Consider the following 140128-nt stretch of genomic DNA (forward strand, 5'->3'; position numbering starts at 1 on the left):
CAGCATGTTATAATATATCTGTTATATAATGTCTCCCAAGTAATTATATAAAGAAGAATGATCTGTAAAATATTAAAAAAGTACATAAAAGTTGGTAAAGACCGAATATCAGGAAGTTTCTTTCTGCTCAGCTTTTACACCTTTCATTGCGTCTCTGTCAGGTGACAGAAGTAGCGACCGCATTCGAAATACCGTTCTCCAGGAGTGACGGCTGGACTAGCCAATCGGAGGGCTGGAGATCTCAGAGAGGCGGGATCTCCTCGGTAATTCAGCCTGTCATATGTAACGCCTGCTGGGCACTGAATTGGGGCGAAGGAAAGAGTAGCTGGGAGGTTCCTTATGGAACGCTTTGCCCTTTGCACTTGCGTGAAAAACTTACTCTATCAATATTCGAGTGAGCATCAAAAAAGGACTATTTACATTACCATTCTGCATGTGCTACTTACACGTGAATCGATGTATTTCTGACAGGTCCTCAGCATTCTTTTGCTCCCGTATTGCTGACAGCGCAGTTGTGGTCAATATATATAAACCCATATGCTTAACTTAAAGAAAACCTTCGATCTTCAGAAAGATGTGTTTTCGCATATTTTGAGAAACGACAACTCAACTGGAAAGGCGAAAGGCAAGTATTTAAGTCGATACCTATTTCAAAAGTAAAAGTTTTACTTTCGTCTTCGGTTTGCTAAGAAGGCAGCATAACATTATGTAAATTATATCAGGAATATAGTTTGGAATACGCACTTAAGAGATTTTAACCATCACAAGTGAATTGTGGCTGCATCCTGATCTCGTAGTACGCAGGTAGTGATTTGATTTGGACCTGTGATTTAATGTTTTGACTCCTTAAGTAGCAGAAACAAATGGGAGAATCCACAACGTTGAGAGAGATGGGGGCGTTCTATATTCCTGGAAAGTATGTCAGCATTTCCCAGTCCATTTAAAACTGTTTTCTGACTATCATTATCACAAACGTCTTTCTTGAGTTGTACACTTTTCCTAACAGGAAACGCCTGGGACGACCAGAATAGGGAAATATGATCTCAACACGAAGGAGCATAAGGTATGGGGTGAAGGACTAGGTGTCTTTCCCATGAAGACACGGAGCATGAGAGTAAATCACTTTCTTGTCTCTTGTCAGCTTCTCTATGTTTTTGATGAGGATGTGTTGGTCAGTAGCTGCTCAGTCAACAAGGAGGAGACTCTACTGGGTAGGCACCTTCTCTGGGGATGAATTCTGATTCTGAGTCAGCTGTACCTGGGTCAGTCTAGTCCTGTTTGATTTTATTTCAAGATGATTCTTATTGCCTCTTAGCCCAGTGTGTTGTCATCTTCTGTTTTATAATTAGACATGCTGGAAGGTATAACGGTAATTATGTTTTTTTACAGCCGTCAGTCTGTCACAGAGGTCAAAGAAGGAGGGTCACCTGAGACCTGGTACGTGCTGTCATCCTGTTACTATGGCGATGCCGTAAATACTGTAATATAGTACACAGTGGCGATCAGATCTGTGTCTGTTACTTATAAACCTGAATGCCCCCCCCATTCTTCTGTTTTTCAGTGCCAAAGTTTCTCACACTGCTCATTGAGATACAGCCGATAAACAACACCAAGGTTTTGAAGGCTGTCGACTGCACTGTCAGAGTGCAGGTACCGGAATTTGTGGCATAAATCCCAGCAAAATGAAAGCCATTTTGTGTCAAACACTCTTGTTCCATCGCTTGACACAAGATATGTCTGTTGACATTTATAGCCCAGCCTGTACAATTTTAACTATCACATCCATAATGCACTGTCTGGGTGTGAATATGACGTGGTGGTGTTTAACATTTACCTCATAGGCTTATTTGCCATCATACTGTATCAGTGTGCCTTCAATATTTTAGAAATGATTTTTGAAATATTTCTGCATCAAGTTTCTGTATCCTGAGCCTGGGAAGAGATTAGTGACTGAAAGCCACCTGTTGCTGATAGTGGAAGATGGATGTAAGTGACATTGTTGCTGTGGTTTCTTGTCATCTGCAAATGTTTCATCTGCCCATTAATGCAGAACTTCTGGACAAATATAAGACATCTCTGTTGGTTATAAAGATGCTTATGCTTGCACGGGTATTCTTCTCCCATCTTCCAGATGTTGAGCAGTTCCATATCCCCTTGACGAAACTAGAGGGCTATAGAGTGGTAAGTTCTCTGCAGCAGAACAATTAGCTGTAGTCTGTTTTTGCTACTCAGATATTGTGAAAATGCTTCCTGGGTTACAAAGGGGTAGAAAATCTCTGGAAACTTTCCATTCCATGGGAAGTTAGGATGGGAAATTTTGGAAATATTCCATGTTGGGAACTTTCCATTGCTATTAATGAGAATGTATGAGAAAATTCCCAGAATTTTGCAACCCTACCTGATTCGTGTTGATATTGTTAATTTCCTGTGAAATTTCGATGATCCCATATATATGTCCTGTTTCAGGTGATTCAGAACCCAGAACGTCTGGCAAAAGATAGGATTGCAGAGGAACTTAGTTGGGTGCAGTGGGATGGAGAGACACAGAGACTTTTTTACATCACCTCCAGGGTATACAAATCCATACACACTTACGGCTGGTTCATACTGCTCTGCATGCGTACTAGTGAATGTCTCCGCTTGAATTCTTATGACACATTTGATGTCATTGTGCGCTTCCGCGGACAAACGCCTGATGCACTCTAATTTCTGTCCACGCAGCGCTGTACGCGCAGCTCTGGACACACTGTGCATGATCGATTCTCTAGCGTCTACTTTAAATACCAACATGGATGCTGCCCATGAGCGTTGTGGTAGTTTGCAGACCCGACAAACTACTTACAAGGCAATATAACTGTTACACCCATGTAAATGCGTGCGCATACTTGTCTAGAATTGAAAGAAAGCCAGCTGACCAAGGTTGGCAACCCTCTGAATTTGTAAATCATAGAGAAGTGGGACACAAACGGGACACAAAAATAAAAATATAAAAATAACATGTTGCGTGCATGTGCAAAGTGTGCGGCTTGACCAGAGAACTGTGAACGTTTCCTTGTACGCAGACACAAGCATTGCGTTTGTGCAGAGAAATATGAACTAGCCTTTTTAGTGCTGAGATCAGTGCTGACCTTTAAAAAGCAGAGACGTTCATTGTTCTTTTTGTATAGTTTCTGGTTCCTCCTAATTCCTAATGTTCGTTCCCTTTTTCTGTTGATGCTGCATTATTATTTTTATCTCTGTCTTTTTTTTTTATTCAGGAAAGGCCCATAGTAAAATGTCTGCAGTTTTACCCAGACTGCAATTGTGAAACTGTGGTGAGCTTTGCCTATTTTGCTTCTACAAAAAGTCTTTAATTTCAAACTCCGACGGTCTAAACTCAGCATCTTCAGAAAGAGGAATTAGCGATTGTTGCTGGCGTTCACGCAAAATTTTGGTTTATGTTTTATTAATTTTGATTTGTGTTTTATTAAGTTTGAGCTCCCTGTGGACTTGGCTACCAATCCCTTTGCGTCTGCAAGGTAAATTAAATTCGATGGTCGTCTAGCTACTGGTAATGTTGCTCAACAAATGTTCATTTGCTTTACGAAATATTATGGAGGAAAACATAAAGACGCGATCTGAAGAAGCAGATTACTGTGCTGAAAATGAATGTAGTCATAAAAAATGTAAATTGGATACAGAAGTATTAGTTGCTATAGATTCTTCTGCATTCTGATTTCTTGCCTTTTGCTTTTGTGTGAATTTATGTTTTGTGGCTTTTCTGAGATTGCAGCTTGTGTCTGACTTCTAGGTTTGTTAACTTGGGCTATGACTATTACAAAGATGGCAAAGTGGAAGATGAGGGGTTGAACTTGGTCGTGCTCACGAGCAAAACAGGTTAGTGTCTTCTCTGGAAGAGATGCCGTCAGTTGTCGCATGTGAATTTGAACGCAGTTTCACTGTTTTTGTTTTACTTTCGCATCCTTCACACACTCACTGACCCTGGCTCATGAAACTTCCAGAAAGTAAGTGTGAATGCTAAACGGCCACTCGTGACGCTCAGCACAATCAAAGTGAGGAATCGCAACAAGCCGCTTCTGCCGTGATCATTCACTGACGATTCTGATTCCAGAATCCAAGCACTTTCACTGTCACTGTAATTCATGTGATTGCCTTTTAGCAGAGTTGGTGCACCTCTTTAGGTGGGGACTGGGTGAGGGTTGGCTGCATAGAAACTTCATTCTGAAAATGCTTAGTAAATCATTAGGAAATTAGTGACAGGCAGGACATTACTTGATTGAATATTCCAGATATTGATTTTATAAAATTCTTGAGTAAGAGATGTGCTATCAATGTTCAGTTGTCTTGTGATTTCCTTCTGGGGGAGGGGGGGTTCCAGAAACCTCACATTTTTCTGTGTCATGAATTTAATTCTGCCTTTAACCCCTCCCACAGGGAGCATGTGCATATGCTACAGTCAACATCTCTGTGCTAATGAGGACATTACGTACACGATCGCATTTGTGCACAGAGGTACGTAACGAGCACATTACGTACACGATCGCGTTTGTGCACAGAGGAACGTAACGAGCACATTACGTACACGATCGCATTTGTGCACAGAGGAACGTAACGAGCACATTACGTACACGATCGCGTTTGTGCACAGAGGAACGTAACGAGCACATTACGTACACGATCGCGTTTGTGCACAGAGGAACGTAACGAGCACATTACGTACACGATCGCGTTTGTGCACAGAGGTACGTAACGAGCACATTACGTACACGATCGCGTTTGTGCACAGAGGTACGTAACGAGCACATTACGTACACGATCGCGTTTGTGCACAGAGGAACGTAACGAGCACATTACGTACACGATCGCGTTTGTGCACAGAGGAACGTAACGAGCACATTACGTACACGATCGCGTTTGTGCACAGAGGAACGTAACGAGCACATTACGTACACGATCGCGTTTGTGCACAGAGGTACGTAACGAGCACATTACGTACACGATCGCGTTTGTGCACAGAGGTACGTAACGAGCACATTACGTACACGATCGCGTTTGTACGCAGGTACGTGGTGTCTGCTGCTCAGTGGTAGCTTAGTCCATTTCTCACATTAGGAGATAATTTAACGCATCTGCCTTGCATACAAAGATGCAATTTTTGTGACTGGCATCATCCAGTACCTGCGGTATTAGTGATGCCACATATTATCATTGTATGTGTACCTTAAACCTATTTGCTGTCTTGGTTATTGTTAAATGGACAGCCTATTGTCCAAACATTATATACTGCAATATGCAATATTTTGGAGACGTTTTCAAAAGCAACGCTATTCCGCTGTTTTGAAATCATGCCTAAAAAATTGCCTGAGGGGAAGGGGATCATCCACTGCAAACCCTCCTACAGCCTTGTAAGTCATACTTAATAAGTATGTACAGAAATGTGTGTACTAGGTCAGGGGATGCAATGGTATGTATGCACATATACAAGCGTACTATGTGAGCTAGCACTCCTCTTCTTTTAGGCTACAGTAGGACCTACACTGTGGCCCGAGCAGAAGGCTTTACCTGCAGCTCCAGAATACTCTTCTTTCAACTGGGTAAGTAGGCTTTGTTTCCCAGGCTCTAGTCCCCAATCCTGGTTCCAGGGCTCTGGTTCCCAAGGTCAGGTCTCCAGGCTCTTGTCCCCGGGCTCTCGTCCCCAGGCCTCTTACAGTTCAGCATGGTTAGTAGAAGCACTTATTCCATGACTGTAGTCTGACTGATTGCAGAACCCTGTTTCTCCCAGGATACTACATTGTGGTGTACTTGGCCGATTGCTTCCTGCACCTGATTAATGCCAGGCAGCAAGACCTACCATGCTACAGCCTCTTCCTCTCAGGTGAGGCCAAGTCATTTGTTGTCCATTTCAGGGTGCATGTTTCCTTGTTTTTATTCCATATAGAATGAGGTTGTAAAGCATTAATGGAGAGGATGCATATAAGGCTTAATCGTGTCTCCATAGCTACTTAAGGGTATACCCACATTTGGCACGGTTACCTTGTACCGTACCCGAGCACAACTGTCCCTCCTCCCCACTCCCCCTGCTGGTCACATTGCACTTAACGTTCTGGGCTCAAGCAAACCTTTGTCATCACTGTGCAACATTTCCTGTTTATTTTGTGACATATTTGGGTGCAGTGACACATGGCCCTCAAAGATTTATCGAATATACAATGCAACAATTTTCATCCAGTTGGGCTGCATATTTGAAAATAGTCCCATATTTTACCAGATATCAGAATTTTTGTGTTGCATCCACTTGTTCCTGGGTACTCTCATCAGCTCAAATTTCCAATAAATACTGTACCTCTGCCATAGACCAAAGTGATCCCTTTGCCACAGTGTTTTGTTAATTTGTGTCTACCCAATCTGTACAGCCTACCCAATCTGTACAGCCTACCCAATCTGTACAGCCTACCCAATCTGTACAGCCTACCCGATCCATTCCTTCCAGGTGTGACGTCCGCTCCTCGTGTGTGCCACGCCCCCTAATTACCCACGTGTGATTTCCTGATCGTGCCCAGTCGTGTCTTGTTTCCTGCTGCCTTGTTTCATGTATTTAAGTTCCTGATTTGTACTAACCCGGGTCTGTCATTGATGTTGCCCGATGTCTGTTCTCGCCCTGTGTCCCTGCCTTCGTGCCAAGAATAAACCCCGTTTATCCGTATCCCGCTTGCCTGCCTGCTCCTTCCGCACGATCGCCGCTCTGCTCGCGATCGCTGCCGCCGTTCCCGTGACAGAATGACAGACCAACTCAACAAGGCACAGCAGCAGACCGAGAGCCAACGTCTCGGTCTGCTGCAAGAGGTACACTACTGGCTGAACCAGCCCGACGTCCAGGAGGACCCCGTCGCGCTGCAATTGGCCACCGACAGCTGCGATCTCCTGCTGGCGATGTCCCCATCGGAGGGCGGGCATCGTCTAGGAGAGGTGCGCTCCCACCTCAACCAGCTGGTTCAGCGCCTAACAGCGCGGAGGTTGGGGCTGGACGCACGGTGCGTCCCGGAGGTTGTTCCCCAGCCGTCCGTCCTGTCGGACGTGGAGCAGCCTCCCGCGGACACCGTGACAAAGAGGAAGAAGAAGAAGAAGAAGAAGCACGCGATCGCCCCTGCAATCGTTTTGGGAGCGTGCGCGCTCATCCCCGCTTCTCTCCTAACCGGGGAATTGGAGGACTCCCCGGCTGACCTCGACGTCATCACCGCAGCTAAGCTGCCTGCGCTGGCAGCTTCCCCAGTCCGGGGAGAGCACCCAGCCGCCGCGGAGCTACTACTTCCGGCCCGAGCGGCTGGCCAACAAGGGGGCCCGCGCGGTGCGGGACGCTATCCCGCGTGTGCCCCGGGCACTTAAAGGGACCACGTCCGTCTTGCCCGCACGGGACCTGCCGGTCCCGCCGCCTGCAGCCCCTGCTCAGCCCGAGCAGCCGCCTCCTGTGCCTGCAGCCCCTGCTCAGCCCGAGCAGCCGCCTCCTGTGCCTGCAGCCCCTGCTCAGCCCGAGCAGCCGCCTCCTGTGCCTGCAGCCCCTGCTCAGCCCGAGCAGCCGCCTCCTGTGCCTGCAGCCCCTGCTCAGCCCGAGCAGCCGCCTCCTGTGCCTGCAGCCCCTGCTCAGCCCGAGCAGCCGCCTCCTGTGCCGGCGGACCCCGCTCCCGTGCAGCCGCCTGCGCAGCCGCCTTCGCTGCCTGCACAGCCCCCTTCGCCTGCTGCAGCTCCAGGGCAGGCGCCCCCACTGCAGCCACCTGCTGCAGCTCCCGGGCAGGCGCCCCCACTGCAGCCAGCTCCTGTTCCTGACCGTGCTCCTGTTCCTGCAGAGGCGCCCCCTCTGCAGCCGCCTGCTGCAGCTCCCGGGCAGGCGCCCCCACTGCAGCCAGCTCCTGTTCCTGACCGTGCTCCTGTTCCTGCAGAGGCGCCCCCTCTGCAGCCGCCTGCTGCAGCTCCCGGGCAGGCGCCCCCACTGCAGCCACCTGCTGCAGCTCCCGGGCAGGCGCCCCCACTGCAGCCAGCTCCTGTTCCTGACCGTGCTCCTGTTCCTGCAGAGGCGCCCCCACTGCAGCCGCCTGCTGCAGCTCCCGGGCAGGCGCCCCCACTGCAGCCACCTGCTGCAGCTCCCGGGCAGGCGCCCCCACTGCAGCCAGCTCCTGTTCCTGACCGTGCTCCTGTTCCTGCAGAGGCGCCCCCTCTGCAGCCGCCTGCTGCAGCTCCCGGGCAGGCGCCCCCTCTGCAGCCGCCTGCTGCAGTTCCCGGGCAGGCGCCCCCACTGCAGCCGCCTGCTGCAGCTCCCGGGCAGGCGCCCCCACTGCAGCCAGCTCCTGTTCCTGACCGCGCTCCTGTTCCTGCAGAGGCGCCCCCACTGCAGCCGCCTGCTGCAGCTCCCGGGCAGGTGCCCCCACTGCAGCCATCTGCTGCAGCTCCCGGGCAGGCGCCCCCACTGCAGCCAGCTCCTGTCCCTGGCCCCGCTCCTGTCCCTGGCCCCGCTCCTGTCCCTGGCCCCGCTCCTGTGACTCCTTCACCCTCACCCCGGCGACATCGACCCCGACCGGGGGTCGGTATGTCTGTGTCCCGCAGAGGGAGGGGACACAGACGTCGGACTGGGGTCCCTCCCGCCCTGCCCCCTGGCTCGCCCTCCCTCGCCTGCGCTCTGGCTCGGTTGGCGCCTGCAGGTCCTGGCCCTCCGGGTCGGCTGTCGCCTACGGGTCCCCCTCCGATGCCTCGTCACCCTGCCTCGCTCCCCCCTCCGGTGCCTGGTCGGTCGCCTGCGGGCTCCCCGACGGCGGCTCCTCGGTTGCCTGCGGGGCCCCTACCTCCGGCCCTCCACCGGACGTCGCCGCCTGCTGCGGCTCCCCCCTCCTCCGGGCCTTCGCCGTGGGCCCCTCCTGCTCCCTCGTCCCCTTCCCCGGTGCTCCCTCCTGCTTCCTCCCTGGCCCCTCCGCGGGTCCCTCGCCCTGCCTCCTCGGCCCCTCCGAGGTCCCCTCCGGCTCCGGCCTCCCGGCCGCCTGCGGCCCCTCCGGCTGCCTCCCGTCGCCCGCTGGGGCTCCCTCGGGCTCCCCTTCCTTCCTCCTCCTTCTCTCCCTTCTTTCCTGTCCCTGTCCCGCCTGTCTTTGTTCCTCCTCCTGCCTTTGTCCCGCCGTCCTCTGTTCCTGGTCCCTTTGTTCCGCCCCGCTCTGTTCCTGGTTTCCCGTCGTTCCCTCCCGTCACTCCCGCTCCTTTTGTTCCGCCTGTTCCCTCTGTTTCTCCCTTCCTGGTCTGTCTGTCGGCTTTTCCTGTCTTGTGTAGTGTCCTGTCCTGGCTCCTGCCTCTTTGTCAGTTTTGCCTGTCTGTCTTGTTCCCTGTTCCCCGTTGATTTTTTTGCTCTTGTCTTTCTGGTCCTGTTCTGCCTCGTCCTGTCCGTCGCCCCCTTCCTTGGCGCGCCCGGTGTAGCGCGCCTTTGGGGGGGGGGTTCTGTGACGTCCGCTCCTCGTGTGTGCCACGCCCCCTAATTACCCACGTGTGATTTCCTGATCGTGCCCAGTCGTGTCTTGTTTCCTGCTGCCTTGTTTCATGTATTTAAGTTCCTGATTTGTACTAACCCGGGTCTGTCATTGATGTTGCCCGATGTCTGTTCTCGCCCTGTGTCCCTGCCTTCGTGCCAAGAATAAACCCCGTTTTCCCGTATCCCGCTTGCCTGCCTGCTCCTTCCGCACGATCGCCGCTCTGCTCGCGATCGCTGCCGCCGTTCCCGTGACACCAGGTGTGTAGTGTACATGTGTGCATGCATGTGCCAGTCACATCACTGATGTCATGTCTGCGTTCCGTGTTTGGACATAGTTAACAATCACACTGGATGCATACCGTGCCCGAGTCCAACTGGTCCGTGCCCAGGCCCAGCTCTTCAAGCAGATGTACCAGACTTGGTACAGATCACCTAGTATCAGTATACCCTCAAGGGGCTCAACTGGCTTTTGCTCAACCGTACTTTTGACTTGCTGTTATTATATGAATTATGTCACCTCACATGACATTTCAGGTCAGTTGCGTGCAAATTAAGTGTCTGTTGAGTTTAATGAAATCTGTCCCTCGAGAACTGGAATCTGACCTGAGGAATTTGGGTGATAATACCATTTGTTCCCTGGTCTGGTGTATTCTTGATGTTTATAGCACATATGGCTGTAGATCACATGACTCAGGGCATCCTGGCACATTATAACTATTTCCTTTGGGCCATCAGGTGCCGGTGCCAGTTTGGGTCCACTGTCCCCAGGCTGCCTGGTTCTGACCTTTCCCTGGGCCACCTTTTTGGACCCGCACATGGGACGCATGTACTGGGCAGACCTTAGCAGTCCAGTCCTACTGCAGCTGCTACGGCAGCCTGGCCCGGATGCTCAGCGGTTGGCTGCTTTGCACTGCCTGCTGGGACACATGGGCCCCGACCCTGATATGGAAAGGCAGGTGAGGTCAAGCAGAGGGTCAGTCCTGTGTGGGTTCCTGTCTGGAGGCAGGGTTAAAAAAAAAAGGATAGTAATCATGTCATGTGGCTGCTTTGTGATTGGAGCCTCTGGCAGACCCAGTCAGGTTCTGGTACACTGCCCAGGCATGACGGACCACAGTCCGCTCAACTGGCTTGTTGTTCGACACAGGTTGTAGACTGGATCTGTGAGAGTGTGATGCCCCTCGAATCCTTCGATCAGATCCAGGAGTTCATGTTGGGTGAGCAACCGGAGCATCCCAATGACCTCTGGCATCGTTGCTTGATTATCATCTTTAAGATAGTGCAGATGAGAAAGATCATCTATCGACAGCCTCGCTGTACAGGACGATATACCAGCAGTCTCCTAGTCTGGACAACGTGGAAGTTCTGCCATATTCGTCTCTGTTTGAGAAGAAGGTGAGGGGTTGGCCTGAAGGGGTTTGATGTCTGTTCTCCTACCTTGTAACTGTTTCATTAATGTCCTTATTTGGATATTACCATGCACAATATTCATAGATTAAATCAGTCACTTCAAGGTAACCTACAAACTGGCGGCAGTGACACATGACCTCGTAAAGTCTGTGGGTGACACGTTATATTCAGATCACACAAACATCTAACAAAAAATGAAAATTTGACTTCGCCCCAGGGAGGAAAACAAGAGAAGTTTTTGATATTGAAATCCACGAAGAGCATTCGGTTGGATGCACCAAGCACCCACAGAGTCTGTTTAAACCTGTTCAGTGATTTTTTTTGCCCCAAACACCATTTGAAGCAGTGGGTGCTTTCAGGAACTGTCTGATGGCCTGAAGCTCATTCCAGGGGTGAGGTTCACCTCCGACCTTCTGCCTCCACCCTTGTTCAGGGGAAAGGTGAGGTTTACCTGGGTTCAGTTGGTAGGTGTTTTTTTTCCTCTTACGAATTAGACCCTGATGTAGCTATTAAACTTTTCTGAAAATTCATACATTGCCATAGAACTGCTGTTTAATCTTAATCTTGTTTTATTGACTCTTAGACCAAATAGAAACATTCAGAATAAAGCTGGAAACAATTTTACGAGTTCTAGCCTAAACTTTGCTTTTATGGTTCTGTTCGGAAAGGCCCAGAATCTCCGGGGATACTGGGAAGAGCTGCAGTGGAATGCAGAGAGGATGAAGTACTTTGAGGCTGTCCCAAACCCGCGGTTCAGAACCTCAGCAATGCGGGCAGAGTGGACCAGACTGCAGGCAGAGCTGGTGAGGGACTGGGGAACCTGTAGTACTGGCGTCACACACTAGGCCTGTTACATACAGATAGATTCTAGCCTTTTATTCTGCTGACCATGTCTGCTGTTGGCTTTGCAAGAACATTTGTCCTCCCTTTTGTCCATTAAAAAGTTAAATGCTGCTGAAAAGATCACAAATGGGAAGGCCGCACACCTCGCCCTCTTTATGCGAAAACCAAGAGGAGGCAGTGGAGACATTGGGTGTTTCTGTCATTTTCTTTGCCCCCCCCAGAGGCTGGAGGGGAAGAAGTCTTCACGACCTTTACGTAACATAGAGGAAAACACCAAAAAGTAGGTGGTGTGGGGCGTGAGGCATGGATGAGGAAGTGAAAGTGCAGAGATGACGGCTGACTGGGGGGAAGGACACTGCAGAGGAGCCTCTCTGGTTCAGGGTTACTGCTGTATTCGCTTCAGTACACTGATCCTCCAACCAACTGCTGTTAAAATATACAGAAGACTGCTAGAGCTTGTTGGAGTCATTGTACTTCCTGTTCTGTATGGTGATGTCAGAGGGTGACATTTATCAGAAAACATAGAAGTTCTTTGCTTAGTGTGATATCTGCGTGTGTAACCATGGTGATCAGCATTTATAATTCTGGTTGAAATTCCAGCTTTTAACACATGTTTCTCTCACGTTGCTCCCGCAGAGTCTTATCTGTAGTGGACACCTGGCAGTTAGGTGAGACTCCGGAATAGGCGTTTTAGCCTGGCACACGCTGACAGAGTCAGGCTAAAGTCTTTCGGTTCCTTTTGGTTTCGAAATGTTAACAGCAGCAGGAAGCTCGATTTCATAGCATATGAAGATTTCCTGTTTGCATCCCTAGAGATCACTGCTGTTGTGTCACTGGGGAAATACTTAACTGGAATTTACAACAACTAAGTAATGAAAACTGCAAGTCACTTAAGCCGAGTGACTAAGTGGTGGTGGTGGTGGTGGTGGGGGGGGGGGGGGCTTAGAAGCATATTTATTACTGAATTATGAAATGACTTCCTGTGTCTCAGATAAGAAGGTAGTTCCGCTGTTCCACAATGAAGATCACCAGCAGAGGGCGCTGATAGGACTGGTAGGTTTTTAGTACTAATTGTTTCACAATGTTAGTAAATAAACATTCTGGACCTTCGTCTACAGTACGACTGACTGCCACTGCATGGAGGCACCAGTCAGTAAGGAGTGTATTATACTGCTTGTCCTAAAGTTCTCCTCAGGAATGAGAATCAGTGTTTCTCAGCTTCTGAAGGACAACTTCAGCATGAATATCACTGCGGTCGAACTCAAAATGGAAAAACCCTATTTATTCGTGTTGGCACGCTGATGTTTTATCTTTGCTGTTGCCGTTTTAGATGGTGGACAAACTGAGAGAACACATGAACCGCCACTTGCCCCGTCTAGGGAAGAAAAAGATCGAGAGGCTGGTTGTTAGCTATGTGACTAATCTGGTCAGTATTCTTCCATTGTCATAAGATAAACTTTATTAATCCCTTAGCAAAAAGGTACGTAAAGTGCAGACAGACGCAATACTCTTCTGTATCTGAATTAACCTGCCAAGGGTTTTAACCTCATACTTTCACCCTCTAACGCCCTCCAGGTCGCCTCCTGTCAGTGTTTTATCATAAATATGATATTCAGTGCAGCAAATGAATGCTTTGTCATGAGCGTAATCGGCGTAACATCCTTCATGTCTGGCGATGAAACGAGAGCGTCTGTGATGTCGTGTTGTGAGCGCAGCTGGGTCCTTCAAAGGGAAACGATTGGCCCAACAATCAGGGCAGATGGTCCAGACTGTAAAGAGCATATGGAGATGGCTGTGGGAAGTGGGTGTCACGCTAAAGTAACTCCCATTTCCTCTGACTTCTGTGGAGACGGAATAGAATAGACTAGTGTGGATCTGTGTTGCATCTGTTTAGCCCAGCCCTACAAGGGATTAACCAATGGGATGTCAGGGTTCAGTCTGAGTCTCCAACATGACCTTTGTTGACCCCTGAACTCCCTTTCTCACCTAGCTGAAGCTGGTCAGGCACCTTCTGGAAGCCTTATGGGGGAAATACAAACTGGAACTGGGGGTCCTGTCTGTGTAAGTGCGTGACGACCAGCTGCTGGTGCTGGGGGGTGGGTGGTTGTGCGTGGTTGCCCTCGGGCTGGTCTTTTGTGTGATTCTTCTCTGTGCATCTCTGTCCCAGGGCACAGCAGGGCAGTGCCTCAGAGTGGGCTGTCTTCCATATGATGACACGCATCCTGGAGGCCACAGCTGGACTCTGCCTGCCTCTCCCCCCAGGTAAGATCACCACCCATCCCCCCTCAACTGAAATCTGGTGAAAAATATGTGATGATAACTTCCAATAGCAAATACAGAACACAGACTGGGAGCTTGATAGGTGAGCATCCTAAGGGTCCACAGCAAGCCTCCCACCTGTGTGTGAGCATGGCCATATCTGTATGGTACAATCTCACTTTTACTTTTAACCAAAGGTGGACAGTTCAGGTCCAGAGAGTAAAAATCCATATCAGGATTTTCTTTTATCCAAACAGTTGAGTACTCTTTGATTGTGACTCAACTGGTTGGTTGAAACAAAATCTTGGTCTGGATTTTAACTCCCTGCACCTGAACTATCAAATTTTTGACTTGCGTGTCATTATACTTGACGGTATAAGGAAAAGCATTTCGCTGGTTTCAGTGCTTCCCAGTAAAACGTGGTTTCCTGCTGCAGGATACCACACCCTGCTGAGCGTACTGGGCATGCGCTGCCTCCCCCGATACACCTTCATGCAGTACGTGGACCACGGCCTGCTGCAGCTGACCGAGCCCTTCGTCTCGCGCCTCATGACAGGTAGGCCTCTCTGTGCAAACGCACGCTCGCCCCACTAAGGTACATGTGATCTGTATATATTTCTGTAATTTCCTTGTGACGGATTACCGTCCCGTCCTGGGTTATTCCCGGCCGTGTGCCTGCAGTTTCTGGGATTGACTCCATATTCCTGCGACCCTGCATAGGACAAGTGAGTATAGTAGATGGATGGATATCCTTGTTTGGATTCCTCCAGATACTCTGGTTCCCCCCCCCACAGTCCAAAAACATCCTGAGGCTAATTGGAGTCACCAAATTGCCCATACGTGTGCATGTGTGAGTGAATGGCATGTGAGTGTGCCCTGCGATAGGTTGGCGCCCCCTCCTGGTTTGTTCCCTACCTTGCGCCATTAGCCTCGCCGTGACACTGAACAGGATGAGCAGTTACAGAAAATAGCTGGATGGGTGGATGTGGCGATCGAGAGGGCTATACATATTTATTTTTTTGGTGGACATAATTCTTTTTTTTGGTATTTTTTATGATCAAGATTATTTCTTTAATTTAAGCTTTGAAAAATACACAATTTATACATACTTTCATTGAGAGTTTTAGGGTTTTTTGAGGAACAGCTGTATTTAGTGATTTTCTTCCAGTAAACCCTTGAAGATAATTACGCGCAAGGGTAGGGCTATACCTGGAATAGCTAAAGCTTTGATTCGAATTACCGCTCTGTTTGTGTGTTTTTTCAGATCTCGACAACAGCCCTGACAACGAGGGGCTGAAATTTAGCATCATGAAGAGACTTCCAGAGGTAATCCGTTTTTAACAGCTGCTTCATGTCCAATAGCAAAGGCAAACAAACAAATCCTGGAATAAAACAACACGTGTCTTAATGCTTTTGTGCAATTGTAAATGCCAGATTAATGGACTGTTTTTTCTTTTAAATGGAGGGGGGGGTGCTTTGCCAGGGTTTTTGGGGTAAGAAATACCAGATACCTTGTAAATTTAACATCTGGTCATCTTCAGCACTTGATAAAGTGGTTTCAGTTGACCTTTGATGGGGCCAGATCTTCCATTACTAGGTTACGATGACTATGAAAGAATGTTACCCACTTCTTATCCTGAGTGTGTTGTTTTCAGCCAATGGAGCAGAAGACCTGTCAGCTCTGGGACCATCCCATCACTTCTGCCAGCATATCCAGGGGCTACGTCAAAGAACTGCTTGAAAAACGCAAGACCAAAGTATCCGTTTTTTCCATCTACTCTCTGCTTTTTTTAAAATGAATTTGTGTGCCTTTGAGGTAGAGAGCTGAAAAATTAACATTTGACGTCTTCCAGGGCACTACTTCTCTGGACAGTGAGAAGTCAAGCTGCTCCCCAGAATTCCTACCTCTCACCTACTTGGTCAAGATTCTCTCCGATGTAGAAAGTCAAGGTAAGCGGCACTTTCTGCAGCATCCTTCCAAATATCACTTTGTGTACTGAGTGCCTGTAAATGTGCTCCGCAGTTCTGAACCCATTTGAAGGGCAGGAGAATGTGGATGCCAGGTTTGTGGAGGAGACTGCACTGAAGCAGACCATGATCCTACTTGGTTTGGAGGACAAGTGAAGATGGAACTTCCAGGCAATGGCAGCAGCACAGGAAAACACTTTGGTCACTGGTCACAGTAGAGGTGACACACCTTAGGAACCAGATGGCAGTTATGGATGGCTGTACTGTTGATACATCATTATGTAACTATAGAAACCAATGTCTTTGTTTATGAAGCAGCTACGTACAAACCACTTGACTCTCATCATCTGTGCGTGCAATTGAAGTCAGTTTGTCTTTGTTGTTCAATGCTGTCCTCCAGAAATACCTTCTAAATTTATATTTCCCACATGAAGTAATAATATGCATCTTCTATAATAACAAACTAGGAAAAAAGGGATCTTTCTAACACATGTAATATTTCTGTGCAACTTGCCGCTAATTTAAATGGTGTCCTTTCAGCCTTATTACGACCATATTTCAGCATGCCTTGTGTTTATTGTAAGTGTTTGTTCTCCATGTTCAGTTGGGGGAACGTGCCTCTGAGTGCTGCTGTAAAACATGATCTTCCTGGACTTTTGAAATGCATTTATTCCCAAGCCAATGAAAACACAAGCGGCTTCTCTGGGGGTATTTTTCTTCGCCCCCCTTTGTGAGCATCTGAGTGCAAACTGACTGCTCGCCTTGGCCTCCTAACTGAGATCCCCTGTAAAAGATCTTTCCAGCATCGCTTGATGTTGTTATTGGTGAGACTGGAAAATAAGTGTAGTGGCATAGCATGGTAAATAAATTACAACACGATGCCTTTGGAAGAAGTGTATACTTCATAAAATATTGTATATACATACTTAATACAGGAATGGATCTTTGCCAGTGGGCGGCTCTAGGTCATGATAGGGGTGTTGGTGGTGGTTGGCGTTTTGGTGGGTGGACCTATATCTCAATGGGCTTGGGTTCAGGCTTGCGGATGTGCCTCATGTTGCTGCCCAGCTCAGTGGGTTTGAAGGGGGCCAGGGCTCCATAGGGCCGAGGCAGGGGGAGCTCGGCCCCCTGGGGAAGGTAGGAGTTGGGCCGTGGTTCAGCCGTGGTGTATGTGCCGTCCGGGAGCTGGTTCCTCTTCTCCTCTTCCATGAGCTGTGAGAAAGCAGGGAGCACATTTCAGAGCTGAAACACGGGGTGGTACGGTTCAGGGGAAGGCCCCCATAAGGATTATAGCTGTGGGGTATTTCCTGACATGATGTCACAATGACACAATTTGTAATCTGAGTAGCATAACATTGATCGTGTTGTAGCTGTCTGTAATATGTGAAAAAATAGAACTTCTTTCTTTTGGTTAATAGAACATCCTTATTCGTCTGACAATCTGATCTTTGTCTCAAGATAAGACAACAGTACTGTGAGTTCTTATTGAGATTACTAGCTATTCATTGTGCATGTTAACTGTGAAAAATGAATAAAAAAATACAATAAAAATTTATTATTCCCTAGCATGTGTGGCCTGTGAGCTTCTCCTCACCCTGGCCCTCTCCTGAAGGAATGCCTTGCGATGGTGTTTATCACTCTGGGCACGCTGCCACTCTAACTCCATGTCGGGCGAGGGAGGCAGGCCCTGTTCCAGCCGTGTGCAGCAGGAGTCCAGATGGCGTTCCCTGTTCTTCAGCTCCTGCTGCAGGGTCATGGCAGTGGCTTGCTGCATGGACAGCTCCGACAGCAATGCCATCATCTTCCGCGTCGTGTCTTTGATACGCCCCTGCACCTTATTTACCTGTTACAGGGAGAGCGGGGGCCAACCCAGTGGGAGAACGTGCACGTATGATGCTAAGTATTTTGCACTGGAGATTCGAACGTGTATGGAGAGGAGGCCCTACCTTCTTGGCTAGATCCAGCGTGTCCTGCTTGCCGTTCTCGGCTTTGGCCTGAATTCTCTCGCAGAGCCGGGTTACTTGTTCGTACAGCAGCTCCTTCTCCAGCAGCTGATTCTCCTGCTCGGCCAGATGTTCCTCCAGCTAACCAAAGAAGCAGCTTTAAAATGTCTGAACAAGAAACCACTGTTGCTTCACGCTGGGTCATGGTATATTAAGCAGGCTTGCAGGTGAATAACCTACAGAGGAGCATTACCACAATGACTATTATTATCACCATCCTCATCAGTCCAGACCTGTTCAATCTTCTTGGACAGCTTTGCAGGCGTGGGGTCTTCCCCAGCCAGGCTCCGAATGCGGTTGTCCCGGGCTGGGTCTGCCACGGCCTCCTCCAGCTCCTGCACCCGGTCTCTGCACTCCAGAAGCTGGGGGTAGCAAGGAAGGACACAAGGCTGAGAGTCAAGCAGGACCAGAGAGTCTTGGGTATTGGATGATCTCTATTAATGTCCTCGACTCTGGTATTCATGCCTCTACAGGAGACATTTAAATTAATTATTAATCATCATACCTACCGTGTGGATCTTCGCAAAAAAAAAACATTGCATGTTTTATTTCTTTGTAGATAGATAAATCATCTCCAGGCGGGTGGGATATTTTTCCCGGTATTTCATGCAGACATTTAAATTGTCCGACGCAAACATCTAATAACAATGTCACGGATGCACACACAAAACCCAACGTGTGTTTTCCTGCATCGAACAACACAGAAAATGTTTCATCTGTTGTAATAGTATCAAACTAGAGGTATGGAATTGGACGCTGGCCCCCGAATATCCATGCTGAAGTGCGGTTTTGTGGAGAGTGGGCTATCGCAGCCTTGCCACGGTGGACTGTTTCCAGAGTTAGGGTCAGTAGCCAGGCTGTGTGAGGAGGAGAGGCATTGATCTGAGTGCCAAGCACTTTTCCATCCAATGCACGGAAAGTGGACATGCTCTGGATGCATTCTCTCCAAAAACAGACATGAATACGACCTTTATAGAGTGTGAAAAATTCTCCTAGCCCACACATACAGTAACTGCTGCCATGACAGCAGGAACACACACAGACACAAAGGGGTTACGTTGAAATAATTTTGTTTTTCAACTAACTCTCCCTGGATAAACGGTGCTAATCATTACAAAGCAGGAGTGAAACACTTAAATGTTTCTTGTGCTGTGTAAATGTTTTCCTCAGATGGTAGAGCTCTTCTCCACAACCATAAATATTATCTGTGAATGTGATACGGGGCCACAGACGTAGCCTGTCCCGAGTCACCCGGGCTTCACAGACGACCTCGCTGACCTCTGGTTCCGAGCAGAAGAGCAGCCCGTGGGGAGCCCACCGTGTGACTGAACAGCTCTGGGGTCAGATCACAGTCAGCTGCTTCTTTGAAATGTTCTAAGGCGCACAAGTGCTATCAACTGTACTTTCTGTGGAGAGCTTCACAGCTATTATGTCACATTTGACTATTTACTTGCTGATCAGACACTCTGTGATATATTAATCAGCCTGCCCTTTTTATACAGCCAACCGTGTTACTAAGGTAATTAATATTATATGCCTTTGATGACCCTACATCACAGCCAGCACCCCAGAATACCAGCTGCCACCTCATCAGACTACCTGCAACCCCAAAGCCAAGCAGGTGGGGGCATGTTGAGCTGTGACCCAACACAGGACTCCAGAGGGCCACCGGTCGCCTGTGTATGAGGCACAGACAGCCCATTACATGAGGGCAGTAAAGCGAGCTGCAGGTAAGATGTTTAACTTTTGAAACAGATGTTTAACATTTAAGATGGATTTATGGAAAAAAAATATATCAAACTGTTTACATGGCGCCATACGCAAACGGTCCGCCTGATTTCAGGGCAGGAATTTATGGCATAACTTTGTGACAGCACTCTTCAGGAGGGTCCTGGCTATAAATGGTAAAGTTTTGGCTGTCAAGGGGGATCAAAGCCATAGTCTGGACACATTGTGTCACGTTACATGTGGTGTTCCCGAGGGTTGTATTTAAAAATGCATATCTAAAAAGGATATTTAGAGAAATGTTTAACTGCAGTGTAAACTTCAGTCTGAGGCAACGCATGCCATCCTACTGGGCAGGCACCCCGTCAAGTAGCCAGAGGGAGCAAGCCAGCGAAGCAGAGCGAGCTCCAGCTTTTGTCAGTGTCTGCTGCCTGTGCCGTGAAGATACATATCAGTCGCTGTGTCAGGAAGACCCCATATTTACTGACGCCTCTGATGAATACAGCTTAAAGCATACATTTATGGTGATGCGTTTGGCATTTAGGTGCACTAACAAATGAGATGACACCTGGTCACTAACTAGAGAAGAATCTGTGTGCATTGCCTCACCAGGGTGGACACAAAGACTTGATGATGTCACAATGATGATGTCACAAGCTGATTAAGTGTCTGTGTTTACCTCTAAGATTAGGGCACTGATGTTACGTGATGGTAGGTTTCTTTGAACACACACTAACTCTCTTTAATGCAAATAGAGAATACAGGTGTTTCACTGTACAGAAAAGATCACCCAGAGACACGTGGAGATTATAATATACTCACTCAAACTGTAAATATAGACAAGACACACCCACCTCATTTGCATAATACATACACGAATGAAACAAGCACAAACAGGAATCTTCAGATTTATCTATTGCCACCTCGTCCATATACCGTACTTTCACTTATATCTGGGCTAGAAAAAAAAGTTAAAATGGTCACGATAATATAGCACTAATTGCAGTGATAGTATGACTATTTTCACCTGCTTCTGTAGTGTGGTGATCTGTTCCTCCAGAGCCTTCTTGTCGAGGAGCTGCTTGCACAGCAGTTTAATCTGCCTCTTCTCTTTCCTGACATGCACATTCAGGAAGCGGATCTCTTCCTCCATGCCCTGCACCTCCATGTTGCCTTCTTGTAGTCGGCTGTCCTGCAGGCTCAGTTTCTTCTGCAAGCTGTGAATCTCCTGCTCGCGTTCCAGCAGCTGGATGCCACTGTCAGAGGTGAAGCAGAGTGAGCGTCATGGGTAATGCTTATAGCAGGTACCCAGAATTCAGTGTGACTCGCATGACAAGTCTCAAGAGGTCCACCTAAAAATCGCACTGACCTACCTTTTCACAAAATGTAGAAATGTAATCTATCTAAAAGTAACCAGGCTAAATGATGTGGCAGGGGGATCCAATAAATACCCATCCTTGGCACAACCCGGCAAGATGGGTGGTAGCCACCCTACCGTTCCCTGCGACTCTGCTTGGCTTGGTCATGGCTCTTCTGCAGGTGAAGCAGGCTCTGCTCGCAGAGATCGATGGTCTGAGTGAGGCTGCCGATGCTTAGCTTCTGCTCCTCACGCCGCTCGCTCATGGAGGTCAGGGCACAGGCCACCTTAGAGATGTCGTCCCTCAGACCGTCACGGATGGTGCAGCTGTGTCGGTGCTTAAGCTGGGATTTCTGGAGCAGCCTGGGCGTGGGGCCCACAGTAGGGGGTAGAGAAGGGATTGCATCACATTGGTCGGCAGTGTTACACAGCAAAGGGGGAAAACACCAGAAAGCATGTCGCAGGATAGCTCGAGCTGTTCCTCCTGCCATATATGGATGGAAATTGACCGGTACCTGACGTATCTGAGAGGAACTGAAGTTATACCAGCAGCACAGGACAAGCTAAGTGCAGAAAATGTCTAATAGCTGCATAAAACTTTCAGTCAACGCCTGGACGTCTTAAGCAGAACCCTGCAGGGTCCATACCAGCGATTACATCATTCGTACTTTTCGTAGTTGGTGGCGGTGGTGTGCATGATCCTCATTTGATTCTCCTGGAATCTGGAGTTCTCCTGCATCTTCTCCAAGTTCTGAGAAGCCGTTTGGATGAGATGGACACACCTGTTCCGCTCGTTCTTCACAATGTCAAACAGTTTGGCAAATGCGCTTAGCCTGAGGGCCAGAGCAGAACAAGTTTGGGGCTCCTGAGGCAGCCAGTTCTCACACAGTCACTTTCCTGCATCACGACAGCTGATGGGCGGAGAGCAGACAAGACAATCTCTGGGTACAAGGAAATGAGCCTTCTGCCTCTGAATGCGGAACAAACATGCACGTACCTGGCCTGCACATCCTGCGTTTCCCTCCTGTGCTCCCAAATCACCAAGCTTTTACCTTTCAGCTCCTGTTTGATGCGGTTGAACCTTTGCTATTGACAGTTAAGACAGGAGCTTAACAAAATCAAATTTTTCCAATTACATCTAAAATATTATTTTACCACCTACAACAATGTTCTGTATTGTATACATGCAAGCTAATGATTCTTAGCACCTCAAGGCACAGCCAATAACAATGTAATATAAAGCTGACAGCAGTCAGCAGTAAGAGGAGCCCTATAGTAGTACTGCTGATTAAGCCTCAGTCCCGTGTGCGGCTACCTGAGCTCGGATCAGCTCCCGAGATTTCTGCTGCCTCTCGTCCGCTTTGATCTGGGTCAGGCACCTAAGGTGGTGCAGGTTCTGCCTGCGCTGGTGTGCCTCCTGCATCAGTGCTTGCTCCTTCTCCAGGGCCTTCTCTACCGCCAGAGCCTCCGCCTCTGTCATCGATTGCTGCACACAGCCATCAACAGTCGCATGTGACCGCCGTTCTTCGGCTATGCACCGACTGTATATATGACCCCTGACCTTTGACCTCAATCAACTGGCTGCACAGTACTGACAAGTGGCCATAGCCTATCAAATATAGGACACTATAAAAAAATCTGCCATTATTATCACCAAAAGTGCAGTTTTACCATATAACATTTAACTATTTACAATGTAAATGAACTGTAAGCTGGCTGATAGCTGGAACCGCTTGACGTTCGATAGCATTATCTGTTGCTTGCATGCAAATTCACCTGGTGCATGATGTTACGCTTCAGAATTTCAACTTCTCTTTCCAGCTTCTTTCTCCTCTGTAGTATTCCGTCGCTCTTAGGCACTGCGTCCCTCTGCAACAGAGAGGACCGACGCCGGAGCTGAGTGGGATGAAGCCGTTCAAAGAATGCCGGGCTGCAATGCAGCCGCGAACCGTGCGCCAGAGTCATGTACAGACTTTACGAGGAGCAGGTACTGAAACGAGGGGTGCCGGGGCTCGCACCCGGCTAATTCTGCAGATCAGGGCAGGACTAGGAGGGGCATGTACCCCCAGTATTTATCTGAGCTTCATTCTGGCCTCCAAAATAGAGAATTATACATTTAACTTCTGCCCCCTCAATATCAAGCTATCTCCTATGCAATTGAACCTGGGGCACTTTTTAATCATTCAGGCACCCCCAGCCCCCCACCTACACGTGCCTGCTGGGTGTGATCCGGACCCACCTGTGTTTTGGTTCTGCTGTACTGGGACTCTGTGTATTCTAGTGCTTCACTGGCCAGCTTCACCTGAAGCTCCAGTTTCTTCAGGCTACGCAGCTGCCTCTCTTTCTCTCGCACCCGTCTGCCCAAGATTTCACGCACGCTCTGCTTCTCCGATGCAGCGTGACTGAGGTTTATTTCCAACAAGCACCTGTGGGTTGAGTATTGATCACCCGGGTCAGCTCAGGTACCCGCTCTACGCCTCTCACTTTAGCTCTGTTTATGCTGCGCTTAAGGTCGCTGTTCTACTTCTGGCCGCTAGCCAGCCATGGGTATCCAGTGCTTACGGTCTAATGCTCCACAAAGTACACTGAGACGCAGCCATTAGTAAACAGTTTCTAATGGAACAACCCTGATGCAATTAGCCCCTTGCTACACAGCTTAATATAGACTGAGCTCATAGCTGGACGTTTCACACAGTGTTTTATCTCTGTGAAGTCATCAAGGTTGAATACTCCAGGGAAAGACAGTAGGCCCCCCACCGGATCCGGAGCAGTGCCCTTGACCGCCACTGTGTGAGCTGTCAGTGATATAGGATGAGGTTGTGTCTGTCTACCTCTGAGAGCTTAAGGCTGCCAGCTTCTCACTGGTCATGCTCTGCTCCTGCTGCAGCTCGCCCTGTCTGTGCTCTGCCGCCTCTAGCAGCCTCCTCTGGTTCTCCAGCTCCTGCAGCTCCGTCTGACGCTCCTCCTCAAGCCTCTGCAGCTGTGTCTCCATATTCTTCAGCAGCTGGCCCATTTCTGACAGCTGTTCGTCCAGCTCTGCCTTTCTCTTGCTTGTGGCCCTGGGGGGGGGGGGGGGTAAAGGAGGAACGTCCATTCTGACTGTCACCCTCTTCTTTCCACCACCATCAGGTGGCCCTGTGACTTCAAATGCACACCAGCTGTTGCTTACTCCTTTTTGGAGGTGATTCTCTCAGTCTCCTTCTTCAGATGGAGAGGCACGGAAAGGAGCTGGACCAGTTGAGCCTAATGAGGAACCGGAAATCGACGCTTAGTCTTCTGGAGGATGTGCCCATTGCGATTTCAGATAACTAAAAACAGTGCTGCTTACCTCAAACAGCTCGATAGCCTCATTCTTGCCATGCAATTCCTGCTGCTTGTCCTGCAGGTGCTTCTGCTTGGCCTCCAGATTCTCCTCCAGGCTCTTGATCTCCACATGTCTCTGGGTGATCTCCTTCTTCAGCTCCTCGCAGCTCTCCCTCAAGCCCTCGACCTTCTTTTCCAGCTCCTGCACGCAGATACGGCAAATCCTTGCTAGCGACTCTGCACGCGAAACCACAAGCAGTGGTTCATATGTTACGTATTAAACTGAATGCGTTCACAATAATCCTCAGCATTTTTTGAGCAATTAAAAAGACATTTTTAATGCACACATTAGAGTCAAATACCATCAATTGTCCATTCTTTAAGCATTGTCAACACTGAAGTTGAAATTTATAACTTTTGGATGAGCAAAACACACTTAGATTTAGTTCCAACCTTAGTACACAATTATAATAGAAGGAATAAAGCAATGAAACTGTTGCTGAGCTGAATATGCAGTCAGTAACGAACAAAGAGGGCAGCAGCTGTCCTCACTGTCAGGGATACAGACTTATAACCTCCAGGTTGCTAATTTTAGGGTCTCCAGTTCACTCCCCATGAGAACCATACTTAATCAAAATTGCTTCAGTTCAAATATACAGGCTGATAAGTGATAAATGATAAAAGACAGCTTTATCTTACCTAAAGTGTCAGGTTTTAAAAAATAACGATCTGTCTTCCTGAATTACTTACAGCTGCTTTGAGTTGGGGCCTTCTTTCCATGTGAAGGACAGCCCTTCTGTCTTCCAATCTGAAACACACAACCCAAACAACACAAAGTAACACTAAAGGACTGATGAGATGTAGGAGCCTCTCACAGCAGTGAATCAGTTCCAATCCCCCTTTTCCTTTCTGCATTATAGAAAATTTATGCAAAAAAATGTGCATAAATGTCAGTTACAAAGTTTTTGCTATACTTATTTGTGCCATTTTGTCATTTGTTAACATTGCATGTGTGTTTCAAGGGTAATATTTAAGGTTTGTGAATAAAACAGCTTTAATAACCATCAAGGAAATACCCTGTGGCAAGAAAGACCCCCTCATAACTCATAATAATGACTTGAATTTTAATCTGAAGGGAAAATGAAATACAGATTAATGAGTCTCACTCTGGCTCGTGATCAATGGCCACGGATGGATCTTAAAGACACACCCACATATGGGAGTCTGCCAATCAGATGAGCTTAAGCCCTCGCAAAGAGGAAGCACTGATAAAACTGTCAGCGCTATGCACCGGCCGCCAATAATATATGATGAGAAGAGTTATTGTATTTGCGCGGAATGTACACCATTATGGTTTCAATAACCGTACTCACTCGCAGCTGCCGTTTCTCTTATTTTATTTCCTTATAACAATTTCAGTCTGTGATACTGTATGACCTATTTGTTCTGGTATGTCTTGCATGCTCCATAACGGTTGAACTTGTTGGATTATTGTATTTTTTGAGGGCGTTATCTAACAACGCATTGACACATGCGCCTGCCACACACTGACCTCTCCAGCTGGAATTGCTGCTGGGACTGGCGTTCCTCGGAAAGCCACAGGTCGTTGGATAAGTTGAGGACCTGCTGCCTCATGCCGCCTGCTTCTGTGCTGGGGGCTTCGTCAAAGCGCTCGGCCCTCTCCAGCTCCCACTGCTGCCGCTGCAGCTCCGAGGTGTAACCTTTGGCCTCTTGCAGCAGCCGCACCTCTGACTCCTGCAAGCTGTGGGAGGCAAGCAGCTACTTAGGCGCCCCGTGATTGGTGGGTTCAGTTTGACCTGTCATGATGAGCGGGAAAAATGGTTTCATTGGGTCTATGGTGTCTATGACGACGCCCATTGTGAGGCTGACTGCACAGGGAGCAGAGCTTTTTACCACCACTCGCCCCCTTTTGGCAACAAGGTGTCGCTACATTGCTGGGACAGTGGGTGCCAGGGATTGTCAACCTATGCGTAAATGGACCTGTATCGGTGGCTAGATGTTTTTACTGAGGGAAAAAAAAACGATGTAGGCTGCTTTTTAACATTCCATGTCTGTGGTAAAAAAAAATTGCATTTTCGTCAGAATGTCCGTCAGAATTCACCATGATGTTGGCCCCAAAAACAACAATCCTGCCCCTGCCCACAGGTACCTGCAGGCACGCAAGCAGTGGGGTGTAGATATAGGAAACCGCACCTCATAACCGCCCAGACATACTACACTACATCTCTGGGCCATTAGTACATTTTCATATGAAGAAGCAACACCCAGTGCAGCAGTTTAGCAATCTTACCTTTTCAAGGTGTCTTGCAGCTGCTTAACACTTGCTTTTAATTCGGCAGCTCTGGCCCCAGTCAGTTTCCCAGCAGAGCAAAGCTGAAAAAAAACAAAAGATGTTGGATGGTGATGTAGTGTACTGTGACACAAGGACATGCGAGGGCTAGGTTTAGGGTCACATGACCAAGTGAGGATGGGATGCATTCAGCCACCAAGGCGTCAGCGATTCTGGATTTTCACACAGCACACAGTGTGTAGAGACAACTGTCTGAGCGCGGCTGTCTGTTGTGTGACTCCCCAAGGTCTGACGTGGCCTGTGTACAGAGAGCTATTGTGCTCAACTGTTATTAGCCATGAACTTCGCTTTACAAAGAAACAACAAGAATCCTGGGCCATTAATATTCAGCAATTGGCTTACATCACCAGGAACACTGAATCGCTCCATTTCAGAATAAATAAGACAGACACACACAGCAACACGACGGGACGCTGTGCCAGGCCCATGTGGAGGCCATGTGTGCACCATAGTCTTCCAATCCTGCTTTTACTTCTTCACTCCGGCTGCGCCCAGTTCATGTCCAGTCAGCCGCTCCTTGAAAAGACACTAATAGCACAATTTAAACTCTGAGGCGAGGAACCGCATCGCCTTCATCTGGCCAGTAGGGGGTGCAGTTTCACCCCTGCACCCCGGTAAGCAGGTGTCAGTGGTTTCCAGCTGGAGTCTTCCAAACCCCAGAGTGAACTGGCTGCAGGATGTGTGTGCAGGGTGCAGCTTGCCACATGGCTGGGCAGAAGGCCGTCATGCCCGAGTGCCTGACCCCACCCAGCACTCTGGGTGACCTCCAACCCATCTGTCTTAGGGGGCTGCTTCATGTCACCATAAGGGTTTATTTAACTTAATTAATTTTTTTTTTTTATTTTCGTACCTCGCAGTGTGTGTCACGCCCACTGTGAGCTGTTTATTGTACACAAACCATGCTTTTAAATGACCTGATTTATTGATAAATTTCAGCAGTAACAGATATCTTGCTATACTGCCCATCCATGACATCACATAACAGAGTGTAACCTGGGATGTATATAGTAGTAAAGCAATCTGACTGAAAAAACGACAACATCATCCAAAGCCGTTAAATTGAAAGAATCTATATAAAAGATGCAATATCCTGCGGTTTGGAGGGAAAGCTTGTTGTGTAGACATTTTAGCCATATATTCAGCAAACAAATACAAATTTTTGTTTGAAAATGATGAGGAAAAACAAAGGAACAAAAAGAAACAAAATCTGAACAAATGGAGACTGGCATGCGAACACTAGTCTGTTCCCAACAGAGCTGCACTGTGATGTGAGCACTGCCCCCCCCCCCACATCCAGCTCAGCTCCTCCCACCTTTTCTTGCCCCGCCCCGCCCTGTCTCAGAGTAAGCGCGGCTGTAGGAGCCAGAAGCAGTTCTGCCAACGCCTCACCGCCAGAGAGCATGTGGTGCTGCATCCTACGAACACACACAGCGTCGCGGCTCCTTCTGGCCATCGTGCTCCTGTCGGCCACTGTGGGGGTCACGGGGGATGGCAGCTGCCAGGTGAGACTACTCTCCGAAGCCCCCTGCATGGATGGGGGTGAGTGTTCCTACCAGCTCGCCCTCCCTCCCCTCACTCTGCAGCTGCCTAAAGAACTCCACTTGGAGACGACAACAAAGGAACTGCAGATACTGAGGACAACCGTGGACCAGCTGAGGAATTCCTGCCAGGCCTGTGGACCACGGGCTGACCGGAGCATGCAGGGAGACCATGCAGAGGTGCCCAGCCCTGAATCCGAGCATGGATGGCAGGGCCCCAGCGTGCATGAGATGCAGGCGAAAATCAGCCGCATGTCCAACAGCCTGAGGAATGCCCGCAGCCAGATCAGCTCTTTACAGGGCCGGCTGGAGGAACTTACCCTGCTCAACATGGAGAATGTGGAGGCCATGATGAACAGCAAGGTGCAGAACCTCACCGGAGCCCTTAAACAGCTCAGCTACTCGTGTTCCAGCCAGTGCTCCGCCCAAGCCTCACCCCAATGTAAGTGCGGGCCAATTATGACACTAAATGCTTTTCAGAGCTCAGTACAACTCCACAATTCGTTAGACAGCTATACCACCCAACACAAGCACCGCGCAACAAAAGACTGAGGTTTGCCGCGGAAGAGATAGCCAGACTGAAAGGTTCTTGACAGTAAGGGGTATACACTCCCCAAATCTTCATCTTCCTGAGCCTTGCATCTTGTACATGTCAACATTATTTATTGGCCATTTATTATTCTTCATTATTTTGCTTGATCAGTGTTTTTGTCCAGTGTTTGGCTAGCTGTATAAGTAGATATTTTTGCAGCAGCAATATTGTAATGAAAAACTAAAAATTTTGCCATTTGCAATTGAGGAGGGAAACACATGTTGGTCATTACGTATAACGCTATCCCCTTAGAGCTCCATGAAGCACTTTTACGTAGTGCTTGTGTATATGAAAATGTTCTGATATCTGTCCAGCAAGGCCGGGAACATGGGTGATTATTACCAAACGTTTTATTTCCAGTGAATGGAGCCGGCACAACTAGTGTTGAACTATATGCTGACTATCATTTGCACAGTCCTTGTAGCGCCGAGGGACTGCTCCGACTACAACGTGCCAGGAAGGAGGAACGGGCTGTACCGTGTGACTCCACACCCCAGGAATGGCACCTTTGAGGTTCTGTGCGACATGGAGTCCTACGGAGGAGGCTGGACCGTGCTGCAGCAGCGGCTTGACGGCAGCATCAACTTCAACCGCACCTGGGACGCGTACAAGCGCGGATTCGGCGACCCGCGCGGCGAGTTCTGGCTAGGCAACGACCGCATCCACCTGCTGACCAAAGCCAAGGATATGGTTCTGCGGGTGGAGCTGGAGGACTTCGAAGGTGTGCGTGAGTACGCCAAATACGAAAGGTTTTACGTGGCCGACGAGCTCCTCCGCTACCGCCTCTCTGTCAGCGGCTATTCAGGCACGGCTGGGAACGCACTGCACTTCAGCAAGCTCTATGACCATGACCAGAAATACTTCACTACTCCAGACAAGGACAACGATATGTATCCCTCTGGAAACTGTGGGGCATTCTACAGTTCTGGGTGGTGGTTTGATGCCTGTATGGCTGCAAATCTCAATGGGAAGTACTACAACAAGCCATATAAAGGGGTGCGCAATGGAATTTTCTGGGGAACGTGGCACAATATGTCCAATGAGTATTATCCAACCAATTACAGACAATCTTTTAAGACTGTAAAAATGATGATCAGGCCCAAAAATTATACACCATAAGGTCATCGATGTTGTGAAGGGAGGTTTGATCTTTCCTTGATCTATGTTGTGCAGTCGCCGAAATGTTCACGTTACAGTTCTTGATCTGGGAAAGTGGCTGAAGTTATAGAGAAAAGTGCATGCATGCAAAATGTGCATTTTTAGAACAATAATAAGATCCGAAAGAGACGAAGCTCCGGGAAAATGGCGTATAGCTGAAGTAGAGGCATGGAAAAGTGCTTAATAATGACAGACTGACCTCAGCCTTCATATATATCATGATAAACACCGTTTGTGCAATAGAGACTGAAATGACTCTGGAAGGGCTTGGGAGAGAGGAATTTCACTGTAGAAAATAGAATAGGCAAACAATAATCATATTCTAAATGAAGTGATGCCACACTCTTTACAAAATTTGTGGTAGTAAATGAGCTGTGATCCTGACCAAGATAAGTGGAGAAGATGGACGGATTAATGACTTCAGTGTGTATAACAGTATCCACATTATCATGGACGTACCACCTGTATCTCCAGACACTTCAGACTAAGCTTATATATCACAACAAAACTCGTTCTTTTAAAATACTATACAGATTATTATGCTGGGTGCTGGAGCAAAATTACATATTTTTATAGATAAAGCAGATCTATTTATGTGAGACAATAAATTGTAATACAGCAACAAATACATGATATTTTATGTTGCCACATTTTGCTTTGGAATAGATTATGAGTCTAGACTGGACTGAGAATCCACACAATATTTACTGAGTTAAAAATACATCTAATGTATTTATTATATTAAAGTAAACAAAAAAAATAGAATTTCATATAAAATATATGCATATAATCCTGTTGTTAGACAACTGAAAATGTAAAAGATTTCTATAGAGACAAGAATAAAATATCTCTCATTTCTGTCCAGAATGAGATAGATTGCCTCTAGCAATGAGCAGAAAATAAGTTCTATTGGAACTCAATACATGTGTTGATCATTCATTCCATATTTGTCAGCTGCTCCATGACATGATTTGGTGGTATGACACAGTGATTAATTACTACCCTATAATTAAAAAAATGTTAAAAGTCTTTTTATGTGTTACTGATGTTATTGAATTTTGGTGTCTTCTGTGTACAGTATCTTTAATGAAAAATCACAGCAATTCAATGACAATGATTGCATTATTTTAAATGGTGGCTGGGCTGTACCTCTTCCAGACACTGGATGGCAGGGTTCGTGGCGGCCAACGCCAGGATTTCTTCCTGAGAATCGGCCTGTGGAGCCAGAGCTGATATGGGCGTCTCCTCTGGGCCGTGTTCCCCTTCCTCGCTACAGACTGAGCCCTTCATGGTTCTGGCTTCCTGTCACAGCCACAAAAACACAGATGTAAGATTTAATTCAGTCGAACCATCACCACAAATCAGATAATTTAGCCACCACCACCACCACCATCATCATCACCATCATCGTCATCAGCAGCAGCAGGGCACAAAATCTCCACAGATTTTTCATTGCTCATATGCTTTAACTAAATGGGTCAGCCAGGCATAAACATACTGCATAAAATACTGCTAACTGCCTGAGGAGGTTACAGGTGAACGGCAGGTGAACACATGAGCGGTATAATTAATTTGTCCTAACATTATAAGAGTATCAGACCGCAGGCACACTGATTCCCAGATCCGAATTATATTTTTTTTGCGTTCAATTAGCGCCATCTATCGGTCGGTTGGTTAAAACTAACCACAGCTCCAAGAATTAAGTCGCCGCTTTAGACAATACATAGCTTACACAAAGTCTGTCAATTCTCAATTAAAATTAATAGTTAGTTAATTATATGGTTAGCAAGGTGATGTAAAATACTTCACTTAGTGGTCGTTAAATAAGTATGTATATTGGTTTACAATTAAACCAATCTTTAAAACTTTTTAAATCTAATTTTGAATCTATTGACACGATAGGTTACTACACGCAACTTGGAAAGCAAGCCTGCCAGTTTAACGCAAATGACAATAAATGCTTTCGTTATCCAGCTTCACATCTCGACTGGCGACATATCCGCTAAAAGTTCGTATCTGACCAGCTTCACTTCGAAAGTCAAATGAATTTCATATTTTGACTTTAAAAGTAAAATTAAAATCCCCTCTTAGGTTTGCTGGACGATATTTTCGTTCCTGAAAACTCACTTGTGTTCCGCGGCGGTGATTTGCTGTCGAATAAATCTGTGCGTCTGATGTTTTGTGTACAACATGTACAGGAACTCTGGGGACTGGTCTCCATGACAACGTGCAATCGGCGTCCTTACTGTGCAATAATCGACCACATACAAGTTATTTAGTTAAGCATTAAGTAAACGAATTATTTAAATATTCTATGTAAGATAACTTTATATAGACATATACTTACTACTGTTGTATTGCGAAACTATATATTTATACCATGGTATAGCTATGATCGAGTGTATGACTCCTACATAAAACATTAAGAAGATAAAAAAGTTCGCACTTACTGATATGTTTATATAGAAAGAAAATTGTGAACGAAAATTCAATAATTACCGCGTGAAAATTGCCATAAAGGATAAGTAAACCTTTAAAACAATGCCTTCCTGTCAGGCTGAGAGGGGGGGGGGTCCCCTTCATCTGTCCTTGTCAACTTTTGTTAAGGTGCTGCAAAACATGAGAGTCTAAAGTGATTTAGCATGTACGCCAGAAAAGCTGAGAACAGCCAGTCATCTCATGTAAGAAGAGAACTGCATCGACAATATGACCATTGGTATCAAGCATGTTTGGAACTTAACTGACGAAAGTGTGCGTTTAATGGACTGCGCAGCATGCCCGTTGCGCGTGAGCATAACATAAACATGCGCGGTAGGTGCCGCTGCCGCTGCTTTGCGCGTGATCTAAAGTGTCGGGAACATGGTCGCATTGTTTAGGCTGCGCACTTTGCACTATTAGTGGACGTGCTTAGTTGTGGTCATGACATTTTATTTCATAAGAACTCAACGACTATGTCGGGGACTTGGAGAAATATTGCGTCGGGAAGAAAAAAGAGGTGCTAAGGGCTGTTGTATCGATATCTTCTTGCAGGACGCAAGAACCCTGTCGACGTCGCATTGTTTTCAGTCAAGTGAACTTCATAAACCTTTAAAGCAGTGGACGTTTGTCGTTAGCCCTTTCAGTACCGTGAAAGCACAGCTGCGCTGCAACATCTCAGTTAGACCCCTGGATCCGCACTCGTTCCCCGAAGCAAACCGCGCGTTCATCACAGTACACGGCACCAGCGCGGACCAAGGACTGAAGCTTGACAATTTCTACGTGCAGTACGATGACCAAAACAAAGAGTTGCACATTTTGTCCGAAAATGTCAATAGTAACGTGTCTGTTGATTTGACAGCCCCAATCAAGAGTGGTAAGCTTTGTTTAACTACTTTGTACACTAATGGCCTTGTAGCAGCCCAGATCGCAGAGGCAGGATGCTAACATCTAATGAAGTCAGGTATGAAGTCATGAAAGCGTAGGCTGTGACAGCAGGAAAAGTACAAAACCGTTGCGAGAAGGGGCACGCTGAAATGTTGTTTCTCCTCGTGGTCAGATCTTTGTATTACAACATCGGGGGAGGGCAATGTGGAAATCGGGGAGATGGAGTGTGACAACTACAAGGTAGTAACAGAAAATGGAATCTGTGTCCTGCACTCTGTAAAGGTAACCATGACGTCCAGGCTGTCTTCATATTTTCTCATTTATGTGTCCAACTTCTGTTTACTGGAGAATATATCAAGTCAGTAAAAGTAATATATTTACTGTTCATGTTGTCAGTTTTCCACTAGAGGTCGCTCGTTGTCCAATTAAATTCCACTAAATATGTAACTGCACCAAGACATTAATGGATCCGTGATTAAAATCTCGTTACAGAGAATAAGCTTGAATAGTCTGAAAATAACAACACCAACAACAATAAATGATTGACTTACTGAAGTGGTTTTCCATTCAGAAATCTGGACGTATTACATATCATAGCTTCTATCCCGTTGATAAATCAAGTAATTTTTATGAATGAAATTGTGCTGTGCTTTATTCACGTTTCTGTAGCTTATTTATTGCACCAGGTTTATTGCAGCCCTAAGCAAGATACCCTTTAAATATATTTTATGAGCTTTTTCGGCTCGTTAACCTTTCATTGGAAGCAAACAGGCCGTGCGGCATCTTGATCATGGCTAATTCTCGACGTCTCAATTTCCTATTAAAAGGATAAAATATCACACAAAGCGAATGCTATCAGACAGCAATAGTACTTAGAAATGTGATGCATATGTTTCTTCATTTCTTCTCATTAATTTACCCGCAGGGTCGCAGGGTGATTGTGAAATCAGCGGGAGGAAACATCAAAGGCACTGGCACCATTCACGGGAATGTGGACATCAGCACATCTGGAAATAGCGTAGCGTTTGTTTCCCTTGTTTCTGATGCAACATGCCGAATTTCGGAGACAAAGAAACACACCTTGATTTCAGTTCGGCCGAATGCGCAAGGGAGTCGAAGAAAGCATTCATCTGAGAGAGTTTTTGGTAACTGAAGCACTTATTAAACTGAATAATACCTTATTCCATTTTTTTTTTTTTTTGCTTATTTTGTCAGATGGTCGATATCAAGAAGGTTCAGGCAACAAGCATGAAGGTTTCTACGGAGCACGGGCCGCTGAAGGTTAAGGCTGTATATGCGGTGTCTGCCTCACTGTCGTCTTCCTCGGGAAATGTTGAATTGGGAAGCGTGCATGGTATGCATCACGCCGAAAGCATATTTGGCAAACAAAATCCTGAGCAATCAAGCAAAAAATATACTGTGTGTATTTAAAAAAAAAAAAAAATGGTATCATGCAAGTGCGTCTTCGCTGCATGATAACAGAATGCTGCGTCTGAACCTTTTTTGCAGGTTATTACTAGATTATTAACATCTGCAGCAGGAGAGAGTTCCAGTCTGCGTTTTCTGCTTAATATCACTAGTGTTTTTCTATAGGGATGAAACGTCTAGGCCATGAGTGTATGAGGGCCAAACTCACTGTGGTCCTTCCTGGCCCAGGCCAAGGTGATGGGAAGGAGCCTAGACATGCATGGATTGGGTTGACAGACAGACCAAATAGGGTGCTTTTTGAGCACTGATGGGGGGGGGGGGGGAGAAACATGAGGTGGGAGAGCAGCATGGGGTAATTGCGCTGGATAGTATGTCTGTGACAGCAAATGGAAACAATTAGCTGCGTCTGCTCACGAGAACCGGAGTCCCTGAGGAAACGACCACAATAGACACAACCACAACACACACACGCTGACACACATGAGAGTACAGCAAGTTTGTGATGTACATTGATGTACGTCTCAAAATGGAAATGGAGCCCAAACCACGTTGAGGGGTCTCAGTACAATCCCCCTCCACGTTTTCTTCCTGATTCAAGCTGTGTGTGGAAACGCACAGACAAATTCTTTTTCCTGTCGTGTGAGGTAAGTGTCTCTATATAGGCCAGTCCACACTTTCGATTATCATGCTTTTCCACTTAGTATATTTTGGGTTTTTTTTTTTTCTTTCAACCCTGTGATCGCCGAGTGTGTATTTAAATATAAGGTTACGTGGTTTTTCATGGAAATGTAGTATGCAATTTTAAATGGTTATATAAAATATACAGCGTATTTAAAATGTTACGCCAACAGTATGCATCATCAAAGAACATCCAGAGAAGCGTTGCATTTATGAAGGTCACGGTGTGTTCCAGCATGTTGAACCTCCGACTAACATTGACGTTGTTTTTGTTAACAGGTAACACGACAGTGCGTACAGAGACGGGGAACATCATCATTGGTAAACAGAATTGTGATGTGTTCAGCTGCACTCGACTTATGCGCCTGATGCCTCTTGTTTGTAGTGGAAAATATTCATTGCATGATTCCTTAAGATGTGCCTACAGATGCCTCAAGAAGTTAAATGATGTTTTCCATTGTATGCGTCCACAGCTTTACTTAGTTTTGCTCACTGGCTGCAGTCTGTAACCAGTTATAGAAAGCGGTGCATTATTTTTTTTCAGTAAACAGATTATATGAAACCAAAATTATAGCTTTCATACATTTGTTGGGATGTGTTGTGCTGTAGCTAAAAAGTAAAACTTTGTAAATATCAGACACTGGGGCAGAATTCAGTGTTCATCCTAGAGATTAAGAGGAATGCCCCCTCTTTTAGTTTTAAAGCAAATGAAAAAGTTTTAAAAGGCCCTCGTGCAGAACTCCAGATTGGGCTTCGTCATGCTTCCTGTCATCGGTGGTCCTGGGGCAGCCGTAGCTATGCATGCTGGGTTCATTTTCCAATGGAGCTGCCCCCTGCTGGTCGGGACGCGGCCAGACCTACATGAGACCCTTGAATCATCCGCTAACCCGTCCACCAAAGCCAGAGACGCCTGTTTCACACCCACTAAAGCAGGTCTGAAGATGGCTGGTGCATGTGTCAGCGTTTAGGGGCATGTGAATCACGACTCGGGTCTTCCTGCCTTTTCAGATGGGTCATATGGCTGTCTAAAGGTTTTCTCCCATGAAGGAGATATTGATGCCTATGTGGGCCAGCATGGGACTGCAGATCTACACAGTGAGCAAGGTAAAGATGTAAGGTGTGACAACGAGTATTTATTTACAGACTTTATTGTGTGGTTTTCTAGGGGTATAAACCATGCAGAAGTAGGTGATGGAGCGGGTGGAGTTTTTATTGACGTAGATAATGGTGGTGTAAGTCTACTGATGTCGATGGGAGTGGTGGTGTAGCCTTTATTGGTGTAGATGGGCATGGAGGTGTAGCCTTTATTGGTGTAGATGGGCGTGGAGGTGTAGCCTTTATAGATGTAGATGGGAGTGGAGGTGTAGCCTTTATTGGTGTAGATGGGCGTGGAGGTGTAGCCTTTATTGGTGTAGATGAGCATGGAGGTGTAGTCTTTATTGATGTAGATGCTTTCTTCCCCACAGGCTCTGTCTCCATCAGGGTTCCAGCGTCCATAAAGGCTGAAGTCCAGCTGTCTGGATCCTCATTGGAGCTCAGCTCTGAGGTGGATCTTCAGGAGGCCAAGCACGACTGCACAGACACCCACAGCTCTGTCACTGGTGAGCCACAGACCATCTGCGCTGACCCTCAGAGCGGATGCGTGAAGTGTCGATGATATGCCTAAACATCGGGCAAAAGAGCCGTGTCCTTTCATTTTGAACATCACTCTGTGTGTCCTGCACAGTTACAAAGGAGTAACTCTTCCAGTAGGTGCTATTTTAGGATTACCACAGCTGAGCTCTGTCTGGGGTAGCTACTAGTAACGCTTGGTTTGCAAAGCCGCTTATCCAGATGTGCCTCCTGTGGAAACTCTGACTTTCTGAACAACTGATGTCAGGCACTGAGCTCCAAAAGGCCTCATAGCTTGATTCCCATGGGTCTCTGGGGCTAGACCTGAAGGAATACGATTCCTCGGCAGTTTGTTACGCCGTGGACACCTGCACTGAAATGCCTCGCATGGGAGAACAGCATGTCTGCACCCCAACCTCCAGCTTCTGCGTTTTCGGTCAGCAAGAGTAGCCTCTGTGCTCAGAGTTGACTTCGTATCCTATGACGTCCCTGCTAGATAATACTGTTATTACAGTGCACATGTCACGGTTCCACATGAATCTGCATCGCTGCAGCATTCCACAGCTGGATCTACTCATCATATGTCTGTTTTTTTTTTTTTTTTTTTTTTTGCAAGAGGCAAAATGTGATCACAGAGCAGCCTTGTACTCCCAGATATAGGAAGTTACTGCTTTCACATGCAGGACGTGCATAACTCATAAGTGCTTCTTAAGAAAAAACCCAGAAAGACCAGGCAGCTCAGATAATGATTACGCCCACGGCACCCCCCACATCCTCCTGCGAACTGCTGAGTCTGTGGCTCTGCTGATGAATGTTTTAACAGAGGGACTTCGGGTAAACAGCACGACTGTATTTCTCTCCCTTGTTTTCTCCAGCTCATATTAATGGAAAAAGTGAGGGCAGGGCCCGGATTGAGGCGCGAGCTGAGAGGGGCACCGTCAGGCTGAGGACCCAGAGCTGGCTGGAGTCTCTGAAGATCAGGAGCTAGTGGAGCGTTATCCCACCCCCCGACCCCCCCGGCCTCTGGTCTCATTATGGTTCGGTGGTAAACAATGACTCAGTCACTGGGATTCCCACAGGGTGGGTTTGAAGACAGTTACACATACTGTATGCTGCAATAAATACAGAGACTTAAAGTGATGTTGTAAAGTCTGTAACAGTAAAGGTGTGTTTTTGACACCGTAAGCTTGGGAGGGTTGCAGTCTTCTGATGTTCTTTAGATGTCTGCAAATGTGAAATCAACTAATTAAAAGGTCTTTTTCTACTTTTAAACATACCATATCTTCTCAAGCTCACTGGTAGTCCCAAAATCCATCCGTATGCTTTGTAATTCCATGATTCAGCTCAGAAATACCGTGTAGCAACTTAATCATTCTATTCACATAACGCACAAAGGTATGTTGTTAAATATTAGTTCACTGTCAGTATGAACATTTTCCCGGTTGTAGTAAAATGTTTAAATATTAAGTCATGAATAGATGCATCTTGTTTTCTCTTATGATTTACTTTGAAATATGGACATTAAACTAAACAGCGATTAGGACTTTGATTAAAAATCATTGCAAGTTTCTTTTATTTTATGTCGTTGAATGACCTGGAGCTTCGGAAGACTTACTAACTAAAGTCTAAACGCATCGAGCAGAATCGTCTTACCCGTGTCCTCAGTAGGCAGGTATGGGCTTAGCTGTGGTCACCATGACGACTGTGGTCATCATGACAACTGTGTCCCCAGTGCTGCTCTCTGTCGGTCTCCTGATGCCCCTCACACTGGACCTCCATCTTCATGGGCTGTAGCAGCTGGTCCTCGCTGCTGTAGCCGTACCAGGGGGGCACGCTGTCCCGGCTGTGCTCCCACTGCTGTGCACGCGGCCGTAGGAGCAGCGCGGCCTGCCTGTGGGGGATGGGGGTATAGTCAAAGGGGATCCGTCCATCCAACCATCCATCCACCCACTCACTTGCTCCATTCTATTCCATCACACACACAAACACTGTTGTATTCATATCTTTGTGGGGACCGTCCATTAATTTCTATGGGAAAATCCCTAATCCCAACAATAACAATCTTAACCCCTGCCCAGCCCTAACCTTAACCATAAGTAACCAGACGAAATACAAGACTATTGGAATTTTTAGTTTTTTGAGTGCAGATTTTTAAGTTGAGTTTTCCCCTTGTGGGGACAGAAAGAAATGGTAAAAATAACAGATTTTTATCACATTATGGGGACATTTGATCCCCACTAGGTAATATATACAAAACCCACACAGTCGTCGTATTTCTGATACAATGACAATAAAGTCTTATCGTATCTCTTATCTCATACTCTATGGACTCTTTAGAGACATCTGTTGTCTTTGAGGTATCAGTGTTTCTCCTCCCCACCCATTGCGTGTCACACAAGCGTGTAGGTGGCCTTACTTGGGGATGCCGGTACAGTAGAGCATGGAGATGCAGGCCAGTTGCTGGCAGCTCCGCTGTAGAAGCTTGGGCGTGCGCTCAGTGAGATGGACGCAGCCGCTCACGTCCAGCTCCCGGAGGTAGTGACTCACCCCCGTCAGGTACTGGATCGCCATGTCCGTCATCTGGCCCAGGAAAGCAAGACGGCACTGAAGCTATACTTCAGGAGGCGCAGCAGTCAGGTAACTCAGAATTATTACTGAATCAGAAATGGAACAACTGCAGGTCTATTGTAGCAAAATATAAGCTATATAAATGTGTTTAATAGGGTAAGGGCCATTCATCAATTCCAATCCAGATCGGGAAATGGAATTGGAGTTGGGATTGGAAAGAAAACTATGGGGAACAGAACTGGAATTGAATTTGAATTTCAGGGAGATTTAAATTGCAACTCTATTTCCATTTCCTGATTTGTACTGGAATTGATGAATGCATTCTGGAATGGCCTCAACTCTGGTGTTAAAGCATAAAACACTGGTCTGCTAAACTTCATCAAGCGAAGGTTTAATGTAATTCTTGGGTCTCAGACTTTCCAGTGACGTGGAAGCCCCCCCAACCCCTCCCCCCCCCCCCCAAACCAGTGTCTCTTAGGGTTTATTCCGGGAATCGGTACATCATCAGCACTTTTGTGTAATCAGCAGAATCCCTTCAGTAGAGTCACATTTTTATGGGTTTTTGTCAGACGGTAATTGTGGCTGTGGGAATGTATTAAATCACTAAATCACTGTTTTCATGGTAGACTCTGTTTTATTTTCCCAGGGAGAAAAAAAAACAATCCGTGAGCTGCAGTGCCGTTCCTCTGACAGGCTTACTTTAGGGCACCCGCGTACACGCAGGGCGAGGAGGTTGCGACAGGAACAGCACAGCGCCTTGACTGTCTGATTGGACAGCACGAGGCAGTGGGACAGGTCCAAACTCTCCAGGTCCCTCGCTTCTTCACACAGTTTCTGTGGCAAAGGGAGCAGATTCGGGATGGTCACCACAGTTCAAGGCAAGCCTTCTGTTTTGCTCCCCTCTTCCCTGCCCTCTCCAATAGGGGGACCTCCACCCTCAAGTGCAGTCCCGTCCTGAGTAGGGCGGGGTGGTGGGATTACATGGGAGTTACCCATTCTCTGTCACCGTGGTGGGAAAACCACGCATTTGCAGCACATAAGTTGAGGGGGGGTGTTTGGTGATATGACCTGTCTCGGCATGGGACTGCCTGAACGCAGGAGGTTATTGTCGTGTTCAGGCAGAGCGTTGGGTTATTTCAAAGTGGTTAATGTGAACCGAGTTGAAGCTTCCCTAGTTGACAGCGATGACCACGGGCGATGCTCTGCATTACCTCTATCCCAGCGTCTGTGATCCAGGGGCATTTAGACACACTCAGATTCCTTAGGGCCGCGATGCTGCCAAGGGATGCCAGACCCTTTAGGGAAGATGCATTTAAGCACCGTTATCATTAAACCATAGATAACAGCCTCTGTTATGCATGAGCTCAGCAGAGGAATTTAGTGAGCACTTTTCAGCACGCGCTGACACCGACATTTCACATGACTAGCTAATTAAACCGAATCTTTATCCTTGGAATAGGCCTGTCAGTAGATTAAAAGCACAGAACGACAGCCAGTACTAGGGGGAGATCAGTGCTGTTTTCCACACCAGAATCGTGGGAGAGACAAGCTGCTTGCAGCCTTTGGCTCAGGTGCAGGTAATAGCTGTCGTGCTTCACTGGAAACGTCAACATTAAATGCTTACAAAACACGTGCAGCCAACGGAGCATCTGACAGGTGTCAAGAACGGCAGGGAGCCCACATCACCTGCACTGCCACCTGCTTTTATGGCTTCAGCACCACATCACCTGCACTGCCACCTGCTTTTATGGCTTCAGCACCACATCACCTGCACGGCCACCTGCTTCTATGGGTTCAGCACCACATCACCTGCACTGCCACCTGATTCTATGGGTTCAGCACCACATCACCTGCACTGCCACCTGCTTTTCTGGGTTCAGCACCACATCACCAGCACTGCCACCTGCTTCTATGGGTTCAGCACCACATCACCTGCACTGCCACCTGCTTCTATAGGTTCAGCACCACATTGCCTGCACTGCCACCTGCTTTTATGGGTTCAGCAAGCAAGCGGGCAAGTCTGCTGCGTGGGGAAAGGCGGTGATAGGAAGCTGACTTGGCAGCTGGGATACCTGGTCCTGGATGTTGGTTCCAGTGAGATCCAGGGACACAAGAGAGGACAAGAGTCCCAAGCACTCCAGCCCTGTATCTGTCAGGCGCTCGCAGTAGGAGAGATCCAGGTGTCTCAGGCTGGAGCACCTGGTGAATGATCCACACATCCAGATGAGCATAGCCCTCTTCCAGCTTTGAGGTTCATTATTATTATCCCATTATCTTAACAGACATTCAAGTTTGCATTCACGCAATTGAGCGGGAGAGACATACGCACCGCTGTGCCAGCCTCACTAGGGACATGTCCCCGACACGCTCGCAGCTGCTCAGGTTCAGGCTGCACAGCTTCGGTCCAGGGGGGCCCTCCAGCAAGTACCTCAGGCCCACATCGCTCATCCTGGGGGGAGGCACCGTCATCGGGAGGCAGCACTAGCCTTGGCTCTACGTCTCCCAGTACAACTGCAAACTGCCCCCTACTGCAATATTCTGACATTTTTTTCTATCTTACCCCATAATGTTTTACAATAAACGATGACCTGATTTTATATTGAATTAAAAGACAATTTCTGTGTCCTATAGAGGATCATCTGATGCTTTATGGGAAATGATGTGACATCGAGTGACCTGACATTTTTCCCCATAACTGGACAAAAATGTCTGTGCTGTTGCTCTGGAGTGATTGAGTACCACATCACTTGAGTTGACCATTCTGTGCCATGTAGGTGGCAAAGCTGAATACAACAGCTGTAAGGATTACGCCCCATTAAAGGACCATTTAAAGCAATTTAGAAACTTAAGTAAGAATTTCACTTAGTCTTTCCAAGGAATCTAATCGCCTGGCAAGATCACCCGCCTCTTTAGTTACACACATCTCTCATTGGTTTTTAAACTAGCACTTAGTGGTTTCTTGTTCCAAAAAAGTATTCAGCGTAAGTAGACTTCCAAGAATGTGTACAAAATAAACTTTAAAATACTTTCCACTACTTTTTGAAGCAAAATCTCTAAATGTATTTGTTTCTCACCCTGACTTTTATTTGATTTCTTCGTTATCAGTTTATATAGAGTAATAACAATTCAAAAGATACCGAGGGCCCTGATTCATACCTCCTGCAGTCTGCAACACTGAGTGAGGTCAAGTTCTTCAGAGAGCCTATGGATCTCATGCTGGCATCAGAGAGTTGTGGGCAGTCCACCACATGGATGAATCTGAGGCCGGGGCAGTTCCTAGTGAGATGTCTCCAGCTGCCGTCCGTCATTTGACTATTGCCTAAGGGTTTGGGGGAGTCAGATACAAAGGCGGTTCATGCTGTACATCTCGACAGCTGAAAGCCAGTCAGGCCTCAGTGGAGTCATGCTCAGATCAAAGTGAATCACTAATATCAGAGGAGGCCTTCTCACACATACTGCACTCTCATCATTGCAACTGGAGAGCAGCTGTACCCTGCAGAGAGATGGACTGTGAAATGTGAAAGAGCGTGTGTTTAGACATGCTCAGAGTCCTATCTGATGCATCGTGAACCATGTTCCCACGATAGACTCCATGATCAGCAACTTGTCATCACAACACTAAATTAGCTTTCTGTAGGGGCTCCTTAGATTGGTCAATGGAGCGCCTGAGCCCCAGCTTTTATGTCACTGTGCGTATTAGTTTACTGATACCCCTGTGGTCCCTGTGGTTCACCTGTGAAATGTCCGATAAGGGGAGCTCCCTAGTCCTAGAGAACATCTGCTGTGTGATGTCAGACCACTAGCCCGTGTACCGCACTAACAGCAGATGTCATCGGCATAGTTCAGGTCCAGAAAATAAAACTCCAGACCAAGATTTTGTTTCAACCAATCAGCTGAGTACTCTGTGACCGCGACTCTTTATACTCAACTGGTTGGCTGAAACAAAATCTTGGTCTGGATTTTTACTTTCTGGATCTGAACTGTCCACCCCTGATCGGCCTGATGCTTACCTTCAATCCTGATCCACTGCAGCCGGCACCCTTCAGCGATGGCCTTAAAGGCGGTGTCGGACAGGTGGGGCGTGTCTAGGAAGGAGACTGCGTTCAGAGAGGAGCACCTGGAGACCATGACCTGCAAAGAGGGACCCGATGATTAAGCAGCTCCTCTCATCATTCTTCACAGTTTGTTTATTAACGTCAACGGCAGTATTTGGTGCCTGATGCAGATGCAACGTCTGGTATGTAAATGTCAGGGAATTCTGAGAAGATCTAGAATTTCTGTCATAAACATGGTTTTTAAATCTGTTACATAAGAGGTCTGTGTCTTTTTTCCTAAAAAAAAGATATTTTTAGGTCTTTCGCCCTAAAAATCTAGTCAAGACGTAGTTCATCTGGCACATGGTGATGTCGATCCTCATGGTGATTCTTAAACCCAGCGCTGAACACCTGCAAATTTAAATTTTTATTTTGTCTTCGTGCTTCAATTCATAAATGGCGTTTTTAATAATATTATATGATAAATTGTATTTATGATTTAGCTGGTCTCACAACGGGCTGTGGGCCATTTTCAACCAGAGGCGTGGGTGTGGGATCTGTCTGTCCCATCTGTACCAAGAACACATGTAGCTCAACAAATATAGCATGGCACTAACAGTGGAAACATCGGGGGCTGAAATCTCAGAGAGTGCACATAAATCGTAACCCTTCCCTCGTAAGTTGCTTTGGGTAAAAGCATCAGATAAATGTACCACTTGGAGCCCTACAAAGTATTCTTGCATAACGAAGCTTACAAATGGAACACAGGCCAAAACAATAAAGGGGGAAAAAATCACCTACATTTTATCTGTATTCCTTCCTGCCAAATCACTGTCTGCCACACATTCATCCTGACTCATTCATGTTTGGTACCAATGAAAATGACTGATGTTTCCTGAAGGGCTTCCTGTCTGGCTTTTAAGGATGTACCTTTACATTTCATTTACATTTAACAGTGACTCAAGTATTTATGCAGCTGGGTGTTTTACTGGAGCGATTTCAGTTTTGCTTACGGGTGCTGGTGAGATTGCAAATTCATGTCCTCAATCACCACACCACCTGCTGCACCACACTGCTGGAAGGAACGCTCTGTCCCAGGACATGGCTGACACATGCACATTAAACAATATCATGGCCTTGGGTACTACTGATCACAGTCGAGAGATTGCATAAAATTCCACAGCAAAAGATGGTACAACTGGTGGCCCAGGAAAGGACACAAGTACTGCAAACCAGACCTTCGGAGGTGCTATCTGACATGGCAGATACTAAGGGGCTTCTTCCTAAACACATCCCATACCAAGGGAAACTGTTTAGTAATTAAACTGCAGTTTCAGTCCTCAGAATGAAAGTTCCACTGTACTTCTGACTCCGTCCTGCCATGTAAACATCTAAAATCATATTTTGCTAAATACGTCTGGCAAGATGCAAAATCCACCAACCAGCACGCATTTGTCCACGATAGTCGGCATGTCATTGAGCTCGAAGTGCTGCAGCTGGCTACACCCAACGGCTACGTCCCTGAATCCGTCCACCGAGATCTGCGGGAGAAGAGAGATGTTTGCTATGGGGGCAGGTCCTGAAAACGGCGATGACAATGAATCCCTCCCATGTGCCAGTGCTCCTCTTCACATCTAATGCCTCATGACGGGACAGATGCTAAAAAACAGAGGTGGAGATTTCAGGTACAGAGAGTACAAATCCAGACCAGGATTTTGTTTCAACCAACCCGTTGAGTACTCTGTGCCTGTGACTATTTATACTCAACTAGTTGGTTGAAACAAAATCTTGGTCTGGATTTGTACTTTCTGGACCTGAAATCTCCACCTCTGCTAAAAACAAACACTGAGAACAGGACTGGCTCGAGTTCTTCCCATGACTGATCATGTCCAACCTTATCGTGCTGCAGTGCACGCTAATGAAAAATGGACTTACTGATTGTTTAAAAGAAACTTATTTAACTTGGAGAGCAACACGGTTTTTCCCCTGGTGATAGAAACCCTTCTGATTTTGGTTCATTACTCTGAAAACAGACGCTCAGGTTTAATTAATCAATTACAAGGACATTTAAGACTGCTGTGGAGTTATGTAGAAGTATAGATGCCTAGAAAATCTATAAATGAAATGTCTAATTCCACGCTAACTGCCCTAAGCTGTTCAGTTACACTTGGGCATGGTGTATTTAATAGATAAATGAAGTGTAGTGATTTATGTGGATCGATTATTTTGTTTATTGGCTGCCATAAATAATTCAAGCTCAAGGCCTTGAGTCATATTTGCACACTTGCTTTGCCATGTTATATATTTATACAGGACAGCACACACGCATTCCTGATTCTTCACCGATTTCGGAACAGATTTTTCTGTGCTAATAATGGCCCAGTTTGGCAATCGGCATCAATTTTCCGCAAGTATAAAATCTAACATTATAGAGCTTATTCTGGAGCAGTGGATGACAATTATCGACTGATTAGGACAGATGGGACATTGTTTTCGGCACAGTCACGTGTTCAGACAGTGCAGCACACACAGCCATCAGTATAAATCCTGAAGTAAAATATGGTTTATTAAAACATATTTTCCATTGATCCATCTGTCTTCTAACCGGTTATCCTGGTCAGGGTCTGGGTTAGGGTTTTTTTATTTATATTATTATTATTATTATTAGCATTGCAACTTCATCTGTAAAAGAAGAGCTTGATCCAAAGTCTGTGGATGCAACTATTTTTATATTTTTAATTTAAAGTGGATGCGGATCATTTTTAAGTGATGAGGATTTTTACATGATCAACAGGACTTTTTCTGTTAACAAAATCAATACAATAAAATCCATCCATCCATCCATCCATTGTCCAAACCGCTTATCCTATTGGGTCGCGGGGGGTCCGGAGCCTATCCCGGAATCAATGGGCACGAGGCAGGGAACAACCCAGGATGGGGGGCCAGCCCATCGCAGGGCACACTCACACACCACTCACTCACACATGCACACCTACGGGCAATTCAGCAACTCCAATTAGCCTCAGCATGTTTTTGGACTGTGGGGGGAAACCGGAGTACCCGGAGGAAACCCCACGACGACATGGGGAGAACATGCAAACTCCACACACATGTGACCCAGGCGGAGACTCGAACCCGGGTCCCAGAGGTGTGAGGCAACAGTGCTAACCACTGCACCACCATGCCGCCCCTACAATAAAATCTTTTCGGGAAAAAAAAATTCCGTATATCCTTGAGTTCGTGTGTAGTTCAGGTCCAAAGGGCTTTAAGGTAGGTGCTAACATTTCCACGTGGCCGTATGTATTTATAAGCATAACCCACCCCCCACCCCCCCACATTGGTTACCTCGGCAACAAAGTCTGGCCAGTAGCTTGTGTGGCTAGTGATTAACAATGACACGCTCCCTGCAAGTCAGACTCATGGAAAGGCTAGCCAGGAGCCTGAAGGCAGCCACAGCTGGAGGGGGGCGAATGTGGGACAGCTCGCTTTGGGGGAGGGGGGTAGGGCGAGGTGGAGAGGGAGAGCGAGAGAGAGACAGTGAGACAAAGACGGGAGGAATCAGAGAAGAAATGAGACAGAAAAGGGGTGAGACAGGAGGAGTAGAAATAGAGGAAGAGAGGGAGACAGAAAAGGACAAGGGCAGAGAGAGAGACTGAGAGAGAGAGAGCGAGTCAGAGAGGCAGGGAGAGAGAACGAGCGTGTAACTTAAGATCAGCGCAGCCCCCCAGCCCCACAGTGTCCGTGGCAGGCAGCAGGCTGCTCTCTCTCCTCTAGACGCTGGCTCCTTGCTCATGACAGGACAGGGCGGGGTGCGGAGTGGCACGGCGCGGGACCCACCTGAGTGCAGCCCGAGAGGTCCAGGTGGACGAGCCTGTGGCAGCCCTTCCCTGTGGTCAGGTACTGTAAGCCTCTGTCCGTGAAGTTTCTGCAGTAAGCCAGGCTCAGGTACTGCAGACTCAGACAGCACCTAGACAGCGCAGGTCACAGGTCACAGTTCACAGGTCACAGTTCACAGGTGTGCTCAACTTCTCCAACATGTTTTTTTTTTTGACTGGTTGGACAGATGCATGGCACCACGACACAGAACGCATGGCGTTTTACAGCTGAAGAATTGCAGGGATGCCACTAAATGTCACAGTCCCGCTTTGCGCTGTGGGCTTCAGGGTCTAACAAGCAGGGTAAACATTAACAGAATTATGGGATTATTATTTTTTTTAAAGCGAAGTGCATTGCACTGTTAAGTGCCGTTGTGAGTTTGAAGCAGGCAAAACAAGCGGCATGGAGGAGGGGAGGAAGTAAATGCTAAAGACTTAGACTCTTAGACTGTCTGACCCCCCCACACCCCCCCACCATCCTAACAGTTCTCTAATTCGGATTTTCACGTTATTCACTCTGGAAAGGAATGATGAATGGAAATGCTCTGTGTTCATGACCTATCTCCCTCTCACTCACAGAGCGCAAATGGTTTTAATTACGCGCGGGGGCTGTGCAAGGTCTTTCTGATGAAGGCTGTGGAATCTGGGGGGGTGCTTTTTTTCCAGACGCAGAGAAAGCCGGGGGGCATTCTGGATGCTGGGTAATCCTACGGTCATATTACTTTGGGTTCTGCCGGTAGAGGCTGTGCTCTTACTAAGTCTTGCAGAAATTCCCTGTTTTTTACATGTGCTGATGAAATCACCTCTCTTGGGCTTACAAAAATTCGTCCCGCTGACCCCTTGCTGGGTAAATCGCATCTGTCATGGATGACGTTTCAAGATGGTGTTGTTCAAATGATGCGTCTCTCCACCATGCCGGTGTACAAAACAGCCACTTACCCATTCAAAATGTATCTGTAACATGTTTGACAATACATTTTGCTGATTAAACAGCAAACATTTCATGTACGTGGACATAAATCTGAAACCACTTAAAATGCAAAAGGGCAGTTACTTTTGGTGAAAAATTACCTTGAAAGGTTTCTAATGGTGGTATCAGTCACAGCAGTGTGAGACAAATTCAGGTAGAGCAGAGAGGGGCAGCCCTCTACAATCACCCTCACAGTTTCATCCTGTTTTAATTAAAATGAAAAAAGAATAATTTTGGTTAGCAAAACAATCCAGTCTGAGGAAAGAAATAAAAGTGGGGCATCGAAATGTCTCTAAATACTTAGATGGTTGCATCACTTACATTTACAGCTTTGCACTCAGATATATTGAGCTCCAGCAGGTTCCTACATTTGGCTGCAGAAGGAGACAAAAGCAAAAAGCTTAAGAAACTCCACAGCTGAGTAGGACGCAGGGCTGTTCAGCACCGCCTACAATCGGGGAGGTGCTCATTCCGAGGTCCCTCCTAGAACGGGGTGGGACCCCTAGAGGAGGCCTTGGGCGAGGTTAAGACCAGGATGCATTCATCCCAGCAGCAGGTGGCACGGAAGTTACTGAAGTGAACCGCAACACTACAGGTTCGGAGCCCAGATGCCAGAATTGCTGCCGCAGCTCAGATTGAAAAAACCAGCTGTATAATATGGGCCAAAGTTTGGAGCTGCAGACCCCATGAGCCCCCCCGTTCGATGAAAGCAATGTCCAGCATGTCTTTTTAAGTGATGACAATCCCAACTCTGAGTCAGCTTATACTCACAAGGACTCTGCTGCCAGTTCTGAAATCACGGTGACTTCACAGAAGGAAAAATAATGACTGGCAAGTGGCTCAAAACCCCCACATGTCAACCGCCTACATCACAGCTTAGCTGTCTCCGCCTAATTACTGTACATGATGCAAAGCTATAATCAATGTGCAATCTGCACGGACAGTAATTATGATTCAGCAAGTATTATCCTATTAACAAATAGCCTCATTGTGCATTTAGACATGCAAACAAGAGTTCCCCGGCAAAGCTTGCTAAGAAACGAGTAGTAACAGTTGTTCCGATTACAGGTTACCTCTGGAGCAGAATGGAGGCAGCCTGGGGGTCTCAGTCTTGCAGGAAGCAACAGTCTAGAGTTTAGTTAAGCTCATGGCACGAATCCATAAAGTCACTGCTGTGCTCAGCGCCGCTAATGACCAATAAACTGAGGCAGCCCAGATGCACAACTGTATGAATGTGCCAAGCTTTGATGGAGAAGGGTCCTTCCAGATTAATCACAGATACACGCCGCTTACAAGGCACCCGAGCACAATGAGAAGGTGCTTCATAGGAAGCTGGAGGTTCATAGCCTGCCACCCGGGTATAATCTCTCTCTGTCGCTCCATGCAGGGTCGCCACAGCGATAACCAGCCTTCGAAGGTACCCGCCTTGGGCCCACTCACCCCGCCCCTAGCTGCCCCGGCCGGCCGGAGGATGCGCGTGACTGTGGTGTTGTTAGTGTTCCTGCTTTGGGGGTCCCCCGTCGTTGGGGAGGCCCGGCGTGGAGCGGGGCGAACCAGGGCTCGTAGCAGGGTGCGGCAGGGCACCGCCAAACGCTTCGCCGAGGAGTGCGTGGAGTACACAGAGGCTGGGGAGCGGTACCTGGATTGCCAAGAGCGGAGGTTGAGTGCGGTGCCGGCTGGCCAGCACAGTGATGTACACCACCTGCTGCTGGCCCGCAACCAGATCCACGTCCTTCCGGACGATGCCTTTGCCCACTTCCCCAACCTGAGGAGCCTGGACCTCCAGCAGAACGGGCTGAGCCGGGTGTCGCGCCGGACCTTTGCGGGACTTGCCCGGCTCACCACGTTGCTGCTGCAGCACAATGGCCTGCGCAGCCTCGACGAGGAGACACTCTTGCCCCTGACTCGCCTCGCCTACCTGCGTCTCTACGACAACCCCTGGGATTGCCGCTGCCAACTTGACAGTCTGGTCAGGACCCTGCAGGTGCCCGGCAACCGTAACCTAGGGAACTACGCTGAATGCGCGGAGCCACACACGCTCAGGGGCCACAGGTTGAAGAGGGTGAAGCCAGAGCGGCTGTGTTCATCACTGGAGGATAATGCCCTGCAGCAGCCGGAGGGACCAGACACGAAGACCACCGGCAGCGTACAGCACCCCTACACCAGCACCGCATGCAAAACCGACATGTCGCTGCTGGACTGCCGTGACGGAGGTGAGCATTACTGCTTGTCTTTGATTGGTCAATATCAGAAATTTAATAAAACCTGCAGCCTTAAAAGAAGTAATCGAACAGCAGTAATCGAACAGTCCACTGGACATGTTTACCAGAACATTCCTGGGGATTATGGGACAAATGTAATGAAAGATATTGCTTGGATTATGAGGACTGTGTGAGTTTTTGGTTCCCTGACAGACGGTCATTGGCGGTCTCACCTCAAAAACAACAAAAAAATGGATTGAATGAGTTCTGGAAATTTGCTCTTGAATTGTTAATAAAAAATATAAAATCATGGGTAATTATGAAACCCCATTGGGTCATCAGACAACTGAGGTGCTTATATAAGAAGAGAGTCAAGGACAGGATGCTTAGTGGGTACATGGGAATCCACAGGTCTGTAGTGCACAGTAGCTGCTCTGGCACACTCAACCTGCACACTCAGCATGGCACACTCAGCCTGCACACTCAGCATGGCACACTCAGCCTGCACACTCAGCCTGCACACTCAGCATGGGACACTCAGCCTGCACACTCAGTCTGCACACTCAGCATGGCACACTCAGCCTGCACACTCAGCCTGCACACTCAGCATGGCACACTCAGCCTGCACACTCAGCATGGCACACTCAGCCTGCACACTCAGCATGGCACACTCAGCCTGCACACTCAGCATGGCACACTCAGCATGGCACATTCAGCCTGCACACTCAGCCTGCACACTCAGCATGGCACACTCAGCCTGCACACTCAGCATGGCACACTCAGCCTGCACACTCAGCATGGCACACTCAGCATGGCACATTCAGCTTGCACACTCAGCCTGCACACTCAGCATGGCACACTCAGCCTGCACACTCAGCATGGCACACTCAGCATGGCACACTTAGCCTGCACACTCAGCATGGCACACTTAGCCTGCACACTCAGCATGGCACACTCAGCCTGCACACTCAGCCTGGCACAGTGCGGATTTCTGCTGGGCTCCCCGAGCCAACAGGCACAGCTGATGTGTATGAGTGGGGTTCTGTACATGTGGGAATGTGTACATAATGAAAAATAAACAAGTGATAAGGAATGTGAGCAGCACCAGCCCTGGATGCTCCCTCATGCTGCTTTTTCAGCAACACAGCTCATTCCCACAGGAACCTTCATCAATCTCTAGCTTGTGCTCATAAGCACAGGAGGTGGCTGCTGCTTTTTAACATGAAACTTTGCAACGGGTGCCTGTCATCTGCTGTGGCCAGCCTGTGTGTCAGCTTCATACAGAGCTGGGGCATTGGAGGGTTCAGAACCGAGCTGAGTAAGAGTGAACGCAGTCGCTTAATCTAGGCAGACCCAAGACGTTCACAACCTCACACAGGAGAACAGAGAAATGCACTGTGTTCCTCCAGTCTGTCAGCTCTCTCAGCTCTATCTACCTAGCCATCATCTGCAATTTATCATGCATGTCTCAGCCATAAATATATGCTAGCACACATAAAAACCAGTGCAGCTGTAATTTCAGAAACAGCAGCTTCTCACCGGACACAGCTAGAGAATAAAAATCTTGGACTGTTTCCACACTGATGGCTAAATGCTGCCGTGGTCATTGAATTTGCTGAGCAGACACGTCGACTGCGTCAGCCTGTATTACCTGTACTGGCTCTCAGCCGGTCGTGGTTTTGGCAGCTAACAGGTGACTGTTAGGGGCTTTACCGTTAGCTTCTGCCAGGGTTTGTCTCTGGTTCCCACATTGACAAGAAGTGATGGATGCCTGCCTTCACCCTCCACCACTAGGGTGGGGTGGGGGAACAGCTGGGGCTATGCGCAGCACTGGTCACCAGCCTTGCTGCTACCAGCGACACTGGGAAATGTGGGTAAGGATGCTATGGCTATGATGAGAAGGTTGCTGGTTCAAAGCCCAGGGTCAGTAGAGTGATTTCATCGTTGGACCCCCTAGCAAGGTACTTAACCCCCAATTAAAGGGCTTTAACTTTGGCTGGAACATTGGGGGGGGTTGAGGTCTCCAACCATTACGGGAGAAACATGATTATTTGGGGGGTTGTATTAGCTGGTTTTGATTTATTGTGGGGGGGGGGGCTACAACCTCCCCATCCCCCCAGTGATTTACGCCCTTGCCCCAATTGCTTCCAGATCTCACTCTGTTTTCTCAACCGTATGTCACTTTGGACAAAAATTTGCACAAAAGCATGTAACATTAACAGCAAGTAATGGCATACACAGCAAGTAACATTACAGTATATGGTGATAGTGTAAAAGGCCCGTGCCAGTTTTACTGCTCACAGATGCAGCAGGGATCCTGTGGCTGGCGGAAAATGTCTCCTTCTCACAAGCTCTCGACAGAACAAAAGCAGACTGTCAAGCACGTCTGCCAAAGTCCAGCAGATATTACCGTGGTGACCGCGGATGTAGATATGATGTGTGGAAGAAACGCAAAACTTTAAACCTTAGTGACTTTCAGCTTTCGCTGCAGCTGTAATGGGTGAAACGGTTACTGCTCCCTTGTCAGTCTTTACTTCAGAGATGATGTGCAGAAATACGAGGCGGCTTCGTGGTGCAGCCGAACTAGCAATCACATAAGGCGTAGCGGCAATGCTGACTTTCAGGGAACCTGAAACGGGACGTGTCCTGATCAGTGTAAAAGAATGCCGCAGCTCCTAATACGAATAAGACTGTCAACTGGTTGTTAATGGATAAGAAAGACAACAAAGGAGTTTGTTCAAGGGATCATCTGGAAATGTACCTCTGGTAACGGACTCCAGTGATAGTGGCAACATGGGTGGTTGCTACTTTCACTCAGAATGCATGTCCCCACGAGAAGCGTGGGAAACAGACACTGTTGTCACATATAAACCACATTTTAAGTTAGAGAAACTTCTGGGGATGTTTACAGTCTATTCATTTATCCAAAGCACCTTACAAAACAGGGAAGGGTTACAATTTGTCAGTGTTCCCTGGGATTTGAACCCACAACCTTTACACTATTACTGCAAAACTCTGCTTCTCGAGTCGCAAGAGCTTCTGAGCATGAATGATAAGTGGAGCGGTGAGAGAGCATTGACTCTGCGACTCAGTATGTCAGGATCCACAGCTCCCCAGGGAAAGCTGTTTGCCATCCTGCGTAACCGCCAGTCACTCAGGCACCCTTGGTTCATTGTCAATGCCAGCAAACAGTCAGAAATTATGGCCTGTGGTCACGCACGAGGGACGCTTCTTTTATTATTTTCCATCTATGTGAAACTGTAAATATAGCACAGCCAGACTGGCTTTGAACCCCCAGGTATACAGTGGTTTTGAACGACTGGGTATGCAGTGGCTTTGGACATCCTGGGTATGCAGTGGCTTTGAACCCCCAGGTATGCAGTGGCTTTGGACATCCCGGGTATACAGTGGCTTTGGACAACCCAGTTATGCAGTGGCTTTGGACATCCCGGGTATACAGTGGCTTTGGACAACCCAGTTATGCAGTGGCTTTGGACATCCCGGGTATACAGTGGCTTTGGACCCCCAGGTATACAATGGCTTTGAACCCCCGGGTATGCAGTGGCTTTGGACATCCCAGGTATGCAGTGACTTTGGAGATCCTGGGTATACAGTGGCTTTGGACATCCCGGGTATACAGTGGCTTTGAACCCCCAGGTATGTAATGGCTTTGGACATTCTGGGTATACAGTGGCTTTAGACATCCCAGGTATGCAGTGGCTTTGAACCCCCGTGTATGCAGTGGTTTTTGACATCCTGGGTATACAGTAGATATGGACCCCCAGGTATACAGTGGCTTTGAACCCCCGGGTATGCAGTGGCTTTGGACCCCCAGGGATATAGTGGCTTTGGACTCCCGGGTATGCAGTTCTCCTTCATGATCTTGGAACTTTTTACCAAGGGGAGTGAAGAAGAAAAAGAAAGGAGAAGGGGATGTAGGGGGGAGGTGGTAGAGAAAAAATGAGGTCCTCCTTTGGGGAAAAAAAAGTCTTAATTATAGGCTCAGAGTTTATTTAAGCATAATATCCGTCCAGCACGTTCCCTCCCTCCGAAAAGCTGCTGAGCAACCAGAATCCACACACCACCATGGGCAATACTTCAAGTTCTAATATAACTGGGGGTGCGTTTACCAACAAACACCGCTCCCCCCTTCCAAAATGCCTATGCAGCAACCGCAGAGCCAGTGAAACACCAGTTTTCTGTAACGCAATCTGCCGCACACATCAGGGCTATATGTCAGTCTGAGCCTCAGATTGCTCACTTCCTCACTTCTCCCAGGATAAATAGCAAATGTAAAAACAGCCGTGGCCAAGAGGCAGCCACGAGAGGAGAAATGGGAAGCATTTCTCCATCCGGAGATTCGATAATGCACATTGCATGTGTTGCATAGGGTCAGACAGCATACAAGTGCTTATGCAGCTTAAACATCCCAAAATACTTCAGTTGTTAGACGCAGCGGTCAGAATGCTGGTCAATCCTGCTGCCATATGCTGTAATATGACAGACAGCCTGGCAGGATCCATGAAGATTCCAAACTGTGTCGCGTGGTTGCATACACAGTCAATAGATATCATGGCTGATCGCCAAAAGATGTCATGGCACACTTTGCAATACATAAGGCAGTGTACTGTAAGAATTACGGTAACACTTTGCAATACATAAGGCAGTATACCGTAAGAATTACGGTAACACTTTGCAATACATAAGGTAGTGTACTGCAAGAATTACGGTAACACTTTGCAATACATAAGGCAGTGTACTGTAAGAATTACGGTAACACTTTGCTTGAGGGGGCACAAATAACCTCTTAATATATTAAAACTCTTAATATATTAATTAACCAAAAACTAAGTGTTAGTTACTGTACATATTGATTCCATGTTCATTCATCATTCATAACCATTCATGTATTTCATGCAGTTCCTGTATTTGTTCATGATTTGTACTTCATTACTAACTGAGTTACCAAGTGTTACCTGAATAATTTGCTTTGTAATATCAATACCTGGACCCCCGTGACCCTGCATAGGACAAGCAAGTAAGGAAAATGGATGGATGGATGGCAATATTTATATTATTCATAAGGACACAATCCCTGTGCTTTACGATGTAAAATTTTGTTTCAGTAAAAAAAAAAATCCTAACCCAATGATCAGGATAAACAATCAGAACATGGATGGACGAAATAAACAAAGAGGAACATATGGAAGATAATACTAATAAAATAATGTGAACATTTAAACCTTTACATTATTAGCTTTTTATTTTAGGATGCTTTTGAAAATTTTACTACTGATCAGTATTAAAATCAAATTTATTACACTTGACGACAGCACTCAATGTATTCTTTGTTCATCACAGATGTCTGGGAAAACTCTTGGAAATACTTTTAAAAGTGCGACTACAATCTGATTTCACATGTGCTTCAATCATGTGGGAGTTCCTCAGCTATTCCAGCCCTTCCCAGTCACACAAAGAAAATCCCACTGAGCGCCAGCTGGGAGAACAGTTACACTGGTTGTTACTTTAATGCTTCAGCCCCAGAACATGCTACCAGATCCGTCTGTCTGTGCGAGGCATTGACCCCCCCACCCTTCCTCACCCCCCACCCCCCTACAGAGCTGATGAACGTTCCAGTGGACCTTCCACCATACTATGTTAATATCGACTTGTCCAAAAACAACATCAAACATCTCAGGGCTAAGATGTTTTTGGGCTCCAAGGATTTGAAATCGCTGAACCTCAGCAACAACGGCCTGGAGCTTGTTGATACAGGTGAGTGTCCGTGCAGGTATGTATGGGTATAACAGAATATTAATATAAACTTGATTAATAAATATATATACTAATAAATATAAACCTGGGGCACCAGGACCTTACAGAAACCGCAGCATCCATAACCACAGGGGCATTAAGTGCTTTCAGAGAGAGAGCCTTCCAAATATTAAATAGGACATGAGCACTGCAGATTTAATGATGTTCTACATTCTGTCAAAATCCAAGGAGGGATGCATACAAAGGGAATTCCATTCCCAAAAAAACTCAGATGTCAAGAAAGATCAGATCTAATTTTAAAGTTTTTATACTCCAGGCCACGCTCAGGTCTGTACCGTGGTTGAAAAATATACACAAACTTTTCCTTTTACCAAAACTAGACAAGTAAACTGCATTACTTTAACCCTCTCCAAGGCAAACGTATTTATGTCTTTTTAAGGTATTTCAGCAGCTGACTTCTGCATAATATGGCAGATACCAAATAAAATTGGCAGCTTAATGCTTTCATTATTGTCCTGGAGTTGTTAGCTGGCTGTAGAGAAAAACAGAAAGAAACATTTAAACTCTAAGCTACGTTGAGCCAAGATGAAAAAAACTTGCTATTCATCCACAAGGGCTATTTCCTTTTTTGTGGAGTGATGGACAGTTTGGCTAGAAGAAGGATGGTAGGTGCAAGGGATGTTCTCAATGACTTCTCACAATATTACACCTAAAAACTAGCAATGGCCAAATAAGGCTTCATGAACCATTCGCTGTATTTTCTGACACCACTAGATGGTGCCCTCTGTCCAAAAAAGGGCGCAAAGCATGCATCAATGCAAACAAAGAGCACCATCTGTTGGGGTGACAAAATACGGCAAATGGTTCATGAAGCTTCATTTGGCCATCACAACTAAAGATTCCTTAATAATCTGGGGGTAATGCTGGGGGGAGCAGCCTAAAGTCATATTAAAGTACAAACCCTCACTTCAGATCAGCGAAAGCCACACCCAATGGTAATGTGTACCACACAGACTATAGAGGTGACAAGTGTCTATCCTTTGTTCACCTGACAGCTGCCTTTGCTGGCCTGCTGTATCTTCGGGAGCTGGACCTGTCCAACAACAGCCTGCACTATATCCAATATGGTGTCCTGGAGGATCTATACTTCATTCGAAGGCTGGGGCTGGGAGGAAACCCATGGGTGTGTGACTACAATATCCACTACCTGCTCTACTGGCTGAAGCTGCACCCTGGCGTTCAGCACTCTGGTCTTATCTGCCATTCCCCGGCCGAGTTTGCCGGGTGGTCAGTGCAGGAGTACGTCAGGACCTACAATGAGGACTGCCCCAAGGACAGAGTGCCGGGCCAAAACATGGCGCCGGACCCCGGCACCCAAAACACCAGTAACCAGGAACCCAATGCACTAGAAGTTATGGGTAAAATCGGCCAATACTCCAAAGACCAGCTGCCAAGGCCTTTGAGGGCCTCAAAGAGATATGTCCCTGTCAGAGTTAAAACCAAGCGACAAAACTGACAGCTTTTACAGAACTGCCCTTTTTGCAGGATATTCTAATTTGGTCTGGGTCCCATGACAAAGTCTTTTACATTTTTTTACCCTAGCATTTTTTTTTTTTGGGGGGGGGGGGGGTTTAAACTACTTCCTTGTATCCCGATTTTAAATCGTTTAAGGGTCTGTGTGGTTTCATCCTTTTTCTGTCAATAAACTGAGGAAGTTTAAAAGCCTCTCAAACAGCTACTTAGCAAATGTATGAAAGCGATCGAAAACATGGAATAAGTAAAAAAAAAAAAAAAACCTAACTGCAGATCTGACGAGGTTCACTGCTTTAATAAAGACCATCAAAGTTTAATATAGGGTGCGGAGTCAAAGATAAACAGGGAAAAGTGCTGAATCACACGTTAACATCTAACCATTACAGCAGTAATATTGTGGTATCTGGAGATTTACTTCAGATGGCTGCATGTCACAGTACCAGCACAGGATTTATTGGGCAGGGAAAGAACAGTTTGGCCAACCGGACTATTTCTGAGCAGAAACACATGCTGAAAAACTACAGGGGAGCTTGGAACTGCAATGCTTACCAGCGCACTCAAAGCTGGGCCACTGGAGGGCGCTACAACCTCGCATGTTCAGATGGACCACAAAGGGGCGATACCGCTGCAGGATTCGCACGGCCGCACTGTCCTCGACGTGATCTTTTTCCACAGAGAAGTTGATCTGAGCGAAAAGGGGAAGCAGAGAGATAAAATAAAACGTATCAGTCTCTTTAAGAAAGGGAGGAAAGTGGAACAAGGGAAACACTGTGACACTTTCGTCGTGTCTGAATTATAATGACCGGCGGACATATCACAATGAACTGACCTTGCCCCAGAGAGAGGACATCTGGGTGATGGCCTTCCATGAGTGGCTCACCTGGGCACACCTGAGAAGGTCTCTAACGGGCAGGTATTGGAGGATCTATGCACAGGACACAGGTTCAGTACTTTGCTATAGACCAGTGTTTCCCAGTCCAGTCCTTGGGGACTCAGGGTCGGTCCATGTTTTTGCTCCCTCCAAGCTCCCTGCCTGACAGTCCACATTTTGTTCCCTCCTAGCTCTCTACTGGGAGCTGTCTGTGGGTCCCCGAGGACTGGACTGGGAAACACTGCTCTAGACCTCAGTAAGTGGGGTAGTGGGGAAGGGGGGGAGGCTCAACTTTAGGTTGTTGGTCTTAACTGCATTTATGATCATGATTATGACCACCAGCATCAATATGTGGACATCTATTGCACATCCATTGTGTCAGTACACATTTCCTAACCACTACCATCCAGGACAGGGTTGTGGTGAACGTGAGGACTATAGCAGGAGTCACCAGGTACAAGGCAGGGGATGCCAATGCATCCCACGACACAAAACATACGGGCAATTTCAGAGATACCAGTTCACACACCTGCATGTCTGTGGACCGTGAGAGGAATCCTGCACAACGGAAGTAGAACATTGAGATGTTTTGGAATTTTGCAACTCTACACACAACACAGAGGGCGTGAAGCAGCACTGTTACCCATTAGTCTGACCACATAATTAAATATTATGTTTGACTATTTACACCCTCCCTTTAAAATTTTACATCCTATGAATTTGCTAAATATTTTTGATTGATGTGTTGCTACATGTGGGTCATTTGTATGAAAATCATGTTAAAGAACAAAATATACTTATACTTTAAACCATAAGGAATGATTTCTCAGATTCCTCTCCCTCCCCCCTTGCACATGGATTCAGCCTCTGAGCGCTGTCGTGCTTACGGACAGCTGCAGTTCCCACCAATGGCCCCCTCCCTGCGCTCAGGCGCCGTGGTGTACGACGCTCACAGAATCCCACGCACCCAAAGAAGCTTTTATTCAAACGCCAGCAGCAGAATGAAACGCTAGTTTTGAGCGAACGCGTCGTCACCGGACAGTGACATGAAGAGCGATGAAAGGCCTTTGTGCAAGTAACAGAGCCGGGTCTCGGGACTAATTACAATGCAAGTCAACAAATCTGCTGGCCTTAGTACTCTAAAAGCCCAACTCTCACGTCCTTTTAATGTCCAGCCCCGGTGGGAGTTCAGGTGCACAGTTCTCTATATTACATTGTTCTTCCTCTCCTGTTTTCATGGCTTTTGGTATAAACTGTTCTGTTTTGTTCCTCAGCAGTAATTCAGGCCTGAGGACTGTACAACAAGCCCTGTATCCACACTTGTTTTTTTTCCGTCCCACTTACTGAACAATAATGAATATTTTGTAGATTCCCCCCCCCCCCAACAGATTTTTGATCTTCCTTTTCATGCTTGACTGCCTTGACCATCACCCCACATTGCCTGAAAATGCAGAGATCTGCAATAAAATTACAATTTGCTGCCAAATCCTCACGTGTCACGTGTTTCTCATGGTTTGTCATCCCTGCACGTGCTAATAGAAAGACTTGGGGAAAAAAAATGCTAAAATTACATTCCTGGTCAAGGAATTCTCAATCTCCCAAATCCTTTCCCATATATAGCTAAATGTTTAAAGCAGAATGTTCACAGAGTATTACGTTGCAAAAGCGAACATGAAAATAAAGATGTGATATATTACACAGTAGGGCATAAGACAGATTTGCTGCTGGGGATAGGCTGCAGCCCCCTACACTATAAACAGTTGTAAGATGGATGGATGGATGGATGGATATTACAAAGTAAGAACAAATTTGGAGTGGGCAAGCAGCTGGATAGAAAAGAGACAAACTTTCACAGGAAAGAAAAAAACACAAAACACTGCTGGCTGAAGGACGCCTCATCTTTTTTCACTTTTATGACTCAGATCAGATGCATTTACATGAACATTTACATAAAACCCGATGAACACAGAAGTCGAATCTCCCACGATTAGTTAGTAAAGCGGGAGGTGAGGATACGGAAGCAGCTACGGAAACCCCTCGGTAAGTATTTGACTAGTTAACAGATCCACCATGATGTTCTGTTCCCTTCCCTGGCAGTTCCTATTGAGTTTATCCATAGTGAAGCAGTGGAACATCTGGCAATATATGTAAAAGCCATTGTTACCACAACAAAAAGGAAACAAAACAATAAATACAGAACAGTTCATAGCAGATGATGGCCGTTTTCAATCATTGCTAACCCCATATTAGAGATACCTGACTGTAACTCCACACAACTTGAGTAGGTGCGTTGTTCGATCCCAGGGCTTTTAAGATTTAAAAAAAATCACTTCTGCTCTTGTCTCCACGCACAACAGGGACCCTCAAAGAACGTCAGATCAGAGAATCCACTGAAACCACAGATGGGTGAGTGAATTGATGACCCCTCGACGAGCGAGGACACAGAAAGCATCAATTCAACATTCCTGTCATATGAATGGTATTGACAGAAAGCTACACAGTATGGTTACCACTATTCCCAAGCGTACACTATATTACATTTCACATCGATGATCTCAGACTCGGAAACTTATACAGGACAAACTTTGTGGCTATTCATAATGATGTGTCCCAGAAGCTGAACATTTATCCATTAGAAATAGGCAATAGGTTAGGAAACACTTCTTGGGGCCACTACAGTCCTCTTCTATAGACAGATAATCCTAGTGAATGGATTGTCAGCCTTGAACCTGGATGAGATGTGGGCTGAATATAATCTAACTCTGAGAGAAAGATCTGAGACACCCTTTGTTCTGGCTAACAAGGTGACCTGCGTCTGTAAACATCTCGTATGTGCAGTGGATTCCTGGTTGTTTTTGAAGGCCCTTTCTTTTTTGAGTGGCTACGGCACCATACGTGCTAATCTGATCATTTTAGAGTACAAGAGTAAACGGTGGATGTGCTTGGATCAAGAGTGAAGGGAGTCTTTAAGTCTGGGGGGAATCCTTAGTTAGATTTAAAAAAGTACACAATACACAAACAAAATATCCTGAATGTTATGTTTTTCAGGTGATTTTATTTGTGTACCAGATAGTAATTATGGGATCAATAAAGTGCATCTTAATCTTATTCTTAAAGTGGTGTGACTGCTGTCTCTCATTCAGATGCATTTTCTTTTGTTACTGTGTATTTTGATATTAATAAATGTCTTACTATTGACTACAATTGAGTCAACACCTCCACAATGTTTTAAAGTGAATTACTTGAACTGGAACGGGCATTCTCAAGACTTGCTATGGATTTCTCCCTGACATTTTATAACATCATTTACGCCAGTGATCTAGTGGGTTGGCTGTACCTTCAGTGCAAGTTTCCAAGGTAGCATGGACACGACGTCTTTCCAGTCCATGTGGGGGACCCCACAGCTGCCGTCTCTCTTCTCGCAGGGTCCTGTGTCCAGCTTTTACCCATCCATGGACAGGTCAACCAAAAACATACCCGAGAACATGCAAGCAACTGAGAAAACAGGACTAACTACACTTATGAAATACTTGTTCACTACACGTAATCCTGATGGAATGAGTGAATTACTATGCAGGTGGTAGGCAGGAGTAGTGTCTATATTACTGTGTGTTGCCACAGATTATTTGGCAATATAAAAGCTAATTAAAATAATGTTTTTTAGTTAATCTAAAATTTAATTAAAGCACCTTGAGATTTTCCTTTGTCTTCCTTGATTCCTGTGCGAAACGATGCCAAGCTTGAAGCACTGCTCTGCAGTGAACAGAATTCCAGACTCTTCTCAGTTTTCTGACTGCTTCTACGATATAAAACAATAATAAAATTACGAAGGATCATTCTAACCCAGAGGCTGCAGCCACCATTAGTAAAAATGCATACGCTGTCATGACAACTGGTTGTGGATTGAGGGTTTGGTAGCGTAAATCCGGGATGAGCCACACATTCACACACGTTTCTTGAAACTCAGAAAACAAGGAGAAAAGAAAAGGTAAAGTATTGTTTCAAGGCCTCTATACCTTCAAGAGCATCACTTTATGCTTCCTACCTTATCACCTTAAAGGGATTTCAGAAAAGCCAATCGAAAGCCTTCTGCACAACCAACAAATCATATTTACATAAAGTTTTCATGAGTCAAAACATAATCTTAATATCTGAACATTTAAAAACAAACCAGACTCATTGGTATAAATATGACAGCAACAGGGAATTTGGCACATGGTTTCACTATCTACGCATCAGAAGCAAATACTATATTTAAGAACTTCCCCAAAAATAAAAAATAAAAATAACCCTATCATGTGATTCTATTCAATCGAAGCCTTTGAAGATCGACAAACACATTTAAAAAAAGCAGACAGCTGTGGAACATCTGGATGAGCCCCAGGGAGGTTTAACTGGCCACCCACGGGACGTCCCACTGATTACGCCCCTCTGAGATGGCGTGCGGCTGTCTGGCCGCCGCTCCTACGTGTCACCCGGAGAGTGCCACCCGCGGGTACAGGCCCACCTTGCTGCCTCCGCCGGCGGACCTGCAGCCAGGTAGCCCATCCGTGCAACGCGGTCCGCAGGACTCTCTGAGAGTGTCGCTCCGCTGCACCGCTCATCTTCAGTGCCCGCTCCGCTGCCGTTTCTCGCTTTGTGCTAACGTACCCCCTCCAAGCTCTACTTACGAGGGGGGGGCATTATTTATTCATAGGGCAGGGGCACAGGGAGATAATAGCCCTCAACTCACATGGAGCACCAGCTTCAGACACTTGACTGCATGGACTGAAACACTACACTTACCTGCAGCAATGAGAACCTTTGACCTCATTTATCACTTTGTGTCAGTAACATCATGCCAGTTTAAGGTATTTTAAGAAACTAGCCATTACTGAACTTCACTGTCAGTCCCCTGCAAACCTTAAATCTTCCAAATTAAACTTTAGCTTGATGTTATATTCCACACTCCATAATATAATTATCTTATGTCTCAGTCTTTGAAAATCATTTAAATAATGAAAGTCGTGGAACATTATCATTATTTATATATCCATGCTTAAGTAACAATAGAAAAGCACTTACTTGAAGCACATTTTAGTTAATCGTTTTCGGCACCACGAGTGCGCCTTCTCAAACAAGGATGACAGGACCTGGCGCAAGAGAAAATGCTGTCATGCTACTTACCTCCATTGAACACGGCCTGCCAAATGGGACCCAGAATGTGAGACGAGACCAGGATTTAATACAGAGCCTGGACAATGGAAGGTCTGGGTCTAGCAGCCAGCTGGCCTGTCTAAACAGTTGAAGAACACTTGCTGATAAAGTAGATTCACCATGCCGACCATTAGCTGACCTCATACCTGGCTTCCACAAGGAGATCCCACAGATATCTTCTGAATGGAACAGACAGGAAGAGGCCTGCAACAAACAGGTATTTTTCATCCTTGGAACTCGGCACAATTGTGGGCCGTGTAATTGCATTAATCCCAGTTCCCAAAGCTATCGGTCTAAAGGACAATAATGACTGGAATTGCACAGCACAGATTACAATTTATGACTGAATATATTTGCACGTCAAGGAACGCTGCATTTAACACTCCTGTTTCTGGAAGTAAGATGCACTCACGTTGCACAAGACATAAGCAATTACAGGCCTGAACTTCTCATTTAAAATGCATCAGCAGCTCTCAGGAACTAATAGAATCGCGATCCCATTGTGCTCTATATAAACACAAGAACCTCATTAAATAAAAGAGAAAAAAATAATCCAGTGCTGGAGTGCGCCATTTTCCAACAAAATTAATTAAATTAATCAGCATCAAACACCGTTTTGGTGTATTATTTCTTGGTGGTTGTACAATAGAAAATGACTCAATTTCAGAGAATGGTGGCACATTAAATGTAAATGGTCTGGTGTTGATTAAAGATCAAATCGTTTTTTGTGTCTGAGGTATTATGGGGGGCGGCATGGTGGTGCACTGCTGCCTCACACCGGGTTCCTGGGACCCGGGTTCGAGTCTCCACCTGGGTCACATGTGTGCAAAGTTTGCATGTTCTCCCAATGTCATCGTGGGATTTCCTCTGGTTTCCCCCCCACAGTCCAAAGACATGCTGAGGCTAACTGGACTTAATAATTGCCCGTAGGTGTGCATGTGTGAGTGAATGGTGTGTGAGTGTGCCCTGCGTTGGGCTGGCCCCCCATCCTGGGTTGTTCCCTACCTCATGCCCATTGCTTCCAGGATAGGCTCTGGACCCCCCGTGACCCAGTAGGATAAGCAGTTTGGAAAATGGATGGATGGATGGATGGTGGATTATAAGGGATTTCCAGGTGAAAAAATGCACGACCACCTGCGAGATGTGGCTCCGCCTTTCAATGAAATGGAAGGCTGTCTGTGTTGCTGTCTAACATGGTCTCTACAAGACCATCCCTGGGAGATATGGTTTTGAAAAAAGGCATCACAGAGGCCGAATCTGTTCCATCTGCAGGCACTGGCCCCCCTGAATGAACTTGCACAACCTAATTTTGTTACTGTGCAAACTTACAACCTCCTTACACATGCAAACAGGAGGATGCACCATCAGACATGAACTTATAACGAGTCTATGACACTTCTATATACATGTCACAGCTAGCCAATACAAACCAGTCACTTTCATTCCCATGAATCCCATTTCCCCTAATCTTCATTATTTTCTCTTCAAGAAATATTACTAGGCTTTCAGGACAGGAAACACATCCGCTTAGCAATGCCTGTTAAGAAAATAAAATGACACAAATAATAAACGACAAGTTCCAGGACGCAGAATGTCCACCTAACTAGCTAGAGCACCAATGCACTATTGGTAACTTTAAAGCAAAAGTTATGTCATTATTTTGTTATTAACATGCACTGTAGCTTACACGGTTTAATGTCACCATCTTTAGACTCAGCCAAACTCTTATCCACACCCCTACCTGATAGACCTCGGCAAGCGAGGACTTGATTACGGAGCCCGAGGGGACCGCTTCGCTGGTTTTTATCGACGACATCTTAAAACTCTGACTAAAATTAAACCAATTTATCATAACTATACCCTCTACGCGCACGCCATTGAAAATGGTTTACAGTAACTAAGTAACCGACTCAACCAGGAAACCCCTGCTGACGAAGTTCCGTGTCGACGGCTGTTTGATATTTCATTTTATTGTAACATTTCTGAGTCAAATCTCTTTAAAAACTTTATTAGTCACATTACACACACAAAGCACGACAACCCTAATTTAGGACAATGCTAACACTTTGTCCATTTTCAATTCCATAATGGAAGGAAAAGGGTTTTACAGGTGAAATGCGTATCTTGATTTTCTTTATTTAATTATTTTCCCCCTGCAAATACTTGTAGACGCTGTGACTAAACTAATTTATTTACACAAAGTGATAAATTCAATTTCTCCTGTCCACTGATGTTAAAATAACATACATATTGTGAAGAAGAAATGAACTGTAAATGTTAATGTTGCGCTGAAAAGCACATCACCGACATATTGGGCGGCAATGTTAAAGTATTAGATTGGCCACTAGGGGGAGTATTTGGCAAAATATTAATTCACGAGGTGACGTTTTGCTTCCATAAAAAGCTGCAATGTATTTAACTTTGGAGTTAACGAAAGGTTATTGGTAGCATACGCACATAACAAAAGCAGACAGGATGAAATCTCCCGGTGTTCCTTTTCAAAGACGACATTTAAATGTACTTGAGAGTTTATATGTCTGCACGGACATAATGGAAGTCATTGTGCAAGGTTTGGCGGAACTCTCCATAATGAACTCTCCCTGTTTAGAGTGTTTACGTTCTAACAATAGATGTACTTTGTTTGGTAAGGCTTTTATGAATTGTACAGGAGTAGTTATACTAAACACTCTTCTTACATTGTGACCAAATGGTATGTTGGATAATCATTCCTTAATGGCTCAGCAATGGTAGATAGGAAAGGGTAGAGCAAAAAGACTGGCCTTGAACTGTAGCGAAGGATCCTTTCAGAATTTCCCTGTATTCTGTTGATATATTATATAGCATGGTTGCTCAGCATGCATCACTGTTGACTTACACCTCCAGGACTGGAGATTTTATTGTCCACAACATGTCGAAACACAAGGATGTTCTTAGTGCTCTTAGCACTCTAAGCCAAAGGTCAATAACAAACATAATAACTGTTTCATCTAATCTGAGTCTGAATGGATTATGTAAAAAACCTCAGTCGTTGAGACAACTGCTAAGGGCTGCGGCCAGAAGGCAGTTGGTGCGTGTCATTGCGGTAAACAGGTCTAAACAGGTCGATCTTTTGATACTAAAAAAAATTCGGTGAAGCATTTTTTTCCAATGATTTTTGATCCAGTACCAGCTGAGGTACTGGTTTGGTACTGGCTTTGCAAAAAGCCTGCCTCGACAAACACAAAGTACAACTCCCATCTTGAAAAATCGTGCTTACGGACTCAGAAAACAAAACTCAACTAAGCTAACAAAAATTATTATAATAGATGTGTAGACAAATGAAGAATCATTGAGATCTGTTTGTAAAAACAGATTCTATGAGATCTGGACGGCATGATAAGAAATGAGGTGTTTGCCATGACAGCAAACCTTATACTGTATATGGTTTGACGCACGCTGTCTGTGGACAGTCTGCATTGGTACCAATTTTCCAAGGCAGTGGAAAATGAGCACAGGAAGTACTGCTGACTTGTGTACCATTGGTACAAAAAGCTCAGTGCCTGGTGCAGTGGAAAAGCATCGTACTGTTAAGGAATCTGATTGTCATGGTGAACAAGCAGGCCTCCAGGGAGACGTTTTAAGGACTGAACTGCTAATTTAAAATGCATCAGCAGCTCTCAGGAACTCTGCAGAATCACAATCCTTTGGGGGGGGGGGGATCTCCTGATGTTGCTGAGAGGTACCAACAGGCCAGATGGGCTATTGCTGCCAAGGGGAGAGAGAGGCCCCACTGTGGGAGAGTGCTGACTATGCAGAAACTGCAAACCAAAATGAGGGTTGCTGGACTCCCCAGTCCACCAGGTCCAAGGGCCCAATGGAGTAGAATCACTCTAAGCATTCATGGGATTTGAACCAGCAAGCTTCTAGTTGCGGGCACAGATCCTTAGTCGCAAAGCCCCCACTCCAAGCCAAGCCTTATTTTTAAAACTCTTTGTGTATGTCATGACAGTGAGATGTCAGATCTTGAATCTCAATTAAAAATACAAAACACATAACGGCAGTTTAAGGCAGAGTTTGTATTCACTTCGGTATGCTTTAAATACACATAATTATAGGAATGAAAATGGATATTTTACAGTTAGTAATAAAATCTTACATTCATTTGTAATATATGTAAGTACTCAAAGCATGGTAAATTGCCAGATGTAGTAAAACATTGCAAAAAACTTTGTTCTTGAAAGAAAATCGCATTCTTTTCATTAAATTGAAATAGTCTAGACATTGTTAATCTGGTAAATTATAGCTTGAAACAGCTGATTTTTCAATAAAATGCCTACATAGGTATACAAATATTTTAAGCAGAAACACTTCTGCTTTCCAATGGCACATTATGTTAGTAAATCCTAAGTAATATTGAAAGAATAATTCTTCCTTAGTAAACCCTTGTGCAAATAAGCACAGCTGAAAACTGGTGTGCTGTTTAAGGAAGCAACTGCCCTTCTTTGGGTTACTTGGATATCTTTAGCATCAGCATGTTGTGGGTTCAGTTATTGTCTCAAAATGGCCAGAAAGAGAAAGCTTTCTTTAGAAATTTGCCAGCCTGTTGTTGTTTTGAGAAACGAAGGCTATTCCATTTTGAGACACTGCCAAGATACTGATGGTATCTTACAAAGGCATGCAATACTGCCTTTACAGAAGAGTAAAAACTGGGTCTAAACAGGACAGAAAGAGGAGTGGGAGGCTGCAGTGCACAGCTTCGCAGAAGAATAAAAACATCACAGTCTCTATTTTGAGAAACTGATTCCTCTCAGGCCCTCAGCTGGCAGCTTTATTAAACAGAAGCCACAAAATGCCAATCTCATCTTCGACAGTGATGAGGCTCTGGAGATACCTCCAGAGTGCTGTATCTGAGACTGGCCAAAAAAGGGAAAGATTCAAATGGACAAAAGATCGTACACATTGGTTGATGGATGACTTGGGGGGAAAAAAGTGCTATGGACAGGCAAATCTAATTTTGAGGTGTCTGGATCATAGAGAAGAACACTTGAGTCGCGGACAAATGAAATGCGGAAGTGCTTGATGTCATCATTCAAGCATGGTGGTGGAGATGTTGTGGTCTGGGGATGCTGTGGTGCTGGTAAATATGGATTTTTTACAGGGAAATTACTATGCCATACCCTGCAGTCCCCAAACGAGCTTGATGGGCCGAATGGCCTCTCGTTTGTAAATTTCTTATGTTCTTAGACGGCAGCAGATTAGAGCCAATGTCATCCTACGACAGGACATTGACCCAAAGCACTGCTTCAAGTTATGCAAGACCTATTTGGGCAAGAAGCAGCCAAACGGCATTCTATCTGTGACGGATTGGCCAAGTCAGTCACCAGATCTCAACCCTATTGAGTAGATGTGGGAGGAGCTTGATCATATGACATCAAGCCAATCCAATTTGTGGGAGGTACTTCGGGAATCATGGAGTGAAATCTCTACAGATTAGCTCAACAAATTCAGAGTAGGGATGCCAATGGTCCGCAAGGCTGTGATTGCTGCAGATGGGAGGATTCTTTGATTATTTCAAGCACTAAACATTATTTCTAATTTAATATGAAATTTATGACTAAAATGGAGTTTTCATGGAAAATGCAAACTTTTTGGCGTGATTCCAAACTTTCGGTTAATGTATTATAGAGTAATAAAATGTGTATCTTCCTTGTGTCTATTGCTGCCAGAGCAAGGCTCAAAGTTCTCTGCAACCATGTGCTGAATATGAATTTATGGAAGATAGATGGATTACACAATATGCAAACCTTTTTTTAACAGACCATTGCCTGACATTAACCATTGCCTGAACAGTTAACCAGGGTTTAAAACTGAGAAGTTCAAGCTGAACTGAATTCATTAGACTGAACAAATGAAACATAATCAACATTTACGTTATAATCCAAAAAAAAATCTCACCATTTACATAAATGCTCTGAAAGAGTCCTCAAACTTCATTAAAAAATAAAAAAATTAAGCGCTGAAATTACAAAAGCAACCGCAATGAAACTAAACTCATAACACCCATCACTTGTGGTGAGCAAACACCTCTTCGCTGGACTTCAGATGTCGTGATTCACCATGTTTCAGGAGAAAAAATACGTCTTCATCCAGCCCATATTTCTCCATGGCTTCTTTGAGGCGCACAGGAGGGTCCAGGTAATGCTGTAAAAGAAAAGTTTTGTTTTTTAATCCACAAAACTTAATACAATTACATAATACAATTACATAATTACAGCACCTGTTTAGGCAACAGCAAGGTGGATTATGAAAGGGATTTTGAAATACTGCAGGGTGGATCATTCATGCTGTCTGAAGCTGTCCCTTAAAAAAAGATCATTTAAGCAGAGTTTTACCTGGATATTGCCTGTTCAGAAATCAAGACCCTACCTTCATCATCTGTTGTGCAGTAAGAAAATATTCAAGTTTAAGTAAAATGTAGAATTACAATTACTAATTAAGCGTAGAGCACGTTTTATATTGCCTTTTGCACATTTTTCCCCATGTTTTTACATTTGCACTTTCAGCTCTTTTCTTAAAACTTCAGTCTACTTATATTGCACCTAGTACGGCTTCCAATGGCACTCATCTCCATCAACTCACTCATCAAGACGTACTTGCCATCTTGGCTTCGTTCAGCAGGCCAACACCTCCTGACGGTCCCTCAACCATATGAGAAATCTTCCTCTACATTTTTTTTCCACATTTCACTCCTAGACAGTGGAACAAGCTACCCATGCACATCTAGTCATCAAAATCCCTCTAGACATTCAAGAGGCATCTCAAGACCCATCTGTTCAAGGTACTGCCTGGATGAGGTTCCAGGTTCTGTGTGACCCTGAACTGAATAAGTAGCTGGAAGATGAATGCATGGATCTCGCTGAGCATTGTACCTCATGGGCCAAAGCAAAGGTGCCCCAGTGGATGGCAAGGGACTGCTTTGCTTGAAGGTCAATGTGGATCCGCACAGCCTCATCTGGGTCCACATGCTGTGGCCTCATAAAGTCCCTGGGGAGGGGAAACACAACAGCTAAGACAACCAGTTGGCTGCTTCCCTGTCGAAACCTAAACATACCCCACCACGTACCTGGGCAAGTATGCACCAATGGGGATTGCGGCCAGGTCAAAAGGTCCAAAGCGCCTGCCAATCTCCTGGAAGCCAGAGCAGTAGCCGGTGTCTCCGGCAAAGAAGAAGCGGTTGTGGGGCCCCAGGACAGTCCAGCTGCCCCACAGCACCCTATTATCATCCAGTGGCGTGCGCTTGCACCAGTGCTGAGAGGGTGTGAAGACGAAGGTGACCTCGTCGTGACCCGGCACGCAGTTCTCTTTCCACCAATCGAGCTCAATGACGTTCTCGCAGCCACAGCTCTGCATCCATCTCATCAGGCCCAGGGGTACAAACCAGCGCAGGTCACTGCCGAAGCGGCGGTTCAGGGCAGTCACTGAGCCAAGATCCAGGTGGTCGTAGTGGGTGTGGCTGATGAGCACGGCGTGGACCCGCGGCAGCTGGTTCACAGTGCATGGCGAGTCCCGGAACCTCTTAGGTCCTGCGATCTGCACTGGTGACGCCCGCTGGCTGAACACTGGATCTGTCAGTATCACTAGATCATCCATCTCCACCAGCACTGAGGCATGACCCAACCAGGTCACCCTCAACTCGGCATTAGTCTGGCCAGCCCTCTCGGGGTTCCGGATGAAATAGGGCTCCAATATGGGCAGCTTCTGATCCAACTCCTGAATATCAAACAGAACCACATCAGTTTCTGCATGTTAGGCTGTATTCCGGGTGGGTCTAACACATCTGACTGCAAGTCTGCCTGTCCAATCAACACAGCCTAAGCAGAAACTATGCATGAAAGTCTCATGGACTCCCAGTGAAGCACGGTGTCCAGATGGGCTCCGGAAAAATATAATCAAAGCATATTCACCAATAAGTATATTATACAGACACTGGGGGAGGGGGGATCATCTACCAAATCAAGTCTACGTTTATACATCAAGGCCACAGAACTATAAAGTTATATTCGTATATTACTCTCATTAGGTACTTGCTCAACAGGCTTGGTACCAAGATAGTATCCATGGAATGGAAAGCATTCTGTGAGCTTAAAATAAGACCTTGAAACCGGAGGACAGGAAATGTCAGAAGCCTGTAACTGCCACGAGAGACAAGGCTAACAACAAGCAACAGCAGCCGGAACGATCCGCGTGGTGATGACTGTGATGGGTTTCTTTCCCTGCTGCTGAGGATTCTGACAAGCACAACAGCTGAACTGCCTTTTGAGGCAAACGATTTTTAACACCAGTCGTCATAAAGGACTGAGGTTAATAACACGAGAACTTAGGCCTAATGATGTTCATCAAAACAGAGTTCCATAAACATGAGGAGGAATAAGAGCTAACCTCTTTGGTGGTAGGGATGCTGCTGTTGTTTTTGTCAAACAGATAAAACCAAAGAATGTTGGAATAAGAGGGGAACTTCCAGGTAGGCCAGGGGTTCACAAAACGACCATGTTTGTCCCTCCTGGACTTTGTGACGTCTTCCTCCAGCCGATAGTCCAGGCGGAAACTTTTGCGCGAGGACTGCGACGAGCTACTCGTCCTGGGTTCCTTGGTACATTCACCCTTGTCTGCCCCAGAACCCTCCTCCTCCTGCAGGCTCTGCACCACCATATCCTTCGCCTCCATGGGATCAGCGGATGCTCTGATGGAAGAAAGAGGAGTTCCAGAATTATGTTTGTCTGACGGTTACCTACATATCCACCACTTCTTGTGAACGTGCACCACACAATTTGTTTGATGACTGACATTAAAAAAAAAACACGCTAAATGTATCTTTAATTATTTTATTAGAAGCTTCCCTGAATTTTAAGAATAAAACAAATAGTCTGCAGTCAATAGACTGCAGCACAAGCTGACAATAATGAACCAGACAGACTGGAGTACAGCTTCCCCTTTAAAAAGCGTGATAACAGATAGACAAATGCATAGCATTCATATAGTAGATCAACATTTATACTGTAAGACATTCAAATAGGAAACACTTAAAATATCTTTTAATGTCCTGTGAATTCCACATATAAATTATCAGCCAACACCCACATCAGTATCATCTTTAATTTGATCTTTGCTAAAACTATTCTAACATGTTTACTGAGCTTTTAGTCTACAATAAACCAAGTTGTGATTTTGATTTGCGAACAGAATTATATAGGAGCCAGCATCACCTGTACAATACCCGCAGGAATTATACATATGCGACCAGGCAGTCCTGTGCGTGAAGGGAATAAGACAACTGTGTGTCTCTCCAGTGAAGTTAATAACACCGGTAGGATTTCCATTTAATCAGTTGCTGAGTGGGACCTACACATTTATCAGGCAGATGATGCACTGTGCATACATCTTCGTCGTAATGACAACACCTCCCCACACTAATCACAAAATGCAGCGGCCCACATGCATTTTATAGAGACTGGTAATTTCCCGGAAAATCCATCAGAAGAACTCCCGTTGAGTAGCATGAGAGCAGAACATGGGCGGGGCCTCGTCTATCTCCGCTGCAGAAATATCAGTGAGGTCCTGAAGATCTTGCACTACCGAGTCGCCTAAAAGGCCACTGAATGAAGCTGGCAGTCAGGAATACCACCGCTCCAATGCTGATAATCTTAATGCCCCTCTTCAAAAAATCCTGAACTTCCAATATCACAAAAATGTCAAGCAATATACTCCATATAGTAGAATGACATCCGGGAAAGTATATAATACATAAGGAACTCTTAAATTACTTCACGAAAAGAATTTGAGAAGGAGTATCTCTGTCGTTCAGCGATACAAAGTATCAAAAACAACGGCGACCAGTATCACCTATAATTTCGGAAGTAGGATGGTACTATTAGCAACAGAAGTGTAATATTTGCACTAATACAGAACAAACGTGGCGTTATAAACACTGTGCTTTTGTTATAATAATGAATACGTACTTCAAAATGAATCCACAAGTTTAAACAGTCAAATAAAATCGAAACCGAGACTTCACATCCCTGTTTATAACTACTTCCCGATCTGCTGAATTTGTACAATAACCCACCTTGTTATCGTGTGAAGAAAACGCTCGTTAGCGTTATTCGCAACGCAGACTGAAACGTGAAAATAGTTTTTTTTTTCTTTTTCTCTTGGACCAGTAACAAAGTACCGATCAAGAGGCTGCTGCCATCATAATGGGAACACGTGACGACGCCATAATAGGGCAGTTAATTCAGCGTGAAATTAATTTTAATAAAGTGTTTACCTGGGTCTTAACTGTGCAGAATATTTAATGCTTATGTGTCGGGCACCAGCCCATATGTATTGGTGCTGATTTTCAATCTAGTGACGGAGAGTACTTCTTATCTTTGCAGTTTACATTGCATGTACTAAAAACGAAAACTTTGAAGAATTGAATAAAAAGTTATCTAGTATAGACTAACCTATACTGCACGTGTAGCCTTGCTAAATGGTTCGCATAACCGATTAGTTTAAGGAGTACCAAAATCGTACTGCTAGCATCGTCACCTTTCTTGAGTACGATTCTTGTTCACATTAATTTCCAGCAGAGATGAAGTATCGTGCCTGTTCTTCCACGATGACAAATTCATTTTGCGAAACACGCAAGACACCATTGAAGAGCGTAGGTCCAGTAACTCAGATCTGCAAGTCAGCTTCAGCATGATTTCACTTTACTCGCAGTGTTTCATAACAAAACCAACTTCTTTACCTGATGCACATTTTCCTGTTTTTGTTAGAAACACGAAAAAACTGAGCTACTTCCTTATTCTGACACCCCTGTGACATACAGATTACATAATCCGATTGTAGCCATATTGGTAGAGTGAAACGCGCAATGGAGCATAACATATCCCGCATATCCACTTTGAACTGTTGCTACAATTTTGGAATTTATTACATATTGTAGTTTAATGTAAAATAAACAGGTCCATGACGTGCAATCACGAAATAGCACGTCCATTTTGTGTTTTAGATAAATATATGCTTTTAACGTACCTTGCGGCGATGATCTTGGTAAAGTACTGCGTCCAAAAATATCGACTGTAATTGCAAATTCATTCCAAACCCATAGTCGTAAAATGCATAAAGAATTATAAGCATTCGCTTAGCCGAAACAGCACAGTGCAGGCCGCACGCACGCTGCCTGTATATACGTTTAAAGCTTCTTCTCGATAAGTACGATCGTGCAATAAGAAGGGGTTAAGGATTTGATTTCATTCTTAGTTTGCTGATAAGGACGTGCGTTATTATGCACAGTGGGATGTACTGTTCTCTTACGTCAGGAAAAGGGATTTCGAACATGCGCAAATGACAACAGAAAATTGATGGGATCTAAGCTGTGCTCTAACGTGACTTAGTTTGTGGAAGTTAAGAACTTCTATGTATGCAAGGAGACACAGTGGTCTCCTCCGGCTACTCCGGTTTCCCCCACAGTCCAAAGACATGCTGAGGCTAATTGGAGTTACTAAATTGTCAGTAGAAATGCATGTGTGAGTGAATGATGTGAGAGTATGCCCTGTGATGGGCTGGCCCCCCATCCTGGGTTGTTCCTTGTCTCGTGCCCATAGCTTCCGGGATAGGCTCCGGACCCCCCGCGACCCAGCAGGATAAGCGGTTTGGAAAATGGATGGATGGATGGATGGATGGAAACACAGTTGAGTTATAATCCAAGGGTTACCTTTTCCATGAATAGCGTGCATAGCACTTATAATATTACTCTGAAGATACCTGTTGCTAATGCACAGGCTTTTATAGTAGCATTTCTTCTATCAGAAGGAAGGCTTGAAATCTTCCATTTCATAGTCCAATTTATTATATGAAATGCGGTAAAACGTATCAGCGACTCGATCATCCGGGGTCTTCATCGTAGCACGTGGGCTTGTTTTGGGCAGGTTTAGCGAGTGATTTGCCTTTTCAGAGTTGAAGTTATCATGTTCCAGTATTATTTCACGGAGCTTTTAATTCGCGCATGTAATAGCTTATTGCCAATTATTTTTTATTTTATTCGAACGATCTCCGATAATGGATTTAAACGGATACAGATAAATGGATGAGGGTACATATGCTAGGCTTGAAATGAACCATCTTGAAATGAATTCAATTTATTTGTTTGATGACAAATAGTACTGTCAGAATTTCCTGTAAAGCTGGTGTTAGAGAACTCATATATCCATTTACTTATATAACTGAACGTACAGATCCCAGAAAATAAAGAAACTACTATTTTAAACAGGAATGCTGATTTGTGGTTAGTTTGATCGCTGGGAGTAAGTGTATTATATCTTCAAATTATTAGGAAACTTAGCAAGTGAGGTTGTTTCTCTTTTATAGACATGTGCTGGACCAACCAAAGGGAAGACATACTAAAGGAGGGTTCCCCAGTTCCGGTCCTGGAGAGCCAGAATTTAACACGGTTTGCAGATTTTCCTGTTCAAACACATACAACACCCTGTTTGAGCAGGAAAGACTGAAGCTGGTTTGACCCTCAGGCCTCCAACTGCCTTGGGGGACTTTATTTGTTTATATGTTTATTTGTGGCCCGGGCACATTAGCTTTGTGCAATCTAGGCAGAAGCCAGAAAGAGGTGAGTGACAGATTAAATAGATCATTGTCTGAAGGACAAGATGTCGTTGCATTTGTAATGGATCATATAAGGAACCATATTCATTGCACAAGTTTAATTTAATATTTTTTATGTTTATTTTGCACTTAATTTGACCTTAGTTTATATACTTTTGTTATATGTATTTACGGCTTGCGAGTATGTGTGCCCCCTACAGGTTGAGAGGGAAACCGTAACGATAAAAGACACTTACATCCGAGGTCAGGGGCGTAGGTTTCATATTTCAAAATTGGGCCCCCCAATTTGGGGGGATGTGTATATCGGGTCAGACGTTTGACTTAACGTTGCTTATATGACGTTTCTGTAGTCGCGCTGTATTCCTTTATTCGTTAAGCCTGCTCAGCCAGCAGTAGCGCTGGGTTTATTCCGGTTTGAGGGAGTGCAGATGGGACATCAGCATAAACCGCACGTCTCTCAGTTAAAATGTGTATGGAGGGTATTTTCTTCCCCTCTGACTTTTTTCACTGACAAAAAGTCAGTTGTAAACCAGCATTGCATTGCCAACAGTGGGATATCGCAAAAGCATTTTATCCCCAAACTGATATATCCTTTATGTCACCAGCAGGTGTCACCAGAGGGCTGGGATAAGTGTTTGCTTACCTTCTTCTTAAGGTATTTACTTAGAGATTTGCACTGTTTGCAAAGGAAATGGATACATTGAAACAAAATATTTTAATCTGTTTGCAATCACTGGCCCGACTTGAAACGAATGGCACAGGCAATAAATTTAAGGATGAGTGAGTGACTTTTTAAAAGACTTATTGGGCCATTTAACTGAAAAATAGGAACTTGCTCCTGTATGAAAGCAAATTGAACAAAAACATGTTGAAATTACATAAGAATATTAAGCCCTTTCTTCGTCATGCTATTTATTATCACAGTGCAATCCTGTACCTGGCATATTCTCAAGAATTGTTTTGTTGTTTGGGACAGTAAAACAAAACATTATAAATCGTAAGAAAAAAGTGTATGTACACAGTTAGAATCAGATGTACAAAATCCTATGCGAATGATAATGTTATTATTAGACATTATCTCTGAGAGTCTCATCTTATATAAATAACTGGCCTTATTTGGTCATAGCCATTGAGGTAGAGCCCAGTCCTGCTGGTGCCCCACATGCTGGGAATGTCCCTCAGCTGCCTAAACATGCCCATGAGGTTCACCATGACAATGGCAGCCAGCGCAGTCTGCGGAGGCGGAGGTGAGAGTAAGGTAAGAGATACAGACAGCAAGTTACTTCCCACAGTAAATGTGCATATTGTACAATGTGTCAATAAATGGAAAAGAGACACGTAAAATTCCCCAGCATCCATAGCCAGGCAGCACTCAGCCAATCACACCAATTTGCTTGACTGCACTTATTACTTTACACAGGGAAGTTTTCTCGAGGGCTTGCCAATGACTTTCTTCCTGCTATGGACGCGGTCATGTGTCCTGTTCCATAACCACCATGCTGCATGTCACCCTGTAATATCCTAGGTTAACAAGGCAGTTATGCATACTGGGGGCAAAGTGGTTACTAAGGCTATGAAAACTACAACTGTCTGCTGAATAATTAAGCACGAACATAAACACTGAGAACATGAATGTGATTTTAATAACGGTGTAGGTAATCCCCCCCCCCCTCCTTCTCACGCCTTATCCTGGTCAAAGTCCTGGCCTGGTACCTCTGGTTTAGGCAATGAGGAATGAGTAAAGAGTAACATTCAGGTGCTGGAACTTTCCTGTTGTTCCTGAGGCAATGACTGGAATACTAAGCCAATGGCCACTACCACAATCAGCACCACAATGGGTGCCAACAGGCGAACTGTCTGGGAAGAGACACACAATATGCACATGCACGGGGAAACAGCCATCTGGCATTAAGCAAACAGCCGGAAGTACGGCTCAGTGCAGTGATTAACTTCATCTTATCTTTATGTCTTTACAGTTGTCATAAGTCCACAAATAATGAGTGGCCACGTTTATTCTGAGATAAAATTGAGATGTCAAATTCATTACGCAGAAAAGCACATTCCTTAATGTGTAAAGAGAATGTGAAACGCTACCTTTGTGAATATTCCCCCCCCCCCTCCCCCCACCTATGTGAATATTTTTTATCGTCAACAAAATTATCTGTTCTGTAGGCACGCCTACAGTTTGGGAAGAGTAAACAAATCAATGTAGTTTTAGCATAATTTATAAGTAACGCTGGTTAGTCTGCATATCAATCACTTAAAATAGGAGTCATGATTGTCCAATAGGAATGCTCCTTTCCTAAACTCTGATTGGACAATCATGACTTCTACCTTAAGTTAAGCCAGCTAACTGGGAAATCCTGCTTCATGGAACAGGTCTCTGGCTCTTGTGACTTAACGTCAGCATTTACCTAATACAGGAGCAGCCGTTTCTTTTTCCGACTGGCACAGACGTCCAATATCTTTTCTTCTGGCAGCCCTTCTGTCAGATCATTCTCGGCGCTTAGGAGAACAAGGTCCGAGAATTTCACCTGGGCTATTGTGGAGTTGGGCCAGTGCAAATGCCTTAAGAAGGGAAACAAATGACACTTTTGCAGCACTGCGCAAACGTTTTAGGCTGTCAAAGAAAATGTTCAAAGCTATTTATCTGGTTAGTAAATGAATATTGGCTTAGAAAAAAACAATTTAACATTAGAATATATGCAAGTGACCATCCAGCCATCTATCTATCTATTTTCTGTACCTGTTTATCCTCGTCAAGGTAGTGGGGGTCCATAGCCTCTCCTGGAAGCTATACAGTCACCAAGCAGGGAACAACCCACGATGGGAGTGCCAGCCTACCGCAAAGCATGTGACCAGTAACACTGAAAGTTACTGCTGTCTTGATCGATGGCTAAAAGAACACCACTTTGGCTCGCAAACCTTTCTTCAGGGACACCACAACCGTTCTATTTGCTAAACTTCACCACCAGCTTACTTATTTAACTTAGTTAGTTCACCTGACTGTGATAGGTTGGCGGGAAACCAATATAATGCAGAAATATATTTTTTTAAATCATCAAGTGTCGTCCCAATATATATGCAAATATCCAAAACCTGAATTAGAAACATTTTACCCACATGCTGATTTTTAGTAAAATTATAGAAACAAAATACCTGCAGAATTTGAAACCGAAGTAAGGATCACATAGTTTAGATATTTTTCATCTTTCCTGAAGGTGTTCCAGCTTAAGTATTACCATCTGTGATTTAGTTACAAGCTGAAGGTGACTATAGTAATGAAAAATGAACAAAAACATGTCTGCCTCGTCTAATGAAACCGATTGACCGACTGTAAGGAAAATATCATTCATAACTGACAGAAAGTGCAGTCCTGTCACTTGGTACATTTCAGGCTTCTACTGTTCCCTTGTCCCAGCCAGTTGAGGGAACCAGCAAGCTCATTTTTGAATGTCTGCACAAGTGCTCGGTTACTACTGAACTACAAATCATGAACAAACACAGTCGCTATGTAAGATGAAAGATGTGTCATCATTCATTAATGATGAATATACATGACATCAGTATTTTACTTGTGTTATTCATTGCTTGTTCCTTCAGTAGTTCCTTAGTAATTCCTTCAATAGTTCTCTAAGATTTACAGAATTATCAGATATAGTAACAAATATAACTGCTTGTCATAAATGATGCATGTCAATTCATTAACAATGAACAAACACACCATCAGTATTTTACATGTTTTTCATTATTTGCTCCTACAGTACTTCGTTCAATAGTTCCTTCAGTAGGTTATAAAGGTTTATACAATTAACAGGTATAGTAACAAATATAGTACTTGTTTGAGATAAAAGATGTGTGATGATTCATTGATGATGAACAAAAATGAAATCAATTTGTGGTTAATTAATACATAAGTAAAAGCATAATACTACTAATTATTTGTGTCCCTTCAAGTAAAGCGTTACCAGTAGCAAAGTGGAGGGGCTATGCTCTAACACAGGGGTGTCAAACTCCATTCCTAGGGGGGCGGAGCCCTGTGTAGCTTAGCTCTTTCCCTATTCCATCACAAATGATTCAGCTCAAGGGCTGTGTGGTAATTATCAAAAGGAGTTGAATCAGGTGTGTTAAATGAGGGGAAATGCAAAAATGTGCAGGGCTCCGCCCCCCCAGGACTGAAGTCTGATACCCCTCCTCTAACAGATGTGTTCTGGACCAGCCAAAGGGAAGACATGCCAATGGCTAGCTGGGCTTATTGGAAGAAGAAGGTTTCTGGCCATAGCTGCCCTGGATCCTTTGCGCATGAAGTTGGCCTGACCCTGGGACTGCATGTATATATATATATGGCACATTTGCTTTCTGTAATCATTTACATTTACACTCTTAGTTTGTGGTTGATGCAAACTTGTAGCCTTGGTAAGACACCTGTCTCCATAGGAACACAGGTGACTCCCTTTGTAGGTGTCAGTCGTCAGGCACTCATTGTAAGCTGGTCCCCCTCCTCACCCTGTTAGTCCTGGAGGTCAATGGAAAAGGAGAGACAGAGTCAAGTTACCTATGACTCATCCCAACAAAGTTCTTTGGTATGCTTTCAAGCATTTTGAAATGAAAGAATGGGCACAGATATCAGGCTAACTACGTATGAATTTTTCCCAGCATACTTTTAGAAAGCCTAGTTGTAAATGTAAAAAAAGTCGTGAATTCTGTTGACATTATACTTTATGCAAATTTCGAAAAGCCAGATTATTTGGGAACCAAATGGAAATGACAGGCCGATGTGAAATTTTATATATTTGTCAGTATCCTTGATTCGTCCAGTTGCCACTTGTTCATGCCATATCTGCCAGGGATCACTGACTGATTATGTTACAAATGTTACAAACATATGAACATCTATGTATTAGACAGCATGAAAATTTTAAATAAATGCACTGTGTACAGAAACATGCACAATCAATGCAATTTAGTGTAGTAACAGGATACGTGGATGGAAGTTGAATGGATGGTATGAAGTCCTCTTATAAAAGAATTGTCAGTATTTTATCATATTATTATTATTATTAGTGGTGTTAATCTATTTTTTTTAAATCCGGTTAATCACAATGATAGGCTGTGATTAATCATGATTAATCACAAGTATAAAATGGTTGTATTTGATTTTTTAAAAGATGAAACAAGTACATGTGTGGTCTTGGAATAAAAAAATGCATAACAAACTGGTGAGGAATCAGAAGTATTTTTAATATAACATCTTGGTTTTGATAGTTGAAACCATTCGGTTACATGGTTTCAAATGTGTAAGTTATTAACGTAATTAGCAACTATGCTTTTTCGAAACGTAGCCCCTCTCTGCTTTTATTTTTTAGTTTTGTGTCACCACTTCACTCGTTATGTTTTTGAATTAACAGAGAACACATAGGTTGCATTATTTACGCAAGCGTTTTCAGTGCAAAAGTGAATCTTTTATAAGAAATATCCTATTTTCAGCAATTACAATACATGCTTATTTCAAGCTGTTTTACAACATGTGTTTTAAGACATTAATTAAATAAAACAATTGCTTTGTAGCCTTATACTTGTAAAGAAGATTCATTGAGGTAGTGAACAATGCTAAAACAACAACCGTGTTACCAACAACGTACGTGTCACGCCCGGCTCGTCCGCTCCTCCTGTGTGCCACGCCCCCTGCTTACCCACGTGTGTTTCCCGAATTGTACCCAGCTGTTTCCGTTTGCTGTCATTCAGTCTTGTGTATTTAAGTCCTGGTCTCCCCAGTTTGCTTTGTCTGTCATTGATGTTCATCGATGTTCGTTTGCGTGAGATCCCCGTATTCCCGATTAAACCCCGTTCGTCCCGTATCCTGCCTGCCTGCTTCCTCCTTCCGCACAATCGCCGCTCTCCGCCGCGCTCGCGCACCACGTCCCGTGACAGAATGTCTATATTCCTTGTTTGGTAAAGACAAGGTTTAACAGTACTGATCAAAATTATAAAAGCAAGTGACATTTTGTCATTTCCAAAGTCATTGCTTAACCGAATTTGCAGTTATATCCATGAATTGAGAAGAGATGTATTTTTATCCTATTTCTTTAGTGAAAACTCTCTCACATCACTGACTAAAAGGTTGAAACTCCACAGTCAGTGTAAACAGAGGCCTGACAGGTGCTCATGTTTATGACCTCATAAAGACTGTTGGATTATCATGTTGTTACCATATGAATAGCGTTATTTTCAAATAACTTTGAGATTAGGGCTGCTTCGTGACTTGCACTCGAGTCAGTGACTATATATATTTGTTTCAAAAGTAGACTGCTCAAGGTTTCTGTGGATGTTTTTGATGCGTTTACGACAAAACTTGTGGAGTATTTCAAACGGTTTGCCGAGATTCCTGTTTTATCCCGCAGGCGGACTACAGAGGGTTAATTTGCGTAAAAAAAAAATAGCGCGTTAAAGGTTCCAGATTAATCGCAAGCATTATCGTATTAATGTTGACAGCACAAATTATCAACGATGGTTTAATTATAGCTTTTTGATTGACTCAGTTGACTGCTGTTGGTCATTGTTGGGTCCTTGAGCGAAGCCCTGGGATGGACTTCAGGTTCACTCTGATCATGTGATACATTAATGGCTATACAAGACGGATAAGTAGATTCAGCAATTGTTAAGTGCTCAGGATTCACATAAATAAGCACAAATTGCAGGATTCGGGTGTTGTGCTCCATTAATTGAATTGATCCCTCTTCCACGTCTTTGGACGGGATCGAGTCAGTATGTGAAATAATGAAATTTTAGATCTAAAAAAACCTGAAATGATGAAATCCAGCAAAATCCAACAGCAAATTAATTAAGTCTCCCAAAGCCACGAAGTAACAGACACCAGTCAAATTGACAATCCACCACAAAGGACTATATTTAAGGTTTATTTCACAGATGTACTTCAAAATCCAGTATTTGCATTGTACATTTCTTTGGAAAAAACTTAACCATTCTTCTTGTACAAAAACAGTTCAAAAAATAATTCCAAAAAGTAAGCATGCATAGTGGAACGGCGCAGTAATTGAAAATATGGCAAAACTTTTAATGAGACTTAACTGCCAAGGTGATTTTGTCACATACTTTGGTACATTAAAATAATTTCAGTACTGTCGTTTTTGTGTGTTTTCCACACTTGAGTATCCATTAATCAACATTACAACAATCAAATTCATTCAAGTAGTTCTAAATATATACTTGCATTTCATACCCTTATCTCATTATTCTTATAAATTCTGAATTAGTAGGATTTATAACAATGTTAAAATATATCATTATAATTATAAAGACCATTTATATACCTGATACAGGGTTTGATGACATAATAACAATATAGTCTTTTTACAGTATTACTGGAGTGATGTCAGTGCCCCACAGGGAAATAATAAGAAATGAAACTCACTTTATTTCTGTAAAAATAAGGCACTAGCTACAATACATTCAGACACGGTACTGAGATACTCTACATACAGTGTCCCCACACAGTTTCAACAGATAAAAACAGAAAAATTTAAGCAAATAACATTGGCCCTGTCACATCCAATTTTCAAAGGGTCTAAAGCACCATTAACTTTACAGTAAGTGCTAATCTTTGGGTAGCGCACTGCATAAACAGGTAAGTGCCTCACTCCTCTAGGTTTGTGGATTCGATTCCTTTCTGCAGTGCTCTGTCATCCGCATGTTTGCATGGGTCCCCTCTCGCAGTTCAAAAGACAGGGGGTTAGGAGGATTGGTGCCTTTGTGTTTCCCTTAAGGTGTGAGTGTGCATGCAGAGGTGGAAAGTTCAGGTCCAGAAAGTACAAATCCAGACCAAGGTTTACTTCAACCAACCAGTCGAGTATAAAGAGTCACAGTCACAGAGTACTCAGCTGGTTGGTTGAAACAAAACCTTGGTCTGGATTTGTGCTTTCTGGACCTGAACTTCTCACCTCTGTGTGTCGCATGATGTATTAATATCCTGTCCAGGATGTCCTCTGTTTCATACCCTACACTTTAAGGGATAAGCTCTCAGCTCGCCTCAACCATGAACTGGATAGGAAGTGAAGGAAGACAGGCGGATGTGATTAAGGTACAACATCTCCTGTAGGTTCTGGATGAATCACAAATACAAGGGTCTATATAGGTCACTTAAAAACCACTTACAGTGCTTACAGGCAGTCCCCAGGTTATGAATGAGTTCTGTTCCCTAAGTCTGTATAAGTTGAATTTGTAGGTAAGTCGGAAAAATAATTATAGAGTAATAATGAAAGTAACTACATACAGTACTGTACCGAACCTCAAGCGGACAAACAGCTGAAGCTATGCAGTGTTTTCACAAACATCACAAAGTTGTGCGTGTCCCAGGGACTGCCTGTACAGCGCTGCCTCTACATTACGATGAAATAAAATGATCCATTTCATTAAGCATTTCCCTTGGCCCTGCTCATCTCTGAGTGATTTTTTTCCGCACTTCTTCATTTTCACATTTTATGTTGCATTGTCATCATCCCCCCCCCACCCCACCCGACAGAAATAGAAACAATCTCCCCATATCATAAAGGTGCAAGAGTTTAAAAGAGGCTAAAAAGTAACGTGCCTGTTAACATTTCAGTGCTTCTATGATTCCCCCCCCCCACTCAAAAATCCCACTTTTCCTTAGTTCATCTTCCGTAAAGTGACGAGAGGTGTAGAAAGTACCTGAGCTACACAGAAACGCAAAAACAAATAGACGATGTCGAAGATTTCAGCTGTGATTAGCTGACGAAGTGCTGCGACGGACGCTGGGGTCTAACACGATTCTGGCAATGGAGCATGGCATCGTGGATGGATGGAAACAAGAGGTCCGGAGTCATCGCTCCCTCAAAGAATTGCAGACGCTTCAGCTCAGCCAGTATGGTACCTGCGGAGCGGGGACAACAATGCAGCACATATTGATAACTTCATTATCTCATCGTTGAACCAACACCAACATTACCGTCTGCTTACACGAAGCACAAGGTACTATGGTAACAAAGACAAAACATACTTACTGCTGCATCCTGCCAGGAAAATCTTTACGCCAACTTCCCCAAACTCTTTAATCACCTACAGAGACAAACCAAGAGTTGTGAGAGTGACACTGCTCACACACACAAAAACAAGAGATAACGGTGTCTGGCTACGAGTTTCCTACTCACAGATTTTATAGTTTTGGCTCCAACAGAGTCAATGAAGTTGACTGGGGTGAAGTCAAGGATTATGGAATGGATGGTGCCGGGAGAATCTAACAGGTTCTGGGAGTCATCGGGGTCTGACTCCGATAGGGGCTCCATCCCCAGCACTTTGTCCTGAGAGTTTGATGGTGAGTCTATCTCACTCACCACTGTCTGAGTGACACCCTGTTCCATATCCTGTGTAGAAACAGATGCACAGTAAACCGGAGGTGGAAAGTTAAGGCTCAGAAAGTACAAATCCAGACCAAGATTTTATTTCAACCAACCAGTTGAGCATAAACAGTCATATTCACACTCAACTGGTTGGTTGCGACAAAATCCTGGTCTGGAAGCTGAACTTTCCACCCCTGCACTAAACCATGCTGTCACACCTCATATGTACATTTAAAATAAGAGTGAAGCCCCTCCCTGCTTGTACACCCACTGAAAACCTGACCAGGTCCACACAGGCTTTATCAAGCTTTCGTTACACATCTTAATTTCCACTTAAGACGTAAAGGAAGTTGTCGATCAAGTTTGAACGTAGTAGATATTTGCTTTTTGATTCAGACATAATGCTCGAGTTCCAGTCCAGTAGCCTCACCAGTTTAACTAATGCCTCTCGTTTCACGGGGGCTGCCTGGGCCTTTCCTTCCTTGACACACATCGCTTTGTCTTTCTTCGCTTTTTTTAGGCGCGATGCCTGCGCAGCCAGCAGTAGCGTTGGGTTTATTCCGGTCTGAGGGAGCGCAGATGGGACATCAGCATAAACCGCAGTACATCACGTCTCTCAATTTAAATGTGTATGGAGGGTATTTTCTTCCCCTCTGACTTTTTCCACCGACAGAAGGTCACATGTACGCCAGCATTATATTGCAAACAGTGGGATATCGCAAAAGCATTTTATCCCCAAAACTGATATATCCTTTATGTCACCAGCAGGTGTCGGCAGAAAACTAGAATAAGTATGTATTTACCTTCTCTTTAAGGGCATTTACATAGAGGTCACTGTTTGCAAAGTAGATGGACATGTTGAAACGAAATATTTTAATCCCAGTGTATTCACTGGCCTAGAAGGGAAAAAATAGACAACAAACACGGAGTACATCAGTTTTTAAACATCTTACTAGGTAATCAAATGAATTACAAGAACTTGCTCCTGTATGAAAGCAAATAGAAAAAAAGACATATATAATATATAAAAGACTGAAAGTCCTGACCTCTTCATACTCTTCAACATCACAGTATAATCCTGTGTCTGGAATCTCCCCTAGAATCATTTTCTTTGGACTGCAAAATAAAATGCAACAGGAATCACTGAGAAGCAAATTTGTAAAATAATTCAAACGATACAATAATTTAAAATAATCATAAGAATTCCCATAAATGTATCATTATATTCAGGGAACCATTTTCTGCAGAACTAGATCACATCATCAATTAATTCAGGGAATTTCCAAGAATTAAACATTTTTCAACTGAAATTTTTAGACGCACGGCTGTGGTCATGTTCACTTAAGGGCTTGGCTTTTTGGCGAGCATTTTTGTTGGTTGACAGTAGCATTTAACTGCTAATCTGGAATGTAGAATTAAGAAAAACAATTCATTATACAACACTGTTATGAATCACTGAAAAGGCCTTCATATATATGCACAGGTCATAGAATACATCATATTTAATGTCACGCAGATTTCTATGTACCGTGTATATGATAGCGATAATTATAATTTCCATAGGCCGCAACGCTGTAGCTATGTTCGCTTGGAGGGCAATGAAAGTTCCAGTGCCACACACCCATGTACCTCTGTGTTCTGTAGATGACAGTGAGGATCGCAAACCCCAACGCTACCAGCAGCCCATAGTCGAGCCCCAACAGAACGGAAGCGATGAAAGCCACCACCCAAATGGCCTGAAACAGAGAAGCAGAGCGTTCAGCCTGGCTGCAAGTGCACATTTTGGGCCTCTCCATGTACACATGCAAAATGCAAATACCAGGACAAAGGGAGAACTGAAACTGCTTCATATTCTCTGAGCCATACATGCGGCACATATCAACCCAGTTCTACTCCTTCGTCAATTATTCATGCTAATTATGAATGTACTCTAAACAGGATCAGAAGGATGCGATCTGCAGAACACATAAATCACAGGTGTCAAATTCAAGGCCTATTCAGGGTCACCTGGAGTCTGGAGCCTCACACACGATTCGCACACACACACACACACACCAATGGACAGTTTGGTAACTCTGATTAACCTCGGCATGTTTTTGGACTGTGGGGAGGGAAACCGGAGTACCTGGAGAAAACCCCACGGTGACACGGAAAGAACATGCAAACTCCACACACCCGAGACTCGAATTTCATATCTTGGCCTCTTTTCATGATTGTCTTCACTCATTAGGCTTTATAGGGTCTGTTCTCCCATGCGCATAAGTCAATTCTGTGCCGACTCCCTTTTGAACCAATTTGGGATGCAATTTCTCTCGTATTTTCTTACACATTGCTTCAAACATACACTACATCAGCCCCCCCCCCCCCCAACGAAAGTACCTAACATTCTATGCATAATGGTGCAGTGTGGGTTTCCAAAGGCAGTGAGTAAGATTTGATTTGAAATGATACATTCCAGTCTATGCTGTATCGTATAAGCTAGTTTGGACTATGCCATTGATTGCATTGTTATTTTATTAGCAACGCGTTCTAAACTTTCAGTCCATTCTACCAGGTGTAGTAGGCTACAACCATGCTTTCATGTTCAAAATATTTTGGTTTCTGTGGATTTCAATTAGGTTCACGGTGTAAATTAAAGAGTCCATGTTCCACATTTTGCTTGCTGTCAAAGGAGGCATTACCCCGTTTTCTTGCTTGATTCTCTCACTACCATGCCTTCTTTTTCAAGTTACGTGTGGTGTAGAGGGGAGAATACGCAAAACCGATTTTTAAGCATTTTTTGACGTACCTGATGGGAGAATCGACCCCTAAAACACCACCCAAACATGGAATGTTCTAGTGATGACCAAATGAAGCTTCATAAACCATCTTCTGTATTTCTTGATCCCATTAGATAGCGCTCTTAGTTTGCTTTTTGGAATAGAGAGCACCATCTAGTGGTGTCACAAAATACAGCAAATGGTTCATGAAGCTTTATAAGACCATCACTAAAATCTTCCAAAATTGTCAAAGCACATAATCATTAAAAGGAGTTATGAGTTACAGACTTGAGTTACAGTAAACAAAATACAACTTGAACTGCCGTAGCTTTTAAATATCTGAAATGTTTTGGAATTTTCCGTACCTGATTCTGGCTGAGGTGTTGTCAACACCACTCCCTTCCATCAGCCCAACAAGTCAAGATTTAGAACCCACTTGAACCACAACCTGTGTGTTACTGTACCATAGGTTTCCCAGAGAGGGCTACAGCAGGAACACTTACCAGCTCGATCCTGCTGGTCCTCCACATGCTGGGAATGTCCCTCAGCTGCCTAAACATGCCCATGAGGTTCACCATGACAATGGCAGCCAGCGCAGTCTGCGGAGGCGGAGGTGAGAGAGTAAGGTAAGAGATACAGACAGCAAGTTACTTCCCACAGTAAATGTGCATGTTGTACAATGTGTCAATAAATGGAAAACAGATACATGTAAAATTCCCCAGCATCCATAGCCAGGCAGCACTCAGCCAATCACACCAATTTGCTTGGCCAGTAAGCTGTTTATGCCTTACAGGAGGGGTTCACAACCCCCGGTCCAGTATTCCACCGGGCCGGGGAACGCTGAGGGTTTTGCGGAGGGGTTGGTTAATTTCCGAAAATATTTTCAAATATTTTACGACCCCCCCTCACGTTTGTGCTTTCTGTTCGCATCTGAAAAAAACAGAGACGATTAAACTTATGAAATCGCTGAACGACCTGCCTGCACACTCCCCCCTCCCCCCCATTTTTGTGCGGCGTAAACCGGCCTTCGGACATCTAAAGGTTGGGAACCCCTAACCCTCCACTTTATTATTTTACACATGGAAGTTGACTGAAAAGTTTCCTCAAGCATACGTTAACCACGTGTTCCCTTCCTTCACCACTATGAAGCAGGTCACCCTGAAGGATTCTGGGAAAAAATTGTCTGCTGAACAATTAAGCGTAGACGTAAACACTGGGAACATGAATGTGATTTTAATAACGGTGTAGGTAATCCCCCCCCCCTCCTTCTCACACCTTATCCTGGTCAAAGTCCTGGCCTGGTGCCTCTGGTTTCGGCAATGAGGAATAGGAATAAGTAATGAGTAAAATTCAGGTGCTGGAACTTTCCTCTTGTTCCAGGGCACATTTCCAAGGCACTCACCTGAGGCAAGGGCTGGAAGACAAAGCCAATGGCCAGTACCACAATCAGCACCACAATGGATGCCAGCAGGCCAGCAATCTGGGAAGGGACAAACAATTACCCACATGCACACGCATGCGGAAACACAACAGCCAGGGAAACATTAAGTTAAGCAAACATTTGCTTCCCATATAGCACTGCAGCCAGAAGTAGAGCACAGTGCAGTGATTAACTTCATCTTATCTTTCTGTCTTTACAGCAGCCTTAAGTCTACATAAATGAGCCACCACATTTATTCTCAGGTAAAACTGAGAAGTCAAAATCATTAAAGAGATTTACACATTCATTAATGTGTGAAAACTACGTAAAACAATATCTCTGTGAATTGCTAAAAAATGATATATTTGGTAGGCACACCTACAGATTGATTTACAGGTAGAATAAATTATACAGTGGGTGTGGTCTGGGAAGAGTAAACAAAACTATACATCTGTAGTGTGATTTATAAGTAACATTAGTTAGTGTGCATTGCTGAAAGTGGTATGCAGTCAAAGTACTTAGATATGTGTGGGACAGATCTGTGGATTCTGGCACATTTTCAGGTTACTATTTTTAATTAGTAATCAATCCACGACTGGAGCAGTCAGGTGACTTCTTATCCAAATAATAATTTCAATTAAGAGCAAGAAAGGGCACTTTTATGGATGATATTTCTCTGTTGGAACTTGACATTTCTATTTCATGTTATATTCCAACTAACAATATCTAGATATGAGAAGATTTTAGGTACGTTATAGTTGAAAGTTTCCACCATTTTTCTGTGTATTACAAGTTTCAAGTTCCATGTAGGTAAGACAAAATATCGCTAAACATATTGAGTGTATTGGAGGGGTCTGTTGCTAGATATGAATACATTTAATCTCTGGAATAACAAATATTTTCACATTTATACTTTTCAATTTTATATATTTATAAATTTATAACACATTTATAAAATGCTCTCTTTAAGATAATACACAAAAGGTTAAATGACAGCCTTAGAGGAATATCGTTGGCTCAGATGCGAAGGACCTACTTATCACTAGATGCAGGTGTTTAGGGTGTATGTGACGGGGGGGGGGGGGGGTATTACCTGTGTTTTCCCTCCTGTACCCTCCTGGACCAAGGTGCGAGACATGGAGGAGGTGACGGTAAAACAATGGAAGAAGGAACTGATGAAGTTGCACGTGCCCAGCGCAATCAGTTCCTGCAAGAGTAAAGACCGTTTTCAGGAGCGGGTCTCTGCGATTCCTGATTCCCGAATTCGGCCGGGGAGATGAGTCCCGCTCACGTTACCTGGTTCCCATCCACAGTGTAACCGTGCTTGAGGGCAAGGATCTTAGCAAGGGAGATGGACACTGAAAAGGCCACAACTGCAATGGCGATGGAATCGGTGATCATTCCGGGAAACACGGAGTAATCGGGGAGAGCAGGTGGAAGAAGACTAAGCAAGAAACAAAATGCAGCAAACAAATTCATCAGCCTAAAAAAAAGCCCTGATTTTTATAAGAACATAATTCTTTCATAAGAAAAAGCAGATCTTTTTTTTTACCCCGAAGGCACCTTTCCGACAACATCCACCTCGAATTTCTCTGAAAGCTGAATCCCATATGATACCCCAGTGGAGACAATAACCTTTTCCAGAGCAGAAAAAGAAAAACAATAATTATTTGCAAAGTGTCACATGAAACACCTCAAACAAATGAAGAACTTGACTGCGTGCCAACCACGAGATTTACCACGATGAATTCTCCAGGAATGGGCACCGGCAGCTTCTGCTTGAAACGTTCATTGAGGTTTTTCACTACGAAGAGAAAGATGATACACACCATCCCTAGAATAATGGTGGCAACGTTTGTGGTGGGGACCCCCTTCAGAACGGCTATGAGGCTCTGTGTGGTGAGAGGGAGGCAAGGGCTTCAGCTCAATCACAGGTAGGCTCATAATTATATAATGCAGCGTTTCCCAATCCGGTCCTCGGGGACCCACAGACGGTCCACGTTTCTGCTCCCTCCCAGGTCCCTGCCAATCAGTCCACATTTTTGAGGGAGGCAAACTGTGGACTGTCTTTGGGTCTCCAAGGACCGGATTGGGAAACACTGATATGATGGGTACAGTGGCAGTCAATGTTTCTGTCACAGTTATGGTTACTGTCACAGTCACTAATGTCCACTCATTAGCAAACATTCACAGGCAGAGTGAGGTAGGACAAGCGCACATATAAGACAGGAGGGTTTTGACACATGCCCAGTTAGAGGTAGGTAATTCGGGTACAGAAAGTTAAAGCCCAGACCAAGATTTTGTTTCAACCAACCCGTTGAGTATAAAGAGTCACAATCAAAGAGTACTCGGCTGGTGTAAATAAAGTCTTGGTCTGGACTCTTAGTCTCTAGATTTGAACTACCCGCCCTGCTCATGGGTCACAGTTAAATTCACAGTCTAGGTCCCAGTTACGTCAGACTAATGTAAAGCTGACAGCTGCAGCAGTCTCATGTCGTAGTCCATCAGTGACACTCACATAAAGCACAGACAGTGGGCCACTGTAGCGTGGGGTCCGAATGCCCAGCAGGTATTTCAGCTGCGACACAAAGACGTGGACCGCGGCAGCTGTGGTGAAACCACGCACAAGGGGCTCTGCCAGGTAAATGGCGACAAAGCCGAACTGCAGGAGGCCCAGGATCAGCTACCAGGGGCAAAGAGAGAAGCAGTTAAATTTGGTTTACCCAGAAAAAAAACAAACAACAACTATCACAGGGCTCTTCAAATCTGGCTCCTGATTCCAAATTCAGGCCTTGTTTTCAGGTCTCCCAGGCAGTTAGTTTAATAATTACTGATTCTGATTGGTCAGAGGCTTCACAGCTGGTTCACAGGTAAAGGAAGGCTGGAAAATCAGCAGGGTTCAGACTTTGAGGATCGTGATTTGAATAGCCCTGATCTATCAGATGTGCACACAGACAGCACCGGCAATTAAAAGGTTCTCCAACATGCTACTTTAATGTCAACAAAATACAACAGAATAAAAGGCAAAATCCCGGCATCAAGAACACCTTCAGAATCAGAGACACAGCTATTGAAAGCCACTAATATAATCCACTACATACCAAACTATGTTTTGTTTCCAACAGATGGGTCGCATGGACGTATGTCTGAACAGGATAATCACACGGCTGAAATTTATTTTTATACACATTTATTTGTTTGCTTGATTTCAGTTGAATGTGCCAGTTGCACATTGCATAGGCAGTAAGTCAGTATAGTCTGTATTTCATTTTACCCATTTACAAAACTGATTGTTTTGGTTGAAAGCTGCATGTGAGCCCTTGTTGGGTCTTGAAGTCCAGCCCCATATCCTACAATACACTACAAGGGGATTGGCTGCCGAAAGGTCTCCCAGCTCACCTGCACGACGCCCACCATGCAGGTGAGGGCCACCGCGATCTGCACTCTCCTGGCATCCCGGGAGTTCACATCGAGCACCGCAGAGCCGTTGGTGTCATTCAGCTGCATGAGGAACAAGCTGTCGGGCGCCTCCCGCACCACCACGCCCCCAACCATGAGGCTGACCACAGCGAAGGTTCCTGTGCGGTTGTGTGGGGGATGACCCAAGCACGCACACACACACACACACACACACACACACAAACTGATGACACTGTATTCATTTAACGATATTTTATACGGTAAAGTGTTGAACATCTTCCACCATGTGTTTGAGATTCCCTGAGCAGAATAGGGTGATGATATAAAAGCTGTACAAGAGTGGTTCTCGTAAGCGCTTCTTCAAATCTGCTGCATGTTCTCCCTGAGATGTTGCCTCTCTCAGAGCTAAATGATGGCCGAATCCATTCACCCGTACAGATTAAGTGCTGGGTGCATTCTCCTTTCATTTATAAGCCTAGCCCAAATGTGGGGGGGGGGGTTCACAATCAAAAGATCTTTATGGTGCTGCTGAAGAACTTTCGGTGCTTTGAGGGAAGGCTGACTGGAATGTGTTTTTCAATGTTCAGGTTTCCAGTTCGACTCAGTTCTTAAAGAAGCCGATCCCAGTCACACAGCCAGCCCCGAAGTGGATGGTCGGTTTGGGTTCCACGATCTCAGAACGAAGCTCAATTGCATGCTCAAACAAAACTGAAACATGACAAGCCAGCAAGGTGTAATGTCTTTAGATTTTGAAACCTAAAAACTTAACCCAGAAGAGTCGTCTTGTCTACATGCTTCTCAAATGCTGGATGATTAAATATTCCTGGAAAGTTAGGCCACAGTTACAGTTTATTTTAACTGTAAATTCTACACTTGCCCTCAATTTCACCCATAGGCCAAGTTTGAGAGAAACACGAGCATCTACCTCAACGATATCTTTCAATGAAAAATAGCCGTCTATCGGTGGAAAATCCCATTAAAAACACCAGTCGGGCAAAAATAGCAAAAGTTCCTAGAACGAAAATGTAAAACTTAGAACAAGAAAAGAGCGGCTGTACCATCTGCTTGGGTACGGGGATGACGCCGCAGAGAAACCTCACAAAAGATCTATCACAGTCTAAGACTTGCATGCCAAAGCCTTGAACAGTCACGCTCCCTTTATGATATACCTTCAAAAACAAGCACCAGGAGATCTCAGAATAATTCCGATAACGAATCTCCACTAGTCTCCCTCTACTGAATGTGGGATCATTGGCTGAGAATGAACAGCACGATAGCTGGTCCTCCAGAAACCGTGACCTAGTGCCATGTTTTCACGCACAGCAGGGTTAGCGCTTGTTTAGCTTAGCTTTGTTTCTTTTCTTCCCTATCCATCAGTGTCAGATTTACAGACTCACGCAGAGCCAAGCGGCCTACAGCCTGAGTTCCATAAAGCCCACGGGGTTTTGTGTTCATAACACCTGCTGTGGCCAGTGTCCCCTCTGACCAACTCCTCTTATCAGCCATGAGTGCCTTTTATGTGATTTTATCTTTTTTTTTTTTTGCCCGCATGCAATGTTTTAAAGTTGAATGGTTAGACAGATTAATACATGATGGATGACAGAGAGAGAGAAACGGGGAAAGGAAGCATCTTAATCTCCGTTTACAATTTGCATAATAAGAAAACACCACAAACATGCAAACAAAGAAATTACAGTAGAGTAGTAACAAAAAAGGCTGTGTCAACCCACAGGAATTACCAAAGTGAGGAGGTGTGACCCTGAATGGGTCATAGTTAACTGGTGTTGCTGTATGTCACTTTAAAGGTGGCCGCACACTTCAAACAACGTCCAGACAAAACAAAATCGAATATATAGACAAGAACAATCTGCCACATATTTTAAACAAACCCTTCAGTCGTTCTATGCCATGCCACAACCCCAAAGGGCACGGAATGTTTTTGATGCAGCAGGCCTACATAACGAACGCAAATAAACGTATTGCGGTGAGTGCATGAGTCAGTTTAACAAAGGAGATGACAGCTCTTTTAAAATGGAAGTTACTCTTTTTATTAATGGCCACAATTGGTCTAATACTAGCAGTGGCATGGATATGAAAGCCAGCAATTTACACAATACTTATGGTTACACGCTAACGAAACACACACATTCCACGGCAAACGTTACATGGTTAAGACATTTAGTATTTACAGCATAAATACAGTACTACACATTAATTTACACTATTCACAGATACATGCAATGTGGGCAAAGCATAGCGGTAACTGCATAATTAGTCCGGCTGACCAACCACATGATGTCACACTTTGCCAGGCAATCATGGACAGTGGGTGGGATCAGAACAAACAAAAACGTGTGCTTCGGGGATCCTGCTCATATGATGTCATATTGCTAAAGCAATGCTATTTCCATCGATTTTGTTTGAAGTATGCAGCCACCTTAAACAAGCACACATCTGCACTCATTCAGTCCTTCATTTGTATGTACTAGATGCATTCAGGTAATCTGAATGTATGTTTTCATGGCTATAAGTAGTGATGGACCAAATGATGCTTTATGAACAGTTTGCTGTATTTTTTTAACCTACTAGATGGTGCTCTTGGTTTGCTTTGGGGCATGCTTTGTGCCTATTTTTGTACAGAGAGCTCCATCTAGTGGGGTCGAAAAGTACAGCAAATGGTTCATGAAATGTCATTTTGTCAATCACGTCCACTCAGGGAGTTGTGAATCTGCTGTACATCCTCATATCATTCTTTCAATTTAAAAGTACATGACAAGCAGAGGAGGCCGATCCTGCAGCAAACTCACCTATGGAATTGTGTCTGGAGGTCCCGAAAAATGTGTACAGCAAGACTGGATAGAAAGAAGTGTACAGGCCGTACACGGGAGGCACAGCAGCTAGCATAGCGTAAGCTAGACCTGTGGGACAGAAATCTGTCATCTAACGCTGACAAAATAGTGCAGTGTCCGCCCATATCATTTGCCAGCACAACAGGTGTACAACACTGATGAATAAGGGGTGTGAAACGTAGAACGTGTTTGTACGATATCCCTGCACCATCTGTAACACAATTCACCCACTGATGGCCTGCTTCTCAGTTTATTACATTTTCAAAATTTCAAAGAAGGACTTGGCAGCACAGCTTTGAAGCAGCTCCTCCAGGCCAGTAAGCAAAATTAAACTGGATCTAACTGGAAGCATGAAATGCTATCATGTTCATTCCTTCCAGACTGTCTGGATGCCCCCCCACCCCCATGTTCTCTAATCGCCAACAGCCACTAGCTGGAGTGCTAAGATTAATGTATCGGTAATACTTTACTCGACGGGGCACAAATAATATAGTATTATGCCATTACTTGTGTATTAAATAACCACAAACTAAGTCTTAGTTACATACTGATCTCATGTAATTATAGTTAATTAATCTCATGTTAATTAATCGTGACGCATGTTTTATCTCAAGCGGTTACTATAATTGTTACTATATCTGTTAGTTCTGTAAACCTTTGTTGTTGCTGAAGGAAATACTGAAAGAACAAGTCATAAACAACACAAGTTAGATACTGATCTCATTTGTGTTCATTGTTAATGAATCATGATGCATCTTTCATCCCAAGCAGTTACCATATTTGTTATTGTATCTGTTCATTCTGTAAACCTTTGTAAAATACTGAAGGAACTACTAAGGAACTACTGAAGGAACAAGTCATCAATAACACAAAATACTGATCTCATGTTTGTTCATCATTAATGAATTGTGATGCATCTTTTATCTCAAGTAGCCACTATATTTGTTTGTGATTTGTATTTTAGTAGTAACTAAGAAAAAGAACGTGGGTAAAGTGTTACCAATGTATCTTCAAGTCCATCAATCAGTGCCTCAGGCTTCTCCAAGACACACACCATCTCCTGGAAACTAATGATTCCTAAAAGATCCTAGAGCAGGGGTGGAAAACCTGACCCATGGAGGGACAGTGTGGTTGTTGATTTTTGGCACGTCCTCTCAGTCAATAATGAAGCAGTGGTTCTCAATTCCAGTCCTGGGAACCCATTGTTATTGGCTGCTTAAGAGGGCATCTGAAAAAACCACACCCAAAATGGCCCTCCATGGATCAGGGTGCCTACCCCTGTCCTAGAGAATCTAACTTTTGTCCTAAGTACCGTTATTTAGGGTGACCAGATAATCCACATCAGGGAGGGCACTTTGAGCTACTTTAGGTCTTACAAACTACTTTAAAACTGAAAGGCTTCTGTACTTGGCTAAATAGTTCAGTTCTTCTTGTGCTTTGACTGGTTAGGTTCCCTGACTGAAGGACTCATCAAGCTGTTTTACAATAACATTAGTGACAAATGCATGGTTACAGGAGACTGACCAATCAGCACACAACAAGAAGTCCTTTTAATTGAATAGAAATTCTGACCTAGCCAGTGTCTGAAAGTGTCCTGACATGGATTACCTGGTCCCAATACCTTATTGGCTACATATTTTCCTCCATATGCAAAGATCCCTCTCCAGAGCTCATCCAGCAGGATACCAGATACAGTCATTCAGGCTTTTAACCACCACTGCCTTCTCTTGCAGCTTTAACTTGAAGTACTGACCTTGTGGCAGCTGCATGATTCCTGTACTGATTCCGGAGACCAAATCCCCGAACAGGTACTCTTTCACGGGGTAGGAAGGCAGCCATGTTAAGATGGGCAGGAAGCCGAACACAATGGATTTGGCCCTGGCTGAAGAACAGCTTTGGAAACAGGAAATAGGGTTATGACACAGTGTTAGTATCGTCATGCATGCGGAACAGCAGAATGTTGATTACTGCTCTTCAGCTTATTGTACTTAGTGAGACTTCGTAAAGTGCACTGCTACTCAACGTGCCAGGATGACGCAGACAACTTTGAAATACAATGTAAAACAAAGATTAAGCAGATTAAAGAGGATCCTGGTGTCGTTTTATTGTTCTGCTAATGTAGTAATGTATGAGTACTATTCATGGATGCCAGTTACCAGCACGCACTGCTGAATCGATCATACCCAAATAAAAGACGCCTGCGACATGTGGCCACAATATATACATGTAATAAATGACAAACAAATGCACTCTCAAATGAGGGAATGAAAACATCCACAAATACACAAACACTGATAAATATGGCAGCTATAAATTTACCCATCACAAGCCGTTTTTAATTCACGGCGCGCTTCACTTTGACTGTTACTTTGATTGCTACCCGTGTTACAGCCTTCTAGGTAGATTATGAGCAGGGTAGAAGCTTGTCTCAGAACAAATTATACCGTTCCTTTGTCAGGAAAAAATAAATGTTCTTGAATTATTGAATACCACAGTGCATTACATGATAACAGATTCCCTTTAGACATCAAAGGGTTTTGCAACAGCACCACGAGCACGAAAAACAGCACAAAAAAAGGAGGGATTACGGAGAGGGATTGTACAAAGAGCATTACTGGGTAGAACAACACAAGCGGTTTTAGGGAATGGGGATCTGAGAATATGAGTAATCAGATCCAAAGCTCCGACAACATGTGCCTGCTGGTGTCCTGAACAGTGTGCAAACCTTAAGCAGGAACAATCACGCTGACTGTTCCAGATCAAGCCGAAGTTGATGTAAATATCGCAATGGCTGTGCAGGGCAACACATGGGACAAGTGGCATATGCAGCAGATTGTCTTTTAATAAACTTCAGCAGACGCTGAATAAAATGCCTGCTTTAGATTCAGTGAGTTTTCGAAACGCCTTGTCACTCTTGTTCCGGTCGCCCCTTCTGTTTAGTGTGTAGATGTCCCAGCGAGTCTCAGCCTGCTGTGTATTCCCATGTATTCTGAATGGTGTGACTGGTGTTCCACCTCTCCGTTAAATAACAGGATGTGTGATAGTGGTCAGCCCGTCTAAAGAAGAACTTACTGCTATCGCACATCCTGTCATAGAATCATGATGCTTTGGACTTCAGCTCCATACTCGATAGCTTTCCTTATGTTCACTTCTTAAAATGCCTCATGGACATGTTTGCTGATAAAGAATACATAACTCAACCATCTCCTTATCTGGAAGTGTATTTCTTTTCGCGATTGGGTGCCAGAACCTGGAAGCTGTAGCCCTACTGATCAACCCTACCGCTACGTCCCAGATGACCGACAAACACCAGCCGACTTTCTGAAAGAAGGTGGGGGACCTTTCTTTGTTGAAGTTCCACATTTGGAGATTCTTGAGAGGTTAAAGCAGTTGTGGCAGTCAGGCTCGTACTCACAGGATTACGGGAACCCAAAGGAGATCAGTTCTGCTATGCAATGATATACCTTAAAAATTGCTGATGTACAGCCTGATCAATCTTTGATACTAATTATTCTGGTTCTGTTTATTTACAAAAATACGAGTCTCTTTTGAATTCTGGTGTTTTGGGTTGGGTCTGTTTGGCATTTTTTTCCTTAATCTTGTAGTCATAACTATGGTTCCATTTCGGTCCTGTCCTGGTGAGGTTCTAACTTTGACCATCCTGCTTAGATTTTGTATCTGGTTTCTATTTCGGCTCTATCATCAATCCAGATTTTGATTTTATCAGCACTGTGCTTTGCCTTTAGCCGACCCCTATTACTTTAGCTCTCCCTACTCTCATACTCTTCCTTTCTCTTTTTGTTCTTATCCCCAAACTGTTACACGACTCTCTCTTTTGGGAAAAAACAGGAAAGGATAGTCTGCTATAGAATTCAAGTTAGGTGCAAAATTTGACCGCCCTGGGCCACCTAGCGGCCCAGCTAGATTTAGGTTTAAAACCTACTGGCCTGATCCTACCAAACGCCTAGCTAAGTGGGTTTCACTCACTGAAATAGATAAACAATTCCTTCCTGAGGGTACTTTTGATCTAGATAGGCTAAACGACCTGTAAATTATCTTAGAATCGAATGGCCGCAAATTGCCTAATGACACACAGAGAATTTTCCTTGATTGGATGGTAGAAGCCAATGAAAAAGCTCCAGAATCTAAAAACAAGAGGCAGTTAGAAACTACTAACCTGCTTCAAGAGAAATTACAGCAAACTAACTCAGCCACTTCTAATGTTCTAGTCAACTCACTTCTTCAGCTGGCACCTTATCTAAAGTCAATCCCAACTGAGGACGACTTAACCCAAGGGTGGCATACCTGATCCATGGAGAGCCGGTGTGGGATTTTGGGATGACCTCTCAATCAGCCAGTAATAATGCAGCGGTTCTAAACTCCAGTCCTGGGAATCCACTGTTATTGGCTGATTGAGAGGTCATCCCAAAAAGTCACATTTATGAAGTGTGGTTTGGATGCTAAAAGAGTAAATAATAATTTTACTAAAACTAATAATGATCGATACTTTATTGATCCCCATGGGGAAATTCTGTTTTCACCTTCCCGAACTTGCTCCCTGTAGATGAGAGCAAGCTGGCCATGAAGGGCAGCCACCCATAGTGGTGTCCAGGAAGCTGGGGGATTGGGGGCCTTGTTCAAGGACCGATGACTTTCTGATCACAGGCACAGAGGTTCAGCTCACTGAACCACACGCCGTCCCCGGTAGCCATGCGCTATGTACTTACCATACACAAGGGTTATAACGATAAACAAAAGCACTTCCATAAACTGAAATAAAACAAGATATGAAAACAAAAAATAAATGACAACTAAACAACTAAACTATACATATTGGTTCCGAAACCAACTGAAATAAAATAAAAACAAACGTCAGATACTTCCCGTTATCATTTTAAAATACTATTTAGCTAAAGTAGTGATTGTTTAACTTTGGGCCTCTCCTGTAATGAACCTGAACCATACAAATAGCTAACGGCACCACATTGCGACAATGTGTAGTAGCCAGCAAACTCAATCAAACTTCCATCTATCACTAGAAATAAAATTACCGAAACCTAAAGTAAAATATATGACAACTAGATTTACATCGTTAAAATAAAAACTAAAACTAAACTAGATTTCAAATGAAAATATGAGATGATATAAAAACTAAATTAACAATAATAAACAATAATAACACAGACAAAAACATACACAGTGTCATGACTTGAGAGACAAAAGACTCAAGGGTAGGTGTTGGGGCAAAACCAAGGGGGTTTGTTGAACTTTAGGAATCTTTAAAATCCTGTAGTGAGAAATCATATAAATGCAGGTATTTCAGGACTTTCTCTAGCTGTCAACCACTCTTCAAATCCACTAGCAGCCATTTTTGTTATTATTCTGATAATAGAGGACAGAAAAGGACCAAACATGCAACATTTGGTCCAACTCCTTTCTGACTTCCTGCTACTTTTCTCATGGCCAGTGAATGATCGAGGTTTGAACAGTGAGATGCTAAGAGAGATGCTCACTGGAGTCTCCGCGTTGTAATAAATTTCGAGTGCTGCGTGACCTCCCAATGTGGCGTCCAAGGCCTGCCCCATGACTAAAAATCACTTCACAATCGCCAAGCGCGCTGTATCACTGCCGCGTCCCAGTGAATCAGCCTTAAGTAAGCCGTAGTTCACTAGTTAGCTACTTTCAGAGAGGTGATTCCCATCACAGTACGTGTAGAAGCAAGTTAAAAAAATAAGATGATTAATCTGCAAATAGCCCTGCTCTCCATGGCAATTCAGGCTCGTATCATTTCTGCATATCAACAAACTACAGGCAAACTACAGCATACCCAGAATACCAGGCCCCATTTAGGATATAATACCTGTGCTTCTAAAGAAGGACACAAGAATTAAAAAGGCCCCGTGACCCAAGTCCACTGACTCCTCACAAGAGGAACTCAAATCGACTGGATGATTTGCCTGTGAGTCAGTTCAACCGATAAGTGTAGCTCACTTGGGACTTATAGTTAACTGAAGGCAAAGCCTTGAAAATGCTTGTTGACACTGACACTACTGTTCACACTATTGGTGATTATGTCTCTTTCTGATAACATTATTTCTATGATGGGCATAGCTGGAATTCCGGTTTATAACAAACAGTCCGACCCCATTCTTGGCCAAACAGATCCCTCGTCTTTTGAACGCCAGCTCCTTCTTACACCAGGTAGCAAAGTTAATCTTTCAGGTCATTGCTCGGTGATTAAGGGGAATGCTTTCGTGGCCCAGAGGGCATTCTTCGTCAGGTCCCTGATTCATCACCCCCAACCGCTGAGATCTGGGCAGACACAGGCCACTCCTTTTGCCATTCTCAGTTCTCTACTCTCACTATTCATCATTTCCTCAATCTTTCAGTACTTTCAGAAAAACGATGGGCTTCTCACTCTAGTTATATAGGTATGGAACTCTTCTCCACACTTCTCCACCCCGTAAATGTAAATGCTATATAGGCCTCGCTTATCACCGTTCCCCTGCACCTCTTCCTCAGGCAGTACTCTCTCAGACCTGGGGATGGTGTTGCCCCTGTGGTGACCTTACTGAGGAAACAAGACATTCTAACTACCTGTCCTGCCAGCCACTGTAACACCACAATATTGCCTCTTAAGAAACCAGGTCAGGAAAATGGTGTTTTGTAGAGGATTTGTGAGCTATTAATGATGCAGTTGTTTCCTTTTGTTCTGAACCCAGCCAGCAGCCTAGCTGGCGTACCTCCGGAAGCCGGACAGTCCTCTGTCGTTGACTGACAGAGCGTGCTCCTCTTTGTACCTGTGTACCCCCAGCAGTCATCATTGTCTTGCAGCTCAACAAGTTTGGCCCACATGACCGCGTCCGTTTATAGCAACTCCCGTTTTACCTGAACATAACCTTTTTAACGATGTTGCTGCCCTTCAACTGAGTGCCGACAGTTAAGAGAAAACGGACCTGGGTGGGTGACGACTACAAGCTGCCCTCTGACGGATCGTGGCAAATCCAGGGTGGTCACCTGATGGCGCAGACATGTCTAATTCCCTATCTTGCATGCATGCATCATGGAGGACGATAGTGGGATGTAAAAAAGAAGGATATGCACCAAGGTTCACCTCAGTTGCACAGAAACTACGTTCAAACTATACTATCTGTGAATAAAACGCATGCAAAGCCACGCCTATTACGCTTGGCCTCCTACCAACCGAGTCAATAGGTCCCTTTGAATGTGTCTACATAGACTTGCCTAAGGACATAGCTTATCAACACTGCTGTCATGGGTAGTACATGGTTAGCATATGGTAAGGTTGGTCCGAAGCTTTCGTCACCAGGAAGGCTGCTCCAGAAAAAGCAGCGCAAAAATACTGGCATGGGACTGTCTCCCTAGATTTGGAATCGATAAAATCATTTCACAGCAAGGATGAACTGGGACCAGAACCGTCGCGCGATGATCGGAAAAATCTAAGATCTCAGAACTCCTTTTTCACCTGAAATTTTCTGACGTGACGGACAGGAAAAATGGGGAACTGAAAAACAAGTTTGCAACATTCACTAATGAAACTGGTTTGTCCTGGACTGATGCCCTGTCTACCATGCAAATGGCAATATGCTGTTCCCGACAGGAAGGCAGGCCCTAGCCTACAGAAGATAACCCTGGCTTTCCCCATGCACTGCCCCTCCAGCCCCACAGAAAAACAACACAACCTATATCTGATGGATAACAGGCCGTTGGTTTATTGCCGAAAACCCGCTGCGAGAATAAAGCACGCCCTGACAACACCATAAGGTGACTCTGGACCACACCTTGGAACCTGGTGACAGGGCAATGATAAAGTCATTTGACAGATGCTCTGCACTGACTCCTCCCAAGAAAGATACTTACCAGGTCCTGCTGACAACACACTTTGCTGTGAATAGCACGAAAAAAGTGGACACAGGCCACTTATTGCAATAGAGTTTCAGCACCTGCTAAGGGAAGCTGTTGGATATCACCTCTAAAGGGAGAGTGAAGACTTTTTGGGAGTGAGTATAGTTCTAGTAACCTCAGTGAGCCTATGCTGCCTTCCTGCAACCCAATAAAAGTTCCCCAGAAGACCAGAAGAAAATCAGCATTGAGCTTGACGATCTGTTGGGATACTCATTTTGGTAATTTACTGGCTGAAATTTTGTATTAGCATACAGAACCTATCATTTGCCACACCAGAATTCAGCAACTTCATGAACTGTTGGGTTTCTGAACATATCTTCAGCTAATGTGCAGCCATTCTAGCAATGACAGCACCATATTTCTAAGCTTTTAGTTAATTCTGTTAATCCCCATCGCAGTCAAACAGACATACACAAATTCCCCTCCTGGTATTTCCCCAGTGTACCACTAGAAATCAAAATCCAGCAGGATTATCCCAAAACAAAGCAAAGGTCTGTTACCATTTGACCATCCGATTAGATTAACTTATGTAGGTGAAATAAATGATATATTGATTGCAACTATGGTGAAAAATGTGCAAAATGTCTCCTGAAATTGTAAAAAATCAGTACAGTCAAACTCACCAATTAATATACAGCACCACTATCCAGTGCCCCAGAATGAATGCTATGTGGCCTTGGAATAACACATATTTTGTCTGTGGAAATCAAGCTTTATCACTGTCTATCAAATGGTTGGTATGGCTTGCTTATGTCATCCCGCCATGATACAAACCAGTTCCTTATCCAAGCCGAAAACAAGAAGGGGAATTTCCAAAAAATATCCTCTGCCTTGATTCTAACGTATGGTTCTAATATGGCTATTCAAGAAATTTTACTTCCCCCAGGAGCGTTAAAATAAACCACACAGGAAACTGATGCTCTAAACGCAATGATTACGTTTCGCAAAGTCACGATGCAAAATCGTATGCCATGAAACTTCATTCCTGCTGCAAAAGGTGATAAGTGTGCTTTCATCGTACAGGAATAATACACGTACACTCCTGGTGATTCAGAATCATTGCATAATCTCCCTAAACACATTTGTCAAGTCATCATGAAATTTCACAGCTCTCCCAATCAGGTTTTCGATCTCATCTACTGGACACCAAAAAGCAAAGGCAGCCTTGACAATACTCTGTCTTGTGCAATCTCGGGGCTGGTTATCGTGGTCATCTACTGTATGTGTTTGTCTTCTCTGTCGTCAGTATGTGATAAACTGCTCACTGTCTCTCCCTGGAATGCTTTCTGATCAACTGCAGGCATTCAACCTTCATATTATCAAACATGACCTATGTGAAATGGAAGCAAGATGATTAAGGAATATTGTTTTTCATTAATAATTATGGTGCTGTCTAAACTAGTTTAAGGCCAAAGGGGGGGATTGCGGGAGAAGATTAAAATGTATAGTTTGGCTCCAGTAGGTATGTAAACTGTCTGCCTGTAGTTACTCCTGATGTAGCTGCTGTCTTTGGTTGGTAGAGGTAGATGACCCTCCTATTCTCACCTTTTGTATATTCTGAGAGGTCCACATGCTCATCTCAGGAGGCATGGACAGACAATCATCACACGTCCTGCTATTTCATCATGCTGTGTCTTAGATCCAAGTTGTTTTCAAGCTGCCCACAAGGTTAACCCTAAGAGGACTCCTGGGAATGCTTGTAGATAAAGGATACCTGATTCAACCATCTTCTCACCATAAGTGACCTCCTTCTACACCTCCAACACTGTGACCTTGCCGAGTCACCCTCGCTCACAGCAAGCCGCTTACTGTCAACGGTCATGACATTTTGTTGCCTTTCTTTATTTAAAAACGACGACTGCTCCTCTACGAACTGGAGAGCGCGGACTTACCTAAGTCGTTTGGTCAGCCTTTGAAAGATGGTCTTGGGTCTCTTTCCTTTTTTATGCAGAAGGTGCTTTTCGATGTAACCTTCATTATACACCGGCCGCTCCACGCGATACATCAAGGCAGTGGTAGCATCTGCATCCTGTTTTATAAGTTCCATAACAGGAATACCACACACATGTCAGCGTGGGCCCACCAACGTTCCCTGGAACAAATAGGAGGGCAAACCATATGGTTAAATGGACAATCGCAAAACAAAGTACTCAACTGAACCCCAGCAGGGGTACCGCAATCTAATTAAGATCTATTTCTTAGAGTCACTGAGATCTCTGTCCACTTCGAGATGTGCTTACATTGAGTAAAAGTTTCCAATACGTGCAAATACTTTTTAAGGAATTCAAATATAGTTGATAAGTCACATTCAAGGGTCAGATATAAAGTATACATACTTCAGATAAGTAAACACAAAAGCCTTTGCAAATTTCAATCACTAGATTTATTGCACAATGTATTCAGAAAGTAGACGGATATCTGTCTGCTTCGTTGTACAATGTGTACTCTGATTGTAGCGACAGCAAATGATTTAGGGAAATTTACCGCTGTAAAAGGCAGGCGATCATGATTATTTCACGTCTATCAGCTGACAATGTCAGCATGAAGCCATTTGCAAAAATTCTATCTTCTACACCCAAACTCGTATAATAAATGGACTATCACCTATAATCATTTCTCATTCACCTGAGTAATACACGAAACGGACGCCTGACCGCTCGTTGCCACAGATCCGGAATATACAGGTTGGAAGCAGGAGCCGCTTACTTTATTGAATTAATACCTCGACTTGCGACTTGCGGTCTGATCTGTAGTAAACAAAAATAGTTTAATAGGATAATCCAATCCATTATTTTTATGCATAATGGCTTACCATAAATCGATTTTCTTCCTTTTTTAAAGAAAAAATATTTGCATTTAGTTGTATCACCTCAAATCTTGAATTTCTGACGCACCGAGACCTAAGTCCGCAAACTGATGCGGGAATTATTAACAGTCCATTAATTCAAAATTTACCACAATACAGAAAATTTAAAGTACGTTTCATATTTTAAGTAAACAATTTTCATTAGCGATGTTATTTTTAGATTCACTTCCTGTCATTTTAAAATGAAAAGTTAATGATGTACAATGAAAATGCACAATGAAAAGGTACAATGATGTACAATGAAAAATGAAAGAAAAAAAAAGTTTACGGTGGTTTAAATGATATTGTGATTTTCAGAATTAAATACATTAGCTTAGGTATACGTATTTTGTTAACTATAAAAGTAATACAGCGTAATGCCACTTTTCATTTTAATTATGGTGCAGTGCCAGTTACCTTAAAAATAAGAAGTTATCGAACGTCCTTTATGTAATATTACGCCGGCAGCAATAATTAATTAAAAACCTTGGCTCGATATAACGTGTCATGTGGAATGGACCAGTTGGTACTATAATAGCCAATTTGCGACGAAGGAATACCAAGTGTTATTTGTCGCCTATGCTTATTTGTCCGCTGCCTAACATCGGTACGTAATGAAAACCTCACAAATAAATATGCAGCTGCCAGGGCTGCGTTGATTCCCTACCTTTCCCAGCCCCCGTCAAGGATGACAGCCTGACGCGAATTGGTGAAACGGTTAACGGCGCACGGAACCCCGAGGCTGCAGTTTAGACTCGGATACCCTTTAAGTACATGCGACAGCTGCGGGATCGCGCCCGGAGTAAATAGATACGTCTCATGCATACGTCATTCCCCGGTAGGTTCATGGGACTTGTGTTTCCAGGAGTGCAGCTGAGCAGGAACTACAGCCTCGAGAGACTGAACTGTCATACACGTGTGATTGTGTGTGATTAATGGTGGTTCTATGTGCGTGGTCTTCCGTGTGAGCTCTGTGCGCTTCTTTGTCCTTCGATGATTGCACACAATCCTGCTGCCATATGAAAGATAATATCACAATGATTTTGCTGCTGGCTCAGGTTTATTCAAATAAACCGGTATAATAATCCCGAACGCAACCGAGCGAATAGCATCGGTGTTCTGGGAACGACCTCTGACACACATACTAAGCGGCTGGTCCCATGATAGTAACAAGCGGATTAGAAAATTCCATACAGAAATAAAACTTGGAAAACCTGTGGTTTTATGGCGTACAACCCATATTGGAGCGAACATTTGTAAATAGATACTAAGCTACATAAAATAATTGTCAGAACTTTGTCAGAGCTATGGTATAAATAGTAAATGCAACGACTTTTTTCGGATTTTAGATTTGAAAGTACTGTAAGAAACAGTGACATTAAGTGAAAAAGCTAAGCGAGCCCTCTTGTGGACGTTTATATTATTAACGAACGGTACATATGCAGGCCAACATCCATCCGTCTTCAATAAAGATCTTTTTGGGCAGAACTGGTGCGAGCAAGAGCCAAGCTCCAGAAAGTAAGGCACACCCAAAAAGAGCCAACAATCTATCGTAGGGAAAGGTTTCTTAAAATACATTTATTTATATTTCCGATTCAACAGTCAATGGTATAATTTGAAATAATAAATGGTGAGTAATCTTATGCAGCATTGTAATTCTGCAATATAGTTTCTTAAACAAGCCTAAATTACATTTCTCACTTGTTATTATTGACTCATCTTGTTTTCAGTACATTTTCTTTATAAAACTTTTTTTTTATCATGGGCTATAGGCTATATTCGGTGTATTTCCTGTTGAACTCGAATGAATGCTAACTGTGTAAGGTAATTGGAACGATTCATTATTGTAGTAAAGGGTGTAGAAGGGAGTACTAAGCTGTAAGGCAGTCATCATCGCTACAGGTGAACTTTACTAAATGGGTAGTTCAGAGGTTGTGTCACAATAACAACAATTCTTTCCATTTTAGACAATAAAGCGAGTATAATGTCAGCCGGTCTAATCTCTTTTTATGAAACCAGTAAGCCACCTTTCTCAAACGAACAACATGTGCATGGAACACGGAACACGGAAACAAAAACATCTACTGTTTATAACACAACTATGTCCAACAGCACGTCTGAAACCAGAAACCAAGTTATCATTAATAACTTGAAAGCACATCAACACAATAAGCCACACAAAACAATCATGAAGGCTCATGGGACTCCTTAGAACCAATCACAATCTCCAAATGATTTTCTTATGTCGATGTTTCTCAACGCAGCCCTTGGGGACCCCCAGACAGTCCACCTTTTTGCTCCCTCTCAACTGTCAGGGGATTGAGGACCCACCTAGTCACTGCGTAATTTAGGCGACCTTCCTGGTGGGTTTGGACACTCAGGCCTGCTCTCAAACTCAAAGCTCTCTGTTGGTGCAGCACATGTCACAATAACTCTTTTCACAAACGTCTGCCCTGGTGTGCAGATCTCAGGCAAGCTGGTGCGCCTCTTCCATCAGGTGGGGTACTGCTATGATGTAATCCCGGTCCAGCCAGCTGGGCAGGTGATTGTCTGGGCAGTGGCCATTTAACACATTCGCTGGCGCATGAAGCTTAAGTTCCATCATTAGTGCAGTGGGCATGCAAATGGAGGAAGAGACGAGTCAGGTGCAGGTCCCAGTCCCGCTGACGGCAGTCAGTAAGCAGGGTGAGCATGGTGCTCAGAGCCAGTTCCTTTACAGTCACAAATAGGTGGTCCGATCTTCCCAATCAGCTGCACATGTCCTACAAGAGGAAGAATTTAAAGTTACAGCCCCGGTCACTGTACACCTGAGCTGGGCTCCCAGATCTGGTGAAAATCTCTGCACCTGGTGGTTGATGGTCTGGGACCATTTATGCCTCGGCCCACTTTGTGAAATAGTCCATAGCCAAAATGACATTTCGTTTCCTTCCATTGAGGGCAGGGATTGGGCCCAGGATGTTGACTCTGCACTAGCGGCCCAACCTGATGAAGGGGTGCCCTTGAATTACCCCGTGTTCCCCTCTTCATAGTGCACACATCGGATCGCAAGCAGAACTACGCGACAATGAGTCCTGGCTGAGGTCATAATAAAAGGGTTTAGCGAGTCAACTCTTGGTGACACCAAAATGGTCCACGCCCATTGAGTCAGGGAGCAACCAGAGAACTTGTTCCTAGAGGGCCTCAGAAACCACAATCTGCAGTCACTCCTCGTGCTACGGAGTAAATAGTATAGGTATAGGTATAGGTACCCATCACATGGCCTCCTGTCTCTTGGTGACCTCACTGCGAAGCGCTAGCATACGATCATTGACCTGACCCCACTGCAGCTTTTCAACGCCCATTCGCATGGAAGCTGACAGGTTGACAGGTTACTGCCAGATCGCATGCGTCAAAAGAATAGCCCTGCAACATCTCCACCTAGGAGGTCCCAAGTCTTCACTGGTGATGCAATAGTTCAGCTTCTGCTAGCTTAGAGAGTAGCTGAAATATGCGATCATCTTCTCGTCATTATCGAGTGGCAAGTTCAGAATTGCGCCAAGACCTACATCACTGATGTCAGTGTCAAGGATGCAAGGAGTGGCTGGAACAGGCAAGTCCAGAAACTGGGTGTGGATGATGCAAACACTGAGCTAATTGAAGAAGCCCTGGATTACTCAAAGTGTCAGGCTTTCTCTGTCAGGTCATGCAGGGGTCAGGCAATGTTTGAATATCCCTGGGTGAAGTGGCAACTGTATTAAATCAGGTAGAGGACATTGCAGACTTGCAAGACCATTTTCAGGACTGGCCAGTCCTTTCTCCGCATTTACCTTGACAGGTACCCATTCTGTCAGACTCCAACGTCTGCCCCACGGAGATTGTCTGCTTTCTCATAAGATGAGATGAGAGAGATGAGCCAAAAGATCTTTAGCAGGAGGAGGGTGCAACTCCTGGCATGAACGTTGAGGTAGACTATGCTCGGTCAAGGGGGTAACTCACACAGATCCTACTTGATCAGTTTTTCAAATGTGGTTGGGCTGTTGCTAAAGTCAAATGGCTCCTGTTCAATTGCGAAGGCTGCTTATGAGCCGGCAGTTTCAGATAACAGGTCCAGTGAGCTGAATCAGGCCAAGCTGGAAAGCTGGCCTAGAGTGTCACCAATAAGGGTTGGAGCTAACGAGTCTCTTCTGATGACTACATTAAGCTGCTGTTACTCCTTACAGACCCTGGGAGCCTTATCCTTCTTCCAGGGTAAGACTTCAGGTGATGCCCAAGAGCTGCCCGAGAAGTTGATGAGCTCAGCAGTGGCCAACTCCTTAATCTTGGCTACAGTTTCCGTCCGCAGTGCCATTAGAAGTCGAAGTGCTGTCTGACAGACAGGAGGTGGATCTCCCGTGCTATTTTCATGACTCAGCAAATGTGTAGCAATCGTCTGCCACCATTCACTTCACGGGAGGACTGCCAGGCTGTCTCAGACTAGCGGTGGATCTAGTATCCCTCGGTTCCCGTATGTGTCACAGTGTTGGGAAGGTGCCCCTGGCGCTTTCACGTCAGAGCGGCTAGCGTTTCACATTCACTGGCCAGGTCTTTCTAAAACTGGCACTCTAGGCTAGCAGCTAGGAAGGGCCAGTGCGGTGAGCAACCGACAGGGATCTCCTAAAGAAAAATAGCATGCAGTGCTGCTCCTTTCATGGCTGCTGCCAGCTGTACTGCATTTGCAGTGTGATCTCATCCAGCCAGAGTGGGCACTCTTTCATACTGCCTGAACCAAGCCTTCCAAGTGGTGCTGTCCAAGCATTGTACCTTGGGCAGACCTGCGGAGATGACCAGCGGGATGACGGCTGGTGCAGACATCATTCTTGGGGCAGGTTGCTAAGTAGTGATTCATAACTGCTCTATCAACCACTGCGGGTCACTCAGCTAGCAGACTATCTGACCACGAGACTCCAGGAGAGCTTACAAAATGAAATGAATTAAAACTAAAATTTCTCACAAATTGCAAGGTCTGGAACCATCAACTCGTGGTTTTAAATGAACCGCCTCATTACTTTCACTTATAAGAATTGTAATAAAACGTACTTAATCTATTTAACAATGTACTCTAATGCATAGTTTTAAGTATCTCAACAAAGGCAAAATCCAATAGTCCTGTTAAACACATTAAGATACTGAACACTGCAACTTGAGTGTGACATCTTGTCACAATACAATACACAATAAAACATTCATTATAATGGGTGCCACTTTACAATAAGGTTACCCTTATAAAGGGATTATGAATGGTTTATAAGCAGGTTATTAATTAGGTTGTAACACTTTGCAAATCATTAATAAGCAATTATAACCAAGTTATACCACAGTTTTCTTATTATTAATGAGTTACTACCATTTATAAGTGGAAAAGGGGATCCTTATTGTAAAGTGGTACCTTAGAATGCATGCATCTCAACACGCGCTTATAGTATAATGTATATACTTATAAGTAACAGGCCAGGAAGGTACTTAGTAAATATTAATGGGACATGGTCATGCTCCTAGAATGAACCAACTAGGGTTGAGCAAGATTTGCTTATAGTGTGTCTTAGTACAAGATCCATAACCTCCAGGCTGCCATTTTAAATTTGTTGTTTTCCAACATATTGATGCAGCTGTATCTTTTAAGAATTACCTTAACTCTGCCTAAATTCACATGTTGTGCTGATTAGCTTGTTTGTACTAAACATGCAAGCGTAAAAACCTGCGACGAGTCTGTTCTGAACCTCACTGTAATCAGAATGAAGTATTTACAGCCGCCACATTCCAAATGTTTTGCTTATGAACATTGTTGTTTATGTACGCTGCGCTGAAGGTTTGCTTGCAAATAACTATGACCGCATGAGGGCAGTCATCTGCAAGTAAACCACTACATGAAATGCGAGCGCGGACTGGAACTGTAAATATAGCAATGATTGGTAGGGAATTATGGGAACAAACAGCAGATGATCAACCCCATCCTCAGGTCGGTTGGCTTCACCATGACTCTTGGAACAAGTTGGATTAAAATATAAACATGCTGACAATCATCTTTTGCAAGGCTTTCAAAACAACCAGTGCTTGTCTTTGAACAATGCTGCCACACTTCAACCTCACTATTGAATCTAGCAAACTGTGAAGATTAGACGGCCGACCATGGCTTTCTAGACAAAGGTGTTACGAAGATGATTTCAGTGATTAATATTTAGAACCAGGGTGTCCTGGGGGGGCCGGAGCCCTGTGTAGCTCCATTCCCTGTTCCAGCACAAAGTATTCAGCTGGGTGATAATTAGCACAAAGAGCTGAATCAGGTGTGTTAAATGATGGGAAACCCAAAAATGTGCAGGGCTCTGGCCCCCCAGGACTGGAGTTTGACTCCACTGACTTAGAATCATGCACCAATGCCTGTTTAATCTGCTACTTTTCAGACTTTAAGTCATAGTCTTAACTGACTCCTATCACATCAAAAAATTCATTCGAATTAACAAGAAGCATTAATAAGATTTACTGAATTGAGAAATAGGTAGTAGTTCCTCATCTTGGACCGTGTCCCTGTGTGACAAGGTTCATGGTTTTGTCAAGGATAACAGAGAGTACACCCTTACCTTATTTCCACCGTGCCATTCGTTTTTGAGAGTGGACATAGTCAGCTATGTAAAAGCTCAAAACGAAAATAAAAATAACACACTTCTTCTACCCAGCCATCAACAGTACTAGCAGAACCGGAGCAGCCAGTGACGAAAGGGCTAAAAATCAGATATCAGCAACCACCAATGTGACTTTCCGTGGATGGGAATGCTATGTGCAGATGACTCATCTGCAAGGAAATGCTAAGAACCGTAACAATCTTGTCAAGTAAGCCAGCCAGGCAACTTGAAACAAAGTCTCTGGAATGTAACACTAAAGACACTTCAAGAGAGTGAAATCACAAAATCAGAACCAGGGGGGACTGTGTCTGTGATTGAATTGAACCGAGTCTCAAAATACTCCCAAAATAATATAGCTTCGAGTGAAAAATTTGGCTTGATTTCATCTAATTTATAATTAATGATGCCAAACTTAAAATACTGTTTCAAAATGTTTTTTTTTTCATTAATTTTCGGCAGACCATTTTGAAAAATTCTTCCGTAGTTTGTATCAAAAATGGCAAGGTCATGTAACTGCACTGTTGAATGCTCCATTGCATCATGTTGTTTGGAAACGATTTGGCTTGATATGGTGTAGAAAAAAATGTAGCGCAACCTGATGATCCGGGATGAGGACATGACTGAGAAACACGCAATTAAAAGGGACCACGCTGGCTTACATAAAAGCAGACCCACACGTCAATTCTATTTTCAAATGTCGCGCTAAGGGCACGGGAATTCCTGTGTCTACTTGCCTGAATCTAATATTTGTTACGATGGTGGGCTATGATCACGTGGTGCCACCCTGTACAAAACCGTATCTCAGATCGCTGCACTATGAATGGGTGCTACCTGACATGATAACCTGATTTGCCACACCTTCAATTTTTTATTTTATAACGCCTGTCTAAATCTGAACTCTTTGCGTAGCTTCCTGACGTCTCCGCAGTGGTGTAATTAATGTAGTCTTTTTTTTCAATTCTGAGCCTGTCTGAACTAGTGTACCCTTGTACACCTACCCTTGATTTTGATTTGTGTTTTAGACTTGTAGAATAATCTGGGCTTGGCGTTCCTGTGTTTTCGCAACAGCATTTATAAGCGACTAGAAATCGAAAGTTTTTTTAATACCATAGGCCTGTTAAATTCTTCCCGTGTGTCTCAAAGACAATGCGCCGTAACGATTATAGGGGAAAATAGCCTTAGTGAGTACCTCTTTTAATGACCCGCCCCAAAGCACTATTTGGCCACCAGGTGTCGCTGTAATCCAATGTTTCGAACGATCGAATCTTTTTCACTAGTCACGGTTATTTGACGAAACTTGGTCTACACCCCAAACAAAAAACCAAAAAACAGGAATGATCTGTATTCCAAGTGCAAAACCAACAATCGTTAAAACATAAATTGTCATACCACTTCTGTTTCCGCATAATCTGTCTTTTTTTTTTTACATGTGAGTGTTTGCCTGCGCTGCCCACGCTCCCGTACTACTGACTCTGCACATGGGCAGACTCAAAATATGCATAAAATTTTCAGATCGCCTGTCGAACAAGAAAAAAACAATCGTAATACGCCCTATTTAATGTGCAAAAGGAAATTATTTTAAACTGTGAAATACATTTTTGGGTTCCACGGCACGGATTTTTGGTCTCATTTAAACGAACTCTACAACGACTAAGGGAACGCCTACTACTCATTGATACAGTGGCCAAGTAAAACCTCGCAAGAACGACCAAAAAAGCGCTGTTAGGTTCGATTCTTTTTCTGCGATTGTTTTTAAACATTTACACAGCATTAATCTGTGCACCAGGTTGCGGATGTAAGGTATTCTTGTGTAACTTTTAGTTAAAGTTCGGAGACACTGGTTGCTGTTAAACAAGAGATCAATAAAAAGTTGGATCATGGGGAGAAGACAAGCACGGCGGAAACACGAGGATTTTAGTTTTGTTAGCCCTTTTGTCAAATATTTGCTCTTCATTTTTAACATGATATTCTGGGTAAGTTTTTCCCCTCCCTTCACTTGTCATGTTTTGCTTTGAGGCGTGAACGTGTGTATGCTGCTTTGGTTTTTTTTCTACGTCATCGTACAATTTTTGTAAACTTTATTCTCCTACGGACAAGCATGGAAAATGTCGGGAGTCGTTCTTCGTCATAGCTGGTTCCGATTGCGTTGCTCGTTTAATAACATGGAAAATAAAAACATAGTTAATTATTGTACTAAAAGACATTTTGACGAATGTTGCTTTTTTCCACGAGTATCCTAAGATTTTTCGTGGTTTGCTTTTTAGAGGACAATGCACTTCTTATGATGAAATCCTCTAATATCGATTGAATGCCCGGAAAATCAGTGTAGAGGAAGAATATTAACAATAAGTTGGGTCTGTGTGAAGGACACCTTAATGTCTTCCTGCATTGTACTTTACATGCTAAACAACTTTCACTAGTTTTTTTTTACTGCATGGTTGCCAAGCAACCAAAGCTTCATTTATTCATATGCTGATGGTTTAGCTGGGCTTTGTGCATTGTGGGTCCGGTGTTTTCCTTTTTAGGATCGGACCGGCTCCCATTGAAACCCTTTTTCAATAATTCAGGCTGGCGCTCTTGCCCGGCTACTTGTCTGTGTTGTCAAGTGTAAAATTCTTTTTTAAGGGTTAATTGCACGTAGTCAGTTTAACGTTCCAGATTCCTTGAGTCTTAAAGAATAAACAGAATGTACACCAAACGGTTTAAAATTTTAGCATGAAAACGTATGCGTCCATTAATTTTCTTTCTCATCTCTCTTATTTGGGACTTGTGGATGGAAACGTATTGTTTCTGTAACATTCCAAGGCACAGCAGTGCACATCTGTGGTAGGAAAACAGTCAGTGCCTCATTTTTATATCCTGTGTTCTCACTGGGGACAGTTCTTTGTTTGAATTGCTGTGTGTGGATGAACTGGGCCAAAGTCAAAGAGGAATGCAATTTCTCATCTGCAGAGCTGGGAAATTCAGGTGCAGAGAATAAAAGTCCAGAATGGGATTTTGTTTCAACCAACCAGTTGAACATAAAGAGTCACAGTCACAGAGTACTCAGCTTGTCAGTTGAAACAAAATCCCGGTCTGGACTTTTACTCTCTGGACCTGAATTACCGAACTCTGGTCATCTGCGTGTGGTTTTGTTATTCATTACACTGCATAAACCATACCCCGCTCCAAGATTTAAGGCCCCAGATTGATCAGAGTGTTTTCCGACTTTTGTTATATTTGTTAATTAAACATATATTGTAATTATATGTAATACCCCATGCTCCAAGGCAGGTCCTATATCTTGGTTAAATAGTAACAATGTGAGGATTGAAAATTATCCCATAATACTGTTTATGCTTGGCACTTTGGCCAGGTCATCCTGGCCTCTGCTCATTCATTCCGGGCCCTGAAGGCTTTTTATAAGGGGGGGGGGGGATCTGGTTACCGGTTACTGTTTCTAGGTCTGCTCTCAAAGTGAAACACAGTGCTGTGTAGATGTTTAACCATAGTTTTCTGATTTGTTTTTCTCTAATAGCTACTTTTAAGATACCTTTGTCCAACTTAGCTGGCTTTATAAAACAATAAATGTGTGCATTTTTTGTCATATATTGAAGCAATCCCTTATCTTCCATACTACATGGTACAATATGCAGACTGTTCTTTAGCAAAAAACCTATTTATATGCACTTGGTGGCTTTATTATCATTTTGATTATGAATTTGCACCTAAATATTAAGGGGGTATCCAAGAGTGACTAGGTTTTCCTGAGTAGTGCTCCCTTTCCATTGTACATGGCTACCAGAGTTTGTTTTACCTCCCTGATCATTGTAGTATCTAGCAGAGAACAGGTTTTTGTGAAATCTATCCTCTGCTCTTTTTGTTTGACTTAAAAGGGGGCTTCAGTTCATGGGTAATGGACACTGAGGGTCCCATTGAGTTCCTGTTGCACAACCTGCAGGAATTGTCTAGGCACTTGGGAAGAAGTTGATGCATTTTGGGACTAACAGGTGGCGCAATCTTTATTGGACTGATGCTCTGTTCCTTTGGAATAAGGCACTTAAGGTTAGAGGGGATATATTGTTAAAGTCTGTAGGAGGAAGATAATCGGTCATTCAATCATTATCCTACAAATTCCTAGAAAAGTGAGTCTTGGCTTTTCTTTTGGCTTTAATGACCAGTCCATAGTAAAAGGCTTTCTAATCATTTCTAATTAATTTAAAATAGGCGAACTCTATTACTGGAGAGGGTCGTCTTGGCATCATCCAAATCCATGAATTTTTATGCCAAAAAATTCTGAGGAATTGCAGTCAGTTGTTCTAGTGTCTAGTACAGTGTTTCCCAATCAGGTCCTCGGTGAGCTCCGATGGTCCACATGTATTTACAAAAAAAATATATATGACAGGAAGCTGGAAGAGAGAAAAAAATCGGCTGTCTGTGGATCCCCAAAGACCAGGTTGGGAAACTGTGGTCAAATATGATATTTACACTGAAGATCAGCGCTCTTTCTCTTTCGAAGATCATCTCCATGGTGATGATGCTGATGGGTGTCTATGCCCGAGTAATGAAGCACGCAGGTGAGTCGTTTGCTACCTGAATACACTGAGAAGTATTTTAGGTTGTGAATTCTGAGAAGGAGAGGGATTTTCAGCTGCTGTGCTCTGTGCTGAGCCTCGCCACACGCCCTTTCCGTCTTTCTGCGTCCCACTGCAGAGGCTGCCATGGCCTGTCTGGCTGTGGACCCCGCCATCTTGGTGCTGGCTGTGGGAGCGCTGATGTTCCTCATCACCTTTTGCGGCTGCGTCGGATCCCTGCGCGAGAATGTTAACCTGCTGCACACGGTCAGCAACTAAGGGCACGGGCAGGATGCAGTGGGACAAATGATAGCCAGTTGCCTTATGCTTTGCTATAATTACAGATAATGCTTTGCATAGTAAGTCAGCGAAAGAGTTATTAGTTTGAAAATGTTCTTTCTTGACTGGGCCCCTTACATTTGTAATACAAATATAGTGACTTTAAATTGCATCTTTTTGCGCAGCTTGACATCTTACACAGATTGAATGTCTGCATCCAGTGTACTGTTACATGGACATTAGTTGCCAGCTGCCTGTGTTTTGCATAAGCAATGTACGTCATGTAGGCTAAACTGCAGGACATGACAGGTACATTGCAGGTGGTCAGTGTGAGCCGTCCTCCATATTAAGGTAAGGTAATTAAGCCCAAATGTATTACCTCTTCTGTTGTTATGCTCACCAGGAAGCGCAGTGGGTGAATTATGTATTCTCTCTTCTTTTTCCAGTTCTGCGTCTGCCTGACTATTGTCTTCCTCATGCAGCTGACTGCTGGAGTCCTCGGCTTTGTCTTTTCAGACAGGGTGCGTCTCGGAATGGTGCTGCGGGGGGGGGGGGCTTTGTAGACAGTGCTGGATGCTGAAATTCTAGGAACATCACTACTACTGGGACACTTGAAGGTTCCCATCCTAAACTGCGGCAGTGATATGGTCAGGTGTAAATCCACATTTTAAATTCTGTGCGCTGGTTTGTGGAGCATTTGCAGGCGCACTTGTCAAACGAACTGGACTTTGGGGGTCAGACTTGCTCAGGCACGCTGTGGATTGGCTGATGTGAGTGCACCCTAAGTAAAGGAGGACATCTCCGTCTGGCTTGGGGGGGTGGGGTGTATCAGGGTGGAAAATGGCAGCAGCAGTTTCCTGTTGGTCATTAAACCACAGCTGGCTGGCCTCTCTTGGGAGGAATGCCGGATTATTTGGATGAACGTTTGATACTGTCATTCTAATGCAAACCTAACTGGCCTTATTTATTTCAACAGCATGTTACCTTGAGTGTGCATGGACCGTCTGATGAGGGGGAGGGTGAAGATGTTTATGTACCACAGATATGCTCTTGTCCTCTTCATATAAATCCAGCTTTAGGTGAACTCTAGGTCAAGTAGTGCAGCAGCTTCGGAATAGAAGAGAGAAGAGCTCTGGGAGCCACATTGCGGTTAGCGCAGCTTAACTGGCAGGCCGATGCCTTTGGCTCCATCTGCTGGCGGTGATGTGCACTTACAAGAGTACTGCTCGCAGAGAAATCACATTGAATGACTCACAACCTATTTTAATCCATGAAGCTTTTGCTTCTTTTGTTAAAGCCAACTTTTGGTTTTGGAACTTAATGTAAACGAGTTGTTTTATGAACCCAGTTTTCTAATTGGGAACCAATAGGAGTTTACAGTAAGGCAGTAGGGTGAATTCATAGTAATACATTTTTATTATTATTTTTTTTCTCCTGAACATAATTGCCTTTCCCTGACTCCCACAGGCCCAAGGCAAAGTCAGCGAGTTCATAAACAATGCCATCGTTCACTATAAAGATGACCTGGAATTGCAAAACCTTATTGATTTTGGTCAGAAGGAGGTAATTTGTTGCTGGATTCATAATCATATATGAATGTGCATGTGATTCAACTCTACAGATCCTCTGGCCCTGTTTACACTTGGGTTTAAAATGCGTCTTGGGCGATTAGATCCGAAATAGACAGCCGAGACGCGTCGCCGTTTACGCCTGTGTCTGCTGTGCGTCTCCAAGGCGTCCAGCTGACCACTTGCGTTCAGATTTCATTACCACCTAGGTTATTTCTCCTAGAAGGTCCAAACACTCCGCGCACAGTTATCCCCTTGGCAGGGAAGCATCAGAACACATTTACCGTTTACACTGCAAAAGATATGTGGTGAAATGCATCCTGGACCAGCTCGGCAAGTGGTTTGAGTGATTGGATCACAGTGCATCTTGATTCATTTATATTTGTATTTAGCGCTGTCTACTTGCGTCCTGATTGCCCAAGACCCAAACAAGGCCTCTGTCACCTTAGTTAAACAGCCATGTTCAAATGTAATATTTGCGCATGTCATGTGGTTGCAAAGCTGTCAGTGATGGGTGGATTAAGATTTTGAAACCCGTGTGGGATGAGATTGCGATTGCTGGGTAATCATGGCCCAGTTTGGCAAAACTGAGGAGACTTTCTAGTCAGACATAACTTATGATACATCTGTATATTTCAGTTTAATGGGGTTTACCTAAACACCGGCTATAACATGGGTCTCTCTCACCCCAGTTTAACTGCTGTGGTGGCGTCTCCTACAAGGACTGGTCCCTAAACATGTATTTCAACTGCACCCCAGAGAACCCCAGCCGAGAGCGCTGCTCCGTGCCCTTCTCCTGCTGCCTGTTGCCCAAAGATGAAGTATGAGCCTATGCAGTCTCTCCCGATTGCTTCACAAGTCTGTAATTCTGCTCTGCCTCTGTCAGTTTGCCTTTCTGCCACCGTGTGGCAGCGTTAAGCAATGAATGGAATATTTCCCAGACTATTCCCTCACAAATGTTTGTGTGTGTGTGTGTGTGTGTGTGTGTGTGTGTGTGTGTGTGTGGGGGGGGGGGGGTTTGCATGGATCACATTTGAGGACCAAATTGTCCCCAAAGTGTAGTAAAACCTGAAATTTCCCTACTTTTGGGGACATCTTTTAAGGTCCCCCTTTGGATAACCTCAGTTTTATAAAAATCTGTGAATGCAATCAAAAAAGTAAAAACGTGTTTGGGTTTGTTACTAATGGTTAAGGTTAGGGATGGGTGGGGGTTAAGGGTGTCGTTATTGGGATTAGGGTTTTTCCCATAGAAATCAATGGACGGTCCCCATTTAGATAGGTACACCCACTTGTGTGTGTGTGTGTGTGTGTGTGTGTGTGTGTGTGTGTGTTTTAAGGACCTCGAAAACATCTTAGAGAGCGAAGGTTTTCAATGCACAAGCACATTTTGTTAATGTGTACTTCAGAATTTTTGTGTCTTATGTCTTAGGTTTCATACATATTAATTCATAATTTTATAGTTTATTTAGCAGATTTTTTATCCAGTGAGACACAGTTGAGGAAGCAGGGATAGACAGTGCCTGAAACAATTGCGGTTAAGGGCCTTGCTTAAGGGCTCGGCAGTGAAAACACTCTGTCACTGGCTTCCAATCACGGTCCCAGCGTCCTAACCCACTGATCAACACACTGTCCCCATGTGGCTGTATGTATATAATGTTACATTCCAGGGCTCTCCTGCATAGAATGGTAAAGTCTGTCGTGTGCTGCCTACGTTCTTCAAGGCGATCGTAAACACCATGTGTGGACAGGGGATGCAGGATCTGGACCAGCAGCAGGCCAGTGTCTTCATCAACACCAAAGGCTGCATTGACAGCCTGGTCACCTGGATCCATGACAACTTGTTCCTGTTGGGTGGTATTGCAATGGGCCTTGCTATCCCCCAGGTAAGAACACACGGAAGGTTACGCTGCAGTATTCTCTCCAGTTGTCAAACTTGTGGAAATGGCGCCATCAAGAGGCCGCAGTGGGGTATTACTGGATCTTTGGCATAAAATGAGGGCTTTTAGGGTTTTGTGACTAATAATGTTCAAAGACGGGCAGTTCTATCAATTATTCTTTCTAGCAAGGCGGGTATTTGCAGAGTTCTGTAGAAGTGCCATCTTGTAACCTTCTGGTTCCAAGTCCAGGTTTTGTGACAGCAAACACCCCCACGGCACGACCATCCCATGCTTGGGTCACCCCTGACACCGACTGTTTCCTGTGCTCCCCATTTGCAGCTAGTGGGCATCCTCCTGTCCCAAGTCCTGATCAACCAGATTACAGACCAGGTCGAGCTGCTGCAGTACAACGTCCAGCACCGCTCTGATCCGTGGCAGTGAGAATGTGCCATGAGGAGGATGCCGATGCGGTATCCTGTGCTGTCATTCCTGAGCCTGGACTGAGCTCCTCAGAAGAACATGTACCTGAGGGAATATCCCTTTGGGTATAAGGGCCAAGCCTTGCGTTATTGAGTCTTAGGAGACGTGAAGGCATTGGTTTACTTGGAAAAGAAGAGTTTGTTGTACTGCTTATGCTTTGGCACATGCCGAATATCTGCTTGGAACTAGATATTTATTGGTATTTTATACCTGGCTCAAGACCATGGAGGCAGTGATGTGGACAGAGACATAAAGGAAGGCTGGAGTTTCCCCCTTAGGATCATTTTCCTGCATTTCTTCCAACACGCATGGAAGTCCATGTCCTGCCTGGAATGCTACATCCACTGGAAAAATCTAGGATTCAACATTGGGAAAAGATGACTATAAGATACAGTCGTGTGTAAAAAGGTTTAGGCAGCCAAGGGAAATTAAGTTTAATCAATATTCATGTTGGTGTAAAAATTGGCTGTTATGCCTGACAAAGTGTGTTAGCCTAGCCGTTTGAGAACCTCACTGGAATTTTCAGCAACTATCCAGTGCACTCATGTACTTTTTGACTTGGCCACTAGAACACCTCATATAATTAATCAGTATCACACTGATGTATCTCACTGACTGAGCTGGTGGTGAAATTTAATAAATACTTGGAATGGCTGAGGTGCCCCTGAGGAGAGGTTTGGGAACTAAAGCGATGTTCATCTAGCCATCCAGCAAGATATCTGTGAGTTTTTGGAGAAAGGAAGACATTATTACGAATTTTTATTGTTACTCTTAATTTGCATATGTTCTACTGTCAAATTGTGTTTTTGTTCTGAGCAGAAGTGCCATTACCACCCAGATAAACAGCTTTAAACATTTCTTTGGACTGCTTAAGACTTTTGCACAATACTGTACACTACAGTAAGACTGGCTTGATTTTTTTTATACGTTTCTGCTTTTTCACACTTGTATTCATACAGTAGTTCATGAGTATGCAGGGTTATAATTGTAGTTTTGGGCACAATTACAGAGTCATTTACTGAAACAGCATTTAATGGTGATTGTGTTGATTTTAAAAAGTTGTTTATTTTTAGTGTTAGTTTTGCTGATATTCAGTCTTTATGAATACACATCTTTTCTCAATAAATTTTGATTTTGTAACATATGAGAGTTTGCCTGGTCCAAAGCAGCACATGTGAGTTGAACCGCTGCTGTTTAGCGGCTGCAGTGCTGATCTTGCTGCAGAAACATGCACTAATAAAGGATTTCCTCTGGGAGGAACAACCGAAAGGCGTGATTTATAATAAACACATCTTAACTTCTGGGATACGTTGCGTAAATCCAGTGTGTTTACACTGGCAAGCTCTTCCCACAGTGTTTACTCTCGTCCTCTTGGTCTCGTGCGCATGATCGTGCCGAGCTGTCATCCGCAGTTACAGGACTGTTTAAATCACAACAACTCCAGTCTAGGTTGCAGGAAACATAATACATATTAAAAAACATGTAAACAATGGTACTTGTTATTGATTTTTCAGATGGGATTACCGGGGCTGTAGGAAGGAACCATTAGGTAAATGTGATATAGAGGGTTTTTAGAGGGGTCTGGCCAGCATGTACTAAAGGTAGTGTAGAGTTTTGTGTTGTATATATCATATTAAACAATTTAAGAGTATGTTGCAATTAATCAATTTCGATTGGCTGTCCAAGGCCCAATCACCTTCCGGCTACAGGTCCACCATCTTGGACATGAGCACACATGGCAGACTGTGGTGAACCATCGTCCTGGTTCTTGGTTTTCTGTAAACACAGTAAGTCTTTACAGATGCATCGGTGGCGCTGTGCACGTCTACGATGTGTCTCTATCCATCCCTCAGTCTTCTTGTGCCAATTAAGTAAACAAATTAGCGTAATGGAGTATGTGCCATTGAGCCCTACTGTAACACCTCATGCAGGGCGTATTGGTGCTTTAGCTACGCTGGGCTACAGCCTACGGCAGCAGCAAATATGAGGGGACCCGCCCTGCCTCGGGACAAACGGTTGCAGGTACGGTTAAACGTATTAAATCTTGCTTTCAGATCGAGCTGCCGGCATCCGGCCTACTAGGCAAGTCGCACTGCAGGCACCCCGTGTGCTGATTAGCGGGTTATTGATGTTGCATACTTTATATTCTCTCTTGATTCGGTTTTAACCATGCTGATGTTAGCTTAGGGCCACAGGTATGTTTATCCACCCTGGACCAAATGCATCATCACAAGAAGAGTGCAAATCAATCCATATCAGTGCCACAGTGAAATGGAAAAATGGAAAATGTATATTTTCACTGCGCCTTAATTATTCCCATCCTGGAATCCATCCATGCATTTTCCATAGCTGATTGTCCTATGCAGGGTCATAGGGGCCATGTAGCCAGTCCCTGAAGCAGACAGGGACAAAGTAGGGAATAATCTGGGATGGGGAGCCAAGCCCTCACTGTTACTTGGGAATCACAGGCTGAAAGTTAAACTTAACTTGTGGAGAGATTAGAGACACATACGTTCCACCCAAAATGTCTGAGGAGCCATTAAAGTTCGCAGGTTAAGGCACATTTTGGCACAAAATCTGATTTTACATTTTCCAACAGAAACTGCTTTATTGTAACTGTTTTTTGTTTTTTTGCATAATGTGGTTTTCTTAGTACATTTTGGAGAGACTTAAAAGGAGTCTATTGCATTATAAAAATACTACATAATGTGACTAATACTATGTCACATTCCTATTTGTTTATTCCAACATGAATATTCGTAAAACGTTTTGTACGGCAATGTTCGAGTCAGGATCTCGCTGTAGTTGATTATCCACTGACAAAGAGAGAGAGAGAAAATGAAAGGTGGGGGGAAAGTTTAGTGCTGCCCAGCCGCTGCAACGTGGGCCTCGTGTGCTGTGTGTGGTCTCCTGTCAGTCCTCCTCTGACTCACTACCCAGCAGTCATGCCGCACAACCGTTTAAGGTAGTCCGCAAAAATTACTTGGGATGTTAAGGTAGTCCGCATAATTTACACGAAACCAAACTTGCCTGGATCACTCGCATTGCAAAGAGACTCATTGTGTCCAAATGCCTGGTGACATCTAAACGGATTCACTCCCATTTTAACTGTATAGTTAAATAACAGCATTGGACACATATAGGGCTACAATCAGTATGTGAAAATGTATACTGAAATTTCTCAGCAGAAGCAACACAGAAGCAGAGGTGCATCCGAAGGTATCAGTGTTCACTGTAATAACAAGCTCTGTGCCATTAATAAGATATTTTTCCGTTTTATATGTAGCTTGCTTGTGTTTATGGCCTGAGAAATTAATTTTAAAGTGCTCTTGCTAAGTTTCATCAAGTAAAAGGTCGCATTTCCACGGTAAACCATATATAGGCTCCTTGTCACGGTTTCTCGAAGCATAATTTCGCACCTTAGTAGGGGCGAGCACAGAATCCACCTTAAATGCGAAGGGAGGAAAAAGATCTCCATTATGTGGGTCCCCAAGGAAGCAGATTGCATGATGATTTGATAAAAAGCAAATATTTTTCATTTTTCGACCAACGCGAAAAATATCAGTAATCCATCCACCATCAAACCATGCAATCCCAGCAAAAGGGACACTTGCTCCACATCTAATAGTAAATTCATTTAAACCGGAGAAATTATTGCAACAGTTTTCACAAACCATGCAATAATGTGTTTATGTTTACAGTGGAGCCGAAAGAGCCTCTGTCTGTGTTAGAAGCGACAAATGGATGAATGGATGGATGGATGGATATTTTGCGGCTGTTCAATTAACACCAGTAGCTTGATCTGTATGGCAACAGGCTGTATTATCTTTTGTCAACAAATTGCGACGAATAAAACGTATTCATATACATCTATAAAATGACAAAAAAAATGACAAGCGACCACGCCGACTGCCTCACACCTTATGACTTTTATAATAAAATTACTCGTTTAAAGACAAGGCAGCTTTTAAAATCTTTTAAATTTCTACCTGCAAGAGATAAATATGATAAATTTTTATATTTCTTTTATAAATTTACAAACATATCATTGTGAAAAATACTGTGTGTGAAAAATGGCGAATAGAACAGGAATTTACAAGTGTAGGACCCAACTTCCATACTCTAATTCAGAACTAAATCTACAAACTCCTAAGTCAGAAACTGTGGATTAATGTCTGCGTTGGGTTGTACTGCTCTGTGTACCGGTTTTGATGTTCCTATACTGCACATTCCAGCCATAAGAAGGGGGATGGGGGCGACCTTTTTTAACTTTGGCTCTCCCAACTACGTGCATTCCAGGGAAAAGGAAGATAAAAACAGCAGCACGGTCGCAAGGGGAAGACAAAGACCCGGGATTCGGTGCAGTGCATGGCTAAAATGATGCGAGTCCGAAAAATGTGCTTTTCTGTAGAATAAATTGCGCGTCTGGCATTTTGCAACCAAATGTGAAAAGTGTGATCGCAACAGGGGGACGGAGCTAAAAGTCTTCGGATCGTATTACAACCTTTCAGAGTTTTCATGTGAAGTTTTTTCCTCCCAAAAAGTGGGGGATGGTGAATGTTTCGCTCACTCACAACGTTAAAAACAGTTCAAGAAGAGGAGCATCGTGTGCATTTACATTCAGTTTTTATTTTTTATATTAACTGAGCATAAGTGAATACACTGTTAAAACTATCAAAGGGATAACGGAAAATGCAGGAATTGGGACGTGCAGGAAGCTGTACAAGTCGTCGGTCTGACTGAAAGAAAATGTAATATTCTTTACGGGGTGAACCGCTGGAACGAGCAACTTTGCCCATTCGCGCTAAAGAATCAACGCAGATTAGCAGAAATCGCAAAGTTTTGAATATCGCGGATACGAAGTTGCCTCGCCGGAGTCCCAAGATGTCTCCCCGGAGCTGCTCCTTTGTTGGAACATTTGCGATGATGTGGGTATTGGCTGCCTGCGTTTTGGTCACCCATTCGGCAATAGCCCAGAAAAACGAAACCATTTTCATCGATCACTGTAAGAAAACCTCAACCTGCGAGGTGCTCAAATACAACACATGTCTCGGATCTCCGCTGCCGTACACGCACACGTCTCTGATCCTCGCCGAGGACTCGGACTCCCAAGAAGAAGTTCTGGAGAAGTTAGCCATGTGGTCCGGTAAGACCTGGTGTCTAAAATAGCCTCGTCCCATCAGCACTGTCTGCTGTAAATGGGGATAATAAATAGCCAAATATGATCATATCTGTTGTGATTTCAAAGAAATTCAAGTACTAAGGTGCCGATAAAATGTTGGAGCATCATCGTGACAGCAACAGCTAGTTAGCAGTGTGTTTTTGTTTTGTTTTGTTATTGCACTATATTATAAAAAATCTTAATGTGTTTTCGGACCTGCTCTGGACAGATCTTTAACAGTATAACAGATCTCATTGTAACATATTTTATATGAATATTTGCACCTGACAATAAAACGCTTTAGTTATCTGTGTTCACCGTTCATTGGCGATCAAATCCTTGTGCCTTAATAATTATGTTGTTCATTAAATGGAGATGCCTTCTTACTGTGGCCCCCAGATTAATAAATGTAATAATACCTCTTAAAGCGTTTATTTTAAGTACCGTACTCTAGGCCACAACAGAAACGCCACACCGGGGACTTTTTTGGTCATGTCTTCAGTTTCTTAACAACTGTGTTATCTACTGTCCTTCCAATAGTAGATTTAATGTGTAGAAAAGACTGTTTTTTCGGGTTTTGGTGTGGTGTTTTTTTCCTGGACTATATTATTATTTAATTATTTATTGATATCTTATACTATTACTGTCATTGAAATAATTACCTATGTAAGAAATTGACATTAAAGTTAGCCTGTGTCTCACTTGAATACAACCCATTGATTAGATAACATGCAGTTTCCCACAATGCATTGGGTTTAAAAACATGCCGTTTAATCCCTTAATTTTTTGTCTGGTTCAGTCTTAGGCTGAGATTTGGTGTAATTTTCCTGCCTGCTAACATGAGTATATATAAGTTCCATGGTTTCCCCCCATTACCACCTCAGTGCCTCCCCCCCCCCCCCCCCAAGCTCCATGAGAAAAGCCTTTAATAGCTCCATCTGGATCTGTAAACTGTGTTTGACTGACTGAAAGACAGCTGGAATGAGTGAACAGCAGTAGTTGGAATCGAGATTAAGGATCTGGACTCTGCAGAATGGGCACACATGAGAGCACAGAGCTTACTGGAACAATTTGTGGGTCTACAAAAGGGAAAGGCAGGTGTAACAGGCACCACATGCTGGATGTTCTCATCAGTGTCCCGTGTCACCCACCTCCCCCCCAAAACCCTCCTCTGCTGACAGGCCTGCGTAACGCCCCCCGCTGTTGGGCTGTTGTTCAGCCTCTGCTGTGCGCCGTCTACATGCCCAAATGTGAGGGTGGAAAGGTGGAGCTTCCCAGCCAGAGCCTGTGCCAGGCCACACGGGTGCCCTGTGCCATCGTGGAACAGGAACGTGGCTGGCCCAACTTTCTCAAGTGTTCCAAATTCCCCGTGGGCTGCCAGGTCTGACTTTTGTACAACTCGATGATGCCCTGACCTTTGACTTCCTGTTATTTCAGTAAAAAAAATTACGCTGTTTCACTAACCAATCCTTGACCTCTACATATCACACGGCTGTGTGAGTGTGAAGGGTGGCCTTCATTCAGGGTTGAGCAGACTTACTGCGTGTTACTCTTGAATCTGCATGGTTTTCTTAATTCCTTCTGGCGGAAGGATGGTCTTCTGAGAGCATGTTGGCCAATAGGGAGCAGGGTCTCTGTAATCTTAGCGGCAAACTTGTCTCGACAGACCGAGGTGCAGAAGATAAAGTTCAACACATCTGGCAACTGCGAGGCGCCGCTGGTGAAAACGGACAACCAGAAGAGCTGGTACAAGAACGTGGAAGGATGTGGGATCCAGTGCAACAACCCGCTGTTCACCGACGAGGAGCACGCTGACATGCACGTCTACATCGCTGCCTTTGGCTCCATCACACTCTTCTGCACCTTCTTCACACTGGTGAGGTTGGACAGCGGCAAGTCTGTCGAACACTGAAGTCAACAGATTTCCAGAATATTCTAAACGGGGCGTCTGTGGTGTTGCTCAAAGCAGCACCGGATCCATTGCCAAAGATTTCGATATTTGCAAGTCAGATAGTGGTACTTCTATAATATTGCTTAAGACATAAATGTTGACCATCTGGTAAGACATTTAGTGGAGTTAATGGATTCATTACAGTTGAGTCTTTCTTTGTCGTGATGCTTTTATTACATGTGGTGTTATGATTTTGATTAATTTAAAGAGCTGAGTTCATGTGGTTGGTTTGCTTCACCGCTCTAAGTCGTGGTGTCTGACTGGGCTCCTCCCATCCTTGGCTTTCTCATCCACTCAGGCCACCTTCCTAGCAGACTGGAAGAATTCCAACCGGTACCCTGCTGTCATCTTGTTCTACGTGAATGCCTGCTTCTTCGCCGGGAGTATCGGCTGGCTGGCACAGTTTATGGATGGAGCCCGGAAGGAGATTGTGTGCAAGAGCGACGACACCATGCGACTGGGAGAGCCTTCGTGAGTTTGGGGTCTGGGACGGGGGGGGAAGGATGGATGCTCGTGCGGCTCATGCAGCCCAGCGCTGAGGCAGTCTGTTATGCAGACCCCCGCCACAGGAAAGGTTAAGTATCAAAGGGCTGCTGTTTTCACCTCAATCTGTCCATCTCTAAGGTCCACGGAGACGCTGTCATGTGTCATCATCTTTGTCATCGTTTACTACTCGCTCATGTCCGGAGTCATCTGGTTTGTCATGCTCACCTACGCCTGGCACACATCCTTCAAGGCCCTGGGCACGACGCATCAACCACTGACAGGAAAGACCTCCTACTTCCATCTGGTCACCTGGTCCATCCCATTCGTTCTTACTGTGGCCATATTGGCCATTGCAGAGGTAATAAGAATAAGTAGTGGAGGCTTTAATCGAAACAAAATAAGACTACAAGCTAAAATAAGGTGTTTGTCGAATGTATTTAGAACAACCTTTGTCTTTTTTGATCTCTAGGTTGATGGAGACTCAGTCAGTGGGATTTGCTTTGTTGGCTACAAGAATTACTTCTACAGGGCTGGATTTGTGTTGGCTCCAATAGGCCTAGTTCTCATCATCGGCGGCTATTTTCTCATACGAGGTCAGTGACATTCGATAAATACAAAGAACAGCGGTATTTAAACTTGTATGTTTTCCTGGCTACGCTTTAACGCTAAACCTAAGCACTAGTTTTATGGAAGCGTACATTTATGCAGTAACTTGTAAACCCACTTAAGTTAACTTTTTGTGCCCTTACAGGTGTAATGACCTTGTTTTCCATTAAGAGTAAACACCCCGGACTTCTCAGTGAAAAGGCAGCAAGCAAGATCAATGAAACCATGTTACGTCTGGGTATGGCTGGACCTTCGCCAAAGTTGACCCTCTTTGTTTTCTCTGGCCCGTTTACTGTTGAATTTAGGCAGCATAGCACATTACCTCACTTTGAGTAATGTCCAGAAGCAGCCTGAGGTCTCGCGAACTTCTCAAATATTCTCCACATGTAACAGTGTTCCTTTCTTTTTCAGGGATATTTGGATTCCTCGCTTTTGGTTTTGTCTTTATCACTTTTGGCTGCCATTTCTATGACTTTTTCAACCAGGAAGAGTGGGAGAGGAGCTTCAGAGAATATGTGCTGTAAGGCTTCTAACGTCTGGTACTCTAAAGATTCAAAAAAAAAAATCTGGATATTATGTAGTGCCTGCTTTGCCCCAGCAGGTGGTGCCACATACACCACAGTACTACCTGTTTGAAGGTTTTGTGCCAAGTCTCCCTCAGCGGTTTGGTTTCAGCATATTAATGATTTTCTAGATTAATCTCTGCCATTGTCATAGCTTTGTGAGCACTGCCCGCCTTTCTTTAGAATCATGTTTTACCTTTATAGACAGATGAATCTGAAACATTAGCTTCTATTTATGGCATATTGTTTCAGAGCTAAGCACTTCTACCTCTGCCCTGTCTATTATGTTCATGTTGGATTGATGGTCACATGACCGCAGGAGAAATTCAGTTAGGCCACACCAGTCAAACAGAGTGTTTGCTTAGGGCAGTCTCTGTATTTTTGTGCATAGCTGTGAGGCCAACGTAACCATTGCTCATCAGACCAACAAGCCAGCCCCACAGTGCGCCATTAAGAACAAGCCCAGCCTGCTGGTGGAGAAGATCAATCTCTTTGCCATGTTCGGCACAGGCATCGTCATGAGCACCTGGGTATGGACTAAAGCCACCCTACTAATCTGGAAACGTACCTGGTGCAGGTAAAAGGCCTTTTGTTTTCTCCAAAAAAAACTGACATCCTGTTTGCTTCTCGTTTACCAAAACTGTGTCATTGAAGAGACTGGAAAAATTAATAGTGAAGCTGCTCTCTCAGTCTTGTTCCGCTCCGTTTTCCTGCTGAAGGATCATTGGGCGCAGTGACGACGAGCCGAAGCGTATTAAAAAGAGCAAGATGATCGCCAAGGCCTTCTCCAAGCGCAAGGAGCTCCACAAGGACCCGGAGAAGGAGCTGTCCTTCAGCATGCACACCGTCTCCCACGACGGCCCCGTGGGTGAGGAGTTAGTCTCAGTATCACGTTCGTTATGCAAGTATTAAGCTGTTTGTTTAAACAAAAACAAAACATAAACTGGTAAAATACTGGAAGCTGGGCGACGGAACAGTCAAGTCAGATAGGTGGTCTTGAGAAGGGTGTACTGTGGGAGTCTGTTTGTGTTGGAAGGATTCGGAAAGCCAGTGGCGAAGCTCGGTGGTGGGGATGGATTTTTAGAGAGTGTTAAGGTGAGCAGTAAGTCAGCGTCTGTCTTCTTCCGCTGCCCAGCCGGAATTAACTTCGACTTGAACGAGCCTTCTGCGGACATGTCCTCGGCATGGGCCCAGCATGTGACAAAGATGGTGGCCAGGCGGGGAGCCATCCTACCCCAGGACATCTCCATTACCCCTGCCGGAACACCAGGTGAGGTCCCTCTGCCTCGGTGACCCAGCGGCCCGTGTCACACTGCAGTGCTCAAGCATAGGTCTGGGTCATTTTAGAAGCTCGCGAGTCACCAAGAGCTCTCCGCTCTCACCGCAGTGCCACCGGAAAATGACAACAAGAACCACCTTTGGATGGTGGAGGCGGAGATCTCCCCCGAGCTGCTTAAGAAGAAGAGGAGGAAGAAGAAGAAGAAGAGGGAGGCGCGCCTGCAGGATCCCGCGGTGGAGGCACCTGGAGGCAGCTTTCGGGCAGAGGGAGGCTTCAGCACGGTGCCACGCCTGCCCAAGTTGCTGGGCAACAGGAGCCTGGTGGCCAGCATGCCGGAACAGAAACGGGAAGAGGTCCTCCCTGGATCCTTTCCAGAATATAGGTCCTATCCTTTGCCATTCCAGGAGCGGTATGGTGATCTGGGCCACCGCATGCTCTTCGACACCCCCGGACCCTCAAACCCCTCAGAGAGGGGCGGAGTCCACTTCTCCCGCCTACCCCAGCAGCAGAAGGGTGAGTTCTACCACACTGGGGAGGTGGAGCCAGCGGCCGTGGGGCCTAGGAGAGGTGCGTACATGCCCAGGACTCAGGGCAGAAGAGCTGAGCTTGTACCCATTCACTCCAGGACCAACCTCATGGACGCCGAGCTGATGGACGCCGATTCAGATTTTTGAGGCGTCTGCGAATCCTGTAAGCAAGAAGTGCTGGTTACTTTAAGACTTACAGATCTGACCTTCCAGCAGCCCCTTGGAGGGAGAAAGCTTATCATTAGCAAAGTACAGGCTAGTCACCCTTTGAGTGGAGGACAGGACAGGTTGCAGGTAACTTCGCCGGGCAACAGGGTTCGTCAGTTTAGTTATTGGGTCCAATTGTCTTCCAGGAGGCTGGCAAAACGGCCGCAACATCTTGAGAACTTCTCATAATTTGCATTTAAGTACAGGGCTACGTCAGTGGGTGACATTGTACGTTAGTTGCTCTTGGAAACAATTCATGGGAATACAAGAGGGTAGCTGTAGCCGTCATGCATGAATTGCCCGCAGTGATTAAGAAAAATAAATAAATCAGTGCTCATCTTTGACCAATTTATGTCTGCCCAGTCTGCTTGTCCAGCAAGGGACTGTGCACTGCAGCTCCTCCCATTTGCTCACAAGGTCCGTCAGCATTCGGAAATCAAAGTCAACCGGACTTATTTGATTTCTGTAAACAATTGCCTGATGCAGAGGAGAAAAAAATGTTGATCTTACGTCTTGGATTTAGAAAGGGATTGAAAGGGGATGAGGGATCGAGTGTTACTTTATCTTAAAACTCATCGTGCACGTCTTGGTTCATGTCCGTTTCTTGTTAAAAGATGTCATTATTATTGCTGTCTTCATGTTACAGTAGAGATTAGTCGGCTCGGACTTTCAACCATTCTTTATATCTGTAGAATTTGCAAGAATGATACGCAGGATGCAGAGTTTCTGGGTTTAAAGTTATTGACTTGTTGACCTCCGGGCAGGTCGGTGAGAGCACATTGACATTTGCATCAGCTTGTAGCGACCTGGATGTCGCGTTGCGTGTATTACAGCGGTCTTGTCATGTTTTTAGTGCTTGTTCCACCCCCCCCCCCCTCCATGAAAACAAGCAGGGGACTTCTCCACTGAGCCCATACCTTTCTGTAAACAGTGTGACTAACGGTTTGATGGTATATAACTGCCTGTAAAGAGGAAGAGATGAGGCGTCTTAAATTCGTGCCGCCAAGACCGTGACTGAAAAACGACGGCTGGGCAGTCTGGTTGGATAGGTGGTCTTTGAGAAGCGCAGCATGGGAGCGTGTTTGGGTTGGAAGGGTGCAGAAGGCCAGTGGTGAACCTCTGTGGTTTTTTTTTTTGGGGGGGGGGGTCCTTAGGGCACTTTCACCGCAGTGCGTGTGTCTGTGTCCTCCTCCTCCTCCCTCCTTCATTTCTAGTGGAACAAGCTGCGTTATACCACAGATATGGACAAATTGTCAGTGGTCTGTATAATAATCTGAGAAACCTTAGAAATCTGAGGGTTTTTATATATCATGAAATGTATGATCACATTTCTGGCTGATGGAATTAGTCAGAATTCTGTATTTTGTTAAGAAGGACATAGGAACGCTTCTACAAGACCGGCTATGTGGGCCTTCAACTGAAAGTGTCACTGGCTGTTGTTTTATTCTGGAGAGATACACAAAGGAAAGGTTGTGGTATTTAATGGAGGCTGGATTCAGGTTAGAGACCTAGTGTGTAATAATGTGCTTTTGAAAACCGCACATGCAACCGCAGAAAAATATGGCAGCTCAAGCAGATTAAATTTTCAGGCATTTTTATGCTGTCGTGAAAAACGACTCCAAGGATTTGTCTGAATACGAAATCCAAGTCACTGTTACTGTAAATTTAACTACTTTCAGCTCTTCTTGTTCTTAGGCTGTTCCGTCTATGGCGTCATGTTTAAAAATTGTATACAGTATTCAAGAGTCTATCAAGCAGCCATATTTTTGTATTTGTAAATAAAGATGTTAAACCTATTCTGTAGATTTGCTTCTTAATCTCTAATTTTATTTACGAGTGTGACACTTTTAATAAACTTGCAAATTTCTCTGTATTATTGCTTATAAAGGATTGGATGTAGACATTATTCTTACATTTCAAGTAACAGCCATTGCAGAAAAATATTTAGATCATGGAGGAGTACTTTTCAGTTACCTTTGAAAAAAGGAACATTTGTTAGAGTCAATATGTATGGTAATTTTAAATATGGCAATAACCTATTTTGCTGTCGGCTTGCTTGTACCTTCAAGCATCGATGGAGACGTGATGTAACGTTTAAATCAGGCATCTTTCCCATAAAATCACAGAAATTTCAAAGAATAGAGTTTACAAACCTGCCATTAATCTGGACTTAAAGGAAATTCCTCTACGCACAGCAGCCGGTCTAATCTTACAACGTAACAGCACAGTTAAACACACATACATAATTAGTGGTGTGGGTATATGGAAAAATGCAGGTATAACCAGGCTCACGTAATAGAGAAATCCTACCACACAAGGTCATGAATTATTTCCTGTGAAGCGTACAACAAATAAGGCACGGTGGTTAAGGAGCACACATTCAGGGCATGTAACATTATAGTCTTCCCAGTAGTTTGTACTGCTAGTGAATAACAGGTTCCAGCAGGGCTACCTGAAAACAGGTGAACCTCCCTCGACCAGACCATCGTGTAAAGCACGCTCGTTTTCTGCATTTTAATGAGGGCACCATACAGGTTCTTCATAATAACCAGCAAATCCACCCAGTACCTGCTGAAACAGGCGGTTAATCTCGTCATCCTCCCATCATCCTACAACATATGATTCAGTATAAAAACATCCACATATCTTATACGGTTCAAATGTGAAGATATTTGTGAAAGCAACCCAGAGAAGGACCGCCGAGGACATGCATGCAAGTAAATGTCTAAAATATTAGACGTTTAAAAATGTTCTGTTTTGTTCTTGGAAATATGCCAAACATTGTACTGAGATGGAGACATGCTACTCAGGCATTAATTTGCCGAGCCTCTCGTTAAAATTCAAATGGGTGCACTGTGACACAGCAGAGAACGCACGGAAAACCTACAGACCTCAAGGCGCTTGTATAGCAAGATCATTCATCCCTGTTCCAACTGCTCACTGGGAGGGTGAAACTGTCAAAACAGCTTCACTGACGGTCCCACCTAGGCTACTGGTGGTGGGGGAGGGGGGGAGGGCATGGTTCAGTCATGGGTGGGATGATGAAAGCAATTTGCAGAACTTAATGGAGAAATGTGTCAATATATATGTATGTGAATAAGGACACCAGACCATCTTTCTGGATAAACAGTTTTTTTGTCTTAGTGAAAACCTGTGTTTTGTGGACATCAGCATTGAAATCATGTTTTTAATTAATCACTAATTATCTCAATTTATTTGAATACACACATACATACAAAAATACATACATGTATATAGTTTCCCTTTAGATTAGTGCAAAACACAAAAAAAACACATATTACAATAGCCATACAGTGAAATATCTTACAGTCTAGTAGGAAAAAGTATTGAATATAGCAAGTCAAACATGTAATATATGATTTTGCTGGAATACCATGAAGAAATATTGTATGATTACACCCCCCCCCCCAAATTTTTGATCACACTTTAGACGACTCAGATGAGGCTCCACTTCCCGCCCACACATAGGCCTTGGTTGATTACTTGGCATGTGGTGATGTCCCACGTTTCTTTAGAAATTGCTCTGTCTTCACCTCTCTCTTCCTTGTGCAGCGACTCCCCCCCCCACCAGATACAAAACCAGGCTGATTTCTAGCACCTCATCTTCTTACAAGAATAGGCTTTTGTCCCAGTCTGACACCTGGATGTTCCATATTCAACAATTGTAGTTTTTTTTTAGCTTCATCCCTTAGGCATAAATACTTAAGAGTAAATCACCAGATTCACCTCTTTCGGTTGCTTTGACAAAACAGCAATTTCAGATCACTGAAATTCTTGTACTACATTACAGCATGTGATGCTCGCTGGCAAGAGAAAGCACTCGCATGCAGACGTAACTTCTTCAGATCTATGCCGAATGGGTCTCGAGACAGTTCAATTACAAGCAAGAAATTCACGCAGCACAGCATAACACAAAAATAGCAAATGAAAATACAAGAACAAAATCGTGTAGTATGGGAACCAAAAATACAACAATCGCGCACCGCTGCAATCTCTATAATTTTTTATTTTTTTTTACAATTCCGTGATCCATTTTAACATCCGACTGATAATTATGCCGAATGTGGACAATTGAACACAATCATTTGCATACATGTACTAAAACATTTGCAATTTGTGTGGAACAATGACGAAGCACAAGTAATCACGAGAAACTGTAAAATTGTAAAACAAAGCATCACGCTTTAAGTGTTGGAGAGAATAATTATATTCCTGCCACAAGGGGGCAGCATTTTCATGACGCTTTGGTTTGAAGTATGCGCTTTCCATATATTGTCCATCTCTCGGGAAAAATGAACAAAATTATTCAAAATAAATCTTGGTTGTGTTCCTATGGGCAAGGCCAAGATCCATAGCCATTGCCAGAGAAGACAGAACAGGCTGTGGAGCTGAATACTTTACCGAGGCAATGGATTGTCAAGCACTTCTCTCAGTGGTACAACAGCAGAAATTTGAACCCACTGTTAAAATTATAGACGTGGACTGACTGTAGGTCCACGAGGACCGGGCTGGGAAACGCTCCTTTAATCCAAAGCCATCTTCTGCCTCCAATAAATAAATGCATCCCCACTGCGCAAAAAGCTGAAGGTCTGCATTCAGAGTGAGGGTACATAGGGGGCAAACACCAAGGACTCCTGAAGACCTGGAGCTGTTCCACATTTTTCTGACAAACACACAGTGATTAATTGTTAAATGGTCACAGTATAAAAGGAACACGCTCTACAATCTCTAGCCGTTCACCGTCGGACAACACTTCCGTGTGCATTTGGGCGAGAACTGGGCACCCACCGGGCCTTGGGCCTCCAGAGATTACTTTCTTGTTTTGCGTCTAACTTGGCACCTTTTGTTTAATCTTTAACGGCCCTTTCTGGCTGCTGTTATCTAAGGTTACATGTTTTTAGATAAATCCATATATATTTTTTGTTCGTTTTGTGTTGACCTGTAACCACTTGTCTTGCACTATGTGCGCTCAGGCAGCCAGGTTGAGAAGGTTCAGATGTCCTTCATATGTCTCAGATTTTTGGCCTAATTATAATCTGTTTTCTTTGGGATGTGAAGTAGAAATTACTGTACAGATAGCAGTGTAAAGATGGCTGAAAACAGCTCATTGGAAAATGTTCCAAGGCAGACTGGAAAATGATTAGCTCAGAGAGATAACCAATCAGATTGTAGAAGAGGTGGGTCCACATAACTAGAGGAGGTGGGAAGGACCACCAGTTGTCTTGGTCCTGCCTCCTCTAGTTGTTAGGACCCACCTCCCCAACAATCTGATTGGTTATGTCTCTGAACCAATCATTTTTTTTGTTCTGCCCTCAGAACATTATTGTGTAAGTAAAACTCCCACAAGCCCCAAAACAGTTCCTGTTCTGAGTGCCCACAGTGACAGTGCATACGAGCCTGTTTTGTGGATCTCTGATTGGACATCCAGCCAGTCCACAATGGCAAAGTATTAGCGTCTTTTCTCTTATAAATGAAGTGGAGTTTCCAGGCTGGTCACAATCCTCACTGCAACCATCAAACACCGGCATTAACTCTGACATCTGCAATGTTGCTGCTGTCCTTTGGGGGGCGGGGGGGCACAATCACCTGAGGAAGAGTATATTAAAAGTATAAAAGCCCCTCTGAGTATCAAATACATTCAGGCCCCCACATCTTCTGCTGGCAACGTGGTACAAAAGTATTTAAAATTGCATGTTTAAGTTGAAGGCCTCTGTTCTGAAGTGATTGGAGAAGGACGTTACGTCAACTACAGATAACATTACTATAGGAAGCTGTTGTGTCATAGGACTGCAAAAAGGACCAAAGATGTAGCAGCGACCCGGGGAACAGAAAATAATTAGAGAAATCTGAAATAGTCTGAATAAAAATCAAGTTCTCCACAGCTGAAAGTCACATCAGCCTACTAAAAATAACAGAAACCATACTGAGAAAATGTTTACATTTGTGTATGAATAGAGTCAGAATTTCACCAGACATAAAACTCAAACACAAAAGAAGGGATTATACTCTATGGTAGAAAATGTAGCACAGCAATAAATTATTTCTTCACTCATGACATATGACTATCTCTATCTATCTATCTATCTATCTATCTATCTATCTATCTATCTATCTATCTATCTATCTATCTATCTATCTATCTACAGTACTGTATAGGTAGTAAGTGTATATTTGCTTAAATTTTAACTTAAAATTAGAACGTAAGGAAATTGACAGTAATGCAATGAAAAAAAAAACAAGAATTTCTTGTGTTTTCCAAACAGTCACTGATATCTTGCTGGATGGCTAGATGATCACCGCTTCAGATCCCAAACCTCTCCTCAGGGGCACCTCAACCATTCAATTTATTTCTTAAATTCCACCACCATCTCGCTTCATTAAGTTAATTACTGAAATAATCTGACAGGGTATGAATTAGCCAAATATGATACGCTATGATGATGGCCGAGTCAGCAAATATATGTTTATTTTGGGTGGATCTTGCAAACACTGGAGTGACATTAGGAGAAGGTTCTTGAAATGTTTACACTGACGCACTTAGAAAATTGTAGGAGGGCCTGGAGCACAAGACAGAATG

The 140128-nt window shown here is 44.4% G+C and overlaps 10 protein-coding genes and 1 long non-coding RNA gene across 24 annotated transcripts; 7 read left to right on the forward strand and 4 right to left on the reverse strand.

The window, feature by feature from the left end:
* Positions 1–300: 300 nt before the first annotated feature.
* Positions 301–17541, forward strand: LOC125738432 (gamma-secretase activating protein). 2 transcript variants are annotated; one of them, XM_049007348.1, is made up of 31 exons: positions 301–625; positions 852–916; positions 1007–1063; positions 1142–1211; positions 1390–1437; positions 1562–1650; positions 1917–1986; positions 2132–2181; positions 2467–2571; positions 3258–3314; positions 3472–3518; positions 3791–3876; positions 4435–4512; positions 5520–5594; positions 5783–5875; positions 10235–10455; positions 10644–10713; positions 10806–10891; positions 11266–11346; positions 11575–11709; positions 11971–12029; positions 12386–12417; positions 12741–12802; positions 13080–13175; positions 13740–13810; positions 13917–14011; positions 14445–14564; positions 15273–15334; positions 15664–15765; positions 15862–15958; positions 16032–17541. In XM_049007348.1, exons 1-31 carry the CDS (start codon positions 538–540, stop codon positions 16130–16132), a joined length of 2568 nt encoding a protein of 855 aa, XP_048863305.1. In that variant the 5' UTR covers positions 301–537; the 3' UTR covers positions 16133–17541. The 2 variants fall into 2 exon arrangements, with proteins under 2 accessions (XP_048863305.1, XP_048863306.1); XM_049007349.1 differs by having other exon boundaries at positions 855–916.
* ccdc146 (coiled-coil domain containing 146) lies at positions 16988–32677 on the reverse strand. 2 transcript variants are annotated; one of them, XM_049007346.1, is made up of 20 exons: positions 32523–32677; positions 32151–32268; positions 31173–31325; positions 26676–26758; positions 25917–26126; positions 25115–25172; positions 24390–24566; positions 24231–24304; positions 23893–24120; positions 23301–23487; positions 22838–22930; positions 22377–22547; positions 22059–22147; positions 21730–21894; positions 21200–21424; positions 20732–20960; positions 18213–18341; positions 17923–18060; positions 17571–17819; positions 16988–17188 (listed from the first exon to the last, which is right to left on the reverse strand). In XM_049007346.1, exons 1-20 carry the CDS (start codon positions 32537–32539, stop codon positions 16988–16990), a joined length of 2994 nt encoding a protein of 997 aa, XP_048863303.1. In that variant the 5' UTR covers positions 32540–32677. The 2 variants fall into 2 exon arrangements, with proteins under 2 accessions (XP_048863303.1, XP_048863304.1); XM_049007347.1 differs by lacking the exons at positions 25115–25172; positions 25917–26126; positions 26676–26758; ... (1 more) ...; positions 32151–32268; positions 32523–32677 and adding an exon at positions 24727–24872 and having other exon boundaries at positions 24390–24601.
* On the forward strand, positions 28100–31049 carry fgl2a (fibrinogen-like 2a). Its single transcript, XM_049007352.1, has 2 exons — positions 28100–28715; positions 29281–31049. Exons 1-2 carry the CDS (start codon positions 28136–28138, stop codon positions 29982–29984), a joined length of 1284 nt encoding a protein of 427 aa, XP_048863309.1. The 5' UTR covers positions 28100–28135; the 3' UTR covers positions 29985–31049.
* A 156-nt stretch (positions 32678–32833) lies between the features above and the next one.
* On the forward strand, positions 32834–38672 carry fam185a (family with sequence similarity 185 member A). Of its 2 annotated transcripts, none has more exons than XM_049007354.1 (8): positions 32834–33375; positions 33559–33668; positions 34312–34404; positions 34602–34740; positions 35772–35813; positions 36501–36596; positions 36959–37093; positions 37979–38672. In XM_049007354.1, exons 1-8 carry the CDS (start codon positions 32943–32945, stop codon positions 38089–38091), a joined length of 1161 nt encoding a protein of 386 aa, XP_048863311.1. In that variant the 5' UTR covers positions 32834–32942; the 3' UTR covers positions 38092–38672. The 2 variants fall into 2 exon arrangements, with proteins under 2 accessions (XP_048863311.1, XP_048863312.1); XM_049007355.1 differs by having other exon boundaries at positions 33234–33462.
* On the reverse strand, positions 37015–66012 carry fbxl13 (F-box and leucine-rich repeat protein 13). Its single transcript, XM_049007350.1, has 22 exons — positions 65868–66012; positions 65557–65663; positions 64273–64330; positions 63995–64062; positions 63438–63592; positions 62620–62729; positions 62268–62369; positions 58889–58984; positions 58609–58744; positions 48872–48924; positions 48652–48752; positions 47543–47672; positions 45148–45246; positions 43682–43802; positions 42828–42990; positions 42001–42120; positions 41744–41870; positions 40883–40966; positions 40371–40505; positions 39520–39683; positions 38757–38994; positions 37015–37154 (listed from the first exon to the last, which is right to left on the reverse strand). The coding sequence occupies exons 1-21, from the start codon at positions 65976–65978 to the stop codon at positions 38784–38786; spliced, it is 2451 nt and encodes an 816-aa protein (XP_048863307.1). The 5' UTR covers positions 65979–66012; the 3' UTR covers positions 37015–37154; positions 38757–38783.
* On the forward strand, positions 47247–59745 carry lrrc17 (leucine rich repeat containing 17). Its single transcript, XM_049007351.1, has 4 exons — positions 47247–47602; positions 49938–50763; positions 56371–56526; positions 57582–59745. The coding sequence occupies exons 2-4, from the start codon at positions 50022–50024 to the stop codon at positions 58040–58042; spliced, it is 1359 nt and encodes a 452-aa protein (XP_048863308.1). The 5' UTR covers positions 47247–47602; positions 49938–50021; the 3' UTR covers positions 58043–59745.
* Positions 66013–68161: 2149 nt separating the features above from the next.
* Positions 68162–75466, reverse strand: napepld (N-acyl phosphatidylethanolamine phospholipase D). Of its 4 annotated transcripts, none has more exons than XM_049008936.1 (5): positions 75182–75466; positions 72545–72845; positions 71229–71875; positions 71035–71149; positions 68162–70306 (listed from the first exon to the last, which is right to left on the reverse strand). In XM_049008936.1, the coding sequence occupies exons 2-5, from the start codon at positions 72827–72829 to the stop codon at positions 70169–70171; spliced, it is 1185 nt and encodes a 394-aa protein (XP_048864893.1). In that variant the 5' UTR covers positions 72830–72845; positions 75182–75466; the 3' UTR covers positions 68162–70168. The 4 variants fall into 4 exon arrangements, with proteins under 4 accessions (XP_048864893.1, XP_048864890.1, XP_048864892.1 ...); XM_049008933.1 differs by lacking the exon at positions 75182–75466 and adding an exon at positions 74693–75044; XM_049008935.1 differs by lacking the exon at positions 75182–75466 and adding an exon at positions 74895–75029.
* A 637-nt stretch (positions 75467–76103) lies between these two features.
* LOC125738761 (uncharacterized) lies at positions 76104–78905 on the forward strand. Its single transcript, XR_007396895.1, has 3 exons — positions 76104–76241; positions 76517–77420; positions 77892–78905. It is a non-coding gene; the product is annotated as an uncharacterized LOC125738761 (long non-coding RNA).
* A 4761-nt stretch (positions 78906–83666) lies between these two features.
* On the reverse strand, positions 83667–114081 carry LOC125738758 (prestin-like). Of its 7 annotated transcripts, none has more exons than XM_049008051.1 (20): positions 113952–114074; positions 109690–110120; positions 106406–106605; positions 98341–98480; positions 96546–96656; positions 93718–93896; positions 92837–93001; positions 92058–92210; positions 91871–91953; positions 91615–91762; positions 91412–91525; positions 90301–90378; positions 89402–89497; positions 87769–87875; positions 87186–87255; positions 86943–87035; positions 86570–86704; positions 85951–86163; positions 85804–85858; positions 83667–85673 (listed from the first exon to the last, which is right to left on the reverse strand). In XM_049008051.1, the coding sequence occupies exons 3-20, from the start codon at positions 106558–106560 to the stop codon at positions 85528–85530; spliced, it is 2241 nt and encodes a 746-aa protein (XP_048864008.1). In that variant the 5' UTR covers positions 106561–106605; positions 109690–110120; positions 113952–114074; the 3' UTR covers positions 83667–85527. The 7 variants fall into 7 exon arrangements, 6 of the variants coding, with proteins under 6 accessions (XP_048864008.1, XP_048864007.1, XP_048864004.1 ...); XM_049008050.1 differs by lacking the exons at positions 109690–110120; positions 113952–114074 and adding exons at positions 107220–107260; positions 108026–108194; XM_049008047.1 differs by lacking the exons at positions 109690–110120; positions 113952–114074 and adding exons at positions 107139–107260; positions 108026–108194.
* LOC125738760 (tetraspanin-33-like) lies at positions 99662–123892 on the forward strand. 2 transcript variants are annotated; one of them, XM_049008054.1, is made up of 8 exons: positions 99662–99918; positions 118492–118549; positions 118686–118813; positions 119272–119346; positions 120293–120388; positions 121086–121214; positions 122115–122276; positions 122610–123892. In XM_049008054.1, the coding sequence occupies exons 2-8, from the start codon at positions 118501–118503 to the stop codon at positions 122709–122711; spliced, it is 741 nt and encodes a 246-aa protein (XP_048864011.1). In that variant the 5' UTR covers positions 99662–99918; positions 118492–118500; the 3' UTR covers positions 122712–123892. The 2 variants fall into 2 exon arrangements, with proteins under 2 accessions (XP_048864011.1, XP_048864010.1); XM_049008053.1 differs by lacking the exon at positions 99662–99918 and adding an exon at positions 115256–115966.
* Positions 123893–127038: 3146 nt separating this feature from the next.
* On the forward strand, positions 127039–135326 carry smo (smoothened, frizzled class receptor). The gene is made up of 12 exons (XM_049008741.1): positions 127039–127896; positions 129093–129292; positions 129578–129787; positions 130161–130333; positions 130487–130706; positions 130818–130941; positions 131100–131192; positions 131366–131474; positions 131909–132094; positions 132237–132385; positions 132653–132787; positions 132905–135326. The coding sequence occupies exons 1-12, from the start codon at positions 127635–127637 to the stop codon at positions 133468–133470; spliced, it is 2427 nt and encodes an 808-aa protein (XP_048864698.1). The 5' UTR covers positions 127039–127634; the 3' UTR covers positions 133471–135326.
* The last annotated feature ends 4802 nt before the right edge of the window (positions 135327–140128 follow it).

The sequence above is a fragment of the Brienomyrus brachyistius genome, chromosome 3, assembly GCF_023856365.1.
Source record: "Brienomyrus brachyistius isolate T26 chromosome 3, BBRACH_0.4, whole genome shotgun sequence".
In the NCBI taxonomy this organism is placed as follows: domain Eukaryota; kingdom Metazoa; phylum Chordata; class Actinopteri; order Osteoglossiformes; family Mormyridae; genus Brienomyrus; species Brienomyrus brachyistius.

What these genes read in the sequence shown, in the direction of transcription:
- smo (XM_049008741.1), top strand. Translation starts at nt 127,635, where the DNA reads ATGTCTCCCCGGAGCTGCTCCTTTGTTGGAACATTTGCGATGATGTGG. An exon ending in AGCTTCAGAGAATATGTGCT is followed by an intron (nt 131,475 to 131,908) that starts GTAAGGCTTCTA and finishes TTTTGTGCATAG; the next exon opens with CTGTGAGGCCAACGTAACCA. An exon ending in TACCCCTGCCGGAACACCAG is followed by an intron (nt 132,788 to 132,904) that starts GTGAGGTCCCTC and finishes CTCTCACCGCAG; the next exon opens with TGCCACCGGAAAATGACAAC.
- napepld (XM_049008933.1), bottom strand. Translation starts at nt 74,847, where the DNA reads ATGCTGAAGCTGACTTGCAGATCTGAGTTACTGGACCTACGCTCTTCA. An exon ending in AAGAATCGTACTCAAGAAAG is followed by an intron (nt 72,846 to 74,692) that starts GTGACGATGCTA and finishes TTCTTCCATCAG; the next exon opens with AGCATCCGCTGATCCCATGG. An exon ending in GCATCCCTACCACCAAAGAG is followed by an intron (nt 71,876 to 72,544) that starts GTTAGCTCTTAT and finishes TTTGATATTCAG; the next exon opens with GAGTTGGATCAGAAGCTGCC.
- LOC125738758 (XM_049008049.1), bottom strand. Translation starts at nt 106,560, where the DNA reads ATGGAACTTATAAAACAGGATGCAGATGCTACCACTGCCTTGATGTAT. An exon ending in GTACAGGAGGGAAAACACAG is followed by an intron (nt 90,379 to 91,411) that starts GTAATACCCCCC and finishes GTCCCTTCCCAG; the next exon opens with ATTGCTGGCCTGCTGGCATC. An exon ending in GTCATCTACAGAACACAGAG is followed by an intron (nt 87,256 to 87,768) that starts GTACATGGGTGT and finishes TTTATTTTGCAG; the next exon opens with TCCAAAGAAAATGATTCTAG.
- fbxl13 (XM_049007350.1), bottom strand. Translation starts at nt 65,978, where the DNA reads ATGATAAATTGGTTTAATTTTAGTCAGAGTTTTAAGATGTCGTCGATA. An exon ending in AGACAAAGGAAAATCTCAAG is followed by an intron (nt 62,370 to 62,619) that starts GTGCTTTAATTA and finishes GATGGGTAAAAG; the next exon opens with CTGGACACAGGACCCTGCGA. An exon ending in ACCTCTCGGGCTGCACTCAG is followed by an intron (nt 45,247 to 47,542) that starts GTGGGTCCCGCG and finishes CTTCTCCCGCAG; the next exon opens with ATCTCGGTGGACGGATTCAG.
- LOC125738760 (XM_049008053.1), top strand. Translation starts at nt 115,871, where the DNA reads ATGGGGAGAAGACAAGCACGGCGGAAACACGAGGATTTTAGTTTTGTT. An exon ending in TTTTTAACATGATATTCTGG is followed by an intron (nt 115,967 to 118,491) that starts GTAAGTTTTTCC and finishes TCTCTTTCGAAG; the next exon opens with ATCATCTCCATGGTGATGAT. An exon ending in GCTTTGTCTTTTCAGACAGG is followed by an intron (nt 119,347 to 120,292) that starts GTGCGTCTCGGA and finishes TGACTCCCACAG; the next exon opens with GCCCAAGGCAAAGTCAGCGA.
- ccdc146 (XM_049007346.1), bottom strand. An exon ending in ATCACCGCCGCGGAACACAA is followed by an intron (nt 31,326 to 32,150) that starts GTGAGTTTTCAG and finishes TGGCTGTGACAG; the next exon opens with GAAGCCAGAACCATGAAGGG. An exon ending in CAGCAATTCCAGCTGGAGAG is followed by an intron (nt 25,173 to 25,916) that starts GTCAGTGTGTGG and finishes TGTGTGTTTCAG; the next exon opens with ATTGGAAGACAGAAGGGCTG.
- lrrc17 (XM_049007351.1), top strand. Translation starts at nt 50,022, where the DNA reads ATGCGCGTGACTGTGGTGTTGTTAGTGTTCCTGCTTTGGGGGTCCCCC. An exon ending in GCTGGACTGCCGTGACGGAG is followed by an intron (nt 50,764 to 56,370) that starts GTGAGCATTACT and finishes ACCCCCCTACAG; the next exon opens with AGCTGATGAACGTTCCAGTG. An exon ending in CCTGGAGCTTGTTGATACAG is followed by an intron (nt 56,527 to 57,581) that starts GTGAGTGTCCGT and finishes TTCACCTGACAG; the next exon opens with CTGCCTTTGCTGGCCTGCTG.
- fam185a (XM_049007354.1), top strand. Translation starts at nt 32,943, where the DNA reads ATGACATTTTATTTCATAAGAACTCAACGACTATGTCGGGGACTTGGA. An exon ending in GACAGCCCCAATCAAGAGTG is followed by an intron (nt 33,376 to 33,558) that starts GTAAGCTTTGTT and finishes CCTCGTGGTCAG; the next exon opens with ATCTTTGTATTACAACATCG. An exon ending in CACCCACAGCTCTGTCACTG is followed by an intron (nt 37,094 to 37,978) that starts GTGAGCCACAGA and finishes TGTTTTCTCCAG; the next exon opens with CTCATATTAATGGAAAAAGT.
- fgl2a (XM_049007352.1), top strand. Translation starts at nt 28,136, where the DNA reads ATGTGGTGCTGCATCCTACGAACACACACAGCGTCGCGGCTCCTTCTG. An exon ending in CGCCCAAGCCTCACCCCAAT is followed by an intron (nt 28,716 to 29,280) that starts GTAAGTGCGGGC and finishes TCATTTGCACAG; the next exon opens with TCCTTGTAGCGCCGAGGGAC.
- LOC125738432 (XM_049007348.1), top strand. Translation starts at nt 538, where the DNA reads ATGCTTAACTTAAAGAAAACCTTCGATCTTCAGAAAGATGTGTTTTCG. An exon ending in TCAACACGAAGGAGCATAAG is followed by an intron (nt 1,064 to 1,141) that starts GTATGGGGTGAA and finishes GTCTCTTGTCAG; the next exon opens with CTTCTCTATGTTTTTGATGA. An exon ending in GAACTGGGGGTCCTGTCTGT is followed by an intron (nt 13,811 to 13,916) that starts GTAAGTGCGTGA and finishes TCTCTGTCCCAG; the next exon opens with GGCACAGCAGGGCAGTGCCT.